At 33.1% G+C, this 144,179-nt stretch overlaps 4 protein-coding genes, 4 long non-coding RNA genes and 1 pseudogene across 9 annotated transcripts; 5 read left to right on the forward strand and 4 right to left on the reverse strand.

Moving 5' to 3' along the window:
* The first annotated feature begins 3,519 nt into the window (after positions 1–3,519).
* Positions 3,520–9,630, forward strand: LOC143074680 (uncharacterized). Its single transcript, XM_076250029.1, has 6 exons — positions 3,520–3,844; positions 5,511–5,582; positions 6,673–6,839; positions 7,632–7,792; positions 8,430–8,620; positions 9,546–9,630. The coding sequence occupies exons 1-6, from the start codon at positions 3,571–3,573 to the stop codon at positions 9,596–9,598; spliced, it is 918 nt and encodes a 305-aa protein (XP_076106144.1). The 5' UTR covers positions 3,520–3,570; the 3' UTR covers positions 9,599–9,630.
* A 5,029-nt stretch (positions 9,631–14,659) lies between these two features.
* LOC143076298 (uncharacterized) lies at positions 14,660–18,557 on the reverse strand. Its single transcript, XR_012978602.1, has 3 exons — positions 18,139–18,557; positions 15,977–16,064; positions 14,660–15,346 (listed from the first exon to the last, which is right to left on the reverse strand). It is a non-coding gene; the product is annotated as an uncharacterized LOC143076298 (long non-coding RNA).
* A 6,268-nt stretch (positions 18,558–24,825) lies between these two features.
* LOC143076299 (uncharacterized) lies at positions 24,826–31,110 on the forward strand. 2 transcript variants are annotated; one of them, XR_012978604.1, is made up of 3 exons: positions 24,826–25,045; positions 27,960–28,053; positions 29,442–31,110. It is a non-coding gene; the product is annotated as an uncharacterized LOC143076299 (long non-coding RNA). The 2 variants fall into 2 exon arrangements; XR_012978603.1 differs by having other exon boundaries at positions 24,831–25,010.
* Positions 31,111–34,468: 3,358 nt separating this feature from the next.
* On the forward strand, positions 34,469–36,951 carry LOC143074681 (uncharacterized). Its single transcript, XR_012978001.1, has 3 exons — positions 34,469–34,743; positions 36,124–36,297; positions 36,588–36,951. It is a non-coding gene; the product is annotated as an uncharacterized LOC143074681 (long non-coding RNA).
* Positions 36,952–39,193: 2,242 nt separating this feature from the next.
* Positions 39,194–54,289, forward strand: LOC143076300 (uncharacterized). The gene is made up of 3 exons (XM_076252027.1): positions 39,194–39,555; positions 49,876–50,070; positions 53,492–54,289. The coding sequence occupies exons 1-3, from the start codon at positions 39,225–39,227 to the stop codon at positions 54,247–54,249; spliced, it is 1,284 nt and encodes a 427-aa protein (XP_076108142.1). The 5' UTR covers positions 39,194–39,224; the 3' UTR covers positions 54,250–54,289.
* LOC143074682 (uncharacterized) lies at positions 45,063–46,614 on the reverse strand. The gene is made up of 2 exons (XR_012978002.1): positions 45,715–46,614; positions 45,063–45,263 (listed from the first exon to the last, which is right to left on the reverse strand). It is a non-coding gene; the product is annotated as an uncharacterized LOC143074682 (long non-coding RNA).
* A 3,018-nt stretch (positions 54,290–57,307) lies between the features above and the next one.
* On the forward strand, positions 57,308–78,080 carry LOC143076301 (uncharacterized). The gene is made up of 6 exons (XM_076252029.1): positions 57,308–57,656; positions 64,165–64,276; positions 65,013–65,176; positions 66,142–66,302; positions 73,139–73,335; positions 77,491–78,080. The coding sequence occupies exons 1-6, from the start codon at positions 57,363–57,365 to the stop codon at positions 77,538–77,540; spliced, it is 978 nt and encodes a 325-aa protein (XP_076108144.1). The 5' UTR covers positions 57,308–57,362; the 3' UTR covers positions 77,541–78,080.
* On the reverse strand, positions 61,925–63,392 carry LOC143076924 (uncharacterized; annotated as a pseudogene).
* Positions 78,081–98,543: 20,463 nt separating the features above from the next.
* Positions 98,544–121,234, reverse strand: LOC143076302 (uncharacterized). Its single transcript, XM_076252030.1, has 5 exons — positions 121,133–121,234; positions 102,756–103,005; positions 101,575–101,719; positions 100,342–100,516; positions 98,544–99,932 (listed from the first exon to the last, which is right to left on the reverse strand). Exons 2-5 carry the CDS (start codon positions 102,997–102,999, stop codon positions 99,441–99,443), a joined length of 1,056 nt encoding a protein of 351 aa, XP_076108145.1. The 5' UTR covers positions 103,000–103,005; positions 121,133–121,234; the 3' UTR covers positions 98,544–99,440.
* Between the last annotated feature and the right edge of the window lie 22,945 nt (positions 121,235–144,179).

Below are 144,179 nucleotides of genomic sequence, written 5' to 3' on the forward strand. Positions count from 1 at the left end.
AAATCCAGGGGTCTCTTATAGTATATTTCATTAAAGAAAAATATAAGCACCACCAAAAACGGACTTAGCACCACGGGAGGTAGCTTCCCTCCCTTAGGTCCAACAGACGGGTATAGGGGTCTAAAACACTCTTTGGGGTTCTAAGTCGGTTTCTAAGGCTCATTGGTCCACAGGTACCAATGGTCCAATTTTCAAATATAGGGGTCTCTTATAGTATATTTCATTAAAGAAAAATATAAGCACCACCAAAAACGGACTTAGCACCACGGGAGGTAGCTTCCCTCCCTTAAGTCCAACAGACGGGTATAGAGGTCTAAAACACTCTTTGGGGTTCTAAGTCGGTCTCTAAGGCTCATTGGTCCACAGGCACCAATGGTCCAATTTTCAAATATAAGTTCTCTTATAGTATATTTCATTAAAGAAAAATATAAGCATCACCAAAAATGAACTTAGCACCACGAGAGGTAGCTTCTGTCTCCTTGGTCCAACAGATGGATAAAGGGGTCTTAAACACTCTTTTTGGGTAAAAGGTTATTTCTAAGGTCTACTGGTCCACAAGCACCTGTGTTCCAAACTTCCAGTACAGATGCCTCTAGTGGCATATTTCATTTAAAACTATGAGTACCACCAAAAATGAACTTAGTACCACGAGTGGTAGCTTCTGTCCCCTTGGTCCAACAGTTGGGTAAAAGTGGTCTAAAACACTCTTTTAGGATCTAAGGTGATTCTAAGGCCCATTGACTTACACGAACCTGTGGACCAATCTTCCAGTATGGAGGCGTCTAGTGGTATATTTCATTTTAAAATGTAAGCACCACCAAAAACGGACTCAGTACCATGAGAGGTAGCTTTTTCCGCTTAGTCCAACAGATGGGAAAAGGGGTCTTAAACACTCTTATAGTGTCTTAGGTGATTATTAAGGCCCGTTGGTCCACAAGCACCTATGGTCCAATCTTTCAGTACAGAGGACTTTAGTGGTATATTTCATTAAATAATATAACACCAACAAAAATGAGTATAGCACCACAAGAGATAGCTTCTATCCCTTTGGTCAAACAGATTATTAAATGGGTCTAAAATACTCTTTTGTATAATTTGTTCAATGGGCAATATTAAGGGTCAATCCACTTTATGAAGATCTGATTAGACTACTATAGTCTTTTTTGCCAAACACAGTGGTTCAGTCTAAAAGACAATAGCACATCTAATGTTTTTAAAGAAAATAAGTACCACTGTAAAATAAACTTATCACCATGGGATGAAGATTTCATCTCAAAATTCAAACAGGCAATGCCTGGATTCTAAAGTTCTCTATATAAATTACCCTTGCTATATACTCATGATTATTGCTCATACTGCAGTGTTGTTGATTGCACATAACAAACCCTACCGTGTTTCAAGTATACTATGACGATGTAAAGTCTATGGTTTAACATGTTTTATTAAAACACAAACCCTTTTATATTTAGCTAGACTATATAATGATAATATTAATCCATTGTTAAAGGAAGCTTTTTCTCTAACACAGTCTCTAGATCTGAATGGAACTTATTCATGGTATACATATGCAAAAAATATTGTTGTAGAGACTAATATTGACCTTAATATATTTTCTACTTGCAAGGACATAAAAGATGTAAATAAAATAAAAAATGATATAAAGTTAAAAATGATAAATAGATATGAAGATTTAATTGAAACTATATTTGAAAACATTGATGATAAAAGTAAATTTTATCTATATAAAAAACTTAAAAACGATTGTAAACTTGAATCTTATCTAAATATATCTAATTTTCAGATAAGGAGATTGATCACTACATTTAGACTAAGTGATCACTCCCTCTTAATTGAAAAGGGAAGATGTTTCAAAATCCCAAGAGAGGAACGACTTTGTCATATTTAAGTAAAAGTTCTGGTTATCGCTACTCTGAAACCACTACACTGATTTTAAGAACAATTACATTGTGAGTGATTTTTACTGTGTTCATTAAATGGTCGTTTTGGAAAAAAAGTATTCCGTAAGGTGAACGACATTCCAATAAGGACTAGCCGTGCCTTAAAATTTCTTATAAGTTAATTTTTTTATTTATTTTTATTTCTATGATTGTATGTGATTGTATTTTGTGTGTATTTACCTCTTTTTTCACATATCAATGTGACGGAGGGTTTTTAAATAAAGCATAGTGTATTGTATTGAATTGAATGGTATTGTATTGTATTATTGCAGATTTACTCTTATATCGTGTAAGGAACCACAGTGTATCGCTTACTCTGCGTCTGGCGTAAATATAAACTTAATCCTGGTATCTATGATGAGTTTATACCGTACCTCCATATGACTCAACAACATATGCTCTTGAATAATTGATAGATATTTTAGAAAATAACTTGATATTTTGAATAAATGCTTTAAACAATCAAGATTCGTCATGAAATAATCGACTAACGCAAACTTTATAAATGTTACTGACTTCCCTATTCAGATATGGAGAGAGCAGAATTTCTCACGATAATAATTGTACCAAGATTCAAGGTTTTTATTAAACATTCAAGTACACTGATGGGCCATGTGTATTAAATTAAATAAAACAATATTGTACCAAAATTGATCGCAAACGGGATATTTCTTTTCAATAGTTGATTTTCCTTTCCATAAATAAAGGCAACAGTAGTATACCACTGTTCAAACTCATAAATCCATGGACAAAAAACAAAATCGGGGTAACAAACTAAAACTGAGGGAAACGCATTAAATATAAGAGGAGAGCAACGATGTTCCGCTTGCCTTTCCTATTTGAGTATTCATTTATTAATTTGTTCGACATGAATAGATTTCAGTGAGATTATGTTTTCGTTTACTGAAATCATGTAATACAGGTAAATACATTGTTTAGTATGAATTGAACAAAAAGGTTTTGGTATTTCATTCAAAGCTGTGGTTACAAAAATGTCACTCTTTATTTGTCCATTCATTGGAAAATATACTCTATTGTGTATGCACCAGACATTAACATTGAGTTTGGTTTCATTTTTTATAGGAAAATACCCATTTGACGTGCGACTTTCCTTTGAAAAATATGAAACCAAACTCAATGTTAATGACTGATTTATACACAATAGCAGTTAAGCAGTATTTACATGATATTATTACCGTTAAAGAACGGTAAAGTACTGAATATTATATATTATCAGTTAACTACGAGCAAACAGAAAAACAATATAAAGTATATATGTCATTGGGGCAAATACGGAAATTCATTACGATAAAAAACAGAAAGACATTTAGAGGTCAATATATATATGGATTTTGACCGATGTTTAAATCATATATCAATCTGTGAATCCACCAGAAGAGGTATTGGCATGGTCAATCTTATAAGATTCCAAACAGTTACTATCATCCTTTCAATATACGTCACTGTCGGATGTACCTATTTTCGTTTGAAGTATATAAACCTTATAAGACACTTAAACATTATCGGCCTTACTAGTACTAACTTAAAGTAGATGTGTAAGTATTATATACATGTAACATTTACTGGTACAAACTTGCACATACACAAGTTCATGTCAGTGGCTAATGACAAAATGTCAATTTACCATAGAGGTCTGGAGACCAACATCGATAGCAACTCGTCTGACTATTACAGGAGATTTCAAAATACGGAAAATATGGACTTTAATGAGCAAATGAGTCAACGTCAAACATTTTGGGAAAAAAATAGAAATTTACTTTTTCTCGTTGCTGGATTGGTGGTAGGATGTTTTGTGACTGTGATCATAAGTTATGCTTTCTTTTCTCTTGGGCAGAATAAGGGACATGGAAATTGCCAGCCGTATGGTAAGAAATGTCATTAATATTTTCACTTGTTTTCTTTTTTTTTTTATATGATTGTGACTATTAATATGATTATGATTATTAAGGTCTTTCCTTTTTCAAAAGGGAAAGACCTTACTGTATTTCTTCTGTTTATTATTATTCTTTTTCCACCAAAATTTGACAAATTTATCCGCGTTAACCGTAAGACGTGTCGCTTTTCATGTTCACAATTTGTATCGGTGTCATGAATACCTATCCGGAACTCACCCTGTGAGTCGAAATATTTTGTCGGTTCGGAGTAATCCCTCCGAAACCCAAAAACCTTGTTATCATTCCAACACCGTAACCGTAATAGGTAGAAAAAAAACGAAGGGTGAAATTTGTTAAGGACCAGACCCTGGTTCTTCATTACATTTGGATCGCAAAGATTCAACGACTCGTTGCCCCTATTAATATTAACCGGTGTCGGTTGGCCACCAAAACTCAGAAACCGTAAGTCGTAAACACCTAGGATCTTCACCATTCATCATCAATTCATGTGACTTTGAAAAATACCTTAAGGTCAAATATGTATGTTGACCTTGACCTTTGACCTAACACCTTGTTAGCGGATAATCTCAGCAACCTTAATACTTTCAGTAGTGTTGTATAGTGGAAAATGTTTGGGTCATTAATGCGCAACTTTGTTACATTTTGACCGAAGAGATTTGACCTTTCTGTAAGGGGCATAACTCTTGTTTTAGGTTTCCAAAAAGGCAAAATCAGCTTTTACTATATGACCAAAGGTCCTAGACCCATGAGGTCTTCAGCAATGACATTGGGGACAAAGGTCAAAAGGTCAAAGGTCAAGGTCATGTCCCATATAGCGAATTATGTGTTTTTTACCTTATTGAAAGGAGTTTCAGTTTGTTTTAAAGCTTTTTAAGGTTGACCTTGACCTTTGACCTTACAGGTTTTTAGTCGATATCTCAAAAACGATTGTACTTACAGAAATAGTCAATAGTAAAAAAATGTTGAGGTGGATGAGGCGCAACTTTTTTACATTTGACAATACATTCTACGTCTATGGGAACATGTATTTTACATTACAAAAGGAAAGACCTCTCAATTGTTCAAGAACAATTGACATTTTAATTATACATATTGTTATTCCTGTTATTTTTTTCATAATTATTGTTATTCCTGTTATTTTCTTCATAATTATTGTTATTCCTGTTTTTTCTTCATAATTATCAATTCCTGTTATCATATACATTTTAACAGCGTACATGAATTTAAACATTGTTTAAAATGACAAATGAAGTGTGTGGTCTTCTTTAAACAACATTCGTTGCCACTCGCTCTCTCAGAAAGTTTGAACTCGTTTCAACTGTTTGTAATAAATATTGATTGAAAGGAGTTTTATAGAACACGTGAAAGTAACAAACTTTATTTTTTAGTTGTAATTGACCTTGAACTAGCTTTTTAAAAGTAACTGCGAAAGCTTCTGGTATGGGTCGGTACTATTTGTCATCTGTCTCAAAATGTATGTTTTTCGTTCCATCCAATAAAACAAGGAATTCCCAACTGATTTTTAGTTTGTTATCATGTTGTCCTCTTACATCATTTTCCAAGATCAGCAGGCATTCAAGTGATAAACTTTCAATGAAATTTATTAACACATTCCAATCATTGCATTATGTTTCAGATGTGACATCTGGTGCCCAAACGGAAAACCAAACATCGGTGATAGCAGACAGTGGGACAAAGGAGAACAGTGGTATGGGTATAGTTGTCTTATAAAGAGATTCTTATACTAATCAAACTTTGTCTTATCGATGAGAAACTAAATCTATTTCAATTCCACTTTCGCAAATTTATAAAGTCAACACCTCAATGTTGATTCCTATTTCTGAGGGAATTAAAAAAGCAATTTGGTATTTTTTTTTAAATATTTTGATAGAATCTAAATGTTACAGTTTTTTATTGGGTTCGTGTTGTTTAGTTTTTCTATGTAGGGTTGATTTGCCATCTCTCGTTATTTTGTCATTGTGGTGACAGTTTCCATTCAATATGCTTTAGTTTTGATTGAATCATTGCTACCTTTTGCCTCTTTTTTGTAGTTTTTTCTTCAAAGAACATAATACTTTGCAATGTCAAATTAAATCCGGTCGTAAGATGTTGGGTAGATAAATAATGGGTCGACCGATTCCACCGAGTTTTTGCTATTAAAGAACACTTGGTATCTGTGATGAGTTTATTAACTTTATTTACAACCGCTAGGTCGATGCCACTGCTGGTGGAGTTTAAATTCCCAGAGGGTATCACTAGCCCAGTAGTCAGCACTTCTGCACTGACATGAATTATCATTGATATGGTTATATTTATAAATTAACTGTGTACAAAACTTTTGAATTTTTTAAATACTAAGGCTTTTCTACCTCAGGCATTGATTACCTGAGCTGTATTTGAAAAACCTTTAGGGATTTTGGTCATCAATGCTCTAAAACTTCTTACTTTATTTGGCCTATTTAACTTTTTAGGATTCGAGCATCACTGATGAGTTTTTGTAGACGGAACGCGCGTTTGACGTAAATACAAATTTAATCCTGGTATCTCTGATGCATTTATTTAAACACCAACAAATAAAATCTAGATATGATCAATATAAATAGCAAAAACATAAATTGATACGTACATTGCACGGCTAGACATTATCATTGGCGGTTGTTGCCTTACAAATCTTTAAACGGAAACAAAAGCGAAAAATAGATATATATCACATCAATTTATTAATCAAAATTTCATATAAAACGACCAATCAACCAAGAATGGATAAAAAACAATAAAACAATCTGTACATTCTTTAGGTTTAAAAAAAATATTCGTGGCATGTACTGGAAATAGACAATCAGTATTGGACGCTTGGAGAAATTCATCCATGGGAGGGGACATCAGCAACATTAAAGACTCGTGTACCAATCGACACCTCAGGAGTACATTGATTGACAACTGGAATGGATCACTCATTGATAAGGTATGAATAAATTCATTTCATCTTTTAAGCGAACATGATATCTGTCCGAACTGTCTCGTTGTAATAAAAAGACTAGACGATAAGCAAGCAACACATGATCAATCATAATTATATATAGTATACGTTTTCTGTTCTAATTTAATTCAAGAAAAAAATATTTAAATAAATATTCTCAGATAACAAAAAAATAGAAAAAAATCATAATTATAAAAAAAGAAACCAATAGAAATGATTATACTAGTGTCTGTCAAAAGGCTAAATCGGCTGAATATTTCTTTATATAATCAGTGGAGTGTAACAGGGAACATCAAGAGAAGCTTGCATGGACACGTACCATACAAGATTAGATAAATAGATAATATATTTCACGATATATTGTTTGGTTGTTAAGGTATGACATCAAAAAATGAATGAAGGATAAAAAAGAAACTTAATTCAAATAGTTTGGGAGCGAGGTTAAAATTGCTGCAAGTTTTGTTTTATTGAAATCGATTTTATATTTAATTATTGGTCAATCAATTTTTCCCAAAATAAGTTAAGAAGAGGTAATGGTTGGGGTCAGTGAAAAAACTATACGAATAAAGTTTTTTTTTATCCTACATTGAACTTTTGATGTCGTCCATAAACTTTAGATAAACGTGAGTAATCAATTATAAATTCATAAATAGGGACCGGAGTAAATGGTAAAAAGCGGTATTTTTTAAAATTATTATATGCAAATTTTGTATTTTCTATCAAATTGGAGAGGTGGTGCACTCGAATACCTATTGCAGTATATCAATTTCATTTCAGGTGAAAGTTGAGCTATTCAGAAATGAACAATTAGCTGTAGAGATGTTTTTTGATGGTCGAGGTTCAACAAGTTCCAATTGGTTCACCCGGAAACGACTACGTTCTAATTCTTTTAACGATCTGACGCAAATGTCTACCTTCAACTTTTTCTCAATGAATGGGTAATTAATCTGCAATAAATACTCGAAACTAGATCTAACCATGGAATTTATATATTGCAAAATATGTCATGACAATATGAATTTCAAGGGACGTGGGTTATATTTGAACGAGACAGCAACCAGACTGAAACAGTTTAAACAAAATAACAAGCATCTCGAGGTCAACGACGGCAAACAGTTATTGGCTTATGGTTCTAGTAGGTTGATATATTGGTTATCATGTACTTAAGGTAGTGTCAAAGGCATAGCCATTTGTAAATGGAACGTGCATGACATAGAGATAAACATAGCTGGTTATTTGCATATTTTCTCTTGAAAAACTTTATGAATAAAATGCCATGCCGTGATGCCATGCAACCATAAATGTGTCCTCAACCTGGTATAAAATTAAGAATGGAAATGGGGAATGTGTCAAAGAGACGATAACCCGACCATAGAACAGACAACAGCAGAAGGTCACCAATGGGTCTTCAATGCACCGAGAAATTCCCGTACCCGGAGTCCTTCAGCTGGCCCACAAACAAATATGCCTGTAAAGGACTTGAGATCCTTTTTTTTATTTTGATAAAAAAAAAAACATTGTGAAATAAGTACCATTGTCGACAATGGTGTCAACACTTAGTACTTTGCATTCTAGTGATCAAACAGTGGACCGCCATTTTTTCATCAATCGAAACTACGGAGGCTGTGCAAACGATAAAGGATGGATGGTAGTGATTGACAAGGCTGATGCAAATTACCGACCCTGCAAGTTTGATAAGTTACATGGAAAGGCCTATCCATATATACTGTATGGCCCTGATCAACAAATAGCTCATTATGACTATGGTAAGTCAGAAAAGGTATTAGTTTGCATACTGTTTAGTCAGAGTGCCTGGAGAGAACATCCGACCTGCGATCGACTGGAAAACTGACATTCCTAGTCAATTAAATTTGGAGTCGAACGAACCTGACACATGCAGGAACCAAACTCACAACTTCAGTATTGACAGGCCTGTCATACAGTCGTTTAACTACTTGAGGAATCTGGCTTGTCAGGTTTTGGATTTTTTGTCAGATTTTCGGAATCCTCTGGTTTGATCTATTTGAATGCATTAAAAAATTGCCCGGTGACCCCTATTTTTCTTTTTGTAAATCTTTTACATGTATAATGATAAGCCATCTGTAAAAGTCTTATAAAATTTTAATTATTTTTTAACAGTTTTTGAGAACTTCAACTTGTCAATGATAAATCTATGAAAAGTGAAGAGAGAATATTTTCCCGCCAGAATTTAAATGGTTAATACCTCGAAAACAAGCACGGTGACCTATATATTTTCTTTACTCTATGAATTCCTTTATTAATGCCCTATCAATATAAACTAGTGTTTTGAAAAGTTAATTATTCTGAAACTGAGAAGCGAACTCCCTTAAAACAATCGGCCATCATGCTATAAATCTAAACTTATTGCAACATGCATAGTTCGAATTCACAACCTCGGTGTTGACAGGCCCGTGATACAGTGGTTGAAATATTTAATAACCTCGGCCACCATGCTATAAATCTAAACTTTCTTGTCAATGAGTTAGATGGACATTTGTCTCACAAGAACGAGACTGGAAATTGGCATTTCAAAACATGAATATATTATTTGTCTTTGCTTTTATTTCATCTAGCAGATTTATGTCGCTTAAGCTTTTAAAATCTACACCACAATAAACTAGAATGTTTTACTCCTTATAATTTATTTTGATCAATGCATTTCCTTTTCAGGACTATATGCAGTGGCTGACATGATGGTGATATCAATTTCGACATTAGGCTGAGATGAAGCATCATGCTACAAGAAAAATGAACAAGAATAGAAAGCATATAATGCTTAATATAATCCCAATACATGCGATGCTAGGTTAACTCAATTTGCGACAGTAAAACATTCTTTTTACGAAGGTCAAACTTTAAATACAATACAGTTAACTCCTAAATGTCAATTTTGGTTATTTATTCTCGGTTATTTTAGTAAATTCTCGATGGTACACATGTTTTGTGAATTATGTTCAAAGAGAGATGTTCTTGGGCTTATTTAAGGTAGCACAATACAAAGATTTTATACCTCCAGTTCCCCAGTTTTAAAATGCTGTAACAATCTTTACAATGCTTGAAAATTTATGAAAGACTTAGTGGTATTTATGGATAGCTAACAGAATACTTTTACAAATTAGTGCAATGTTAGTATTATATAAGAATTATATATTCAATTATAATGTTAACTGTGTCTACAAAATTTTACTAGAAATTTCCACTTTTAATTGAAATTAGCTTCTTCATGGATATCCCGAAGAGGGTTGATTTTATTATATGTTGTTCTAGAGCCATTATCTCTCAGATTTTGGATAAAATGTATAGATCCAATTTTCCACCTAATCAAATATTATCTACTTTTATGTGGTAAGAATGTTTACACTAATTAGAGATTCATGAGAGAATGGAATATGATAATTTGAGACATCCTTTTGATGCTCCTGCTGTGTTGATTAAGATTTCGTGAAAATTTCCTGTGTAGTTATAGAGATGAAAAAGCTTAATTCATTCAAGTGAACTGACCAGATTTTTGCCATTAATTGCATAATAATTTATTACACAATGATTGCATAACAAAAATATTGCATTCATTTAAAAGATTAATCTGTTATCTATCTATATATACCTCTTTTATTAATTTATATTCTTAAGAAAGTAACAGCATTTAAAAGGTTGGAGATAGGAAGTAAAAAAAAAAATTATTGTGTTACTTTAAACGACGGGTGCCACATGTGGAGCAGGGTCTGCTTACCCTTCCGGAGTACCTGAGATCACTCACAGTTTTTGGTGGGGTTCGTGTTGCTTAGTCTTTAGTTTTCTATGTTGTGTCTTCTCTTGTTTGTCTGTTTGTCTTTTTATTTTTTGGCCGTGACGTTAATTGTCAGTTTATTTTCAATCTATGAGTTTGACTGTCCCTCTGGTATTTTTCGTCACACTTTTAAACATAAACACAATAGACCAAAACTTAAGATATGTTACTAGTTATGGAAAACTGAATTCTAGTTTTGAATCTCAGTCCCAAGTCATAACTCTGTGACGATTTAAAGATACAGAACTATAAATGAAAAACAAAAATGTATTCGCTTTAATTACTTTAATCCCCAAGATTATTCGGATATTGAAGATTGGAATATAAGAGAAAGAAAAATTCTAAAAGGATACTTAATCTAACAATTATTACACCAGGGTTTTCGATATCACAAACTAGTCAAAACATTTACTAAATTTTATCATCGGTATAAAGACATTATTCGTAAATATAGCTCAACATGCAGACTTTTAATACGTTCAGGTATTTCACATCCAATTTTTTATGGTAATATTCTTTATAAAGCACAAAGGTGTCAGTATTCACCTCAGAAACTTACAAAACCTTTGAATAGACTTATTAAGAAGGGATATAATTACGATACTGTTGTCAAGTCATTAAAGATTGCATATTTTGGCGTTAATATTGAGTCATTGATAAGGTCTTTGCATCGGAACTAAACACATTTATTCTAAAAACAGTTGTTGGCATGACACGGGTTATGTTCTTCTCATATATGTTATGATGGTATGATACTAAACCCCTAACGGGAAGGATTGTGCCTGATGTTCATATGATGAAATCATAATCTTTCAGTCAGTTTAGTTGAAGTCTGGAGCTGGCATGTCAGTTAACTGCTAGTAGTCTGTTGTTATTTATGTATTATTGTCATTTTGTTTATTTTCTTTGGTTACATCTTCTGACATCAGACTCGGATTTCTCTTGAACTGAATTTTAATGTGCGTATTGTTATGCGTTTACTTTACTACATTGGTTAGAGGTATAGGGGGAGGGTTGAGATCTCACAAACATGTTTAACCCCGCCGCATTTTTGCGCCTGTCCCAAGTCAGGAGCCTCTGGCCTTTGTTAGTCTTGTATTATTTTAATTTTAGTTTCTTGTGTACAATTTGGAAATTAGTATGGCGTTCATTATCACTGGACTAGTATATATTTGTTTAGGGGCCAGCTGAAGGACGCCTCCGGGTGCGGGATTTTCTCGCTACATTGAAGACCTGTTGGTGACCCTCTGCTGTTGTTTTTTATTTGGGCGGGTTGTTGTCTCTTTGACACATTCCCCATTTCCATTCTCAATTTTACTATATATTGATGAAAAATTAAAGACATCCTCAATATATCTGATTTTTTTTTTATTCATTATGTTTTTTTAAGGAATAAGACATATGCTTCGGAATCATATAATGAGTTAATTAAAAGGTAAAAGAATGATTTCAAATGGTTTTATATTCGGTTTAACTTTACACTATTTCTAAATTGAAATCTTTACACTCTGAAGTACTTATGCACTTAAAAATTATTATAAATGTCTAGCATTTGAAGTGTCAATTATGCATTGTATTTTGAGAAGTTGAATATAATATATATCTTTTCGTCTAATTGACATCTATAATACTTTACTCTTCATGCCACTCTTTGTATCTTCTATGTCTTATGTATATATACATGTAACATTAGTATATGTAAATAAAACTTTGAGTCTCAAATTTATATAGTGACCGACGTAATCCGAAGATCGACTTACTTGAAAATGAATTACCAATAAAAAGCATTTTATATATAGTTGTCTTTTTTCACAAATTGCTTCACAAATTGCTATCACATCAAATCTCGTAGTGAAGAGATGGGGTTCTTCCTTTCTGTATTCTACATTTTGTAGACCATTTTTCTCTAATCTTTATTTCTTTTGCCCATTATTTTCTATATTCTTTATATTTCAGAACCGTACTATCTTTATTCTTTTGCATATTTTGTCTCTTTTCTTATTTGTTTTGCCATTTATTCTGCCCTTTTTTCCTATTATTTGAATTCTTTCAACCCGGCCTATTTTTTTTTTATGGCACTGGTTGATTTTTCATTTCTCTTATATCATACTTAGTTTTTATATTCTATTCCTGTTAATTTTAGAAGCGAAACAGACCCCCTGTGGTCTAGAATGAACGCATTGTATATATGAATATTCGTGTTTGCTCAAAAGTAGCTTCTGTAAAGAACGTACTTTTTCGTAGGCTTTTAATTCTCGTCCAGTATCATATAGTCCATTTAAAATTAAGAGTATTGAATTAGAGTTTTATCTAATTGAAGTTAAAAAAAAATATGGAAAATTGAAACGAGGAATGCGCCAAAGGGACACCAACTCGACCAAAGAGAACAGCCCAAGGTCACCAACGTGCCAATACAGCGAGAATATCCCGCACCCGGCGGCGACTTTCAGCTGGACCTTAAACAATAATGTCTACCAGTTCAGCGACAATTGACGCCACACTAAACTTCGAAACATATAAATGAACCGAAATTAAAAAAAAAAAACAGTTAAAACTAACAAACACCAGATGTTCTTGACTTGGGACATGTGCATTCATGCGGTGGGATTAAACCGGTACCAGGCCGTTTCCCCGAGAAATACAAGAACCTTTATAATATCCCCAAAACAAACTGATATATCCAGATAACAAGATTTTTTTATGGTATTATGCTTATTTCTTATGGTGTTATACTACTTTTAACTATATTAAAGAATATTAATTAATTTAAACACTGTGCGGGACAAATTTGCCATTCCGGTATCGGCAAATCTGACTTTGTCGGTTTACAAGATATCAAAAAAAAAATTTGCCCAGTGATAGATTATTGAAAAATTAAAAAAATGCCATATGTCCCAACTTGTCACTGTTGTCACTCTTGTCACTGCAGCTGATTAAAAGTACATTTCCCATGGGAAATTTGATAATTCCCATGGGAATATTAGAATTTCCCATGGGAACATTGGAAGTTCCCATGGGAAAAATTACTTTTCCCATGGGAAGTTTAGAGTTCCCATAGGAACTTTAAAGTTCCCATGGGAAAAGATGAATACAAAAAGTTCCCATGTGAATAAATTCTTCCCATGGGAACAAATTTTCTTCCCATGGGAACAATTTTTCTTCCCATGGGAACAATATTTCTTCCCATGGGAACAAATCTTCTTCCCATGGGAACAATTTTTCTTCCCATGGGAACAATTTTTTTTCACATAGGAACAATTTTTCTTCCCATGGGAACATACTATATTACAATACAAACATTATTTTCCATTTGAATTTTTTTCTTCATAAAAATTACAATTTGTTGCAAATACTGGATATATGAGAATAAAAGAGAATATACTTCTGCCTTAGCTGGATGGAAAGCTGTAGGGCATAACACATTTTTGGAACCTTGTAAAACATCTCAGAAAAGCAGATTTGTCTCCGGGACAAGTTTGCAATTCCGCTGAGTGCAAAAGTTGTTCACCTTAATTTTTGGAGTTAAGTCAAAATGAAGTTGATAACTTGGTTGGTATTGGTTCCCTGATATTTGTCCTAAAATTGTTTGGCTCTAGCACCACTGTTAAAAAAGTTATGCCCCTTTTTTCAACAATTTCCTTAGAGGAATAGTTGTTTTCCTCAAGGGAAATCAAATTTCCCTAAAGGAAAAAGATTTTTCCTCAAAGGGAAATTGTTTTTTCCTCAAGGGAAATTGTTTTTTCAAGGGAAAAAGATTTTCTTCAAGACAACAAATTTCCTCTAATGAAATCATTGTTCTTCAAATTTCCTCTAAAGAAATTTCTGAACATCAAATTTCCCTTATTTGTTCTTGTTAAACATTTCTTCGCTATACCATGTATACAAACAGTATGAATATAATTATTACAAGACTGTATAGTTGATGCAAATGATATTCAAAACTTTCATAAATGTTTGACTCAACATTTTAATGACATTGAAAATTGTAAAGTCTGACTGTTTAGATCTAGGTATTGTTCATACTTTTTATAAAATTTAACTATGATTTATAAAAAAAATTTGTAGCAAATGATTCTGTTTTCTTTGTAATTGTTTCAATGCAATACATTAATAAGCAACCAATTTGAATGTCATACCATTTGTGGTGTTCTAAAGAATTTGTTTATATATTTGCAGATTAAATAATAAAATATACACTTTTCGTGTTATTTTAAATTAAAATTTTCTTCTGTTTCAGCTTGTGTACAGTTTTCAATCCACTACGTAAGAATTCAGTGAATACATTATTCCATTCACTTTATAACATTTTCCTTCAATTCTAAGAGAAAACATTTTTGCAAATTGTTCTTCAATGATCTTCTTCCGTATATTTGATATGAGGGAGCGATATAAATGAGTGGATAAAACTGGTGTTCCTTTGTTCTGCATTCTCCTTTCTTTCGAATAATATATATAATATGTTGTTGCTTTTATGCAATAGTGTTTTTGTGTATCTATGATAGAACTCCATTTTGTTTATTGGCATTATCATGTGATAATGGTGAAATTTCCTGTTTCTTTTTTGCAGGAAAGCACACATTCCAGTTCAAATTAATCCAATTATGCACTTTGTAAATAAATTTCAACTTTAAGTTTCCTCTTCAGTAATGACCTATTGATCATGAAAACCAAGATGTCTGATCACCTATAAATACACAAAATAAACAAATAAAATGTTATAAATGGAGAGAGAAACAGCAATAAATGTTTTTCATATGTATCTTTCTTTATTAAAATTCATTAAGTAAACTTGAAACTTGCGAAAAATAATTAGCTGTGATGTAAGACTAGAAAGTATAAAACGCAAAATAAAGTTGTAGCGAAAAATTAGTTGATTTACATTAGTCCAGTCTGTGTTTGCAGGAAATTTACATCATAGGTTGCCATATTCCTATTGTGCCTGTCCAAAGTTCAGAGCCTGTAGTTTTTGTAAGTTTAGTCTGACACTAAAATTTAGTGGTTGTTGTTGTTGTTGTTTCATACCGGTTATATTTATTTTTTGTAATTTATTTTGTAATAAACTAGGTAATTAGTTTTACAGTTTGGACATGTTGGATTGTTTCAATTTTTCATCTTTGGGTCTTTTATAGCTGCCTTCTTTGACTATAGGGTATGGATTTTCTCATTATTGAAGGTCGTCACAGGCCTACAATTGCTTTCTTAAAGCCATGATAGTTTTCATATTTAATATACCACATCTTTTAATTTTTATAGTAATCATGATTATCATCTTTCAAGTTCAACAACTTTAAAAAATAAATAAAAGTGGCCTTACCATTTAGGTTTAGTTTGCTTCTGCAAATTTTAAATTGCCTATCATTTCTGCTGTTTATAATTTCTCTGTATCTTCTATAGTTCTTGTCCTATACATAAAAGAGTAAAAGTTATTATTGAATGGCATCTTGCATCAATATTTTTTTTTGCTGTTTAATGTACATGCTGTATATTAATGTGTGTTTAATAAGAAGAGTGCACACGCTGAAATGTCTCGCCTTCTTTTACTAATCATTGATAATATGTTGATAGTCCTAAGTATAAAGCTTTATCACAACTGTCACATAAACTTAACATTAACCAAGATAAATAAATAAAGACTAATGAACCATGAGAATGAGGTCAATGTCAGATGAACCATGCCAGGCAGACATATACAGCTAACAAGGCTTCAATGCAACAATTATAGTTGACCTATTACTTATAGTTTAAGAAAAATAGACCAAATCACAAAAACACTGATCAATGAACCGTGAAAATGAGATCAAGGTCAAATAAAACCTGTGCCACTGACATATAGATCAAAAAATATTTCTATACACCAAATACAGTTGACCTATGGCTTATAGTATTTAATAGATAAAGACCAAAACTCAAAAACTTAATTTTGACCACTGAACCATGAAAATGAGGACAAGGTCAGATGACATCATCCCACTAGACATGTACACCTTACAATCATTTCATACAACAAATATAGTAGACCTATTGCATAAAGTATGAGAAAAACAGACCAAAACACAAAAACTTAACTATAACCACTGAACCATAAAAATTGTCATAAATAGCATAGACACCTCTTAGTTTTGAGAACAACATGCGTTAATTGTGCAAGTATAATCATTGATAAATCATGCACAAGATTGACTTTTTTTAAAAAGCCTATATATTGAAATTTTCTGAAAATATTGCATTCATTTATTAATATGACCAATTTCAAGAAATGCGCAAAGATGTGAGATGATTTATATAATTGTAATTTCAGGAATTTACAGTAAAGGCTTTCATCCCCACTCCATTTTGCACTTTTCCCACGTCAGGAGCCAGAAGTTATGGCCTTTGTGACCTTTGTATGATTTTTATTTTAGTTTCTTTTTTAATATCAAAGAGTTTAATATGACGTCCATTATCACTCAACTAGTATACATTTTTGTTTAATGGCAAGCTAAAGCATGCCTCACAGGCAGGGATCCAGGAGGGTCTGAGGGTTGGACATGTTGGAACCCCCTTTCTACATTGTTCTTTATTGGACGATCAATGCATTTGAATTTTAAAATTAACACCATTCGAACGTAAATATATATCAAAATTAAGATGCTGCAATGTACAATCCCAGTAGAGCTGGGAAGATGGTATAAGTCATTCCAAAAGAAGAAAGGACATGCAATCTGTGTTTAACTGCAATTGGCAATGAATTCCATTATTTATTTGAATGCAATTCTTTATTAGTTAAAAAATATCAGAAATCAGCATATTTCAGAGTACTATGTGAAATATCAGAATTAAGCAAAAATGAAAGGACTAACTGTCATTGACAAATATTAACTTATTATTTAAAAATGTGTCTATATATATTCATTTCAAAGTTAACTAAAATATTATAATGTTAAAATATTATAATATAAAGTAATTTTCCATATATTTTATTTCTAAGTTGTTTTATTTTTTTTTTAATTGTATGTGATTGTATTTTGTAATTTACCTCTTGTTTCACATGTCAATGTGACGGAGTGTTTTTCAAATAAAGCATATTGTATTGTATTGTATTGAATGGGGACATGTAGTTGGACCCCCCCCCCCATTTGTCTTTGGTTAGGGGCCCCTCCTCGGGTTGTGGGATTTTCTCGTTGCATTGAAGACCCATTGGTGCCCTTTGGCTGCTATCTGCTCTTTGGTCTTTTGATACATTCCCCATTTACATTTCGATTTTATATTCAGTTCTATTATAAATGTTAGACTTCTTGTTGATTTGGTTTCACATTTCGGCTTCGTCTGACAGAGGAAAGAGTTCCAGAAATAAAATAGCCTTGCAAGACGTCATAATTATTTAGACTAGATTTTCACCATCAACATTGTAAAGCTTGTCTCACTGTGGAAGAAATGAGTCTGGCGCGTTTACAAAAATATAATTGTCTGTGCTGACAGGGGAGTGTGTGTGCATACCATTATTTAAATTTTCTAAACCTTCTTTTTCAATATTTTGTGCATTTCTTGGTAATATACTGTCAGACCTCGAGTGCTGCTTTACAAAAACGATCAACTTACAAGTAATGTAGGGGAAGGAAACTAGCTAAAAAGACCAAAAATAAGCCACAACTAATGGGGTCTCATTGGGGGTTCTGTTCACGGATCTCGCTTTATAGTTACTATTTATTTTTTTTAGATTCCCGCATCCCGCTTACACTATGTAAGTAAACAATTCTAATATTTTTGTAATTTCCTATGTCCCGCTAAACTTCATTTCCAGTTTTCACGGCACAATAATTTGACTATTAGTGACACTAAGTACTGTGGTATTTTCAGTGGGTATTTTACCAATAAGGCCATATATTTCGGTGTGTAGAAATACCGCAAAGGAATTCTTAATGGCGCTGACTAAGAAGAAAGTTTTTGCATTAAGGACACCAGAGACATATATACACATGTGGACACTAAAACGATGTTTTAAAGGGAAACTTCGCAAAAAAATCAAAAATTGATATTATGTCCATTCTGTATAAAAATGCTCAAATTTATAGATATTAAAGTTTTATTCCGCTAAATAAGAGATCACCATCGATTTTAAATTTTGAGTATCAGTTCTCTACTCTCCGCCATCTTGTCACCTTCTCCGATGAAAAATCACGATATGTCAATAAACCACAAAGGAACAAAACTACAGTAAACGATGTAGTCGTAATTGCGTGTCGATATCTTGTCAATCGTACGGTTGTTTTATCTGACTGACTAACTTGATACGGAAAATGGTCTAATATTTTTAAATAACCATATAGTCTGTTATTTTTAAACTGATAATATTGTAATTAGTTAAAAAGTCAAAGTTCAAATCATAAAATGATAAATAAGTGTTCCGTGGAAATTGTTTTCGAAAATCTAATTCGTTCATAATTCTTTCAAGTAATAAACTTTATTTAAATAAATTCGGATCTTCCCTCATCTGATCACCAGCATGGCTAAAGGTATTACTCCCAAAGGTATTGGAAGGGGTGTAAGGTGACACGTCCAGGTATTCAATCGATTTCCTGTCCGGCGGGCTTGCAAGTTCATGCATCGTTTCACTTCTGTAGGTATTGATCAGTGTACACGACCGTTACTTATAACTTTCCATTTTGAACTATCAGGTGCATGTATAATATACATTTTTGTCTTGCGTGTCCGAAAGTGATATAATATACTAGTCATTACTGAACTCATACGCTTGTTTATAAATAACATTTCTGGTGTAAAGAATATTATTTATAAAAAAAAAATAATACAAAAAAAAATAATTGAAGAAATACAAATCTATTTACATATTTTTCCAAGGGTTAATTTGGGAAAATGTAATATATACTCGTTGTCAATAGTTTAGGACAGATTGGAACATACCAGAATTATTGATCTAAAAAAATGTGCGCACTTGTCGACGATTCGTGTATACATACGCCTGGTAGAAAGTTACGGAACTATAGTCAGTAGCGCTATTTAAAATATGTATACATGTATACATTGAACATAAGAAAGAAACATACATTTTGTCAAGGACGTATAACTAACATACGTCCTTGATTTTGATTTTGTGTAAATTGTGGTAAAAGTTTTGTAAATAGACTAGTCCACGTATGCCAACAGTATGTAATCAACGAATTCGATAGACTATTGTATACCAAAAGAAGAAGAAGAAAAAAAGAAACAATTTGATTTAAATACAGGTCAATTTATAACTTGCTTTGGTTCATCGAAGTTAAGAACATAGTAAACTCACAGATTTATTATATATCAATTAAATTGTTCTCGAATAAAGGACGAAATTCGTCATTATCACAATTGTTCCAACATTCATGTAAAATATATGCAACTGGACGTACACTAATAATCCCCAAGGAATGTGAATATTTTCTAGGAAAACTATTGAGTATCAATTTCGGGATTTATTTTCTTTCTTGATATTCAATGACAGCAATTTAAAGAATAAACTGCTTGTCGGATATTTGTCCGCTTTAGGGGTATTCTTGCAAGTTGAACAGACTTATAATAACATTCAAAAATAGGGAAAGATTTTCTTTTAATTTTAAACATCGTTGATCAAATAGTTATTTAAGTATATATATACGTTGGGAGACGACGATTATTATAGTTGTCTCAGATTTTAATAAGGACGTTCCCGATTATGAATAAATTTGGTTGACGTTTATCACACTTGAAAAGAATATCTATTCGTAATTTTTCGATTCCATTACAAAAATATTTTTTTCTTTATTCGTACATATTATATTCCGCTTCGGTAGAGTTATCTTCAGATAGTTTCATATATTAATTAATACATGGCTTTCAAAAGTCTAAATGTAAGTGTTCTCGTACATTTTTTCGCCTAATAAAGACAAATAAAAATGATTTAGTAAAGCTATTTCTAATTTCTAAGTCCCCCTTTTTTATGAGACATAAATCAAGGACAAGACTTGTATATCATTTCATTCTGACATATGAATTAAGTTTCCCGTCTTTAACCGAAAATTGTGTATTTCTTAGTAAATTAACTTATTTGAATTCAAATAAATAATAGCACCAAATATAATTAAATAATTCCACGGCGACCAATTTTTATTTGTCACCAACTTGAATATGTATTTTTAATGTGTGTATTAAATGCTACCACTGATCCGAATAGACAGTCACACCTGGCAAGGTGTGCCCTAGAGGCGTGGTTAAATACCGAAGTGCAAATAACAATTTACCTTTCAACAAGCCATCTACGAGTATTGCCACAGAACCGTGAATACACACATCGTATAAACCTAGCCATAGCAGAGATAGTAAAAGGTCAATAATAGTACACCAACATATTGTCTTTACAGATTATTGTACTTTAATTTGTTCACCTTATCAGTCCGAAAATGCATTTATTAAAAATAAATTTATAACTTTTTGTGTTGTCTACAAAAATAATTCGAATATATACGTTTAACATAGATAATTTATTTCACGAATGAGTACAATTGAACGTCTGTGCTTTTTATCTTCTTATTATCGGATGGTTATTAGATAAAGCATACGTCATGGGCGCGCTTACGATTACGTTAAAATATTATTAAAAACCAAGACTTTTAATGATTGTATTTTAAATCCCGGCATGCAAAAATCAGGAGAAAACGTCATGACCTACAGGAAGTAGTTGAAATTTTTTCATTAATTATTGAATTTCTCCTTTATTACTGCACATATAGCGATAAAACTTTGTGAATATATATATTATGTCATAATGAACATATTTAAACCATAAGTAAAAAATCGTGAATTTTCCCTTTAAGATCACAGAGAATATGGATATATGGATCATATATAGGAGGATATGATTAATAACCTCATATCTGTAAAGTTAGGTATCAATAGATATTGTAATTTTGAAGTTAAATGACTTTTTAATCAACGCGTGCCACTCGGCACGTGACCAACGGCTTATTACAAATTCACTAATCATCATGTTCAATCAACTTAATCCAATACACAATTGTCTTTTTATCGTTACTTATTGATTAATTAATGGTTGTTGTTGAATAAACCTAACGGTTTAGCGTGGTAAAATTTCAAGTTTATGAAAGAAAAATTAAAAAAAAATGAATTTTGTGTTTTAAAACTTTGCCTTTGTTATATTTTGTTTTTAAGGAAATTGCTATGCAAGCTTTTTTTTTAAATTAAAGAACCCTATTTTGAGATACAAATTGAGACAAAAATGCTTTTGAGATTTCGTTTCCTTGTTAACAACACAAGAGTTTACATCTATTATCAGAATACCTTGAATGAGTGACATATGCATGAGAGTATGTGGTGTCCGTGGGGTTCTTCAAAATCCGATTACAGAAGTAATATAGAAAAACTCCAAGAGGTAAAATTATATTACGTTTTAAAAAGAGACTATAAATCATAACTGTCTCCTATGAACAATAACTTTAAAACTGATGTCAATGCTTTTTTTTAACAATTCATCTTTATTTCAACAATTGAAGATGAATACCATTTTATTTTATAATGTTATAAGCATCGTGATGTAAGAAATATAATTCACAATGTGTAGGCGCGAATCTAGAGCTTGAAGCGGAAGTTTGGGGGAGGGGGTACGTGATAAATGTTTAGAATACTAGAGAAGTTTTCTTGTTATATAAAACCATATGTTTTTCGATAAATGGCAAACTTTTTGTTCATCCGGCATATGGTTACTCTAAATAAACTTTTGATTAGTTTAATTATTTGATTACAGATCGTATCTACCCGTTTTGCAATTGCTGTATCACCCTAAATGAGGCTAATAAAGATATGTATAATAAAATATAGAGGTAGCAGTCTTGGATTGTCTTAATTAAATCCTTTGATCCTCTAATTATCAAGTTACCCTCTGGCCAATGTAATTATGACTTGTGTATATTTAAAGAAGTTACTATATATATATCTTTATTCTCATAAAGCAAATGCATTACATCGGTACAGAGATAACAAATACAACAATAAATATTTACAATATGTACAAAACAAGCGAGATCTAGCAATCTCTGCTTTATGACAGTTTTAACCATTCTTTATTAACAAAATTTTGTGACTCCCATATGTTTGAGAAACCACAATCTTGAAATATTTTTTGTATAAACAAGATCCATTTTATCTGGTTATTATGTAGCGACAACGTGTCACCCTATTCAATATATAGTAAAGATAACATTAAAAAATATTTTAAGATTTTCAAGCGGTGTGGTTGGGTGTCACGTTGACAGGGGGGGGGGGGGGGGGGGGGGGGCTGGGTTCACCTTAATTATGACTAAAACATGTTTTTGTACTGCCTCAACAGAAACTAAAATCTCATTAAAAATGAAAAATCAGAATATATTTTAATATAAAATTTGTAGAACAGAAGTTAAGTATCCCATAAAACATAATGAATCATTATGTATACATGCAGAGACCAAAGCAGCAAAGATATATATATATATATATATATAGTCAATAGAATCTATTTGCATTTGCCTATGTTCTATCCTTATAAAACCTTGCTGTGAGGCATGGTCCCTGACATCAGAAAAATGAATGAAGTATTGGCAACTGGACGTTAAGCAACCAAATATAAATCCTCACTTTTCCGTGAAGTGTTCACAATTATTTGTCTTTTTAAAATTAAAAGGATTAAAAATTCCCAAACTGAAAAGAGTTGAGAATACTTTATTACTTTAGAAGTAAAAATTATAACAGACAGAATAAATACGGCAGAAACAAACGAAATGGGAAAAAAATAGAGAACAATTTAAAATACCATATATACATTTTCAAACAGTATACTAGCAGATTATGAACGGGTCAAGGTTGAGCGAACGTGAATTTCTACCTATTACACTAAAAAGGTGACAATCAATTTTTTTAGGCACGTGTCGAATACACATTCGATAACTTTCTAATTAAAAAAAGGTATAATTGTAAAATTTAAAATTATGAATTTTTAAAAAGTCTATTTTTATATGCCATGTCCTTTGTAACAGTTGTATCATTCCATCAGGTCCTTAGTGCACATTTTTGTTCTTAACTAAGGAGATCCTTTGCGGTATTACTACGGACCCCATATATTTGAAGCTGTTCAAAATACTGTACATTATAGGTACGTGTATCAGATTGAACAATAATTGTCATATATATAAAAAGAATAGGTAATCTGGTATGAAATATGTCCACTGGAACGACCGTGCAAGTGCTATATATATATTATAGCCAGTCAAGGTCGTTAAAAACTTCCATTTGTTGTTGTCCACTGAAAATAAGCTCTTGAATACACGAATCCCCGTTTTATTAATGCCAAATTTATTTGTTAGTATTTCTTATTCTTTTTCTTATGATTTTATCATATTTTTTTGTGAAATTTTCTGTGTGGTTGAACATGAAATTGCCTCCGATGCTACAAAGAAAATTTGTTTAATGTCAAATGTTGCAATATATGCTAAGTATTACACGTGGACAGGATGTTCCCCAAAAAATAAGTTATACACACCCCAAGGGTACACGCTAGTATCATATGGAAAATTACTGGGTCACCTGTAAGATGGTAATCAGCCATGCAACTAATCAGGTTACTTAACTGACCATGTCACTTCAATTTAAAGTTTATCGGTAGATCAAAATGATAAATTCGTTTTAATTAAACATTTCAGATCTAAAGGATTTATCATTATAATGAAGTGAAATAATTAAACCATATCGTATTATTTTCAAAAGATTATTTATTTTCATATTTTTTTTTATCTATGCCGGGAAAGAATTGAAAACTGTATTTATAATTTTTAAATTTATTTTATAAAAAATCCGTGTAGGTCTCATGAAATGGAACCCACGCATTCCTACTTAAGATTTATAAAGGAGTAGGTTCAATAAGACCCATTTTCGGCCCCAAAATATAGCAGTTTTACTAAATTGTATAGTACTAGAACCGAACACCTGTTTTGGGATATATATACATATAGTTAATTTACCGTAAATAACTGCGAGAAAATGAATAATACACAAGTTGATAATTGTCTCTTCTCTGCTCATTAATTTGCATGCAATATTTTCTCTGATTTACTTGTGAGATCACCGACACTAATAATAATTACCTAAAAAAAAATAGGTGTTCCGTACTGGGAAGATCATATCGGATCCTATCAATTTATTGGTTCCATTCCCCCAATTAAATGAGTCTACACGTCTCCTTAGAAAAAATGCCTTGCAATGCGTCTGAACTACTAAGTACTTCCATATAATTTCGAAAACAGATAATAATCTATTTCACTGGATGAGATTGGGCTGACGGATTTTTAAATGGAAATGTATTAATTTTTATTTATAGCACAAGTTTTACAAGGCAAGATTATTCACCCTGTTCGCCCTACAAATCAAATGGTTGCCTCCTTACACCCACACGAGCTAAAACATATACATATGAACATTTGATATCATTTATTTTGTGTGACAACTCTTCACCAATGACCTGAGTGAAAGGTTGACATGGGCAGATCCAGAAATTTCCATTTTTTTAATTTTTTGTTGTTTTTTTGGGGGGGGGGGGGGGGGCAGAGGGGGATGCTTGCTCCAGTCATGCTTCAGTGATTCCCTATATAATCAACAAAATATTTCACACCAAAAAGGGGGGGGGGGCTTTCTCCTTAATAAGAAATCTCTGTTTTCAGGCATAGGCTCATATAAATTTGCCTTTTGAAGAACTGAAATAAATATGAAACGGCTAATGAGTTTTCAGATGCTTTACATTAAAATACATCATGTACATACATGTGACATACACAATTATATATAAATGTAGAATCAAATCTTGATAAATGTATGTAGTTGAAATTGTTAGCTTTAAACATTAAAAAAATGAACTCCCAAAGTTTAAACACAATTAAGAATGACCATGTACATGATGTACATGTAGTCTGTAATGTATGCCATTGCCATGAAGCTAGATCATTGTAGGTAAACTGTCATCTATTCCCTTAAATCTTTGTCCCCAGTCACCCCAAGTTTGATTTAAATTAGGGAGCTTCCATTTGATTTTTATGGGGGGGGGGGGGGGGGGGGTGGGGGGGGGGGGGGGGCTAGGATGAAATTTGAAAAAAATAGGCAGAACAGGAGTTTTGAGAAGAAAAAAAAGGCAGGATGAGACACTAGCAAAAAAAAAAGTCAGGACGACAATTTTGGTAAAAAAAGTCAGGATAAACTAAAAAAAGAAAGGCAGGAACGAACAGAGTGAAAAATAAAAAGGCAGGACAGAGATTACAGCTAAAAAAAAAATGCAGGATAAAATTTTTCATCCTAGCCCCCCCCCCCCCCATAAAAATCAAATGGTAGCTCCCTTAGTCAAGTATATATCTACTCTATTAGGTCTCTAGTTTGGATAGTGTATAACTTGCAAATTAAAATCATACTCCTTCCAAATTTCTTTCTTTAAAATATTATGGATGAAATAGCAAGTAAAGAATGAAATTAAATTGGATGAAATGTGTCAATTTTTTTGGTAAAGTAGTATGTCTGAAGTTGTCAAACTTAATGATAGACCCTTCAGGGGCGGATCCAGTCATTTTAAAAAGGGGTTTCCTAACCCAGGACAAAAAGGGGGGGGGGTAATTACATGTCCCCATTCAAATGCATTGATAGTCCAAAAAAGGGGGGTCTTTGACACATTCCCCATTCCCATTCTCAATTTTATCATGTAGTCGTCGTAGTCCGAAGACACTTAGTTTTCGCATAATTACTTTTAGTATATGTTAACAGAAATCTATGAAACTCAAACACAGGGTTTGTGACCAGAGTTTTTGTCCAGAGTTTAGAAATTACATGAATTACGGGCCAAAAGGGGCCAATATTAAACTTTGTTTGATTTTATAGAAAATTGAATAATTGGGGTTCTTTGATATATATATATATTCCAAATCTAACTGTGTATTTAGATTCCTAGTTTTTTGGTCCTGTTTAAATTGGTCTATCTTAAGGTTCAAAGGGTCCAAAATTAAACTTATTTTGATTTTAATAATATTTAAATTCTTGGTGTTCTTTTATCATGTTAATATGCTGGATCTGAATATTTACTTAGATTTTTAGTATGGGCCCAAATTTCAAGTTGGTCCAAATTGGGGTCCAATATTTTACTTTGTTTGATTTAAAAAAAATTGAATATATATATATGGGGTTCTTTGATATGCTGAATCTAACCATTCATTTAGATTTTTGATATTTTGGCCCGTTAACAAATTGGTCCACATTGAGATCTAAAGGGTCCAAAATTGAACTTTATTTGATTTCATCAAATAATGAATTATTTGGGTTCTTTGATCATGTTGATATGCTGCATCTAACCATGTATTAAGATTTTGAATATTGGACCATTTTAGAGGTTAATTGTCAATTTAAAATTTTTAAGTACTTGGACCACATTCATTCAATGTCAGAAACCTATGCTGCATCAACTATTGAATCACAATCCAAATTTACAATTCAGAGTTGTATCCATAAAATTGAGAATGGAAATGGGGAATTTGTCAAAGAGACAACAACCCGACCAAATAAAAAAACAACAGCAGAAGGTCACCAACAGGTCTTCAATGTAGCGAGAAATTCCCGCACCCGGAAGCGTCCTTCAGCTGGCCCCTAAACAAATATATACTAGTTCAGTGATAATGAACGCCATACTAATTTCCAAAGTGTACACAAGAAACTAAAATTAAAATAAAACAAGACTTACAAAGGCCAGAGGCTCCTGACTTGGGACAGGCGCAAAATGCGGCGGGGTTAAACGTGTTTGTGAGATCTCAACCTCCCCCTATACCTCTAACCAATGTAGAAAAGTTTGAATTGAATGTTGTGTCCATACTTGCTCCAACTGTTCAGGGTTTAAAGTGTACGTTTGTATCAAGCTGAGCCATGCATAGCATTCTTATTGGTTATTTATATATTAATTTGAAATTTTGATGAGTTAGACACATACAGATTATACTGTAAACAATATTTCAGAGTTTAACGTAGTCAAGCAAAACAAATCATAGAAGAATAGTTGAATCATTTTTTTGTTGTCCAATGAAAAATTAGTACGAACACCAAGAAAAAGTATGGGAATGTTTGTTTTTTAAACTATTGACCAGGGTGAAAGTCTTTGAAAGTCATGACTGACCAAAAGTTTGTGAAATGAAATAGCACAAATATTCCATTCTTATTAAATATTATTGTATATAAAGAAAATACTGATGTTTAATAATAGTTTTTACCCTTTTTATGTTTTATAGGACAAGAAATATAGAAAAATAATGAAAAATATAAACAGTTTCAATAGAAATGAGCGACAAAACAAGATAAACAGAATACAACAAGGCCTAAATGGTAAGACCACTTCTATATACTGTAAATTCAGAAATTATTGCTTGCATTTATTATTTTTCAGGGAATGGACAACTTATTGTGATTACAAAAAAAATCTGCATCAATTATATATACATGATATATATATATGTTTCTGTTATCAAAATATGATTTCTTATTTTTGCGATACTCACCCAGTCACATTAATCGCATTACTAAAAACCTCTGGATAATTTCTGAATTACAGTAATAAACATGATAAAAGTAATTGCCTTTGAATGATGACTCTTATAAAAATAAGAAGATGTGGTATGGTAAATGAGTGACTTATCCACCAGAGTTCAAAGAAGTGGATGCAAGAAATTAAAGGCCAATGATGGGCTGGCCTTCAATAATGAGACAACACTTCCTTTATAGGTCAGCCAATAAAGATCCCAACATGAAAAGATTTAAACAATCCAATTTAGTTCAACATGTTCAAAAACAATAACAATTAATAAAAAAATATCATGTCTGTGAGCACTCAACCTCTTACCTGACCATAATATAGGACAGTGGTTCAAATAACACAGCATATGAACATTCTATAACAACTTTTGCAAGTGGCTAAACTTTAAATATCACTGCAAGGCACTAAACAACGAATATTTAATCTTGGACACAAAGCACTGAAATAAGAGAACTCATATAAAGCATGACAAGTAAGAATATCAAATGAAAGTTTCTCAAATGTTAAAGTCATATGAAACGAGTGAGTGATGAAAAATAAAGTTTGTCCAACTTTTGAACCAATGCATGTATACATCATAAACTTCGTCCTCTGTGCACGATTTTATCATTATTTTCACAAGTATATCATATAAATCGTCAATTTTTTTTTCTCTCTGTTTGTTATGATTTAACAAATAATGCTGCTCATTAAATGCCGTGTTTTGAAGCTGAGTTTTACCGATTGCCACCTTATAGTAAACAAATCACAAAAAGCATGGGTATTGAGCACGTGTTTAACATGTATAATCAGCTATTTGTTTATTTCAATGACAGATCCTTGCATATTGTGGTCACCGGATTTTTACGAGGAGGGTTACGCTCGGGTCACTATGTATATGGAAAATATGTATCGGCGAATTGCTTCCTGGAAGCAAGCAATTAAAAATAAGTAAACTTCTTCTAAATGTGGACAAATTAAAGAATTTTCCTCAGAAAAAAGTATATGTACTTAAGTTGCATAATGAAAACTATCCATTTAGTTATAAAAAACATAATTATTATACATATTTTTTTTTAATTTGAGGTTTCTTATGACTTTAATTAAAACATGATAAAATAAGCCTATTTATATTGCTGTTTTTTTCTCCATTTAATTTATCATGTTTATAACTTCTTTTTTTTATTTTGTGTATTTATAGGTCAGATATCTTGGTTTTTATGATCATCGTCAGGTCCTGCAAGTCTATACTGAAGAGGAAACTTATTTGTTAATACTTTTCTACATAATGTGCTAATTGGATTAATTAATGTGAAATGAACTCAATTGTGTGTTTTTCTGGAAAAAGAAATAGAAAAAATTCTACAAAATTGCTATAAACAAAATGGAGTACTATCAAAGATGCACAAGGACACAATGGTGTAAAATGTAACAACCTACATATTCAATGATGGATTATGGAGAAATTAAGAAAACAAATAGTATCTTTGTCATGTTTGTTGTCGAAATAAACACATGCGTTATCCATTCATGTACAAAATATTATGTACATGGCTCTCCATCATATCAAATATACAGAGAAGATGTTTGAAGAACAAGTTGCCAAAATTTATTCAACCAATCGAAGGAAGATGTCTTTTGAATGGAATTATTTATGCACTGAACTGTTATGTAGGGGGTAGAATAATTATACACAGCAGCTGAAACAGAAGACAAGTTAATTTGACATGAAAAGTGTTTATTTTATATAATTTTTTGTATCAACATGATCAATAATTCAGTCTAGGAGAAAATATATTTATACTGTTTGTCAATGTTTGTACTGTTATGAAATTTTTATAGAGGAAAAACATTTCCTTAAGGGAAATTTGATGTTCAGAAATTTCCTTAGAGAAAATTTGAAGAACAATGATTTCCTTAGAGGAAATTTCCTCAAAGGAAAATTTGAAGCGGCAAATTTCCTCAAAAGAAAAAGAATTTCCTCAAAGGAAATAATTATACAGCAAATTCCCTAAGGGAAATCTTTTTCCCTTGAGGAAAACTCTTTTTCCTCTGAGGAAATTGTTGAAAAAAGGGGCATTACTTTTTCAACAGTGGTGCTAGAGCCAAACATATTTAGGACAAATATCAGAGAACCAAAACCAATCAAGTTATCAACTTCATTTTGACTTAACTCCAAAAATTAAGGTGACAACTTTTGCACTCAGCGGAATTGCAAACTTGTCCCGGATACTGTTAATATTCTTATACAAGACCTGTTTATTTTTTCTTGCTTATGACCTTAGATATATTATTAATGCTGTATGTTTATGCTTATGACCTTAGATATATTATTGCTGTATGTTAATGCTTATGAAATTAGATATATTATTGCTGCATGTTTATACTTTTGACCTTAGATACATTATTGCTGTATGTTGATTGTCACTTGCTTATGACCTTAGATATATTATTGCTGCATGTTTTTTTTAAAATGCTTATGACCTTAGATACATTATTGCTGTATGTTGATTGTCACTTGCTTATGACCTTAGATATATTATTGCTGCATGTTTATGCTTATGACCTTAGATATACTATTGCTGTATGTTAATTGTCTTTTGCTTATGACCTTAGATATACAATGTATAATATTGCTGCATGTTTATGCTTATGACCTTAGATATATTATTGCTGTATGTTTATTGTCACTTGCTTATAACCTTAGATATATTATTCATGTTATTTGTGCAGGTTTATTGACACTTGCTTAAGTTATTTTATTGCTGTTTGTTTAATTTTCTGTTTTTGTTTCACACATTTTACTTGATGGTGTTATCTCAGTGAAAGATGAAATATTAAAACACAAGTGCCTTATTTGTTATACCAATTGTAATGTTTTGTCTTTTTGAAAATGATATTCTCAAATGTACATAACTTAAATTAAGAAGTGTTGAAATTAAGTAAGGATATGGTATGTGATTGCCAATGAGACAACTAAAAACCAGAGATAAAGGTATTTTCAGCCAGTGACTGAACAGCCGTCAACAATGAGCAAGACCTATCAACATTTAAATGTCTGCATGAAAAAAACACAAAAACATTCAAATGGATAAACATAAGACACTGTGTGCAATGGTGTGAAAGCTATATATGCAAAACTATATACTGAAAATTCAGAAATTATTGCTAGCAATTGTAAGTTCGATTTTTCTCAATTTCATCATTTTTTTGTGTGCAAAATTTAGAATAATCCTGTTTAGTTCATAAAAAATTTCAATATGCAAGTGTATATTATTGTGATTATAACCCTGTCACTATTTTCACAATAATAAAAACAGCAATAATTTCTGAATTTATAGTAGTTAATTTTTTGACACATAGTGATTTACTTTCAATTAAGCATGCCTAGACAAAAATCGTAGAACACACAATTATATATTTCTACAATTAAGATTCAAAGAAACTAGAACACACCCGCGAAATCGCGGGCATTCAGAGCGTAGTTTAAAGTATGTAAAGTGTTGTTTGAAGAATTTTGTGAAATATTGAATGACTGGAGAATTTCAGCAAAAGTATCATAAATCATAGGTTATTGGGGACAGGAAAATGTTTTTTTTTAATCCCTCCTCCTTTATTTCCAAAATTCCCAATTTGTGGTTTTCTATCAATTTCAATATGAATATACATTTAGTATGTTATGAACATTTAAGTAAGGAGCCTGTAATTCAGTGGTTGTCGTTTGTTTATGTGTTACATATTTGTTTTTCGTTCATTTTTTGTACATAAATAAGGCCGCTAGTTTTCTCGTTTGAATTGTTTTACATTGTCATTTCGGTGCCTTTTAAAGCTGAGTATGCGGTATGGTATTTGCTCGTTGTTGAAGGCCGCTAGTTTTCTCGTTTGAATTGTTTTACATTGTCATTTCGGTGCCTTTTAAAACTGAGTATGCGGTATGGTATTTGCTCGTTGTTGAAGGCCGTACGATGACCTATAGTTGTTAATTTCTGTGTCATTTTGTTCTCTTGTGGAGAGTTGTCAACATGGCAATCATACCAGATCTTCTTTTTTTTTGTAATCAATGAATTTTGTAAAAGATTTAATGACTGGAGAATTTCAGAAAAGGTATCAAAAGTGCACATGAATAATTTTAGCGCTTATCTGTATCTACATGTATATATAAATAAAGTGTATTTACTTTCAATTCTAAGTTTTCTAATCGATCCATGGTGGTCATTGATATAGTATACAGACCCTCTCTATTTAATGAACTCTGTGACCACCGTGGATAGTAAACTTGAAAATGATAGCAGATAGAATTCTGAAAATACACTTTATTCGTAGTATATGTATGTTCAAAGTATCATGACAGAAAAACGCAAACCGGAAGTTTAATCTGACTTAAAATTTTGTCCAATGACGGGACAATATCCGGATGCCCTTTTTCTCGTTTTTCTCCCAAAATAACTCAATCTGAATAATCATATGAATGGATGACAAATGCGACTATGCACTGTACCTATAGGACACAGAGGCGTGTTGATTAATTTATTGTGGAAAGAAGAGAAGCGACACCCAAAATGAGGTCTTCTCGTTTAATAGTATAGATACTTGTACCCATAATAACTTAGTCCGTTTTGTGAAATTGCTTCACTCATGCAATTAGAGGATTTTTTTATGTTTTCTTTTTAGTTATATCACTTCCCATGTGAACAATTATTGTTCCCATGGGAAAACATATTGTTCCCAAGGGAAAAATTATTGTTCCCATGGGAAAAATTATTGTTCCCATGGGAAAAATTATTGTTCCCATGGGAAAAATTATTGTTCCCATGGGAAAAATTATTGTTCCCATGGGAAAAAATATTGTTCCCATGGGAAAAGTATTTTCCCATGGGAAGAAAAGGAGTTCCCTTGGGAAGAAAAGTTCCCTTGGGAAATTTAAAGTTTCCCTTGGGAAATTTAGAACTTCCCATGGGAACAAACAATTTACTTATGTTCCCATGGGAACTTTAAAGTTCCTATGGGAACTCTAAACTTCCCATGGGAAAAGTAATTTTTCCCATGGGAACTTTCAATGTTCCCATGGGAAATTCTAATATTCCCATGGGAATTATCAAATTTCCCATGGGAAATGTACTTTTAATCAGCTGCAGTGACAAGAGTGACAACAGTGACAAGTTGGGACATATGGCATTTTTTTAATTTTTCAATAATCTATCACTGGGCAAATTTTTTTTTGGATATCTTGTAAACCGACAAAGTCAGATTTGCCGATACCGGAATGGCAAATTTGTCCCGCACAGTGTTTTAAATATATTACTCGTTTTTACTCAAGAACTCGATTTGTATGTCTTGTATGCAAAATATAACGTCCGCCATATTGTTTCAACAAGGATTTGCATACAAGATATACAAATCGATTTTCTGAAGATTGCGTGTACTTTTAGTAATTATAAACGCCTTCCCAGTCAACAGACTTACAGTGGTCCAACGTTGGCAAATTGTCGGCTCGTTGGTCGACCGTTGGTGTTGGTTGCACAACATTGGCCCAAAGTTGGCAAATTGTCGGTCCGTTGGTCGCAAGTTTATGTTGGCTGCACAACATTGGCCCAACGTTGGCAAATTGTCGGTACGTTGGTCGCACGTTGGTGTTGGCTGCACAACATTGGCCCTACGTTGGTCTGTTGTTGTAAATCCATATTATTATCTCATGCTGGTTATAAAAAAATCGGGCAAATGCTGGCGTTATGTTAGTAGCAACATAGGGCCGATATAAAATTTTGTAAATAAAATTGATTATGAAATATTTTACGCTTTATTTCTCTTGGGAGGCGGATAATTTCGATTGCTGCATGCTTTATGAAAAGTTAATGTTATACCGAAAGCGTTTATCGACTGATATTACATTTACATGTTTACATCTCTATGTTGGGCCAATACTGGCCCAACGTTGATCATATATTATACTCTATATATATAAGCCAGGTAAAATTTATACTGGAATATCATTACTGTAATAAAAAAAATGTATATTTTGAAGGACGCCTCCGGGTTAGGGAACTTCTCGCTACATTGAAGATCTGTTGGTGACCTTCTGCTGTTGTTTTTTATTTGGTCGGGTTGTTGTCTCTTTGACACATTCCCCATTTCCATTCTCAATTTTATATCGTAAACATAGATTGCCTGGTTAAAAGATTAAATTTATTGCAATCATTATTTATAATAATTTTATTCATTAAACTTTGTGAAACATAATAATTTAGCAATTATATATGCAGAGTGATATTTGATACAGCCAGTCTGTTAATCAAGCACATTCTGATAAGGTTGACCATGTGTTCGACAAATTTCAAAGATAGTTGCTATGGTAATTAAGTTTATAAGAAATCTGAATGTAATGGGATGGTCACTTTCGTGGTCATTTCCTGTTGTGTATTTGTAAGAAAGCAGTAAAACGAAGAAAACAATAGAGAAAATCATATCATCTGAGGTTCAAAGAGAAAGAAAGTATTTAGTAACATGTAAGTTGTAACTTTAAAAAATCTGATATATATAGATACGATTAAGAATGACAAATACAATTGGATTTTATAATCTGAGGGATGTTGTTAAAAATTAAAACATACATGTATATTAATTTCTATCATTTTATAATGTTGATTTTGTTTCGTTTATACGTTTCGGGCGAAATATTTTCCAGATTTTAAATCATTTCAATCCTATTAATCATACTGAAATATTTGCCAATGAACATTAGTATCTTCAAACAAATTGTAAATTACCAATATTTTAATAGTTTTTTTTTTTCTAAAATCTATAACGATAACATTTATCATGTTTATGACCATTACTGAAGTTAATGGAAACAATCTGTCTTAAGATGTACCTTATTCCGTAATGTTTCAGAAATGTGATATAATGATTTCTACTTCATTGAAATATAAATGAATTTGTTAGTTTTATTGTATTTCTAAATCGCATGGAAACAAATACGATAAAGGAGTAGGTCCGGTAAGGACCGATTTTGGCCTCAAATTTCAGGTTCACTTTTTAGATGGTTTTTGTCAAAAATGAAAGTGGCCGCATCCGTGTTCATCCTCAACCTTTATATATGTTATGTATTATCATAAAATACAACTTGCATTTCAATGTTCAGGATGAACACGATTGCGGCCACTTCCGTTTTACTCGAAAACCGTCTAAAATTTAACTAAAATGCTAGAATTGTGAAGATTTCAGTAATTTAGCATGACTTAATGGTGCTAGTACCCGATATATGTGCATTCTATTGTCAAAAACAGCCCATATTTATGTCGCAGAAGCATTCTACTATCCAATAAATAACTAAAAGTTTACATTTTAACAATTCACAACACTAGACATTAAAACCTATTTCAAACCAACTGAAACATTTCAACATCTACACAGATACTGCTCACACCCGAAAAGTGTTTTCAAAGGATTTATCAAGGGTGTACGTAGTATTGAGATACATCAGAAACACCAGTAGCAAAACTGAACTTAAAAAACAGTTATAAGCTTTTAAAACACGTCTCCTCAAATTTGTAAAACTGCTATATTTTGGGGCCAAAAAGGGGTCTTACTGGACCTATTCCTTTGTGAAAACTGATCATATACACACTTGCATGTGTAACAGTGTATTAGATATTAAATAGAGTATTTATTTCATAATCTTATTTAAAAATATTATCTAAATTCATTGCAAGAATATTTCATTTATATATAATTATACGGACTCGGCTGAATTTAATTTTTTGTCCTAGGAGGGGGTGTGCGGCAAAAAACTATACCACACAGACGGATATTTATAAAAGAAAAAGACTATAAATTAGTGTCTGAATTACTTGAAGTAGCTTTTCTTTTTAATATACAGTTTATAGGTCAGGTATTTGAGTACTACAGAAGACAAAATAAATCGGAGTGCAAAAGGAAAAAAAGAGAAATAGGAATAATAAGAATTATTGACAACATCCTGGCTAGAAAATGCATTGGAATGGAGATGGGGGAAAATGCATTCTACCATTTGATAGCCCAGAATGAATAACTTTAAGAAAGTAAGTTAACATAATAGCTATTCTTTATGCTACATCGAATTCGGATTTCACAGATATATATGCATAAGATGTTTAATACTACCGTTAATGCTAGTGTATTAAGATTTGACTTTGGCTTAATTGTATAGGCTAGGGAAAATTTTAAAAAAAGTATTTTTTCTAACTATTGTACAAAAAATGTAACATGTGTAATGTGCCAGGACACCAGAAACAATGTAGTTTTTATGAGGATTTAATATATTCAAAATATACATACTTTGAGTACTCATTTATTCATTACTTTATTACAGAGTCAGTGAAATAACTTTTATGAAGATATGCTAAACTGGATAAAGGATTTAACATGAGACGGAGCCAGAAATAGTGACACAACAAAGTGTAGCAGAAAACAAAAGGAAAACTCTTGTGAATAAAAACCATGTTGGAATACAAACTAGAAAAATAGCTGTATGAAATGAATTATCAATGCCTTCATACAGAGCTTAGATATTTCTACATAAACTGTAATGATATTATGCAAAAGGGATAAATGAATTATCATGAATAGACTTTATAATTTTCATTCTAGATCTGATTTAGAAACGTATAGATACAAAACAGATTTTTTAAAACTTTGCTGTTTGTCTAGCTAATAATAAATTATATTTAATCATACCTTTGTATTTAAATTATTTAAGAAAATTGGGTAACATGGATATGTTGATTGCATTTGTTAAAATTTGGGAAAATTCAGAAGTACAATTCCTGGAGAGACTGATTGGTTGTTGGTTACTGAAACGTCCATTGGCAAATATTTCATGCATGTTCAGGAAGATGGAGAGAAAGTGGCAAAATACAAAATTTTCGAGTAGTATGTAAGACACAACATGGTATAGTGGATATGAAAAAGCAATAATTGCTACATTTAAAAAAGTAATAGTTTCGCCATTTTGAACTGATATAAGAACCAGGAGTTCTTGCAGTTGTTGCCTGGAAGGGATTTTTAGTATCCTTCATTTGGATAAAAAGGTTTATAGATTGAACCAACGGAGTTCCAACGTTTGCTAACAGTTTGTATAACTACGTTGGCCTAACGTTTGTTCAAAATCAGCAAGTATTATTCCATCATTGGACCAACGTTGGGCCAATGTATTGAATTAAACCATACAACGTTGTGCCAACGTTTAGCCATCACGTTGGGCCAACATAGGGCCACTTTGCACTTATACATTGGGCAAACGTTTAAAAATAACGTTGGGCCAATGCATGTAGATACGTTGGGCCAACTTTGTGCCAACGTACCAATGTTGTCTGGGCCTAACCTTATAATTGTATGTTGTTACACTAATTTAAGCAGTATAACAGCATAAACAAATCTTGTTTTCGGGATATATCAGTTTGTTTTGGGGATATTACGTTGTTCTTGTATTTCTCGGGAAATCGTGGTACCCGGATAAAACATGTTTATTTTCTCTAGTTACATCTCCTGACATCAGACTCGGACTTCTCTTGAACTGAATTTTAATGTGCGTATTGTTATGCGTTTTACTTTTCTACATTGGCTAGAGGTATAGGGGAGGGTTGAGATCTTATACACATGTTAAACCCCGTCGCATTTTTGCGCCTGTCCCAAGTCAGGAGCCTCTGGCCTTTGTTAGTCTTGTATTATTTTTAATTTTAGTTTCTTGTGTACAATTTGGAGTTTAGTATTGCGTTCATTATCACTGAACTAGTATATATATATATTTGTTTATGGACCAGCTGTAGGACGCCTCAGGGTGCGGGAATTTCTCGCTGCATTGAAGACCTGTTGGTGACCTTCTGCTGTTGTCTGTTCTATGGTTGGGTTGTTGTCTCTTTGACACATTCCCCATTTCCATTCTCAATTTTATTTGTGAGACAACCCCCAACCTTGAACCTTTAGCCCGCAATGTCACAATGAAACAGTAATACGCGTACGCGCACAGTGAAAATTCAGTATAAAAGAAGTCCCAGTCAAATATAAAATCATGAATATAGGTAACAGATGAAACCATGGCAAAATGACAATAATCAATATGAATTAACATAGTCGTCTGAATTACTAGCAGTTACTGACATGCCAGCTGAAGACCTCAATTAAACCTATTTAAAGATTTCACTGATGATGACTTTTTTTTTAGTGTATATACTGATGTACAATGACTATTCTTCATATTATTATTAGTTATAGATTTTCATGGCATGTTTGAAATAAAGTATTCCCCAAATCTAGTAAACCGTTATCTTTTTGGACCCCCCCCCCCCCCCGACACACACAATCTTTAAGTGTTGAAAAGTCCTATCCATTACCAAAAAAAAACCCTTCGTGTTTTCAAGTGCACGATCTCATTGTTGAAAGAGTGGATATTTAAATTATTATTCACCATGAAACCAGAATGATATTACAAAAAAAAATATAATTTAGGAACAAATCGGGGCGAAATTAATGACTTTTCGGGGAGACTTTATACTAATACTTGTAACTGACATAAGGTTTTTATCTAATACATGTAATAGTAATGATCGCAGTTTAATACTGAAAGCTGAAACTAGTAAACACTGATTACATTCTACCAGACTTAAGTATGAATAAGTAGACATGCATACAACAGATTTAATGCAAAGACGTCATAGACAATAAGAGAAATTTGTATGCAGTAAGATCAGTAAAGACAGGTTGAAGTACCGGTACCAAGTACTCATTCAGACTAATAATTCACTTTTTTTTTTCTTTTATACTTTTCACAATTTGATATTTTACAAGATTAGTTAAGTAAATAGAAATATGTTTATGTACACCATAAATCGAAAGCGACGTTCACACAGATCTATACTACCACTACTGGAGGTGCTCCAAGGATTTACGGAGGACTACAGAATATCACACGAAATCAGATCATTACCGTCCCCTGTCTCTATTATCCCTGATGGCGGGAGTGTCTGATGATTTCCTCAAGAAGATTTTGAGGTTGTGCTTCAGTGTTAAAGAACCTGCAGAACCCAAATTGAAAGCGCTAAAGACTCCTTGTTTCAATGTTACTGATAGATTATTTTCTAACGTAAAAATAGAAGCGAGTGATGCTGCTTACTCGACTGAATTTTCTGATGCCTTCGTCAAGTTCGATATTCGTTCTGATAACTCTGTTCCTCTGTCATGGTTTTGGACAGACTCTATTGTAGACATTGTCAGGTCTTGTTGTGGAGAAAACAAATGTGTTGATGATGCAACAGCCAGTTTGGAAAATTTCTTGAGAGATGGTAACTTTCCCAAATAATTTATAATTAGCAAATTACCTCTTGAATATCTATTTTTATATTAATAATTTTGCTTGGTTTCTGCCTTATTACAGAATATAAATCAATTTAAGGTTGGCACTGGCTACAGTTACATGGAAATGTAAAAATAATAAAAAAATATTATTGTTACATTGGAGACTAATTGCCCAAATACAGGGTTGGGTATAGATCTGATTAATTAAGAATAATTTAATTTTGGATGTAACACGTCTTCTGATTGGCTGACATCGTTTTGTTTATCATATCATAGACACAATTTTGTCATGTGACCATGACATTATCAACGTTGTTCCAAAATTTACGCTGGTTTTAAATGGAATTTAGAATTAAATTATAAGAAATAACTGTAATATTTTGTCAGTCTATTCGAAATAACAGTAATATTTTGTCAGTCTATTCGAAATAACATAAAAAATGTGGTGCACACTGTTAAATAACCCGTTACACTCGTTATTCAGTGTGCACCACATTTTTTTATGTTATTTCTTCATAGACAGAAAAAAAATATTACAGTCATTCCATAAACAGTCAAGGGTCTAACTGAAGGTAACACGATACCGAATGCCATATCTCCCGATTTCCAAAATTTTTGGCATACGTGTACTTTGAATCGAGTTACATCGGAATATGTGATAAAAAATGGGGGTCACCATTTTTGTTTTTTTGTGATTTTTATAGGAAAACGTCAATTTTGGCGACAAATTTACTTAGGTATATAGGGGAGATACCTTTTTTTCGGCTTACCTTTTTAGATTTTCGAATGGATGGCTATTTTCTTATATACGGAGAAAAACAAAAAACTAACATAATATCCAGGATTGCATAGTGAATCCATACACATATAGAAACTCATATGTCACCATCCTTGTTTTTGAAATAAATGGCTTCAAAGTTGATCGATAGGCCTAGAATTTGACTAAAAACGTGTGACGTTATGGTGTACGGAATATAACGTTATTCCTTCTCAGAGAAATGGAGAAAAAAATATGTGTCGGGATCTGAATGAGTATATTTTATTTTCATTTCCCCTTTCGACTATCGTTAAGTTCCTAGTAATGCAATATAAAATTCTACTGAATCAGATATAATTTTCACTCATATGAATTAATATTAATATCGTCTGATTTTCACATCAAACGAGCATATACCTAAAACTTGCGTGAACAGGTTTCATGTGAATCTTATGATAATAGTTCATGCATTAATCACCGGAACTTTGTACACGTTAAATTCACGTAAATATTTGAAATAAAATTATTTAAATAATATCTTTGTTCTAAAATTTGATTAAAACCATAAAAAATACCTTCAGATTTTTGTGAAGTTTACGTGAAAATTAAATGAAACATTTCATGTGAGATTCATCCGAATTACTGATTTTTAACTCCATCATATTAGACAATGGTCAATGGTGGTATCATCACTGCATCCCGTGATGCAGAAATATAGTATTTTAAAAGATTTGATTCATTTTTTTTTTAAAACAGTTTTTAAATTGCTCGGTTTGATGGGTGTTTAACGTTCAGTGGCAAATAGTTTATGCATGTTCGGGACGATACAATACAATTTTGAAAATAGTTGATTATAAAAGACACATTTGATGCACCAGTCAAAAAAGGTTAAACATTCTGTTATTTGTGAAAATTATGAGGAAATTAATGATCCTGATTAAATACACATTCCAAAAAAATAAAATAACAAAACTCCAAGAAAAATTCAAAACGAAAAAAACCCTTATAAAATGAAGAAATCAAAAGCTGAAAACATCAAAAGAATGATAAACAGCTGTCATATTCTTGACTTGGTACACACAATACATGTAGTATAGTGTACTCTGCGTGGTGTAAATGTGTTACTTGTTTGCTCAGCAAGTCGGACAAACCTTGCAAACTATAAACCCGAATAATTCAGTCGTTATATTCCGCTTTCTACATTAAGTAAGTAGGAGAGATCGATTATGGGGAGGGACTGAATTATTCGGGTTAGCAAACTGTATGCAAAATTTCACAAATTTCAACATTCTGTCATTTGTGAAAAATTATTTACATAACAAATCTTGAGATCATAAACGTATTCTTTATATAAGTAAAACAACTGCAAAATTTAAAAGTTCCAGCTTGAAATTCAACCTGTATTAGATGTAAGCCGGAGTCTGTACTCTGTGTGCCTTTGTATTTTATCAAAATGCCTAATCCAGCAACCTGTCATGAAACAAAAAAGAAAATCCAGACGATATGCGCACCTATAATATGAGTAGTAACACCAGGTACATAGTTTTAAAGCTGAAGCAAAACAACTGTAGTCCTAAATAATTAGCCAAATTAACCCTATATATACTAAGTGCGGGATTAACGGTCGAACGGACAAATGTTAAACAATATGATGATATGTGCTCTATAAGTAATTTGGTGACAATGCATATTTTTGAATATGCAGTTCATATAATGGAATGGTAATTTGGAGATCTGAAATGTAGTAGCAATGTAAGAAGGCTAGCATTTCCGTCATTCCGTCTTTGGTGGAAAGTTGATTAATTGGAAATTTTACCGCATCTCCTTATATTTCATTATGGTTTGAATTTTCTAGAGAAGAGCAAAAGTTTTAAGACTTAAACTAATATTTACCAAGAGACTGAAATGATACTGTGAAAATTATACTACACATACTCAAAATTTTCCAATATTTACTAAAACTACAAATAAGAAGTGTAAAGATACTATTCCAATTAGCATTAGTCACGATTTTCTTGATGTCTTTGGTGTTGATGTCGTTTACATACTAGTACTACATGTATTGTATGTAGCCCAGCTGTTGCTATCTTATAAATTGCATATCACATGTATCTCCACTTATCATTCTATCAGCCAACTTTTGTACAAATAACATGTACATGTACACAAATTTTTTTTTTTTTATTTGTACTTGTACTTTTACCAATAAAGTCTCATGTTACCCCACTTCCATAATGAGCAAGCGGTAACGTAGATATTTAGTTTTGCGTAACTGTTCAATTTTGGTCTTACTCGCGGTCTGCGTTTAAACTTTGTCGATTTTTTTGAAAAAATTAGAGGCAATGATTTAAATTTTAACAACTAAAGTTCCAAGTGGCGGGTGTAAATTGTAGGATTGATTGCTTTGATTATTGGTTGGTTAACGTCCAGTGGAAAATATTTCATGCATGTTCAGGACGAGGACAAGTTAACAATAAATACAATAGGTACATGTAGGTTTTGCAATAGAGGCAAGGGCATCCGCGATGATGGTCGGGAAAATTTTAACTGACGCTATACATGTATATATATACTTGTTCTAAAAACTAATTTTAAGAAAGAAACTTTCCGGGCCTTTTCCGACGCCTAGTATGCGAGCAATATGGCCCTCAGAGCCCTAAAAGGTAACTTTGTAAATTTTCTTTCAGTCGTTTTGTCTCCCAACTTTTACATGTACATTACTTCCAACTCAAAACTAAAAAAAAAACCGAATACCCATGCAAGCGTAAATTAACACGAATATTTGAATAATAAAAAGTCAGTCGTTTGCATGTAAATTTCGAGAACAAAATTATAACGGAATCAGGGAACACGGAACCGGCCTGACTACAGCCAGCCCCAACTATCAACATGCGTTTGTAGACGCAAGTGGATACTCGGGGCTGGCTTTATTCAGACTGTAATGGAACCTGAATTTTGTTATTTTATTTCTGCCGAATCAAGTGCCCATGTATTTCTCAGCCTTCATTAACTTTCTAATGCTTCATTCCGATGTTGCTGTCCGTCCTGAGTAGACCTGGTTTATACAATTACAAAGGTGGCACTGTATTTTAAAATATTTCCAAAACTATATCGAATTTACTCTGTACAGACCAATGAATTTCAGAGACTGTTTACACATGGAACACAGGAAAAGTTATTCGGCTTAATAACCACTTTTTTACATTTCATACAAACAAACTATTTTCTGTATGATTTTCAACGTCTGCTTGTATTGTGCTTTTACCCCCAATTATATCCGTATTCTCATCCAAATAAATTTCAATTTTGTCCGAGCGGTGTTTTTGATGACCATTTTAAAACGAATTAATTTTTGTAATCCCCGTTTTTTTACACATCATCCTAAGCTTCTATAAATTAGATTTCTACTTTCAAAACCAAATTTCATGGGGATACGGCGTGAATCATGAATAAGTACTTATTGCAATAATAAACCAAGGTTTACTTTTATAAATTGTTATTTGGATTGAGAGTTGTCTCATTGGCACTCACACCACATCTTCCTATATCTATACCAAGAATAAAAATAAAGTGATAAAACTGTGTCTGTTATGCATAAGAACATATATAGATAAACAATGATAAAGTGTGTAGATGCTCAAATATCAAAGAAACAGAATATTTAAAAAGTAAAGTAATACTTTTAAAGATTAATAATGAGCAGAATGATTGCCGGAAAACGATAAAGCAATCTATGTCAAATAACCGCTACGTATTGCATCAAAACTCTTGGCACTCCGCATCTAGGGAAAGTTACCGTTAAAAATATCACACAAAACCCGCTGCATTGGCTTATATGTGTGAACGTTATTCGATAACGTCAGGAACAATAACTCATGGCGTAAAGTCATTCGGTATTGTGTTACCTTAAATAAGTTATTAGAGAAAAATAGTATATATACATGTTGTTATTGTGAGCTCAAATATAAAAAAAACTGTGATAACATATGTATGTTACATGTTTCAAAGGGAAAATATACAACCTTTATTTTGTTAAATTTTTCTCCAGTTCTATTGATATTATAATTTTCTTTATCATGTTTATGTATACTAATCTTTGCAAAGATATAACAGCTCATAGTTTAGCAATCATGCATAGTACACCTATGTTATTACAGAAAATATATTCCTGCAATAACCAAAGGGTGTTATTACAGCTTTTCTATATCTCTTTAAAGGCTTTGCTCTAACTTGCATAACAATGTATTTCAATTCATTGTAAGAAATGATGATCAGAGCTTGTAATGAAGCACTGCGCAAGATTCCAAGTATCTCATTTACCATCCCTAGATTTTCCATCATCTATCATGGAAAACTTCATGGAATTCCATGGAATATTTTTCCATGGAATTCCATGGAGTATTGGAACCTGTTTTCCATGGAAATCCATGGAAAATAAAAAGAGAAAAAAAGGAATTAATAATATTTCCATCTGAAACATTTTCCATGATGTTTTTCCATGGAATTCCATGGAAATATATTACATAGAATTTCTTTTTCCATGGAATTCCATGGAAATATTTCCATCGTTTTCATTTAAAATGAATTGCCCAAATTAACCTTTTGACAATATACATGTACCCTGTTTAACCGTATCTGTAATAATGAAGGTAAAACAAACTAGGTTCCATGCTTTTTTCGGTTTGGTAAGGTCTTTTGAGTCTTGCAATGGTCAGTAATAAGCAATAGACTCAACCATCATTTTAACCTTTAATTCAAACTCATTTGATGTATTATGATAAATACAATAAACAAGCAAAAACTTTCAATATTGGTATATGTTTGCACTGCCTTTATATCAAGAAATTAAGGTTATAAATGTCACTTATGTCAACACCAGGCTTCAGTAGATCCATCTCGTAGAACAGCATTAACCATTTTATTTCTTCCTCGTGATACCTAAAAATAATTTTTCTGTTAGAAATAAAGAGATATTCTTTAAATAATGACATTATTAATAATGGTAAACCACTTTAGTCTTTGTCCTAAATAATATTTTTTCATAATTATTGTATATAAATGTCTTCATTGGTATTTTCCATATATATTTAGAACTTAGTGTTGATCTGCAGTTTGCTGTAAAGATACACTTTTTTTTCTTTAATGGATCTATTTCTCATTTGCAAACAATTTCAACGGATCTTAAATTTTATAACCAAATTACTTCATTAGTGGATTATTAGTTATTATAATACACCATATACAGTTTGTCTTGTCTTAATACCCAATCATTATAATTATAAGTGAAAAATCTACTATACATGCTATAGGTGTTTTCATGATGTTGTTATGTTGAACTAAAGGAGCTTGCACACACTCAAAATGGTAGAATCTAATTCAGTGTACTTACCAAAAAATATGTTCCTAAGTCCAACAGTCAATGCAAGTCATCAGAGAATAAATCTGCACTATTCGATGTCAAGAACTATTTGGAACTATTTAATCTAAATCCAATATAAATTTTGCATTTTGTTCAGGAGAGAAGACATCTTTGTTTGTTGCCTGCATATCCGTTGCAAGTTCAAATTTTCAATGTGTTGGGGGATGTATGAGGAGTTATCTGATTTCTTTTAAAAGAGCCCCAATTGAATACTGTTATTTACCTATATCTTGGATATTTTATATATATTTTAATAAAAGATTATCCATTTATTGTTTATTTACCATTTTTATGTTTAAAGTAATAATAATTGCACAAAAATGTATAAATTCATGTTCTACCCTACATTTGGCCTCACACTGTATGGTCATATCACTTCTTGTCTTCTACACAAAGACCAATGAAAACCAGATGGCACTTTACATTTCTTTCACAGTCTAATTGATGATAAAGAATTAATGTATGTAATTTGTGTACATTTTTTCCATGACTTTCCATCTCAAAAATATTCTAAGTTAAGATTCTATAATTTTTCCATGTTAAAAATATTCTAAGTCAAGATTCCATCCTCTTTTCCATCTAAAAAATATTCTAAGTCCACTTTCCATCCTCTTTTCCATCTACAAAGTTTTATTAGTCTACTTTCCATCCCTTTTTCCATCCAAAAAGTATTTTTCCATGGAATTCCATGGAAAGTTTTCCATCTTATCATGGAAAATGATGAAATAAGTAACACATATAAGTTTTCCATCTGAGATGGATTATTTTTCCATGAAATTCCATGGAAATTCATGGAAAAAAACGCAATTTCCATCATTTTCCATCATTTTATCATGGAAAAAGTTGAACTGCATGGAAAATCTAGGGATGGGTAATACTCTCATATAGTAAGTTACATGCTTGTAATAACTAAGCTTAGTTATTACAGCTTAGTTTTCCCTTACAGGCCTTGTCTCATTGATTTACCATGGTTGATCAAAATTGTATTAATGGAATTAAAAAATTAGTTATCAAGGAAATGTATTAAGCTACTGCGCAAAGTTTTAAGTATTCCCAAGTGCCCATTAAAGATAAAATATTTATGATATATTTAACTGATAACAAACATACATGACATATGTTATTTAAGAATTGAATGCTCTTTTTATACGCCCGTCAAAATTTTGACCGGACGTATTATGGTATACAAATGTCCGGTGTCCGTCCGTCTGTCTGTCTGTCCGTCCGTCCGTCTGTCCGTCTGTCCGTCTGTCCGGCGTAAACATGTCGCACCGTAACTTGAGAACGACTTATCCAAATTTTATGAAACTTAATATAGTTGTTTCTTATGATGGTCAAATGATCTGTATACTTTTTGGTGAAAATAAGATTTAAACTTTTTGAGTTACGGCACTTTATAACTAAAACAGGGGTGTGTTTTTTTCACATGTCGCACTGTATCTCAAAAACGATTCTTGATTATGACTTAAAATTTTAAACACTTTTTAGTTATATTAATCTCAATATCTGTATACTTTTTGGTGATGATTCAAAATTTCATTTTTGAGTTATTGAGTTTTTTGTAAAAAAGGGGGAGGATTTTTTTTTTACATGTCGCGCCATATCTCAAAAACTATTTATGATTATTGCTTAAAACTTTTCACATGTCTTTGTTATATTAATCTCAATATCTGTATACTTTTTGGTGATGATTCAAAATTTCATTTTTGAGTTATTAGTATTTTGTAAAAAAGGGGGAGGTTTTTTTTTACATGTTGTGCCGTATCTCAAAAACGATTTATGATTATTGCTTAAAACTTTACACACTTCTTTGTTCTATTAATCTAAAGATCTGTATACTTTTTGGTGAATATTCAAAATTTTATTTTTGAGTTATTGAGTATTTTGTAAAACAGGGGAGGGTTTTTTACATGTCGCGCCGTATCTCAAAAATAAGTTATGATTATTGCTTAAAACTTTACACACGTCTTTGATATATTAATCTTAAGATCTGTATACTTTTTGGTTTTGATTCAAAATTTTATTTTGGTAATATTTAGTTATTGTAAAAAAAAACAGGGTGGGGGGTTTCACATGTCCCGCCGTGTCTCTAAAACAATATATGATTATTGCATAAGACTTCCACATAAGTCGTCGGGCGTATCATGCGCTCATGGCGCAGCTGTTTATTTGTAAATTTATTGGGTTGTAAAAGCGTTGACCGAAGTACATGTTGTATGAAGCGTGGAAGCGCTTCATACTAAAAATGTGTGCATGGTCAACGCATTTACAACCCTATAAAGTTACCAAAAAAAAGCACTCAATACTTATAATTACATTTTTACCTATAGGATCATGAAAACACGCCTTTTATCAAGTTTTTATTTCATTTAATTGTGCACTTTATTGTGGGACCTCGTGTCATCATGAATGAAAAGTTGCATTATGTAATGCAATTGATTAAGGAATATCACGAGATTGCTAGTTAGCCAATCAGAATAACGTATTATAATGAAACATGCATCAAATGTAATTATTAAATTTAACTATTACACAGTAAAAACAGGCTATGTTGTGATGTTATACTACTGTTTCAGAAAAGAGAGAAGGTTTGGTACCATTAAAACGTTTAATCCCACTGCAATTGTTTGCACCTGTCCTAAGTCAGGAATCTGATCTTCAGTGGTTGTTATTTGTTTATGTGGTTCATAAGTATTTCTTGTTTCTCGTTTTTATGCCCCATTTATGGGCATTACATTATGTTTTCTGGTCTGTGCGTTTTTCTGTTAGTTCATCTGTCTGTTTGTCTGTCTGTCCTGCTTCATTTTAATTTTTTTGGTTTTTGATGAAGTTGAAGTCCAGTCAACTTGAAACTTAGTACACATGTTCCCTATGATATGACCTGTCTAATTTTAATGCCAAATTAGAGTTTTTGCCATTTTTTTAAGGTCAACTGAATATAGAAAATGATAGTGTGGATGGGGCATCCATGTACTTGGGACACATTCTTGTTTATATACATGATATATAGATTAGACTGTTGGTCCTCCGGTTTGAATGGTTTTACACTAGTAATTTTTGGGGCCCTTTACTTAGCTTGCTGTGTTAGCCAAGGCTCTGTGTTGAAGACCGTACCTTAACCTATAATGGTTTACTTTTATAAGTACAAAAATACCTATATCGTTTCAATAAAAAATACAAATAAAACACAGAATTAGACATGTTAGACAAATGGAATCAGATGGAAAAAAAATAAAAACAAAATATTTAAAGCAAGTCTTGATTGTGTTGATATACAAATCATTGAAAAGCCTTTTAAAATATTTTGAACAGTTATGAGCAAATTTAGCTTTGATACATCCAAAAGGTTATTAGGTATTGTCTACATCTTTTGTGGAGATGAAACACAATCCAAAATGCATATGCTCTCAGAGTTCTCGAAAAGTGATGGTTCAAAGGATTTAACCACAATTTGTCACACAATTTTGGTTGTAGTATTTAGGGCCAGCAGTTTTTCTAAGAAATTCTTTATGGACCACCAGATTTCAAGAACTCTGTGCTCTTGGTCATGCAACAATGAGCAAAGGCAATACTGCATAGTCAGCTATAAAAGACCCCTGTAAGTGATCCATAATTAAGGTTTATTTAATTAAGGGGAGTTGATTTGAATGAGGCAGTTGCACTATAAAGATTCTATTAGCGAGTCTAGAAGTGATATTTTTGTTTATTACAAACACTGCAGAATAATATTAATTCAATAATAAGCATATGTATACAATGAATGTCATGAATGTAATTGTATTTATTACTAATAAGTATGAAACCATGGTACATTTCGATTAAATTCCTATCCATAACAATACCTTTATATCTATGTAAAGGGTTCTCTAAAAGTGTAGCCAATCGCTATAAGAGTGTCCTCAACTTCAAGAAACACTAGATCATGTATATTATCATCTCATAACTTTGTTTGTGTACATGATATAACAAGACATCAAATTAAGATTTGACATACATTACATACATAGCTGGGTTTAATTTTATTTGATTTTTAAGAGCCATGTGAACCCCAAGCAAAATGGTTAAACTGTATTCCCAAGTTCATTTCTCAATTACTATGCATTCATATGATTTTCTCTTTTTTTTGTACAGATGATAATACCAGATATTTACTGAAAGTTCAGGAGGCAAAGACTGAAGCAGAAATACAAGCAATCCTTTCTCATCATTTGTTCTCAAAGCTTGCATCATCAGGATCATATATTTTGAATGCAGACTGTAATCCTTTGGGAGTCAACAAATGTCCAGTGTGTGGTGTAGAACTTGTCCTTGGGAACACATCTTTAGGTATATACATATATGTAAAAAATATAGTGAAAACATTACCAAATGCTTAATATATACCATATAAAGGGTTATTTTCATGGATTTAAAATTTCGCGATTTTCATCAAATAAGGTATACAAATATTTTGGCGGTTATTATTCGGCAGTGAATTTTTTTGGTGGATTCAAAATTTTATCAATTCCTTTGCATGTAAACTTTTAAATTGGCGGAATTTAATTTAGGGATTTTGTTCCATCTTTGAAAAATAAGCGAAAATTTACACCCAGAGAAAATAACCCACTTTATCGCTATTTTGTGGATTTATCCTTTGATCTTTTTTTGTGATAATTTTTCATATAGTGCTCCTCGCTGGAAATGGAAAATTATCGCTAGAAACTAAGAAGCTGGTACCGGCTCAAGCAAGAAAATCAATCTCGTTCAGATGATCAATGATAATCTATGATATTTATACGGTATGACACTTGAATAGGTATTGCAAGAATCAGATAGTATTTATATATTTTGATTGATTGCTTGTTTGATTTATGTTCAATGCCACTTTCAGGACTACTGGTTATTTCATTGACATTGAAGTGAAAAAACTCTAGGTCATCGTACAACCTTCAACAATGAGTAAAACCAATACCTCATGATAAAAGGCCATAAAATTGCAAATTCAAAACGATTCAAATGTGAAAACTAACATCCTGATTTATGTACAAAACAATAACCCCAAAACAAATATGATATACAGCAACAAACAACAACCACTCAATAACAAGCTCCTGACTGGTAATCCTTTCCCTAACTGACAATGGTGTAACTGTACAACACAAGAGCAAAATATATAAATCAGTTGACAAGGGCTTAAGTTATCAGATCATAAAAACACTAATAAAAACATAAAGAAGGAAACAAATGTATCGATCTGGGAGAACATTTTTAGCTCGCATGGCCCGAAGGGCCAAGTGAGCTTATGCCATCACTTGGCGTCCTCCGTCGTCTGTCGTCGTAAACTATTTCAAGAATCTTCTCTGAAACTACTAGGCCAAATACTTCCAAACTTTAACTGAATGTTCCTTAGGGTATCTAGTTTATAAATTGTATCTGAAGTTTTGATCTATCAACAAACATGGTCGCCATTGCTAAAAATAGAACCTAGGGGTCAAATGCAGTTTTTGGCTTATAACTCAAAAACCGAAGCATTTAGAGCAAATCTGACGGGTAAAATTGATTATCAGGTCAAGTTCTATCTGCCCTGAAATTTTCAGATGAATCGGACAACCCGTTGTTGGGTTGCTGCCCCTGAATTGGAAATTTTAAGGAAATTTTACTGTTTTTGGTTATTATCATGAATATTATTATAGGTAGAGATAAACTGTAAGCAGCAAAAATGTTCAGTAAAGTAAGACCTAAAAGTAAGTCAACATGACTGAAATGGTCATTTGACCCCTTTAGGAGTTATTGCCCTTTATAGTAAATTTTTAACCATTTTTCATAAATCTTAGTTATCTTTTACAAAAATCTTCTCCTCTGAAACTACTGGGCCAAATTGAACTAAACTTGGCCACAACCATCATTGGGGTATCTTGTTTGAAAATTGTGTCCGGTGACCTGGCCAACCAACCAAAATGGCCACCATGGCTAAAAATAGAACATAGGGGTAAAATGAAGTTTTTGGCTTATAACTCAAAAACCAAAGCATTTAGAGCAAATCTGACAGGGGTTAAATTGTTTATCAGGTCAAGATCTATCTGCCCTGAAATTTTCAGATGAATTGGACAACCCATTGTTGGGTTGCTGCCCCTGAATTGGTAATTTTAAGGAAATTTTGCTGTTTTGGTTATTATCTTGAATATTATTATAGATAGAGATAAACTGTAAACAGCAATAATGTTCAGCAAAGTTAGATTTACAAATAAGTCCACATGACCGAAATGGTCAGTTGACCCCTTTAGGAGTTATTGCCCTTTATAGTCAATTTTTAACCATTTTTCGTAAATCTAAGTAATCTTTTACAAAAATCTTCTGCTCTGAAACTACTGGGCCAAATTAATCCAAACTTGGCCACAATCATCATTTGGGTATCTAGTTTAAAAAATGTGTCCTGTGAACCGGCCATCCAAACAAGATGGCTGCCACGGCTAAAAGTAGAACATAGGGGTAAAATGTCAAAAACCAAAGCATTAAGATCAAATCTGACTGTGGTTGAATTGTTTATCAGGTCAAAATCTATCTGCCCTGAAATATTCAGATGGATCGGATGATACGTTGCTAGGTTGCTGCCCTGAATTGGTAATTTTAAGGAAATTTTGCAGTTTTTAGCTCACCTTTCCTAAAAGGAAATGTGAGCTTTTCTCATCACTTGGCGTCCGTCGTCGTCGTCTGTCGTCGTTAACAATTTTTCAAACATCTTCAACTCTGAAACTACTGAATGGATTTGGATGAAACTTAGCATGATTGTTCCTTAGATTATCCTGCACAAAGTTTGTTTAATTCGATTTTTGATCCGTCAAAAAACATGGCCGCCGTTACTTAAAATAGAACATAGGGGTCAAATGCAGTTTTTGGCTTATTTCTCAAAAACTAAAGTATTTAAAGCAAATCTGACATGGGGGTAAAAATGTTCATTAGGTCAAGATCAATCAGCCCTGAAATTTTCAGATGAATCAAACAACCAATTGTTGGGTTGCTGCCACTTAATTGGTAATTTTAAGGAAATTTTGCAGTTTTTGGTCATTATCTTGAATATTATTATAGATAGAGATAAACTGTAAACAGCAAAAATGATCAGCAAAGTAAGATCTACAAATAAGTTTATATTACCAAAATTGTCAATTGACCCCTTAAGGGGTTATTGTCCTTTAATGACAATTTTTCACAATTTGTTCATCATATTTGCTAACTTTAAAAAATCTTCTCCTCTAAAACTACTCAACCAAATTCAACCAAAGTTCATTTGAATGATCAGTAGGGTGTATAAAATAAAGTTTGTGTTTTATTTTCTATTTCGTCAAAAAACATGGCCGAAGGCATTGTTTACCAGGTGAGCGATTCAGGCTCTTGAGAGCCTCTTGTTGTACTTTCAGTTACTTTCAGTCATTAAATTGAAAGATAGTTTGAAGCTAATAACAATTAATATTTAACACATGTGTCTAAAACTTAAATATATCAATCATTACCATCTTCTAACCTCTTTAGTGTAAATACATCTTTGACAGTCAGGAAAAACATGACCTTGTGCAATGTCACAAAAAAGGTATTGAAGGCAGTATGGTGACCTATAGTTGTTAATTTCTGTGTCATTTTGGTCTTTTGTGGAGAGGAGTCTCATTGGCAATCATACCACATCTTCTTTTTTATACTAACAAAATATATGTATTATGCATATGATTACATTAATATACTTATTTTCATTGATAAATAGTTTCTACTTTTAAAGGGAACTATTTAGTTTGGTATGGAAATCCTCACATTATGGTTGACAGATCTACAGTTAAAGTTCAAATTGAAGAAAGTGAAAGTGATGATGAGAACAAAGATAATGAGCAACAAGAACCTCGAACAAAAAGATTAAAGATGGTGGCCGATGCAAATCAACAGAGTAAAATCAATTCTGGTGCAGATTGTGAAGACTCATATAGACATAGAGACATGCTTGAAGATCATACTTTTAGAAATGAAAAATCTCTGAGGCATGCTTTTGCTCAAACTATTACAAATGCATTTTACCAAGCCAAACAGAAACCAGAGCTAGATGATACTTTTATTCCATCATTTTTAGTCTCTGATGTTAAGTTAAAAATTTTGATGTATAATTGTAAAAGAGACAGACTTTATATATCAGAGGATATGTTACTGTTTGAAACCTTGAGTGAAAATGGCGTAAATGTTGGTACAATGGTTTCAATATGGTTGGCATTAAATTTAGTAAATTTAAAACAAGATATAATTGACGAAGAAGTATATGAAACAATTGGACATGGAAAGTCAACCTTTCAGGAAAATTTGCATGCAGAAGTTTTGTTGTTATTCAAACATCAATTGCAAAAACTGTTGCCATGGAAAAAATGTCCGTGTGATTCTACTTCATCTACAACATTAGGAAGAAGGGTCGTACGAACTCAAAAGTGGATTGAAACTTATGATAAGCTTGAAAGTTTAGCTACAAACTATTTCACAGATAGTACTAACGAATAACCCTACATAATAAAATATAAATGTACAAGAATCAAATCAACTGATTGATTTTTCTTTTTTATGCCCTATCTACGATGGTAGAGACGCATAATTACATCTGGTCTGTGCGTATGTTCATCCGTCCATTTATTTGTTTGTCAGTCTGTCCCACTTCAGGTTAAAGTTTTTAGTCAAGGTAGTTTTTGATGTAGTTTAAGCCCAGTCAACTTAAAAACTTAGTATACATGTTGCCTGTGATATGATCTTTCTAATGTAAATGCCAAATAAGATTTTTGACCCCAATTTTTATTGTCCATTGAACATAACAAATGATAGTGCAAGTTTCAGGTTAAAGTTTTTGGTCAAGGTAGTTTTTGATGAAGTTGAAGTCCAATCAAGTTGAAACTTAGTACACATGTTCCCCGTGATATTGTCTTTCTAATTTTAATGACAAACTAGATTTTTAACCCCACTTCACAGTCCACTGAACATAGAAAATGATAGTGCGAGTGGAGCATCCATGTACGATGGACACATTCTTGTTCTCAAATTTTCCATTCCTATATTGCTGTTTAATATCAGCCTCTAATATTATCTGTGGATCGATGCACTGAGCATTCAAAGGTTACCACTGCTAGGTGTAATACCACCAAATTATAGGACACATTCAGTTTAGTATGAAAAAAGGTCGAACAAAAAAAATCCCGTTGAATTTGAAAGCTTCAAGAAATTAATCCTACATTTCATTGCAGTAAAACGTTTCTGAGTCACAACCATATAACTTGATTTTTTTGGTGTGCCTGTGACCTTTGTTGCAGAAATCTCTACATAGGGATACTGATGCGGTGGCGACGGCGGCAGCGTTAGCTAACTTCTTTATAAAAGCTTTATATTTTAGAAGGTGGAAGACCTGGATGCTTCATGCTCTGTATATGGATGCCTCATGTTACGAAGTTTCCGTCAGTCACATGTCCAATGACCTTAACCTCATGTTTATGGTTCAGTGACTACTTTGAAAAAAAAGTTAAGATTTTTTGTAATGTTAAATTCTCTCTTATCATAAGTAATAGGATCACTATATTTGGTATGTGGGTACCTAGCAAGGTCCTCATGCCCGTCAGATAGTTTTTACTTGATCATGTTGATCTCGACCTCATTTCATGGATCAATGAAGAAGATTAAGTTTTGGTGGTCGTCCATATCTAAGATACTATAAGCAATAGGTCTAGTATATTCGGTGTATGGATCTAGCTGGCAGGTATCATCTGACCTTGACCTCATTTTCATGGTTTAGTGGTCAAAGTTAAGTTTTTGAGTTTTGGTCTTTAATCAATAGGTCAACTATATTTGGTGTATGGAAATATTTTATGATCTATATGTCAGTCCCGCAGGTTTTATTTGACCTTGACATAATTTTCACGGTGCATTGCTCAGTGTTGATTTTTTGTGTGTTTTGGTTTGTTTTTCTTAAACTATAGGCAATAGATCAACTATATTTGTTGTAAAGAAGAATTGTGTGCTGTACATGCCTGTCTGGCATGGTTCATCTGACCTTAACCTCATTTTCATGGTTCATTGGTCAATGTTTAGTTTTCTTGGTTAATGCTAAGTTTATGTGACAGTTGTAATAAAGCTTTATATTTAGGAGTATCAACATAATATCAATGATTAGTAAAGAAGGCGAGACATTTCAGCGTATGCACTCTTCTTTTTCAAAGCACCATTATAATTTTATTATTGTTTTTAAAGAATATTTATAGTAAAAAAGGAAGGTTGGATCTAGTTTGGGGGTTATGGTGCCATAATTTTAGGAAATAAGGGCTTGTATAATTAGAAGAAGCATGTTTGTAGTTTCTGCCAATAATTGTGTGTACGTGTATGGATCTCTTTGACATTATACCACAAGGTTCCATGTCACAAAGGGAAGACTGGTGTTAATTAGCCCCAAACATGCAGGAATTACGGCCCAAAAATCAAGTGTTTAAGTGTATGGATCTTTCTGATATTGTACTACAATGTTCCATACTACAAATGAAAGGCTGGGACTCAGTTTAGGGTAATTAGTTCAAGGGGGATTCAAAAAGTTGGGGGAGGGGGGGGGGTGTTTTCCAATGGTTTTAAGGAGTTCATATTTTTTTTCAAAATTTCAAAATTTCAAATTTTTAAAATGTTTCAAGAAGAAATCTTCAATTGCACAGTATTGTGCAACAGATCTGTAAGACATTGGACTACATTTATATTTGTCAGAAACCTATATTATGTCAAAACGTTGATCTACAATCCAAATGCAGACAGCATCAAGCTTGAAAATTGTGTCAAAACCTGTCCCAACTGTTCAGGGTTCGACCTCCGTGGTCGTACCAGGCTGCGCTCAGCGAAGCATTTTATTTTTGTTGCACTTCAGTGTTTCTGTTGTTTCGTTGTTTTCCTCTTATAGTTGATGTGTTTCTCTCGGTTTTAGTTTGTAACCTGGATTTGTTTTCCATGTTTTCTCTCAATCGATTTATGACTTTAGAACAGCGGTTTACTACTGTTGTCTTTATTTATGTTATTAATATTCTCTAGAGACATATGCTCTTTGTAGAACAGCAAAAGTAGAAACTTTTTTTTATTAAAATCGTTATAATTGATTATTATCATTCCCATTAAAACTTTTTTTTTAATTATATCATCTTTAATAATACATGTGTATGTGAGTATAGTAATGGCTCTGCAAAGGAATGTAAAAATGCAAAGTTTTGTTTTCAAAATTTTTCATCAATTTTATAGTAGTTTGGTCGTTGCGTAGGTCTTTGTCATGTTGCTGAAACTGAAATTACATCTTTTTCAAAGGCAACTGAAAACATTATTGTAATCCTGGTATATATCATTAATGAGGTTCTTTGTTGGGGATTTGTAACGAACACAGAAAAGCATATCGATAATTACTTGATCAAAATGAAGATAAACATGAATAACTACATATCAATGATCTCATTGAAAACATTTATCGGCGCAAATACGCATGTCTGGTGAACAAACGTGTAATCCCGGTATCTATATTGAGTGTATCTGTTGTTAAAAACACAGCCTGCGCGGTTACAAGAATAAGCAAGAATCAAATCTATATTTCAATATAGTTCATTTGCAACAAAATGTATCTTCTAACCTTCTCATTTATTGTCCTTTTTGCATGGATTTTATGTGAAATAGTTGTTATAAAAAAACAAACGGACAAAATATATCAAAATCATGTACTGTTTGAGATATCAATGCCGATGTGGTCAATATGCGCCCAGTATTGTTCTAGAGTACAAGCGTGCAAATCTATTAATTTTATTGCATTGAACAAAACTTGCCAGATAAACTATGGTGAACCAGGGGAATGTAATGATGAACTTATTGAGAGTGTTGGAAATAGCTTTGCCGCTGCCTCAACGTTTCCAAAGGTGAATACAATATTTTTTTTTTATTAAATCTATGTAAAATTATTCTCTCATATATATCAATAACAAGAACAATTTTAAACGTTATAAAAACATTAACTTGTTGTTTTGGCAGTGATACACAGTACTATAGATATATATATATATATTCCAGACCATATGAGTATTTGGACCGTACGCGTACGGTCCGGACCGTATACGTATACTCGCGTACGGTCCGACCATACGCGTACGTTCGGACTGTATGAGTATACATTTTTTGTACGCGTACGGCCCAATACGAGCTGACCATACATGCTTTGGATCATTTGGATTAAATTTAAACAAATATTTATCACAATCTTAATTTTTAGTTTTAAAAATTGTTATTATTACAATTAGATAGATAAAATGAACAAACGAACAATTGAAATTAAATAGTTTTTTAATTGTATATCTGAATCCTATTTTTGGTACTCCCGCCCAAGGTGACACTTGCTACCACGAATAACGTAACATTTTTTACATTTACATGTTTGCAGTTCATTCATGTTCCTTTGCATTTGCATTTTTATGCAGTTAAGCTGCATTATGCGAGCACCATATATTTGTGTTCCATCCAATAAATGCTTAAATACTTGCCATTAGTATTATCTAGCTGACTTCTATGTTATATATAACTAAATTGAACACTTTTTAAATACTTTTTATTCTGGATTACAAAAAATATGACCAGAAAAACTTAAATGATCGTCGAATCATCCAAAAGTTTTGAAGTTACACATAGGAAGTATGTAGAGCTCATTAGGAATACTTGTGTAGTTTATTATGAAATGTGCTTTTGGATAAGATGTCAAAGAACAATTTCATGAAATATTTAACCGCCGAAAATCTCTTAAGACAAATAGTTTAGATTTCCCAAATGGCAAAAGTCGTAGGGATATTGTTTGTTATCAAAACGTAGTACTACGTCAGTACTCTTATAATTTAACAAATTCAACTGTTCATGCTGTTGGCGGCAATTTCAAACTAGTAGACGAAATTTTCGTATCTTTTCAATTTGGAGGAAGGGTGCAAATTAGCGGTGGTCCGAGGTCTGCGACCTTCCACTTTTGCAAGCGGAATTTCGACTTGGTTACTAAAGCTAGCTACGCCCGACGTAGTCACATTTCAACTTGAAAGAAAATAAGAACTTTGCAAACCTTTTCACCAAAGTCTCCAAATAAACGATCTATAAAACACTTATTTTCATCAATATTATTCGTGACTGCGATGTTTATTTTGTTCAACCGCTAGCTTTATACAGAAAGTCGCCGACAAATAATGGGTAAATTCGAGTAAAATCGTATCTGATTGACAAAATCAACATTGTAAACACAATAACTATGGCTGCCGTGAAGCGGATAAGTGTAATTCTGGAAGCGGATAAGTGTAGTTCCGGAAGCGGATAATTGTAATTCCGGGTTTTGGCGATCAACTACAAAAAAATACAGACAGGTGACAGAATACATCTATCAAGAGGCGGGGGCAGTTGCCCGGGTCCACCCTTTTTGGGAAAACATTTGGTTTCTTATATAGCTAATCATTGAAGCGTGACTGGAGCGGGCCCCTCTTAGGCAGTCAGTGGGCCCCCACTTATGAAAATTTCTAGATCCGCCAGTGTGTATGCATGGTAAATGAATTTAAACACTAGAATTGAAAACCAAAAGATATATATGTAAAAGAAAGAAATAGCAGAATCAGAAAATAGTTTATACAGAAACTCAAAATTACTTTTTGACAAATTTTAATGTCAAAATCCAATAGAATATGTGACAGCTGGGAACAGTATATCTAACAATATATATGTCCATGGTCACAGTATAAATTTTCTTTATCAGTGATACATGATGATAATGCATGTGAGATGCTATTAAAGTGTAAACATATTACTGCAATTTTGAAGGGGTATTTTTTTCTCAATTTTGTCTATACGCGTACGGTTCAAATACTCATACGGTCTAGAACATATATTTATATATTTAAGTTCAGTCTAAGTCACTGAGTGGTCGAATGCGATAGACACGGTGCAGGGTGTGTAATCTCGATATCCCAATGGCATGAGTTAGGATTCTGACGAGGGAAGAACTAAAAGTTGCTGTCGCAAATTTGCAGATTTAACATTGTTGTACTGATATTTAGAGGAGTAATGAAATAAATGTGTTTTCAGCAGTGTATCACCTTCAGTGGTGATCCAATGGATGAATGTAGAGTTGTCACTTGTTTAGCCGTACTCGCCGGCATTTTAACACATGCTATTGTGATATCGTAACAACACCGCCTGTACTGTGTTGAGCGCTATATACCACTTGTCCACCTAGACTGAAAACAATCAGCTTTCGGTGGCCTAGTGTTACCTTTCCCCGTCAGTAGAATCTAGAGTAGTACACAGTACATGATATATTAGGAATGAAGATGCAAATGAATGCAGATTAGCTAAATTATCTGTTGTAAAGGAACGTATAAAATAAATATACATATTGTGTTATTACACTACCTTATTCTGCAGGACATGGAAGCTATTGCGATCACTAAGTATCCTACTCTGAAAGTACCGGTCCAATTCTAACTGAAATGTAAGGTTTACTCGTAGTATTTTGAGTTTTTGTTCCTGCTTTTACCATTGGTAAACCACAAATTAAGATAAGCAGATTATTAAATATAAATAATTTCTAACCTATTATTTAAAAAAATACCTGACTGCTTAAATAGTTTTCCAGGCCTACTTCAAAATACACGTAACCTTTTATGAATGGAACTCATTCTACTAAATTACAGATGGTAAATCTGTAATTATGACCTACGTGTCAAGGAAAAACAACATATCTAAAACATGAACTACATGTCAAGGACAAAACAAAATATCTGAAAACATGACCTATATGTCAAGGACAAAACAAAATATCTGAAAACATGACCTAAATGTCATGGACAACACGAAGTATATGAAAACATGAACTACATGTCAAGGACAACACGAAATATCTGAAAACATGAACTGAATAACATGTCAAGGACAAAACTAAATATCTGAAAACATGAACTACAAATGTACATGTAAAGGACAAAACTGAATTTCTGAAAACATGACTTACATGTCAAGGAGCAAACGAAATATCTGAAAACATGAACTACATGTCATGGACAAGATGAAGTATCTGAAAACATGAACTACATGTCAAGGACAAAACAAAATATCTTAAAACATGACCTATATGTCAAGGACAAAACGAAATATAGGAAAATATTATCTACATGGCAAGGACAAGACGAAGTATCTGAAAACATGAACTACACGTCAAGGACAAAAAGTAATATGTGAATACATGAACTAAATAACATGTCAAGAACAACACTAAATATCTGAAAACATGACCTACATGTCTTGGACATAACGAAATATCTGAAATCATGACCTACAAATGAACATGTCAAGGACAAAACGAAATTTCTGTAAACATGACCTACATGTCAAGGACAAAACGAAATATCTGTAAACATGAACTACATTTCAAGGACAAAACGAAATATTTGAAAAAAGAACTACATTTCAAGGACATAGGAAATATATGAAAACATGATCTAAATGGTAAGGACAAAATGAAATGTCTGAAAATATTAACTACATGTTAGCGGGAGGGTTGGGATCCCTCTGACATGTTTAACCCTGCCACATTATGTATGTATGTGCCTGTCCCAAGTCAGGAGCCTGTAATTCAGTGGTTGTGGTTTGTTTATGTGTTACATATTTGTTTTTCGTTCATCTTTTGTACATAAATAAAGCCGTTAGTTTTCTTGTTTGAATTGTTTTACATTGTCATTTCGGGACCTTTTATAGCTGACTATGCGGTATGGGCTTTGTTTATTGTTGAAGGCCGTACGTTGACCTATAATTGTTAATTTCTGTGTCATTTTGGTCTCTTCTGGAAAGTTGTCTCATTGAAAATCATATCATATCTTCTTTTTTTATATAAATTATACATGTTAAGTACAACACGAAATATTTGAAAACATGAACTGCATGTCAAGGATAAAACGAAGTATATAAAAACATGACCACCGAAATGTCTTGGACAAAACAAAATATCTGAAAACATTACCTGCAAATGTACATGCCAAGGAAAAAACGTTTTTTTTTTAAAACATGACCTGTCATGTCATGACAAAACGAAAAATCTTAAAACATAAACTACATTTCAAGTACAAAACGAAATTTTTGAAAACATGAACTACATGTCGAGACCTAAAAGACATTAACTGTAGACACGAATTACAAGGTCTATAACGATGTAATCTGTAAACATGAACAACATGTCAAGGTCTATAACGATATGATCTGTAAACATGAACAACATGTCAAGGTCTATAACGATATGATCTGTAAACATGAACAACATGTCAAGGTCTATAACGATATGATCTGTAAACATGAACAACATGTCAAGGTCTATAACGATATGATCTGTAAACATGAACAACATGTCAAGGTCTATAACGATATGATCTGTAAACATGAACAACATGTCAAGGTCTATAACGATATGATCTGTAAACGTGAACAACATGTCAAGATCTATAACGATATGATCTGTAAACGTGAACAACATGTCAAGGTCTATAACGATATGATCTGTAAACATGAACAACATGTCAATCTATAACGATATGATCTGTAAACATGAACAACATGTCAAGGTCTATAACGATATGATCTGTAAACATGAACAACATGTCAAGGTCTATAACGATATGATCTGTAAACATGAACAACATGTCAAGGTCTATAACGATATGATCTGTAAACATGAACAACATGTCAAGGTCTATAACGATATGATCTGTAAACATGAACAACATGTCAAGGTCTATAACGATATGATCTGTAAACATGAACAACATGTCAAGGTCTATAACGATATGATCTGTAAACATGAACAACATATCAAGGTCTATAACGATATGATCTGTAAACATGAACAACATGTCAAGGTCTATAACGATATAATCTGTAACCATGAACAACATGTCAAGGTCTATAACGATATGATCTGTAAACATGAACAACATGTCAAGGTCTATAACGATATGATCTGTAAACATGAACAACATGTCAAGGTCTATAACGATATAATCTGTAAACATGAACAACATGTCAAGGTCTATAACGATATGATCTGTAAACATGAACAACATGTCAAGGTCTATAACGATATGATCTGTAAACATGAACAACATGTCAAGGTCTATAACGATATAATCTGTAAACAAACAACATGTCAAGGTCTATAACGATCTAATCTGTAAACATGAACAACATGTCAAGGTCTATAACGATATAATCTGTAAACATGAATAACATGTCAAGGTCTATAACGATATAATCTGTAAACATGAACAACATGTCAAGGCATAAACGATATTATCTTTTAATAGACAATAATAGTGTTTTGACATATCAACGATATATATATATAAGGACGAGGTTAGAAACGGGTAAAATGCCTGGCTCTACCGAGCTTCCCCCCCCCCCCCCCGTTTCGGGACGAATCCTTATATCGTTGATATGTCAAGTCAATACACTATTATTGTCTGTATACTGCATTTTAAAAAACATTTTAATTGTTGGTTGTGTTATTGTTATTTATTCGATTCAAATATTGGGTGAAATCCCCCTTGAAAAAGGCCTCATATCTTGCTGAGAAATATACAACACAATGGCATGTATATTACCAGTTGAAACCAATCGATAGTGAACGGATTCCTTTGAGTATGTACTAAAATATTTACAATAAGCATAAAACATAATGATTTATAGGTTTTAAACAAAAAATATTAACAAGGATTATGTTTCCAACAATTGTACATGTAAAAGAAATAAGTTTGAGCCATTCCACGCTTCTTTGTATACCTTAAAACCAATGACAGGTTGAAGAGGTCATCATGAATAATCAGATATAGTGTCGGCTCTACTATTTGAATATTCATGAGGACAAAAGTAATCGGGCCAGTGGCTGTATATGACATAGAAATATACAGTCAACGCATTTTGACTGCTCAAATAGTACTAGTGTAGTATAAACATGAACTACATGCCAAGGCTTACACGATATTATCGTTTAACTTGATTTACATGCCAAGGCCTAAAAGATAAAATATCAGAAAACATGAACTTCATGTAAAGGCTTAAACGACATTATTTGTAAACACAAACTTCATCTCAATGCGTAAATGATGTTATCTGTAAACGTAAACTTCATCGCAATGCGTAAATGATGTTATCTGTAAACATAAACTTAATCATAATGCCTAAATGATGTTATCTGTAAACTTAATCATAATGCCTAAATGATGTTATCTGTAAACATAAACTTCATCGCAATGCCTAAATGATGTTATCTGTAAACATAAACTTCATCTCAAGGCCTAAATGATGTTATCTGTAAATGAGGTCCAATTGCATTCATTTGTAATTTATTTTCGTTTCAATTTTCAGAATCTAGCTGGTCCATGTAAAGGACATGACTGTAAACCTAATGAAGTATGCATGCCAAAGGGGACGGCTTACAAGTGCTTCCCCTGGTTTACACCACAGTTTCATGAAAATAGTAAGTTAGTCTTTTGTAGACGAAACGCGCGTCTGGCGTATATACTAAATTTAGTCCTGGTATCTATGATGAGTTTATTTACATTGAGACAATCTGTTCGGGCCATTTTTCACAACTTGGTCAGCAATATAGCTTTGTTAAAAATAAAAGAATAGAAATAATGAACTCCAAGGAAAATTGAAAACGTTTTATAGCTAGCCAAATCACTAAATTATCTTACCTCAATGCTGTGCGTTGTAATTTTATAATATTCAGTGAAATTATATTAATAGATTATATATGATATAGAATGTATTGATTTTGTAAATTTATAAAAACAAATACCGAACACTACTATTTTGTTGCTATATAGTCATACTGGTTGCACGTTTAAGAAGCGTCGGATTCGATGACGGCGTCAACAGTTGTTAAGTTTTCTGGTTGAGTTATTTTGATAGGAACAATTTGTGATTAATCATTGATATTTTGTATAAAAAAGCATTACTATTAGTGCTTATCGGTTTGCCCATTATTTTGCGACTGTGCCTCCTAGCCACGGTCTAGTGGCTTTGAATTAATTAGCCATTATAAAAGTTTGGTTCATGCATCAGTTCTTTATTTTTGAACAAGATTCGTTAAAATAGAATTACCTAATATTTCTGTCAAAGGACAATTATTTCAAAGATATTCTTTGTAAATGTATCAATAATTATAAAACAACAAATCAAAAAATAACCTTTTCTCTCCCTTTCTACAGATTTCCAAAGGATATTTGTTGCATGCTCTGGAAATCACCAGTCAATACTGGACACATGGAAATATGCAAGTTTGGGATTGAACATAGACTTTGGAAAGTCGTGTTCCAATCGACACCTTAGAAGTACTATGATTGACAAATGGGATGGATCACTTATTGACCAGGTAAATAGCATACACCTTATAGATCCTTATAGATAATTGAATACTTAAGGTTCATCATAACAAACGGACAAATATGGATGTATTTACATGCCAAAAACTACTCTGACTACAGACTTACCTGTAAAATTGGAAAAGTTTTAATGCCTAGCATCCACTAGATATATAAATTTTAAATGCATTTTGTGCTTCAAAAGGATAAAATCTCTTTTGGATTTTGATGGGCATTTTTTTCCTTCATGCATAAGGTGTGAAAATTAACAAAGTTGTGGTACAACGTTGAGATGCTCCCTCAGGTAAAAAAAACCGGGTTGTATTGTTTTGATTGTCCTTTATTGACATGGACAACAGGTATCTTCACAACTACCGGTGAGTTAAAGAGTTTATATGAGACAGTGTGTGGACAGTATCAAAGTAATTCAGGTGTTTGTTCATTTTTACACCTTCTGCTGAAAGGAAAAAAAATGCCCATCAAAAACCACAAAATGCATATAACTTTTATATATCTAGTGGATGCTAGGCCTTAAAACTTTCCAAACAGCACAGGTAAGTCTGTACACAGAGTAGTGTTTGAGGTGAAAATACGGCCATATTTGTCCATTTGTTATGATGAACCTTTAAAGAGGTACACATCCATTTTGGTCCCTCACCTTTCACATGGATATGATACTTGATAAAATTGAGAATGGAAACGGGGAATGTGTCAAAGAGACAACAACACGACTGAAACCCAAGCCAAGGTCACAATAAGTTTTCAAAACAGCGAGAAATACCCGCGTCCAGAGGCATGCTTCAGGTACATGAAATATAACGTATGCTACCAATGTCAAGTTAAAAGATTCAATTTAGTATATACTAACGCTTTGTTATCATTGAATTTTTAAAAGATAGATATGTGTTTATATGGCAACGAATAACCAGCAACTCAAAGCAGCTATAATACTTCTTATGAAATATGTTCATTTCAGGTGAAAGTCGAGCTGTTCAGAAATGGAGAACCAACTGTAGAGATTAATTTTGATGGTCGCGGTTCAACAAGTTCTGATTGGTTCACTAAGAATCGACTACGTTCTAATTCATTCATCGATATGAATCAACAGTCGGTCTTTAATATCTTCTCGATGGATGGGTAAATAATCTAAAAAAATAAAAAAAAAAACTCGTATTACTTGATCGATCGATTGATCGATCTAGAGAAAAGAGAACTTAAGCAAAACAAAAACTATTTTAAAACATAGAAAGAAAAAATGACAAAAAGTTTAATGCTGACTTGGTAATAATTAAAAATATGATTCAAAGATATTAAAAAAAAAAAAAAAAACAACATTTTTCTTATTCTCAATCTATCAATTGATTTTATTACCTTTGAAACTTTTACTTCAGATAAAAAGGTAATCTTCTTGACCCACAGATGCATAACCCATCAAAGATTAGTAGAAACACGATTTTGTGACTATACATATATTGTCCGAAAACGAAATTTCACCCCAAGTGTAATGATTAATTTATAGGCAGATATGGCAAGCCGTTCTCGTCAAAACTATGTTTAAACCCTTTTTTCGAAAAAAAATACACCCTGAGATTTAAAAACCTAAAATAACACACTGAGAAATCGAAATTACACACTGAGATTTAAAAAAATAAAAAACTCACACTGAGAATTCAAAATTACACACTGAGATTTTAAAAAGACACACTGAGATGAAATAAATTGAAAAACACACACTGAGAATTGTTAATTACACACAGAGATTTCAAAAATACACACTGAGATTAATATGCAAATTACTAATGAATATTCATGAGAGATGAATAATTCAACAGATTAATACCTTGATCTCAAGAACTCTTGTCATTATAATGAAATGCGATTCCTTCAACCAACATTCGTAATAAATTTCAAGACTTAACATCGCTTATATTCATAAGTTAGTTTGTTGCCTATAATTCAGATCATTACTACCAGTAATTAAACATGGGTCCCTTTTCAAAAGTCTTCCAACTGTTTCCCTGATTTTGCTAGTTAATCTTTTATAATTTTGTTACGTTTATATGCTATAATAGACACTTTTCTTGGACGAGAGGAGAGAGTAAAAATTTCACTGCATTCTTTTGCAGATTGTTCCAATGTTTTCTTATAATTTTGATAAAGTTTTTCACCGTTTGGTTATATTTTGTAATAAGAGTAAGTGGGAATTTCTAAAGTTTTTTTAATTAATAATTTGGAACCAAATCGAAGGACTAACGAGTTCTGTCCCCTTGTTGTTTTAAGCTTGTAATAGATTCAGATTAAGTATGCTAATTAGATATGCGCGCATAAAAAGTGCGCACAAATCTCAGTGTGTAATTTTAAATTCTCAGTGTGTAATTTTAAATTCTCAGTGTGTAATTTCAAATTCTCAGTGTGTAATTTCAAATTCTCAGTGTTTGTTTTCAGTTTATTTATTCTCAGTGTGTCTTTTTGAAATCTCAGTGTGTAATTTTCAATTCTCAGTGTGTAATTTTCAATTCTCAGTGTGCGTTTTTCATTTTTGTAATCTCAGTGCGTCTTTATGAAGTCTCAGTGTGTAAATTTTTAATTCTCAGTGTGTAATTTTCAATTCTCAGTGTGTAATTTTCAAATCTCAGTGTGCGGTTTGAAGTTTTTAAATCTCAGTGTGCTTTGTTGTAATTCTCAGTGTGTAATTTTTTCGAAAAATGGTTTAAACATAGTTTTGACGAGAACGGCTTGCCATAGGCAAACCTTTGACCAACTGATATAAAAATCAATAGGGCTCGTTATTTCGAAAGATATTGATAAATGTTTGAATATAATACTGTATAAATAGATTTTTACAGGTCCAGACCTAAATTAAACAGATTGAAAATTATGACTATCAAGTACAATCCCTCCCGTTAGGGGTTTAGTATCAAACCATCATAAAAGATATGAGAAGAACATAACTATATACACATAACTATAAACACATTTGTTGTGAGCTCACTTGGTATCTGATATTTCTCAACTCGACTTTAAATAGATGTCAGCTTTTTTTCTGCTTTTATTACTTCTAGATTTTAACGTGCTTCTCATGAACCTTTCCGTTGAACACGTCACATGCGAAGTATAAAAGTTAGGGTACTAGAAGTTGAAAGTTCAATGGATACACCAAATTTCCTTTACAATTTCCGATCTTTAATTATTATCACTCATCTTGCAGGAGTAAACAAAATAGGACGGTTTACTGTCCCACTAGCAAGTTCTTACTGTTATGGGCATTCTTGCAGCCTATAGCATATCGGGAAACGTAGCAATAAGAGATTAGTCAGAGATCGGCGGGATAAAACGATATTAATCGGATTAACGTATTCATTAACTTTGGAATAGCATGTTGCATGGTGTAGAGGCTGTCAGCTTTTTTTTTTCATTTAGAAGCAATGGTCAAGAAAAGGAAACGGATTTAGACGATTGACACTTCAGTCGTAGATAATTTTCTTTTTTCATAAGCATCTGGTGGATTTATTGTATTTCCTTGTATTGTATTGCATTCAATTGTCAATTGATGCCATGAGAATCAAAATGATTGTTACAAACGACTACATTAGACTACTAGGTAAAAAAAGGCAACAGTAGTATACCGCTGTTCAAAACTCATAAATCTATGGACAAAAAACAAAATCGGGGCAACAAACTAAAACTGAGGGAAACGCATTAAATATCAGAGGAGAACAACGACACAACATTAAAATGTAACACACACAGCAACGGACTAAACATTAGACAAAATCCGATAAAAATAACCAATATAACATCAAAACCAAATACATGAATTTGGGATAGAATAGTGCCGTGACACGTCTTACAGTAATGTTAATTCACACTCAAATATAAGAGAAAACAAACGACACAACGGAAACACAACGTAAAAATGTTACACACACAGAAACGAACTATGATATAACAATGGCCATTTTCTTGACTTGGTACAGGACATTTTTAAAGAAAAAAAAATGGTGGGTTGAACCTGGTTTTGTGGCATGCCAAACCTCGCACTTTGATGGCATTGTTAAATATAACATTAAAATGACAACATAATAATACAGGACTACAGTGCAAATAAATAGGAGAACGTATTAGGCATAGAAACATATGAATAATAGATAACAAAAGGCATCAGGTTTAAAATTCATTACGTCAAAAACGCGCCTCGTCCAAACAAGACTTACCAGTGACGCCCAGATATAAAAGTTCGAAAGTCAAAAAAGGTGTACAAAGTTGTACAGCTCTGAGGATCAAAAGTTGAAAAAGGTTGTGCCAAATACGGCTAGGGTTTTTTGCTTGTGATAAGAACATATATATAGAACAATTTATGCTATTGTAAACAGTAAATTTTATCAAATGAATATAAAAGATTTACCTGATAAAACTGACGTCTTAACTAATTACTGAAAACAAAACCTGAATACATAATACATAGAAGACCAACACAGAAAATAGACACACCCGACTCAGTCCAGGCCTGAACGCAAAAAGTCAATGACGTCACATACGAAGTGGTGAAAAGGCACAATATTACGTCATTCAGACATTTGAATTTCTGAAACAGCACAAATATGACGTCATATTTGAAAAATTATGTCTAAAAATGTGTCTTTTGTCCTTCATTTGTATTCCTTGTGAAGAGTCAAGCCCTGTTCATTTGTTGTTTGCTTTTATGTTGTGTGTAGATTGTTACATCATTGTCCTAGGTTAGAGGAGTTAAACACGGTGTTAAGCCTGTGATACAGTAGTTGACAAATATCACCGTCAGTTCCAGTTCCGATCCACATACTACTCTACATTAATGGAGTAAATGTAAATAGTTCCGGAACGGAAATGATCAATGTACGGATTTTGGTAGTTGACGTGAGTTATTGTCGGCATATTTGTAAATAGACCATTTTCGAGTTTGTCCGTAACCGGAAGAAAACTCGTCAATTATGCGCGCCTATATATACGTGACGTCATTTACCAAAAAGAGGAAATCGTCTGTAGCGATGCACTATTAACGTTCATCAAGCGTCTTAGTGATCGTCATTGTGCAGGATACACTAGACATATTGTTTGTTCCGTAATTACTTAATCACAATTCCTTAATGACAGTACTTATTCAATTATGAGAACTCAACTTGCTGAATAATTCGTGCAATATAGCATCATAGATTTCCTCCCACTCCCTCAAAATTGGAACGGAAGTGGCGATGCCCCTAAACGCACGAAAGAGGTTCACTAATACCCCAGTCCCACTAGGCCACGATCGCACTACGATCTGTGAAAAAAATGCAAATTTTGATGATCGAGGTACGATCGTGTAGGTCGCAGTAAGGTCGTACCACGGTCGTGGTGAGGTCTTCAAGATCGTGAAGAGCGTGGCCAACTTTGAACATGTTCAAAACAATCGTGGTGTGGTCGTGGCGAAATTAGGTCGTAGTAAAAGCGTAGTGAGAGCGCACTAAGATCGTAGTAAGATCGCAAAGGTCGCTGTACAATCGTAGCGAGAGCGTAGCGAAAGCGTGATTCTATTCGGAGAGATTGCGCTACGATCTCACAGCGACGTTATCACGACCTTACTACGACCATCACGTTCTCACCGCGACCCAACTACGCTTCCACTACGACTTTACCACGCTGTTCACGACCATAGTACGATCCTATCACGCCCTTGCTGTCCTCGTCACGCTCTTCTCACGACCTTACTACGTTCACACTACGACCATCATTATTATTGTCATTTTCACATAAAATATATAAAAAGCTCCCTAGATTTTGTTTGTCTGAATGTATTTATCCATTTGCTCTAACGGCTCAACCATGCTTCTCGTTTTTATATAGATTAGACCGTTGGTTTTTCCCGTTTAAATAAAATTGAGAATGGAAATGGGGAATGTGTCAAAAAGACAACAACCCGACCAAATAAAAAACAACAGCAGAGGGTCACCAACAGGTCTTCAATGTAGGGAGAAATTCCCGCACCCGGAGGTGTCCTTCAGCTGGCCCCTAAACAAATATATACTAGTCCAGTGATAATGAACGCCATACTAATTTCCAAATTGTACACAAGAAACTAAAATTAAAATAATACAAGACTAACAAAGGCCAGAGGCTCCTGACTTGGGACAGGCGCAAAAATGCGGCGGGGTTAAACATGTTTGTGAGATCTCAACCCTCCCCCTATACCTCTAACCAATGTAGAAAAGTAAACGTGTAACAATACGCACATTAAAATTCAGTTCAAGAGAAGTCCGAGTCTGATGTCAGAAGATGTAACCAAAGAAAATAAACAAAATGACAATAATACATAAATAACAACAGACTACTAGCAGTTAACTGACATGCCAGCTCCAGACTTTAATTAAACTGACTGAAAGATTATGATTTCATCATATGAACATCAGGCACAATCCTTCCCGTATTTTTTGGGCCCTTTATAGCGTGCTTTTCGGTGTGAGCCAAGGCTCCGTATTGAAGGCCGTACCTTGGCCTATAATGGTTTACTTTTATAGATTTTTACGTTGATTGAGAGTTGCCTCATTGGCACTCATACCACATCTTCCTATATATATTGACACCTCTGTGTCATCTCTGCTATCGTTCACTAAAATATCGTCATTTGAGCTTTTTGGACCAACAATAGGTTGTAATTTAGGTTTGATTGGTCGTTCCGACATCTCTTGATGACAAGTATTATACTACTTATGTGTATAGTATCAGTTTAATTGAAGTCTGGAGCTGGCATATCAGTTAACTGCTAGTAGTCTGTTGTTATTTATGTATTATTGTTATTTTGTTTATTTTCTTTAGTCACATCTTCTGACATCAGACTCGGACGTTTCTTTAACTGAATTTTAATGTGCGTATTGTTATGCGTTTACTTTTCTTCATTGGCTAGAGGTATAGGGGGAGGGTTGTGATCTCACAAACATGTTTAACCCCACTATTTTTGCGCCTGTCCCAAGTTAGGAGCCTCTGACCTTTGTTAGTCTTGTACTATTTTTAATTTTAGTTTCTTGTGTACTATTTGAAGTTTAGTATGGGGTTCATACTTTGCTCCCTCTGCCTCTACATCAACCTCTACCACCACGCCCCCGTGTTCTAGTAGATTTTGGTGGCATGACTGTATTGTTTCCGAGAAATCTCCGTTTTAATCAGAAATAGAAGGAATGGAACTATATTGATATGAAACACGATATTGACGGTATTGCTGAGAACGTAGTAAGATCGCGGTATGAACGTAGTATAATCGTGGTAAGAACGTGCTATAATCGCAGTAAGATAGTGTTGCAATCGGATAACGCGTGGTATGGTCGTGGTGAGAACGTGAAGAGCGTAGAAAGATCTTTATAAGCGTAGTGAGGTTGCAGAATAAGCGCGGTGAGAACGTGGTTTAATCGTAGCGGGATCGTTGTTGAAGCGTAATTAGGACGTAGTAGCATCGTGAAAGCAATGAAAATTAACATTTTCATACCGCTCATACCGCGACCTCACCACGATCTAAATTTATTTTAGATCGCGGTGAGCGTGGTGCGATCGTGGTCTAGTGGGACTGGGGCTTAAAGCCAAAGTTTTTGACGGAAATGCAGCGAAATCGAAAATTATAACTAAGGTTGTAGGTATTTTGCTATTGCCATTTTTAAACGTTTTTACACCAGGTCCTTTTATGTCTTAATAACCAAAACTGTACGGGTTTACTCATTTTTGACGGTCGCCCTATAAGATGTAATTGTTCACATCATTATTTGTGGTCGTTATTAGTTGTTTGAAATCAAACCGCGGGTATTTTGTTTTATAATGATATTTCACTTAATAGAATGTTGCAAAAAGAAAAAAATCAGAAAAAAATATACAATTTGTTTCAAACTTCTAAATGACTCACTTTTTTCATAATAAACATGACTGAAAAAAAAAAAAAACGTTTAATATAAGTTTTCTTTATTTTGTTGACATAGTGACGATACCTGGGGTGCCCGCCATTTCTTCATTAGTAACACGTATTATAATGGTGGTTGTCCTAACGACATTGCTTGGATGGCAGTGATTGACACATCTGATTCAAATGTCCGTGCTTGTAATTATGATAGGCTACCTGGGAAAGCCTACCCATACATTTTATATGGCCCCGATCAGCAACTGACTAAATTTGAAGGTAAGTCAGACGATATTATACAAATATAGCCTTTGTATGAGATTGATACAAGGATATATTGACCTGAAAGAAGTATATTGACTGAGGACGAAGTCCGAGGTCGATATACTTCTTGGGGTCGATATATCCTGTATTGACCTCATGCAAAGGCTATATTTGTTATATTATTAATTTCCGGCCATGTTTGTATCAAAATCGTCATTTAGATTTGTTGGAACTTTATAGATATTACATTGTCTCCTTGACAATAACAACATATTAGCTGTTATTTCATTTACTTTTTTTTTAAACTTATGTATTTAAAGTTTTTTTTTCGTTAAATAATCGATCACAGATATCATTTCTTTTAAAACGTTAAACAATATCCTGTAATTCATTACATGACGTCACAAACTATATCGGTTTTTAGATATTCTAAAAATAACCGTGCAATATGCTTTTTTCCGGTCAAATTGAATATGGTTTTTGCTATCCGCCGTTTTCTCTCTACCTTCGAAAATATAATTTAGCATGTGACCATTACTAAACGAATCAAATTTGTTAAAATAGAAGAATTAATAATATTATTTTTTTTATCATATACTTATATGAAATATTGGTATAATTGTACCCCTTCTTAAAAATAATTTGTCCATACATTTACTCAAAACAATCAATTTGTAGAAATTGTCTTAGCCGTGTGATATGACGTCCGTTTATTATCGCAAACCTTTCTGTAACGTTATTGCAGTGCATTACGACGTCGTTTGGCAAATGCCGAAAAAATACACCGCAATGGTTCGTTTGTAGTGAAAAACACAACTAAGTAAGATACAAAAATATTAAGATTCAGGAAAATATATTATTAAAATGCAAAACAAATAATGGAATAAATGCATTTTTCCAAGTTTTAATAAAAAGGTTTGTCTGTCTGTCTTCTGCTGAAGTATATGAAAACAAGAACATTTTAACATGTCATTTTTCTTATCGCCCTTCCCTTCACCTATATCACCCTGCTCTGTCTCTCCGTAATTCTCATATTAAGACTTCCAAACGAGACCAGGCATTATCAGCGACGTCACAATGTTAGAGGAGAAGTTGTCAGCGACGTCACAATGTTAGAGGAGAAGTTATCAGCGACGTCACAATGCGAAAGGAGAAGTTATCAAGCTTTCGTCAAGCGTAAAACTGATTAGGGAGAAAGAAAAGACCAGTAATAGAACGATAAAAAGATAATCGGGTTTTCTACGTAAAGATATCGTAAAATATCAGCCGTTCAACACAATGTAAAACTTTTTAACTCAATTGCTGCGCTCACTCGCCAAAAAGGTTCACAATGTGGTTCATGGCTGATATTTTACGATATTAGTGTGTAGAAAACCCGTTAATCTATACATATCAGACTTATTATCAGTCAATTGTCAAAATCATCGCTCTCGAGCCTTTCGGCTCTCGGGCTGACAAGGGGCTGATATGAAACATGCCATGTTATCTGTATATATGTTAAATATTAGATAACTTAAATCATATTTTAATATAATATGGTAGTTTGCTTTTCACTTGTTCCGTTTTTTTGACAGCGTTTGATTTTGACAGTTGTTATGGACTTCCTTTTTTTGAATATGCTTTGGTGTTCGGTATTTTTGTTATACTTCTTTAGATTCATCGATGTATTGATGAAGATTTAACAATGTGCATTCTTTGTTTGGGCAATAGTGTTCACCAGTTCTGATGTTATTTCATTATTTTTGTAATGGAGGAAATTTGCATGGTTAAGGAATATTCAACAATAAGCAACACCACAATCACATTTGAGGCCCCTCATGGGGGGGTCCTAGTAATCACATAATCACCATTTTTTTGCCAATATAATCACATAATCATTAAATATTTGCTTATCTTTAGTAATCAAATAATCATAAACTAAAAATACAGTCCTAGGTAATCAAATAATCATGAAATATTTGGCTTAATAATCAAATAATCATTAAAAAAACGGCCAAGTAATCACATAATCAAAAACCCCATGAGGGCCCTCACATTTTGATAAGGATCGATATAATTATAGGCACCACGTGATTATCGATTAATTGATTGACTGATTGTTGTTGTTTAACGCCATTGTCAAACTTATATCAAGTCATATTTGCATGGGATGCTTACCATACGAAAATGCTGGTCAACTCCGTTTGGAGTTATACATACAAAGAGATTGTCGACACAATTGTTCATATCCCGTTCGGAAATTACCCCTTACCTGTAGACGCCATTCGGCAATCCTCGGTAGAATCCGCATCTTCGCTAGCCAAGGGTTACGATCCACTCCCGCTCTCTTCACCCTTGGCAGATTGAGCCAACATGTGTGATAACAATGTTGCGCCATCTATCGGAAAATTAAAGTCACGCCCATTATTCTTGACCAATGGTAGCACTTGCACTTTTCAATTTGGAGGTAAAAACACGGTAGCGTCTAGATTCTACACACTTGGTGAAGCCGGAAATGGAAATATACGTCAATATTCATGCATATGTGCATGAAACATACACAGGAACTTCTGTAAGTTGATTAAAAACATTCAAGTTGTCACTAAATATAGTCGTATGTTTAGGGATGTAAAGACTTGTTGCACAATAAACACGTGGCAATTGTTTACAAACACTTTCTACATTTACACGTGATCATGTTATAGGCGCTTTTTGATTGGATGCAGCGAGTTTCGACTGCAACCAATAAAATTCCTTACCTTGTGTCTCCGAAATTGTTTCTCAATCCGCCAAGGGTGAAGAGAGCGGGAGTGGATCGTAACCCTTGGCTAGCGAAGATGTAGAATCTGCTACTCTCCTTCTATCCTCTAGATGAGGATACGGAATCGGCCGAGTTGAGACGAATGCTGTAGACGCACTTAGTTTTAATTATTTATTCAAGCGATCCCCAAAGTGTTCAATGATCATTCTTGGCCTTGGTAGAATTTGATGTGGCTTACGTATAATTATACCAGATTCTCATGTATTATATGGTCCGAGGTATAATGTTAGTCTCATTGGAAATCTTGTATCAATGTCATTGGAATTTCTCACTAAATTAAGGCAACAGTAGTATACCGCTGCTCGAAGTTTGAAAGTTTGATATCGCTACAAATATGCTATCAACTATTTAAGATATGGGAACATTGTGTGGCACTTTGTTATATGCCACTAAGTGTGACAATATAAAAAAAAGAAGATGTAGTATGATTGCCAATGAGGAAACTCTCAATAAGAGACAAAAAGCCGGTCTTAAAGGATTTTACTACATGCAAAAGATGTCATTTCGAACATTTAATCCTGCCACATCATGTATATGCCTATCACAATCCAGGAGCATGTAATTCAGTGGTTGTCGTTTGTTGCTGTAAACAAAATTTGTTTTTCGATTATTGTTTTGTACATAAATCAGGCCGTTAGTTTTCTTGTTTGAATTGTTTTACATTTGTCATTTTGTGGCCTTTTATAGCTAATTCCAAAGTGTGGGTTTTGCTCATTGTTGAAGGCCTTACGGTTACCGATAGTTGTTAACTTCTACGCCATTTGTTCTCTCAGACTGATGGATAGTTCTCTTATTGACAATCATACCAAATCTTTGTATTTCTTTATTGAAATATAACTGTGTTACAAAAACATTGCCTCCTTTAAATTTTCTCATCTAATTAGCAGTACTTGTGATGTGAAAAATTTATTTCGTTCATTTTCAGTTGATAAATTGACAAAAAATAAGGTATCAGATACTGGATGCAAATGTAATGTTATACCTTTTTATGTTCGTTTTGGGGATACAGCTCTATACCATTGTATACGTTTTCATAAGTCTTGTTACAGTATTGAAATTACTCCGCTCTAAAAGTTTCAGTTAAGGTTGACATTGGAAAACACTCTGAACGCAACAAACTTTTTATTTTTTTTAAGTGTTTGATAATTTATTACTATGTACGTGAATGAAAAAAGTTTAACGCATTTAAATAAAAATTCGCTGAATATTTGAACGTCAATGTAACATTTAATACACTAATTTTCGTCATTCATGTGTGAATTGTTGGATAATACACAATGTCATGTACTTTGGTGATGGGACAAACGTTTGATTACTTCAAATCTCACTCATATTTTTTTTCGTTTTAATAATGTTTGTTTCTATTTTAGGAAGCTATGCTGTAGCTGACATGATGATTATATCTATTTCGATGGTTTAAAATGGAAATTCATGCTATAAGAATCTTGACTGATAAAAATAAACAAGTACTGAAACCTTGTACTTGTATTTACCTTTGAAAATATTGACACATATTTCTTTCGTGGTAAAATATTTCACCCGGGGCTGCTGATCTATATTGTGTTTTCTCAAAGTGAAATTGATGCAGAAACTGAGTCCGTGGATTTCAAATATTATCTTTCCTTTACAAAAAAAAACGTTTCTAGAAAACCCTTTACATCTCAATTCAACAGTTCATTTATAAATATGACCATATTAAAGATATTGCATGTCAACAAAGTCGCTGAATACTAAGTAATATATTTGAAGGATTCTGCAACACTTTGCTATGTATTCATAAAAGGAAAATTAAACTTACTACATTTAATTCGTTCCGTGCGCAAAAATTGTGCATTTCCCAAATCTGTTTTAGAATGCAGATTTAGTCAGCTTTGTGGATTTATAGTTAACTCAGGTTAAATGATATATCTGTAAATTTTGTATTTCTTTTACTGGGTGAATGTAACATGTAAATAATAAACATATTATTACATTTATTGTTCCATACATTTTAATTTTGAAATGTTCTAAATTTACCTCAGATTAAATGTTATATCTGTAAATTTTGTATTTCTATTACTGGGTGAATGCCCCTTTTTGTTGACTAAAAGTCCTAGGTGGTATCACTAGACCGACGAAAACCAGTAATTTATACTGTTGGTTATTGGTGTGGTTAGGTTGTTTTCTCACTGACGTATACCCTACACCTCTTTTCGTGAAATTGATATACACTCGGTGTTCCTTAGCAGTAACTGGTCTATATATAAAAAAAATGGTATGATTGCCAATTAGACAACCTTCCACAAGCAACCAAATGACACAGAAATTTACAATAATAGGTCACCGTACGGCCTTCAACGATTAGCAAAGCCTATATCACATACGTTCTTTTTTTAATTATATTTGTATCTAATAAAATAGCGGGATCATAGTGATCAATCTGTCAGTTTATCAGTCCGTCTGTACGCATGTCCGTTTGTTCTTCCTTGCTCAATTCTTCCAAAACCAGATACTATTATGAATAAAACTTTCACCTTATCTTAAGAGTTTTATTTTATTTTGCATCGTCTTTTAATTTTATTTTCGTCTTGGCATCTTATGTCCATAGCTTGGGCTATACAAAATATGAGATTTCAATGAAACTTTTATGGTATTAAAAAATAAAATAACAAAAATACCGAACTCCGAAGAAAATTCAAAAAAAGAAAGTCCCTAATCAAGTGGCAAAATCAAAAGCTCAAACGCAGCAAACGAATGAATAACAGCTGTCATATTCCTGACTTGGTACAGGCATTTTCTGATGTAGAAAATGGTAGATTAAACATGGTTCTATAGTTAGCTATCCTCTCACTTGTATGATAGTCGCATAAAATTCAATTATATTGACAACAATGTGTGGAAAAAACAAACAGTCATACAAGTCATGTAATAGATAAAAATATCAAAAATAGGGGTAGAGCCGTCAACATTATGTTATAATCTTAATCACTATAAAAACAAACAATAAATATATCAACAAAGAAAACCAAAACGGTATACAGACAAAGCACATAAGCAAACAGGAGAGACAAGAATACAAAACTGTACCATAGCACAATAACACAATGACGGGATGTATAAGTACCGAGCCACGTCAAATAGATAATACCTATAATAGAATAAACCGTAAAAGCAAAAATTCATAAAGACAGATAAAAAAAACCACTATAACACGTAATTAAGAAGATAAACCACGTCAGTATCAAATGGGATTGTATAGCTCCTATTTTATTCCATGGATTGAATGACGTTACAAATGTGTCTTCCTAAGGAAAACATTGACTTTGCTGTATCTACGGAAGTGGTAGACATTTTACATCCGCATTTCCCTCTAAAATAAAAGAGTAATTTCAAGTATGTACTAATTGGCATTAAAAATCTCTTATTTCATCTTGTTTACAACATGTTAATTTGCATTATGGGTTTCCCGTATCAAAACATTGAATTTGCCATATACAGAATTGGTTACCTTAGGTATCTTGTATACACAGCCTCACCTTAGCTAGAGATGTGATTTCAATGAAACTGTTCATAGAAAATTTAGTATTAAATGGATTTGTGTAACTTTAATTTTACTTTTCGAACCAAATGATTAAAACGGATTTCCATAGCCAATCATGGACTTTTCGGTATCTATGCAGGAGCAGGAAAATAGGTCAGCCCTCCTTACAGTTCTAATAGATTTGATTAATTGCTCTTCAGCATTCAATATTTTAAGATTGTCAGTATTTTCCTGAAATATCTTCCTGAAATATCCTACTAACTCAAAGAAGCTTAACAATTGCGAAGTATATAACGTAGCTAACGAGAAAAACCTAACATGCACAGGTAAATACACAACAGGAAACTAAAAACTAAAAAAAAAATTTGTATGAAGATTGGCCTGAGTAACAAATTATAACATACACACAATCAAGACGAGAATATAGTAAACGTTTAAAATGTAAGATATATTTTTTGAACCTTTATTATATCCGACAATGATGGTATTGGGTGCAACAGGTCACACACATATCCCCATTGAGGGCTCTTGTAAGGGTCAATTAAATGAATGTGCAACAGAATTGTTATTACACAAGCATCATCAGAGGTGGTTTCATCGTTGTCGTAAAGACAATATTTAAAATTTTACTCCCATGGGAAATAGCCAACTTTTGATAATAAGATGATTTACTCAATCAACTAGAGTTTGGCATATAATTTGTTTAATTACAATACAGGAACGGGTCTAAAACTATATGGAGGCTATGGATGCAATTGGTGCACATCGGAATACCTACAACCTGTTGCAATCTTTCTTGCCAAACGTGCATATTTGTTGTCAGATAGGCAACTTTTAACTTCTATCATCTAATCACTGTTTTAGTAAGTATATCTAACATAATTTATATTTTTTATTAAAGAAGAAGGCTTAATTTCTTTGCATCAAATAATTACGTAGTGATCATTTGAAGTGATAAAAAAACTTACGTTTGATTAGATTTTGTGGAAGAGTACTCTAGAGAGTCAAATGGTCTGAACAGTTTTGAATTTACCGCAGGAGAAGATGGAGATAGATCGGCCATGTTTTACGTAAGAGTCTTGAAGAACTAACAATGTTCTAGGCCCCAGAGGGAAAGAGACGCAGAGGACGATCTAAGATAACATGGCGGCGAACAATTGAGTTTGAGAAGGCAAATTTCCAACATACTTGTGGGAGCTTGAAGAAGATGGCACAAAACAGACAGATGTGGAGAAACTTCGTTGCTGCCCAACACGCCCATGGGCGTAATGGGCAGTAAGTGTAAAAGTGTGCAGTGAATAAGTCTTAAAATTGACTGTAATACTGAACATTACTTATAGGCCTAAATCTATTATTCAGACTTTTCAAATAATGTTAAGACCGAAATGAACATTTAAGTCAAATGTTTGTATATGTTATATTCCTTTAGGAGTTACACTTGTTACACATGTGGATTAAGATAATTAAGTATTGTTTATTCAATTAGCCATTTGATCATCATCAAGCCTTTTACAGCTTATTTTACGGTATGGGTTTCTTCATTGTTAAAGGTGGTACGGTGACCTATAATTGTTTTTGTTATCATCCTTGTCTAAAATTTTGTTTTCTGATAAAATAAAATGAATTCAAACCCATTGAAATAATTTATCCTGGATAAATGATTCATTGGCAATCTTACCACAACTCCATAATTCGTATTACTCAAAAAGGATTTAAAAGTAAAATCACAAAAATACTGAACTCAGAGGAAAATCAATTCGGAAAGTCCATAATCACAAGGCAAAATCAAATACCAAAACGCATCAAAAACGAATGGACAAGAACTGTCATATTCCTGACTTGGTGCAGGCATTTTCAAATGTAGAAAATGGTGGATTGAACCTGATTTTATAGCTAGCTAAACCTCTCACTTGTATGACAACTTAATAAACTTATTTGTATCAAGCAGCTTGACATTGGAAATTTCTCGGAAGAGTTGTGATAGTAATGCGGTGTTTACCTACGATGTATAGACAATGTAGATATACTTTATACTAGGCCGATGCACCAAGTCATATCACAAGGTAAGAAAACAGTCCATATGTAAGCATATCATCTTTGAGTTTTGTGAAGCACAAATCTCACTTCGAGCCGAAAAGACTAGACATCGTGTCCTCATTACTAAAGGTTGCTAGCTTATATATATAATAAGCGGAAATGCAAAATAGAATAAATTTTAAAAAAAATCTTTAATCCTTCTTACTATACAAATCCTACAAATGTCCCTGCTGAGGAGGATCGAACTCCTGACACCCCTCACTCTAGTCCTAACATGTACTTTGCCATTACAGTTAATGCTGCTCTATTAGAAAGCATGCACATAAAATCGGTGGTTCAAAAGTGGCCAGTTGCAAGGAGAATATCCCTATTACAAGAAGTTCGTGTAAAAGAGTCGTTTGAAATGACTTATCATCGAATGTGACATATTACCGGTTTGATTTTTGTCATGGGCAACACGACGAATACCACGTGTAAAATGTGAACTGTCTAGCCTTCAGGAGTTACTGAATTCATACACAGATTCTTTGTGTGTTTCATGTTGCTTTACCATAAAATTACTGTATTGCGTTTGTTATGTTGCAATTATCAAGTCTGTATGGTATATATCAGACATGCTCTTATCCATTTTTTAGCAATAAAAAAAATCATATTTTCCTATTTAGCTTTTGCATTTGGTAACATGTCATGGTTGCGGTAATTACATGTACTAATAAGATGAATTTGATAGTATCTAAGGTTAGACAAATCCAGATATACATACACGCTAAGGCACAATTTAACAGTATTCTCGGATTTCGACATGACGGAGACTATGGGCATCACTGATGGAACAAAATATATTTATCCTCCCGGATCAAATGCAACAAATTTAGTGTGTTGTGTTGTATTGATAGATACTGTTTACCTTTTAATTAACTCTGGACTGTTGATTGTCCACTAGTTTATTGTATGTTGGTTACAGTTTTGACATAAATGTGACCTACCGAATTAGACTATTTACCAGATTTGTATAACATGAGCAGCATGACGGGTGCCACATGTGGAGCAGGATCTGCTTACACTTCCGGAGCACCTGAGATCACCCCTAGTTTTTGGTGGGGTTCGTGTTGCTTATTCTTTATTTTTCTATGTTGTGTCATGTGTACTTTTGTTTGTCTGTTTGTCTTTTTCATTTTTAGCCATGGCGTTGTCAGTTTATTTTCGATTTATGAGTTTGACTCTCCCTCTGGTATCTTTTGTCCCTCTTTTATCAAATTCTATCATAAAGAAAATAAACGTATTGATTCTTTTTTATTTGCTCTTAAATCTGATTGGTTATAAAATGTATATAAACATGAAACATAGTGTGTAATTAGTTCAATTAAGTTTTTTTTATACAGAAAACCGCAATGTAAGTTTTTAATGATTTGATATTTTAATGATTTGATAAGCTATTTTCTAGATACTTTTTTTTAGCAATACTACTTTATGATTCGTCTTTTATTCCTTTTCTATTTTTTACTGATTATTTTCTGAGTATTTTCATTATATTAATATCATATTGTCATACTAACTTTATTTAAAATCTTCATTTTCATCATAATTATATGAAGCATGGACTATTTTTCACTGGACATTAAGCTAACAACAATCAATAATTTTTACAGAAAAACTGTATTTTTATCGCAATAAATATTAACAGCAAATATATGTTTGAATCCCCTTATACGGTTTTCCTTAGGGTATGATCGTAACATTCTTCGCATTTTGGGATAGTTTCAATTAAGTTTTGAACTTTAATTCTCACGAATTTACATGCTGATCAACTGATGTATGTCAAACGCACGATTCTACGTTAGAATAAATGTTAACCTAACCATGTTCCTGTCAGGGTAAGGATTCTTTCAGTACTTTAAATGGTTCAATCCTTATTGGGTGGACATTACATAGATAAAAAAAATCGTATAATAAAAAAGCAATGAATGAGGTAGTTAAATTTGGTATATGCCTTTTTGTGCTTCTTTGTTACATATCTGTTTTTTTTTATAGTGATTAATTAAATAATGACAAATTGTTAATTGCTGTACCTCTATTTTTGACATCGTTACCTATTACGTCTGTTTGTTTTGTTCACGCATCGTTGTCAAAATAATGGAATTTGATGCGACTGTCATAAAAGTGAGAGGTTTAACTAGCTATAACACCAGGTTCAATCCACCGTTTTATACATAAGAAAATGTCTGTACCCAGTTAGAAAATGACATTTGTTATCCATTCGTTCGATGTGTTTGAACTTCTGATTTTGCCGTTTGAATAGGAACTTTCCGCTTTGAATTGTCCTTAGAATTCAGTATTTTTGTGATTTTACTTTTTTTAAAAGATGAAACGTGTATAACTACCCAAATGTTTAAAATGACATTTGTATCTTATGCTTATAGTATTTCTATCTCTTAATAATTGAAAAGTGTATTTCAGAAATATTTTCATAAAAAAGCGTTTGTTAAATCTGAAATTAAAGAATTGTATATTCAAGTATGAAATGACATACATCTTCTTGTTGATTTTCAGAAGTAACGATTTTGTCTTTAAACTGAATAAACCAGTATGTGATAGTTGTCTTCTCTGAAATGAGAAAGCAATAGTTTTGAAAATTATCATTAAAAACAATTTAGAGACCCTCATTTTGCGCTGATTTGTAGCAGAATTAATCATTGCTGCTAACATGACAAACTGGTTTTCATCTCAATCTTAATTTAATAATTTAATGAATAAAAACCACCATCTTTTTCAAATAGTAAGTAAATTGAAACCTATATTGACTGATATCAATTATGGTATGTCCTTAAAAATTCTTTTTTCGTTCCTATCGGACTAAAAACCATCTTGTAGGTGGCTATCCTACATAATTATTATTTATTTGTTTCTTTCAAACTATTACGTAACATGTCTGACGCACGTAAGAAACTCCAGTCGTCAGAGTAATCATTATAATATTGCAAGTTTAATTTCATAAAAAACTTAGAAGTGCTTCGCTGTATCATTATTTTAAGTAAGATGTTTTTTATGAGGTTGTTTTATCTCCTATGTGTGTAGTATGTAGTACTATAAGCCCGGCTGAGATTGGATTTATTAATGTGTAACCGTGAAAAACTCCTTCAAAGTCAATTTGTTTTAACCAGTTCACACAAATTTAAAAAAAAACCCAGTTCTGTTGGATTGATAGAAGAAAGTTTACGTTATAGTTATTGACCAAGCAAGTCGGTATATAAAACTTAATCTGCACAGCTCAGGTGACCCTTATTAACCCGAACGACGTAGGAGTTCGGGTTAAAGGGTCATCCTGAGCGCGTGCAGATTAAATTCTATATACCGATTTGATCGGCCAATAACTGTTTTAACACATGACGTCATTAATTTACGTGAACGTTTTAGATGTGGACGATGTTCCGCAATCCACGGATCCTAGGAAAGTTTATTGTAGGGTAAAGAAAGGGGGAAATACGACTTTCATTGGTAAGTTTCAAATTGATAACTTTTTTGGGGGTTTAGACTTATAGTAAAATTGCGATTTAATGGTAGATTTTTTTTAAATGTTTCTGTTAAATCTATTCCCATTTTTATTTAATAAGTGACCTTTAAGACTTTGACAAATTGAGTACTTTCAAATCGTTGTATGAAAAAAAAAATCATAACGGGAAGGGTTATTGAGTTTAGATTAATTGCTTTTGAATTTCTTTCCATCAATGATATGCTTTAATAGAGAAAGATAAACCGAGGAAGATGTTAGTTATATTACCTAAATTTTTAATGTTGAATAAACGGAAAATACGTTTCTCTTTCCAATGTTTTACTCCCCCCCCCTTCCCCAAATTTCTTTGTATCTACTGTATTAATTTTTAAGACACGTCCATCTAAATGAAGTCTGATTGATCTCCAGCTAACCTCCCTGTTTTCAAACAAACTTAAATATGATCCCCTTTAAATTCGATCCAAAAATATAGGGAATAGATATTTAAAAAGTCGTTATAAATTCCATTGAGTCTAAAACTAATCCAAATCAGATTTCTTTTATTCGGATATTCTTAGATACATTTTTTTTGGCGGAAATTACCAAAAAATGTTTTAACTATCTTTCTGACTTTAAAACACTGATTTAAGATTTATGTTGTACGCAAAATATAATAAAACATTTTATGTTCAAGCTAAGATGTAAAAAAAAGAATGAGAAACCTTTCTTTTTTCCTATTTTGAAACTACGATGTTTGTACAAAGTTCAATTGTGTCGTAATTTCAAGGCAGATGGCGGATTCGGGGTGGGGACGAACATGTCGTTCACCCTAGGATTGGACAAAGTATCGTGTTTTGCCTTAAAATCGTCAATATTGTTTTTAGTCTCGCTACACTCGGTGATATATTTCTTTAATTTGATAGAATAACGCCCCTTTCAAAATCTAGGAACCGCCCCTAAAGGTAAAAATAGATTTGAACTGTGCAGTATATCTGAGGTAGTTAATGCACACCTTTGCTGTGCATTATCCAGATTATAGCACAGTAAAAACAAAGAGATTTTACCCATGTCATGTGTTAATTTTTTTTAAAGTCATTCTACAAGATGTGGTATGATGCTAATGAGACAATATTCATTAAAGTCACTATGTATAAAAGGTAAACAAGGTCCAAGTACGGCTTTCAATACGGAGAAATAGTGAACACCGACCAGCAAGTTATAAAGGCCCTAGTGTTTTTCTGATCCTATAGGTCAACGTTAAAGTTTCTTGATTTCGCCCATTTGTCAATTGCTACAACAAAAGCCTATTAAGGGTTTTCAGAGCGATTATAAAGTGTTATGTCCGCCTGAAAAGATTCATAATACCTTGACCTAAGTTTTTTGAATTATCTATAATGGTAAATGTATGAGATACCTGCAATCAGATTGTAATTTTAACCTGTTATAAAGCAAATATATACCAAAATACGTTAAAGTAATAATTACTTTGAATATATGAATACAAAAATAATGTTATTCAGGATACAAAAAAAAAAACATACAAAAAAAAAACAATGTTGCCCTCGGAAACGGAAATGTCAATTCCGTTGTTACTTGATGAAAAAAACAACATCATTTTGATACGCAATATACAAATACCTAGTAACTATCTTGACTTGTATATAACGGTAAAGATTTAGATACAGACGATGCGAGATTAGATTCGCTATTTTTGCAAGATTTATTTGTTGTATTCTTGGATTAAAAATGGAAAATATGATGATGTGGCTGGACTGCCTACGAGTCATAAAACGACGAGGGTGTAACTTTATAAACAAAAAGTTAGATAGTACGCCCTTAAAAGTGATAAAATCTTTCACCGTCGCTGAGACTATCCCATTTTTAATACCCATCAACCTCATCACACACACACACACACACACACACACACACATTTCAACAAAGTAAAACACATATTGAAAAATACTCAAGTCTACAGATTTAGAGAAATTTAACGTGTTACTAGAATTTGCATTTAATTAACGCAAGCCATTTGTTTTTCAGCAGTTATCGTTAACTTCAGTTGTTGGAAAATGAACCACAAAATAATATTAGGAATTGTCCTTTCCTGCATTATCCAGACGTGCTTAGGTTGCAGCGATCCAAGTAACCCATGCTTGTGCAAATGCGAAGACAAAAAAGTCACATGCTACCAGGCGTGCATGCATATCAAGGACCGTACTTATATGATTAAATGCTTTAAACTATGTAACAACGATATGTATAAACATTGTAAAAGCAAATGCTAATATACATGTATCTTATACAATGTAAAATGGAAGTTTAATTTACTCAAATAAAAATACTTTGTGAACTCAGTTAAATACAACTCATTTCATATCATGGCTATTTTTTTCCTTTCCAAATAAAACTTGACTTCTGTAGAGTGGTACAATATACCCTGGTTTTTTTAAAAACTTTTTCATAAGCAATTTTAATATGGGAAGATAGGGGAACTGAATATGCCTAAACAATGATCAATTAGTCGTATTTGAAAAATAAGTGCTATATGACCCAAACCCATTTTCTCTCTATTTGTTATACGTACGAATTTAGAGAATTAAGGTTTGTGTATCCTTTGTAGAATCACCGCCAACATTATCTGTGCCATGCATGAATCCGAAAATTTATATTTTAAGGCACATATTTAAATAAAAAAATATGTTAATAAGCAAGGCGTTGTTATATATGGTTTGTAATATTAACTGGCGATGACCCTTGTCCATGGTTAAACACTGACCAATGAAAACCTAATGTGCTTCAAAAATTAAATAAGTTTATAATGGCAATTGTTGTGATGGGAATTTCTCCGTCAATTGTTGTGACGGAGATTTTATGTTGTTTTAGTTGTTGTAATGTTAACTTCCCAGGGAGGTCACTTGTTAAGATGGTATTATGGTTGTCTTCGGTGGTTTCTAAATTAAAAGACATGGTGTTGATTTGCTTCCTTTCGTTTGCTCAGTTCTTCTACGGTTCTTGTAGGTAGAATGATGTCTGGACATCTGGGGACTACATGTCGTTGTTGTGGACTTGCTTGGCAGCGAGGGTGGGACTCGCGCCTTCTTACCCTTTTTAATGAAATAAATAAGACAACTCAATTTGCTGGTTGGAACAAGGATTGTAATGTAATGTAATGTTTCTTTTCTTTTTGATCGTAAAATATTACAGTGCATAAATCATACAGATTAACAACAAGGTTATCATTTGACAATAACAAATATATATTTCAATTTCAAATATTGCTCGAATTAAACTTATTATATTTATTGAATTATTTCCTATTAATTTGCAATTAATTTATTTTATTAAATTACTTTAATTAACATTATATAACTTACCTTTTTAATGAAATAAATAAGACAACTCAATTTGCTGGTTGGAACAAGGATTGTAATGTAATGTAATGTACGGGCAGTAGACTTACGTTTGCTTTTATAGTCACTACTCATTACCCGACATTCTTGTTCCCCAGACAAGATTGAGCTTCCTTTTGCAAACGATGAAATGTGCTGCCAAAACTTAGATTGCTTCATAATATGCAAATTGTATTTATTTGTTTTTGAAAAGCATTTGGACTTTTATTTCTTAAACTAAATAACATAATATTTTTGGAAGAATTTCAATTTCTGATCTTTATAATAATTGATAATTAAAGATTGTTAAATTTTAATTAATATCTTGTGTACGTCAATTTTCGTTTCTTAACTTTTTGATTGGTTATTTATACAATCTTGTGTGCCTACATGTATTACTGAATATTCATGATGCTGTAGTATCTACACATTCTGTGAATATGGTTATAACCTTGGATGTAATATCAATTCGACATACATCTGTCCGTCGACCTAGCAACTTCTAAAGCGTGTTACTTAACCTTTAATCAAGATTCTTGACTTCTATTTTAAGCATGATCTTGTATCTTATCTAATGTCTGTTACTCTTATGAATCATAAATTCTTTTGATTGTAGTTTCTTTTTGTTATATTTTCTTGTGCCAATGAATTATTTGACTTTATATTCTATTTTACTTTTAACTGACTTAATAAATTTGAAACATACAATTTTATTTTAATTAGCTCTATTTTATTTCAAATTTTAATTATTTCTAAAAGTGTCCTAAATCCTTTCATAACATTACCCCCTTGTTAAGTTTGAAATCTCCTGATTTCATTTTTTTCAAATTGTTTTGAATATAATTTTAATCTTTGAATCTTATTCATTTTGATTAAGAGAATTTTTCCAATGAATTGTTTTAGCAATAAATGAAACACATCTATATATATGCACAAAAATATATAATACATGCACAATAAAAAAAAATAATTTTATGTCCACCTGCGAAAATATTGGAGATCTGTCTTTGGATGTACTCCAACACGCGAAAATAAGTCATATGAAGATCTGTGTCTTATGTACTCCATATGCAAGTGAATAAAATAACATATTCTCTCTCTATTTCTTTGTCAATTAAATTATAGTGATTCAAATTTAACCTGATTGTTATAGAGTTTTTATTGATCATGTTTTTACTTATTTTTGTATTTATACACGAAGATTTGATTGTATGAATTCCACCAGATTTTTATAATTTTTACAATTTTTTTCTTTTTTTTTTTCTTCTTTTACTTCATTGATTTTGTTTTTATATTTATTATTTTTAATTCTTTAATTGGTTTACCCTCCTTTATGTGTGTTAGAATTGTAATATAATCTTTATCAAATAAATGTAGGTTATTATTATTCTGATTGGTTATGAAAGTTAAACTAATGTCTATATGACAGATTGTTCAGAAATCTCAACCTGTTTCTGAAGGCAAACTGCCAGTTTAGAAAAATCTTATCTTGATTGCTCTCGCGTGCCAAAAATATATATAGTGATGATTAACTATCAAAACATATGTTATTATCTCTGACAATCTTACTTTACCTGCCAACGTATGTTTAATTGTCTGAAAAAATATTTACTATATAATCTCTCTTATAAATTTATACAGTTTTATTTCACTCTCTATTTTTATTATAAATGTATCTTATCTTTAATATATATATATATATATATATCCTTGTCGATTTAGTTTAAGTATGTTCTTGCTTTATTATGTAGTCTTGAATTATACTATTTTATCAATGACACATCATAATGCGTCCAGATTGATGTTTTTTCTAAAACAGACCTAATATTGCAAATTTTAAACTATTTCATCAAGCATTGAGATCGTCAGAACTGAGAAGTACACTAAAAACGTAGTAACATCATTCCTATTACCCTTGCCAGACCTACAATATACATTATCGAAGTTAGGATCCGTAACTTCAAAATTATAAGCAACATAACGTTTTCGGCATAAAGTAATTTGTCACTACGTTGAAAGTCGTCCTCTTAAACAGTTCTATTGATGAATGGGATACTATTCAATGTTTACTATTGTCTTTTTTTTTCTTAAACATTCCGTCTATTGTATCAAGTAATGTTTTTTTTTTTTTTTTTTTTTTTTTTTTTTTTAAGATATACATTCTATTTTAAAAAAATAAGTTACTTCAAACCAATTGTTCTTTGATGATTTATCGTTATTACTATTCTTAGTACCGTCAGGTGTATTGTCTGATTTCTTATCAACATTACTATTATCTCTTTGTTTATATACTAGTATCACTTATCTGTGATTGCTGTACTGATAGATTTGACGCAATTTTTGAACAGACTTGTGTGTCCGATTCATCTTTTTATGTGTTAATCTTTTTATCAATACGCGGATCCGATTGATTATCAGCCTGTGGTCTGTAATCTCGTGGATTTTAGTACGGTTTCGACCTATTAGCAAGTTAACTAATGGTTTCATCATGTTATGTGACTGCAGTTTCACAAATTTTGTACGTATCATTTGATACGCCCCGTACTTTATATTAAGGGCCCATTCGTTAGGGTTCCGATGTCTTTTTCTTACCGGACCGAATCTTCATTATTTTATTTATTTTTATTATGAAATCTTAATCTATAACTTTTTATTATTATTTTCTTTTTTTTTATTATCTTTTTATATTTTACTTTTATAACTGCGCCTCTTTTATATTCTCTTTAGCCGTTTCATGGATAATTTTGACCTGTTTAATTAGTTCATTAATGAATCTTTAGGTGCTTTTTCCACTTTTTTGTGTGGGAATCAATTGAGTATCAATAGTTTATTTAAGTCATTTCTTTCCCAAATTGGACATAATAAGCGAATATCCGAAAGATTGGGTGACTGTCGTCATTCGAAATGCCGTCATAACTTTTTTCAACACTTGATCTCACGTGTCCTATTCTGATTGAGCATGACGCTTTTAAGGACTGAGCTAATGTGAATATGTTCCCTCATTGTTCATAACGGGGAACCATTTCTTAATATAACACGTCTGCTATATATTTCGCCTCCTGTTTTTTTTTTTCAGGGGGAAGCACTCCGGCCAGTGACTTAGACTGTCTGTGACCAACAAGGATAAATGAATTTCCAGAATGGAATATGCATAATCCTTCAAGGATATCGACATGAATACGTTCAAAAACGTTTACCACCGGCATAGGATGTAATGGCGCTCGCATTTTTTTTAACTTGATTTTACTTCCTGGCATGTTTTACACAATGTCACGTGATTGTAAACTTGTCATGTCAGGCCAATAATATCTAGCTTTTATAGCTTCATGTTTTTTTTTATAACACCTTGGTGGAAAGAATTATCGTGAAATGCAATTAAAATATGTTTATGCTATTCCGTAATTCTTCTGGTACTGCAAATTGTAATAACACTTCTCCCCATTTTTTTTTTATTTCTTGTTTAGCGCGGGGTTGAAAAATGTGTTATAAAACTTCATTTATCATTTCGTAATGCATGCATTCATAGGAAATATTTTTTTTTTATCTTTGTTATCTGGTGATAAACCTTTCAATAAGTACGCATAGATGTATTTGAAATACGAATATTATCTCTGATGTATTCCTTTTTTTTTCACAACGGTATCTACATTTGTAAGATTATTGATAGTTGGCAATGTATTCGCCTGAACGAATGATATTTATCTCAAAAATGTTATCTGGCGGAATAGGTGCATCATTATAAAGGTGAATACTTTATCTTTTTTATAGATTAAATGAGTATGTCCGAAGTACGATCTTCCTGATTGTTCGATTTAAGCTATATCTTAGATAATAAATAAGCGTGGGGAGTTTTGCTTCCACTTTTGATGTATACTTTAAACTTGTACTTTTGTACTTTTAAATTCCATCTCATTGATATAGGAGAATTATGGATGTATATTTGTTAAAGTTTCGATTGTTTCGTCCCTTTTTGTAAAACAATTTAATATAACTTGTATATCAGATATGAATCATGAGAGCAATCAAGTGGCCAGTAATGCAAATTTATAAACAAATATGGTCAAAACTGAATATCAGCTTAAAATTTATAGGAAAGACATTTAGAATAAATATAGTGTTCGATTGAAAGATTAAATCGGTAATTGGTGATGATTTCATGAAAAGATAAATACAGGTTCAGTTAAACGTTCACCTTGCAATATTGCAATTTGCAATTAAAAAGGAAACATGTCAAAGGATACATGTACATACCAGTTAGATTATATGATACTTTTTTGAATTGCATGATGTGACAGTTTTAAAAATGGTAAGAAGTATTCAAATTTACTTTCTTTAAATTTTAATACGAATAATTTATTTATCTTTTTAATTTTTATTTTTTTGTTAATTTTTTTTTTATTTATTATTATTATCATTATTTTTTTTTTTTTTAAATCATTGTTTTAGTAGAGAGAAAATATAGTAAAAGCAACAATCTTACCGTACAATGTGAATACGATATAAAACGCGTTGAAAATAAAATTACTGTCCATAAAAATATTGGAAATATTGTTAGAAAACATTAATATTGTTCGGTTGTGGTTTGAAAGCCTGTTCTGGTTTGATCCTTCGGGTTGTCACAATTGTCCATAAGTAACTAATTGCATCTGTTTCCGTAAGAATTGTATGAATCGTCATGGATCGTTTTGCGATTCGGGCTCCTGAATTGAGGTTCTGTAGTCGCTATTCTCAAGTGGCGATTGACCTGTTTGGTATCGTTCCTAACATCACATAGGTAGATTTCTATGAATTGGTTTAGGGTACTGTTTGTCTCCTCATGGTTGATAAATTTCTGTCTCGACCTGGTAAGGTCGTTTTCTTTGTTTTCATAAAGAAGGTTCGGGCCTCTACCATATTGTTGTGACGGAGGTTTTATGATGTTTTTGGTTGTACGTGAAATTCACAGGCAGGTCACTTGTTAAGATGGTATTATGGTTGTCTTCGGTGGTTTCTAAATTAAAAGACATGGTGTTGATTTGCTTCCTTTCGTTTGCTCAGTTCTTCTACGGTTCTTGTAGGTAGAATGATGTCTGGACATCTGGGGACTACATGTCGTTGTTGTGGACTTGCTTGGCAGCGAGGGTGGGACTCGCGCCTTCTTACCCTTTTTAATGAAATAAATAAGACAACTCAATTTGCTGGTTGGAACAAGGATTGTAATGTAATGTAATGTTTCTTTTCTTTTTGATCGTAAAATATTACAGTGCATAAATCATACAGATTAACAACAAGGTTATCATTTGACAATAACAAATATATATTTCAATTTCAAATATTGCTCGAATTAAACTTATTATATTTATTGAATTATTTCCTATTAATTTGCAATTAATTTATTTTATTAAATTACTTTAATTAACATTATATAACTTACCTTTTTAATGAAATAAATAAGACAACTCAATTTGCTGGTTGGAACAAGGATTGTAATGTAATGTAATGTACGGGCAGTAGACTTACGTTTGCTTTTATAGTCACTACTCATTACCCGACATTCTTGTTCCCCAGACAAGATTGAGCTTCCTTTTGCAAACGATGAAATGTGCTGCCAAAACTTAGATTGCTTCATAATATGCAAATTGTATTTATTTGTTTTTGAAAAGCATTTGGACTTTTATTTCTTAAACTAAATAACATAATATTTTTGGAAGAATTTCAATTTCTGATCTTTATAATAATTGATAATTAAAGATTGTTAAATTTTAATTAATATCTTGTGTACGTCAATTTTCGTTTCTTAACTTTTTGATTGGTTATTTATACAATCTTGTGTGCCTACATGTATTACTGAATATTCATGATGCTGTAGTATCTACACATTCTGTGAATATGGTTATAACCTTGGATGTAATATCAATTCGACATACATCTGTCCGTCGACCTAGCAACTTCTAAAGCGTGTTACTTAACCTTTAATCAAGATTCTTGACTTCTATTTTAAGCATGATCTTGTATCTTATCTAATGTCTGTTACTCTTATGAATCATAAATTCTTTTGATTGTAGTTTCTTTTTGTTATATTTTCTTGTGCCAATGAATTATTTGACTTTATATTCTATTTTACTTTTAACTGACTTAATAAATTTGAAACATACAATTTTATTTTAATTAGCTCTATTTTATTTCAAATTTTAATTATTTCTAAAAGTGTCCTAAATCCTTTCATAACACACGCATGCATTGCATAATTTCTATACATGTAATGCAGAAGCTGCTTTTGGAAGGGATCTGCATTTAAGATTCACGTGATGAATTTGTTGTCGTGAGGTTTGTTACTGAAGTCTACAGACTCGACCGTGGAAAAAAAGCACTGATGATATCCGGGTTTGGTAGTGTTCGTATGGCTCGATGTTTAGTTTTATATGTTGGGTTTTACAGACTGTTGTTTGTATTTGTTTGTTTTTCGTTTTTTTGTCATGGCATAGTCCGTTTGTTTTCGACTCATAATCCCTTTTTTGCCTCTCTTTTTAAGCCGTCCTTTTCTGGTTGAGTACCTATTCTTTTATCAGTGTCAGAATAAAAAAAATATTCCTTACATATATGTTACTCTATGTTCAGTTATGTTATACACTTTTCAAATGCTATGTCTCCATGAAATGAGCATGCTTTAAATATTTGTCACTGGACATTTACGCAATCAACAAGCACCAAATAATAATAAATCGATTTCGTGTTGTTTTGAAAGGAAGAGTGGATTTAAAACAATGTTTCCATTTTATGACAATCCTATTGAAATTACACGTCCTTTTAGTTTTAAATCATGGAATACATCGAACAAGATTTTGCATGCATCTGCACACTCTAGAATCTGTGTAACTTTATAAACATGTCTCACAGTTACAAATTCAATGCAATGCATTTAAAATGCAGATCACTACTGAAAACAATTTCTGTCCGCGCTATTACCAAATAAACGCATTGCAATGTGGATCTGTAGGTATTCATTGGTCATCGCCAATTCATATTTGCTATGCTTATCATACCATATTTGATGAAATCAAAGCTTAATATGCTTATTCGTAAAATGCACGCTAAACAAATGTTTACTACCAAAAGTCATACTATTATGTCGGTGGTCCGGCCCAGTGGTCTATCTCGCTTGACACGATGTAGGGGATGTTGCCACTGACCATTTCACATAAGCAAGGGTTCGAATCCCGATGAGGGACAAAACAAATTTAACACTGTTATTTTGAGAGGAATTACATAATATATAATATGGTGTTAGCCCTGAATTTCCACATATGTGTTATTCGATTGAAATTTTGTTTTCGTTTTGATTTGTTTTGGCAGATTTCATTTCCATCCATGTTCCGTTTCTTACTTGTAACAGCTACATGTATTTGCTTTTAAGTTCTTTCCTCCTTTACTTGATTTAAAAAAAAAATAATAAAAAAAAAATCAAACTTTCAAAAAGCGAAATGATAAAATCTGTATATTTAGTTTAGTATTCTTAAAGGTTGCTTAAATTTTTTTAGGAACTTTGATATTTGAAAACTTTGATCAAAGATGGATGTTTTTTTTTTTTTAAATAAATTGAAAACTATTCTGAAATAACACTTGTGAATTTCATAATATAAATCAGACTTGGGGTCCTTTATAACTTGATGTTTGATGTAAGCTACTGCATGAAATCCTGGCTTTGACCAACATATATAAAATTAAAAACCAATTCTTCAGAGAACAATTGAAGGTCTTTCCACCTCGATAATAAGAATGAAATTTTAAAAAGGAAGTTAGAAAATGTCACTCCTTGTTGATGTAATTTGGTTTTTCAAATTGATATAAAAAAATAAGATTAATAGGTATATGCAGAAGATTTAATTGTTTTATCAATTTTAGCAAAGGTCAAAATCTAGAACGTCAAATTGACCTTTGACCTTGACCTCAATTTCAAGGTTATAGGTCAGTGATTTCAAATCAAAAGACCCCAGGTCAATCATTTGTATGGTTGGGAGAAATACTGATTTCAAATACATAAGGGGAGAAAACTCCTATAAGGGTTAATCAAAACACTTCGACTGAAATAGGTTGAAGTTGCGCCTTTTTGTAAACAGTAATTTGGCAAACAAATCATCTCATTATCTGTAACAGTTTCTTTTGAATAACGATAACAAGCAAAATTCAAAACTTATAACATGACCTTGACCTTCGACCTTGATTTCAATTTCAAGGTCATAGGTCAGTGAACTCAAAACAGAAGACCAGAGGTCAATCACTTGTATGGTTGTGGAGAAATACTGATTTGAAATACATAAGGGGAGAAAACTATAAAGGTTAACCAAAACACTTTGACTGAAATAGGTTGAAGTTGTGCCTTATTGTAAACAGTTATTTGGCAAAAACATCATATCATTTACTGTCACAGTTTCTGTGGAATAACGATAACAAGCAAAATTCAAAATTTAGAACTTGACCTTGATCTTTGACCTTGACCTCAATTTCCTTCAAATAGTTTAATAGTTTATTTCAAACCAAAAGCAATACAGCTTATAGGTATATCATAAATATGTACATGTATATCATAACAGAACATTTTAAATACAATAGGAGGCAAGACTTCATAGTATAAATCATTCAGAAGATTGTCATGAAAATTTTATACCTGTGGCGTATTTCAGATATTTTCCTAAATTAGATAATTCCGAAACATTCTTTGTTGACAATAATTGAACTAATTTAAAAACAGATGCATTTGTATAATAATACCTTTTTATATACATTTTTCTAATATTGTCATATTTTGGACATTTTAAAATAAAATGAAACTCATCCTCGATGTCACCCTGGTTACATAAGATACATAATCTTTCATTTTTTGCTTTTTTAATGAATCTACCATATTCAATATTCAATTTGTGTGAACACAGTCTATACTTAGTTAAAAATCTAATACATTGTGGACTTAAATTTTTTGTCAAATAAAACTGCAATTGAACATTATCCACAAGGTGTTTATAGATAGTACATTTTGATGATGAATCGAAAAACATATTTCTTTCTTGAAGAAAATGGTCAATAAGCCTTTGTTTGAATAAAATAATAAATGCTTCTTCGCATACAACATTTTGTGCGTACCACACATGTCCAAAACCTAGGCTAAGTAACATACATTTAACATTATTAACCCATGATGACTTATTTCCTGATTCACACTCATCATACATATCATTATATATAGCATTAAGAATACAATTTCTCGTCCGTAATAGACGAATCCAATATTTTAATATTTTTACTTTCCGAGATATCAATAAAGGAAATCTTCCCAACTCAGAATAAACCATTGCGGTAGCAGTGGATTTTTTAACAGTCAAAATATTTTTACAAAATTCTACATGAAGTTTTTCTATATCAGATGCATTATGAAAATCCCATATTTCACTTGGACCAAGGACTTCATATCAAAAGACTTTAGGCCTCTACGACTTATAACGTATGAATTTATCCAACAAATCGCCTATCTTAAATTTTCAAAGGGAAATAACTCCCATAAGATGTCTTCCGATCACTCTAGTCAAAATAAACCAAATCATTCTCAAGAGTAGACGAACAATTTGGTGAAAACAGTTTGCTAAAATCTTCTACTGTTTTAGAGATATAGCGATAACAAGAAAAAGGGGACGCGGGGAGATAACTCCTATAAGAATAAGTGTTCGGTCACACAGGGTGAGTTTTGAAACCCCCATTACTGTACAACATCATTGGCAAAACAATTCATTCGATATGTTGTAAGACAAAAAAGCATCTCAGACGGCAGAAGAAAAAAAAAAAAAAAAAAAAATAATCAGAAGAAAAACAAAAGGTCTTTCCACGAAAAGTGGAAAGACCTAATTATTGTTTACTTTTCACACATTGTGATTTGGATGGAGAGTTGTCTCATTGGCACGCATACTACATCTTCTTATTTTTTTCGTAGATTTTTACTATAAAAAAAATGGCAAATACATTTTATCTCATTTTATTCAACAAATGTGACCTGCACTAAAACATAAAAGAATAATCAAAATATATTTAGATCATATTAGTAAATAAATCTACTGTCATGGCGCCCAGCACCGAGTCAGAGTATACTTTGTAAGTAAATAATCATACAAAAATAATATATAGGAAACTACTTGACACGTATACAATTGTACTGAAAAAATGCAGATTTTTATAGATAATAAGGTTTTAGATATACCATATTTTTTCAATTGTTATCTTTGAAATATCTGTCGAATAACCTGGTTTATCATAACAAAATGCATTTTTTTAAATTTTGGTTTAAAGCACCTTATTGTCATAGAAATCGCATATATTCCTTGAAATATCGGTATGCATAACAAGGCTGAATGAAATCTTTTTAGACGCAGAGAAGACGATATTAAAGAGTGAAAAGCATCTGACTGACTCAAATTCAAGAAGTGCTTTTTAACAAATTAATAACATAAATTCAACTCATGTGTAACTTAAAAGAAGCAACATCCTTATGTCACGTACATGTATATATAGAATGTTTTACTGTGTTCATAAAAAAAAATATTGCTATATATATGTCTCCTTTCTAATCTCTTAAATTTGATCATATTACCTATACATCGAATGAGTTTACGTTAAATTTATCGTTTTCTTTTAAGCCTACACACGGAACAGGTTTTAATTTGTTTCTTCTAGTTCTCGCTTATAAATATGATTCTTATTTCTTTAAACATAAAATCAACATGTTACTCTTTAAAAACACAATCTTAAAAGACGCCTTACAAAGCAAGTTGAAAACTCATAATTCAATAGAAATTGTGGGGAAATGTATCAAGAAATTAAATAGTATTGTCTATATTTGATTTGTTAACTAAATGAGTCTCAAGCTGACGTGAAGTTCAACTTTCCACTGTTTGTACTGCTTCCAAAAAGTTCGTCATCGAATGAATAAATCAAGAAACACGTGACTCCCATAAGAGCTCCAATTAGGATTGCCCAAAATGGCGCTCTGTTCGAAATGAACAGCACTCCAAATATAGTTGCATCGATCAACCAAACTCCGGAGAAGAAATAGATGAGATATTCTGGAATCTTCCATAATTTCTCTGCTCCCCAGACATTTAGTTCGACTGATCTTAAATGTAGGAAGAAAACCAAAAATACTCCCAATGCCACCAAAACTATCATATTCATGATGAGGACTATGTGGGCTGGTGTTATAGCGCGCAATGTTTTGCGCAGGTCGTCTGCAACTTTGAGTAGTCCGTCAGCTAATCTGCCCTGATTGTTGTACTCTCTAAATGTTGATTCGATTTTCGATACGACACTATCAGTAACTAAGGAAGATGCCTTGTAACCAACAGACACGTGGATCTGTAGAAATAAGAAATTATCGTTATAACTCGTAATTTACAATGCGATCGAGTCGAATACCATTTTAGACCAGCAGAAATAATGAGCGATTAACTTTGTTATCTAATATGAAACAGTAGTATACATTCTTAAACGAGATTTTAACACGAAAAGTAATACATGTACAGTGGAATATGCTTACACTTTCGGAGAACCTGAAATCACCCCTGATTTACGGGTTAACTTTTTGTTTATTTTCTATATAATATATTAGTATTTTGTAGACCTGTTTTCTCATTTCGTTCTTATTTGTACCACAAATTGTATGTTTTCTTAATTAAACTTTTGAATATATCTTTGGTTTCCTCCGTCCTTTTAATTTATCTTCTTTCCACCCAGAATTTTAATTTGGGCACTTTATAGTACTCACCTTATCTATGTCCTGTGCATACAAGATAATAACGTCATTTCCGCAACTACCAAGTCCCCAACCACTGCGCAACTGATCGGCAAAGTTTTCCATAATAGCGTCCAGCTCCCCAGAAGTTGCACTCCTAGCAGTTGTGTTTAAAGTTGGCTGAATTTCTCCACAATCGTTTATGCATCTGAAATATTGAATCATGACTGTTTTATTATCAGGCACATATTGTTAGAAACATACTTGAAGAATGGCAAGCAAACACACAAGTTTTCTTTTATGTCAGAGACTCATTATAATTTGAAAAACAAAAAAATTATCGGCTGGAAATCTGGCTTTAAAGATACCATATGTATGTCTCTCTCTGTGATGGATTTTCATGACCTTTGTTCCATAATGACACGTTTGTTGACTGTTTCAATATGAACACATGAGCAAAATATTAAAAGTATGCTTCATTTTGCCCTTAATTGACTTTGCACTGTGAATTAACCATTAATTGATTGTTTGGTGCTTTAACGGCAGTTTAAACACTGTCAAGGACGTATAACTAACAAGTTTCATATCCTTCTAATATACGTCCTTGACACTGTTGAATATTTCGTAGCGTTCTTATTTGCTTAGTGAAGGAAGACGCTGACCGAAAAGAGCTGTCCATTTTCTGCAAGAAAACTGATCACCCTAGTCACTTAATTAACATGTAATGCTTAAGATTGGAGCCAATCACACCTACCATGAGCAAGATTCAAACTCACAACTTCAATGTTGACAGGTTAGTGATACAGTAGTGGAACTACTTTCAACTCTCGACACATAGACTTAAGGAAGTTCGCTGCTCAGTTTCAAAAATAAATAGATTTCCATAACACTAGTATATATTGATCGGATATTAATTGAGGAATCAAAAAAGCCAAAAAAAAATAGGGGTCAATATGCTTGTTTTCGAGATATAAGCCATTGGAATTTTGGCGGGAAAATGTTCTCTCTTGATTTTTCATAGCTTTATCATTGACCAGTTAAAGTTCCCAAAAGCTATTAAAAAATGAATATTATTTTATAAGACTTTTACAATTGACTCATAATTATACATGTTGAAGATTTATTAAAAGAAAAATGGGGGTCGATGAGCAAATTTTTTTAAGGCATTCAAATGGATAAAACCATAGGGTTCCGAAAATCTGACAAAAATTCCAAAACATGACAAACAAACAGTAACATCCTTAAATGTCTAACAACAATACTTACGTTGTACTGTCCTGTAAGTCTGGTATCCGTATCCTATTTATTAGGGCCACCGCCACAATATAGCTCTGATCTTCCCCATCGGGTCCACTACATTGTGTAGATGTGTTGGTCTGAATCATAGCCAAGGCCAGATCTACAGCATCAACTGTAATTACAGCAAAGATATTATAAGAATAAATAAATTTTAAAGGAGGTGCAGATTTATGATAAATGATACAGCAACACAACACAAATAATCAAACTAGGACAATATAGATTTCGGCATATAAACAGTATGTGAAGATTTGAATCTTAAGGTGGTACCAATGAACTGGCCTAAAATAAATTTTGCTCGTTTAGTTTTCATAAAAAATTGACAGTATATTAACATTTGACCATTTGACAAAAATATGAAATTTCAAAAAGCTTGCACTTCGCACTTTATATCAGAAAAATGAAAATGTGAAATATAAGTATTTTGTACAATTTTAACTAGGAGATAACAAGTGGCTAAAGCTACTTTTAAAAAGTCATCATCTGAGAAAAGTTGACAAACTATATAGAGAACAAATGAAAACAACAGAACACGTTATATAAATTTCCTGCATTCTAAACGCTTTTTTGGGATAATGTTTCCTTAATCAAGAACGCTCAAAACTAAATATTTGAAAGCCAATGATTTATGAAAACCGAAATAATTTGACCATTTTTTGTACTTTACAGATTGTACTCTGATCTGGTACTCCATAAGTATCTACTATACAGATTGTACTCTGGTGGATGATAATCATTCAGTATAGCTACTATGCTGATTATATCTCGATGGCTGATAGTCAATCGGTAGCTGATAGATTGATTGTACTTTGGTTGCTGATTGTCACCAGTAGCTGATAGATTGATAACACTTGAAGAAAATATGGTAAAATCTATGCATAATCAGAAACCACTGGCTAAAATCTTAGACACTACGCAATTAAGTTTATAGTATAAAATAAGTATATATAATTTTTTTTGAGCAGTATTGTTGTTTTAAAAGTTAAATATCTCATATATGATATCGAACAGTTTATACGTTTTTAAAAGTCTCCCTATTTATGTATTTTCAAAAGTATTTAAGTCTTGTTTAGTCTTTTAGCACCAATGATCAACTGGTAATCAGCAGACACAATACCCCGTGGCTTCCCTCGTGAATGGCTACTTACCTTGTGATGAGATAAGATAATCAGGGTCACACACCCAATGGTGGCCAGCGGTAGATGTTAGCCCACATCGTGCATGGTCAAACTTAGGGTTAGGGAACTTGCAATGCGACCAAATCTTCTCTGAAGTAACTGCGTCGACATTATACGTGTATCCTTGGTAATCAAGTGATGCGTCCGTACAGGTGCTATACTGTGCTATAGTCAAATACGGTAAAAGTGTCCCAATCAATATTCGAAATAACATTTTGTGCTGCAAGAAAAAAAATATTTATAAGTAGAGGAGAAAGCGTCCATAAGTGTCACTGTGAGTTCTATTTTAATGTGAAAGATGATACGGAGACAAATAGGACATAAAATTGTTTGTATTTATGTGATTTTATAAGAACTTTAATTTTGTTTAGTCTATATACATACTGATATCGTATGTTAAAAACTTTTCGTCATATTTTCTACTACAGAAAAACGGACTTTCGACTTTATTTATGAAAGAATTATTGCGCATTAGACTCTTCGGACGTACATGTACTTATGCCCGCGTCACACTGTCCCGATTTTTACGCCGATGGCAACACGATTATGGAAATTTTCAAAATCGGGACTGATCATATCCAGATCGGGCTATTCGTAGTGCCATCTTTAACCATCGTAGAACCATCGGCCAATTTTTCTAGCCTTCGGGGACAACTTCGGGAAGGGTTCTAAATTTTTTAACATGTTAAAAAATCCCCGAAGGTGCGTCCGATGTTGAGGGTTCGTATTGAGTTCGTATCACCATCCTCACCATCGTAATGTCACCGGGAATGCATCTTTGAACATCGTATTGCATTCGTGTTTCCATCGTTTCCATCGGGCAGTTTTGACATTACGATGTCTACACGAATGAATCGCGAAGCTACTCGAAGGTCTTACTATGGCAACACGACTTCGTGAAGACCTCGTAATCTCGTCGTGTTGCCATCGAATAAAAGTACGAAGGCGACAAGATGGAACTACGACGGCTCAGGATTTACTTTTACAAGTAAAATATTATTTTTTGTCAATTTTTTTATATCAAGTAACATAATGAAAATCATAAACGCGCCTCGTGTATCAACACTGCAGGTACACGTATATAGGGAAACCAACTTTTTCTTCATTATTCTGATTTTTTATGTATCGTCTGAGTTGTTGTCACACGAATGTTTACTCCATAACCATTTTGTTTTCTATATGTCATATTTTGCCGCATTTGTTGCTTTCCCACATCCTTTCTTTTGTCTATATTATTATGATATTCTCCTGGAAAGAGCTCTTTTTTGAATAAAAGGGATCAACGAACCCATTACCTTACCTTTAAGATAGATCAGTAATCATGGGCATAATTATGGGTGATTATTCAGACTAGTGCACACATTTTAAAGTTCAAACAAGGCAAAATGAATGCCGAGCGTGGCATCCCCTCGTACAGTGGAGATCAGTTCTAACCTCTCATAAATTCTGTCAGAATCTGTCAGGAGAACTGTTCTAGAACAGTATGTAGAACTGTCAGCCTGACACCTTTTAGTCAGTTCTAGGTTAGAACTGTTCTAGCTAGAACTGATCCTGACAGTTCTACCCTAGAACTGATCCTGACAGTTCTAGCTAGAACTGACCAGATATTTGGTCAGTTCTACTTCTAGAACAGTTCTACGGTTAGAATTGATTTCAAATTCTACGGCTAGAATTGATTTATAAATTCTACGGCCAGAATTAATTTATAAATTCTACGGCTAAAATTGATTTATAAATTCTACGGCTAGAATTGATTTATTAGTTTGAAGAAATATTTGTCATAATATAAAGGCTTCGGCAAAATAGCGATTAATATTATATAGAGTTTTGCTATTTTGCCGGTTTTATTTCAGATTTATAATCGGCAAGAGAACATGTTTAACCTCGCCATATTCTGCATGTATGTGCCTGTTCCAAGTCAGGAGCCTGTTATTCAGTGATTTTCTTTGTTGATGTGTTACATAATTATTAGTTTTTCTTTCATTTTTTGAACATAAATTAAGCCGTTAATATTGGGGGGGGGGGGGGGGGCATTATTATTTCATTTATTTTACATTTGTCATTCGGGGAGTCAGGATGACTCGTTTTACATAACAAAATTATCTGACCTTAATGTAATACGTTATTCCGGCCCAAACCACCAGGGACGGATCCAGCAGTTTAAAAAAAAAGGGGGGGGGGTCCAACTAAAATTTATTGTCCTCAATCAAATGCATTGATCTTCCATAAAAAGTGTGCTGTACAGTAATTTAGTTATAATTTTAGGTCAAGAGGGACTGTAATATATACAAGTTATAGCAATATTGGAAAACAATGACCTCAAAATTTTGTACGCATGAATTTATAGTGCCAGCATGTCCTCTTTTTATTCAAAGTATTGAATCCTAAACAAATATCAGTAGTTTTCATACTTCAGACTGAGTAGTGTAATAAAATCTTTTGACCGCATCAATCTAAACTGACCTTATTTGCTCTTTCGTTCTGCAAATCTATATAGCTGTACTGTAATTCAGTTATAATTTTAGGTCAAGAGGGACTGTAATATATACAAGTTATAGCAATATTGGAAAACAATGACCTCAAAATTTTGTACGCATGAATTTATAGTGCCAGCATGTCCTCTTTTTATTCAAAGTATTGAATCCTAAACAAATATCAGTAGTTTTCATACTTCAGACTGAGTAGTGTAATAAAATCTTTTGACCGCATCAATCTAAACTGACCTTATTTGCTCTTTCGTTCTGCAAATCTATATAGCTGTACAGTAATTCAGTTATAATTTTAGGTCAAGAGGGACTGTAATATATACAAGTTATAGCAATATTGGAAAACAATGACCTCAAAATTTTGTTCGCATGAATTTATAGCGCCAGCATATCCTCTTTTTATTCAAAGTATTGAATCGTAAACAAATATCAGTAGTTTTCATACTTCAGACTGAGTCGTGTAATAAAATCTTTTGACCGCATCAATCTAAACTGACCTTATTTGCTCTTTCTTTCTGCAAATCTATATAGCTGTACAGCAATTCAGTTATAATTTTAGGTCAAGAGGGACTGTAATATATACAAGTTATAGCAATATTGGAAAACAATGACCTCAAAATTTTGTACGCATGAATTCATAATGCCAGCTTGTCCTCTTTTTATTCAAAGTATTGAATCGAAAACAAATATCATTAGTTTTTAAACTTCAGACTGAGTCGTGTCATAAAATCTTTTGACCGCATCAATCTAAACTGACCTTATTTGCTCTTTCTTTCTGCAAATCTATATAGCTGTACAGCAATTCAGTTATAATTTTAGGTCAAGAGGGACTGTAATATACAAGTTACAGCAATTTTGGAAAACAATGACCTCAAAATTTTGTTCGCATGAATTTATAGTGCCAGCATGTCCTCTTTTTATTCAAAGTATTGAATCGTAAACAAATATCAGTAGTTTTCATACTTCAGACTGAGTCGTGTAATAAAATCTTTTGACCGCATCAATCTAAACTGAACTTATTTGCTCTTTCTTTCTGCAAATCTATATAGCTGTACAGTAATTCAGTTATAATTTTAGGTCAAGAGGGACTGTAATATATACAAGTTATAGCAATATTGGATAACAAAGACCTCAAAATTTTGTTCGCATGAATTTATAGTGCCAGCATGTCCTCTTTTTATTCAAAGTATTGAATCGTAAACAAATATCAGTAGTTTTCATACTTCAGACTGAGTCGTGTAATAAAATCTTTTGACCGCATCAATCTAAACTGACCTTATTTTCTCTTTCTTTCTGCAAATCTATAAAGCTGCACAGTAATTCAGTTCTAATTTTAGGTCAAGAGGGACTGTAATATACAAGTTACAGCAATATTGGAAAACAATGACCTCAAAATTTTGTACGCATGAATTTATAGTGCCAGCATGTCCTCTTTTTATTCAAAGTATTGAATCGTAAACAAATATCAGTAGTTTTCATACTTCAGACTGAGTTGTATAATAAAATCTTTTGACCGTATCAACCAAAACTGACCATATTTGCTTTTTTATGTGAGTCTATATAGTTGAACAGTACTTCGGTTATATTTTTTTTACTGTAGTATATTGTTGTGTAATTGCCCAGTAGTTCTAGGGGGTTTCCTCTGTCTGGTGTGATCTACTGGTAAAGAGCAGAGAGACCCGAATGGTGACGTGCATGGCCTGGTAGAAGACTGGAGAGCCCCGAATGGAGACATGACACAAGGGTCACGCTTGACCGGACACAGCCTCTTCTTGACCTGGATGATCACGATATACAAAGCCTATCGAGAACTCGACATATAAATCCCTGTAGGAAACCAAACCTGAAGGTAAATATCTACACATATTTACACCTGTTACACACATAATTCTAGGGGTATACGGAGAGCCCAGCTAGACAGGCCAAGTAACACTTTACTGGTAGTGCGGGTGGCTTAAATTTTGGTCCTGCAGAGGATTTGGTCGCCATCTTGGCATCTCCAAAATTTGGAGTGCTGACAGTCAACCCTGAGAATTGTAGTTTTATCTTGGGGGGGTATTGTTAGGTCCTATATTTAACTTTTTGGGATAAAGGCTAGATAGTTACATCGTTTTTGAGTACTTTTTGGGCCGGGAAAAACTTTTTGAAAAGAAGTTTCTAAGTTCATAGCGAGGTCACGCGAGGTGTTTTTGCCGCGAGATTTGGACGCCATCTTGTACCAAACGGATGTAAACAAACGGATGTAAACAACAGAAGAGCGAGTGATTTTACATTGTTCCGTTGTGTATTTCATTGCTGACTTGACTTTTTATTGAATAAAAATTATTATTGTTTTGTATATATATATTTGTTTCTGATTTATATTGAAATAAAATCAAATAAATTTATTAAACTGAGTATATAACCATAAGTCATTATGCAGAGTAGTAAGGGGTATATGATCAATATTAACACCTGTCCTAGAGTTATCCTTACCTGCATACCTGGAATAGGGGAGGCTATAGCAACAAGAATCATGGCCATCAGGGAAAAAGGGACACATATTGACCAAGATGTTTTGTCCCAAATTCCGTACATGAAGGTAACAGAAGGTACCCTAGGCCTTATAGATTTCTCACCGCGACCTCAGGCAGAAGTTAGTGAGTTAAATGGTGGTAGACCAGGATCTGTGAGTATGTCCACTCAGAAGTCTGACCATGTTATTATTGATATCGACCCAGAGGAGTGTCACGGTACAGATCTAATGGGCACAAATATTTCATGCATCCTACAGGATGAGGCACCACCTTATTGCCCTGCCCCTAGAGATACACGGACAGAAGACCAGAAACAGATAGCACATCTGCAAGATTTCAACGCAAACATTCGACAATGGTTGGAAGAATGCGATACACAAGATGATGAAACATCACATTGCTCCGATGAAGTAACTTGCCTTAGCACTGAACAATGTCTTTTACAACAACAATTACACCTTTCGACATATTCAACCTTGTCCGAGCAGTCGCTTTGTGAACCACCACAAGAAAGCTTAAACTCTGATAGAAATGCTTGTCGAAGCGAGTATCATACTCCATCACCTAGAACCAACATGGTTGTTCGCCCTCAACCAGATAGTCAACATGACCGTGATGCTCAAAAACAACCAGATGACAGAGTGTTCTCACCGCTTACCCTTGACTGGAATATTCCACACCCTGTTGTTGAGGATTGCCACCGTCAACAAGAGGTGCAACAGACGCCACCGAGATATAGTCCTGATCCACTTATTAATTACCACCAACAACCAAGGTTTTTACATACGCCTACACCTGAACAAGTTCACTTTTCATCAAGTGTTCAACAGGAGCGCCACCTTCAACAAGATCAACGGGTAGCCAGCCATCTTCAACAGGCTTTACCGGAATATCATAGGTCGTCAACTGGTGAGAATATGATACAATATAGAAATACATACAGACCTGACACACCAACAGTTGAACGTGTCCAACCGTTTCAACCACCGGTTCAACATGATAACATTAACCGTCAACAAGATTTCAACAGTCCTCTTGACCAATCATTCCCTGTTGACCGTCAACCAACAACATCAACACAAATTGCACAACTTCATCAACCCATATTTGACCACAGTCAACAAGACGTCAACCAATATCAACATGGCTACAACAGTCCACACCGACTAGAAGCCAACCAAAGTCAACTACCAAGCATGAAAAATCCTGATGATGTCTACAATCATCATGCATTACCATCTTTTCAACAGCACGGGAGTTATCCTACCAACCAACAACAAGGTGTCAACAGAGTACAACAACCTTTGTCGCATATTCAACGAAATGTGCAAATTCAACATCAAGTGCATGGCCTACAACAAAGGCTAGATCAGCTTCAACTAGGGGTAAATAATTCGGTCCAACCTGAAAAACAACAACATCGAGCTGCACCGCCAGTTTCTTTGCCTCAAAAGCAGTCTCAACAACATCAGGTTAGTGCAATTGTCCACCGACAACAAAATTATCCAGAACCAAGGTTTCAACCACCAAGTTCTGTAACTAGAATTCAACAACATAAGATGATTGGTCACCCAACTTCTATGTTTCAACCTCCTAGAGGTGGACCGCCCCCACAGGCATCATCAAATTTTACGACTTACAACCAACAATACATACCTGGTGTTACCTATTCTGGTTTAGGTCAGTCTAACCCTACAGGCTTTCAGCGACAACCATTACAGGCACCTTACCAACAATTACCTATTCCTGGCGTTCAACAACAGCCTCTACGATCAGGAGAGCCTCAGCCATATTACAACCAACCTTCGGCGAGACCTAAAGAGTATAACAGCGATTACTATGGGAGACCACGAAGAAGTGATCCTGGATATAAGTATACAGGTGATTCTGACACGTCAGATGTGTCCGCCTTCCGCCATACAAGAAATAAGCGGAGGTCAGAGCCTGAGTACAACAGAGAAGATTTTTCACCAATTAGGAGTATAAGAAGTTCTCCTTTACACCGTACTCGTACTAGTCCTAGACGGTTTACTGAGTCACCATCAGACTCAGACACAGATGGACGACGTTCTAGATACAGCCGTGGTAGTAGGAAGAAGAAAGAAAAAATAGAGAAAAGACAATTTTTATCTTCAATCCCTAGAACATTACGGTACAACGGGAAAGGTAACTGGAAAGCCTTTTATACAAAGTTTTCTGGCTATGCTAAAGTTGCAGAGTGGACAGATGATCAAAAACGTGAACAGCTCTGCTGGTGCTTAGAAGATGCGGCTAGTGAGTACTACACCTTACTTCTAGAAAATAACAAAACAGCCAGTTTTTCCGACATCATTTCGAACATGAACAAAAGATTTGGTCACCAAGAGCTGCCAGAAACCTCACAAGTCCAATTTCAGACCAGTGCTCAAGGTGAAAAAGAGACCTTGGAGGAGTGGGCAGAAAGAGTCCTGTCTCTCGCAACAAGAGCCTACAGCAGGTATAGTGAACAATTAATGACAGAACAGGCAATTATGAGATTCTGCCAGGGGTGTAATGATACTGTTGCAGGAACAGAAGCCTGCATTTCAAAACCCAAATCTATGGATGCAGCCTTGGACATGATACGGTGGTGTCAACATACAAGAAAGGCAGTCAGCGCAATTCAGAAGCCTGGTAAGCCTGAGTTTACTTCAGAAAAATCAAGTAATTCACCAGTAGTCCTTGGTGTAGGAAGCACCAAGTCCAGTATGGATAATCGTCTCTCTCGTATGGAAGAATATATGGAGAAAATGATGTCGACAGTAACCAGCTTGGTACAGGAAAAATCTGCCAGGCAAGAACTTAGTCCAACATCTAGGTCACCAAACCAAGACAACAGATCTTCCAATTATTCACCTAGACGTAATTATGGCCGAGGACGTGGGCGTAGAAATAACTCCACGGACAGACAACAAAATAGAAGGGGCTATGATACTAGCGAATGCTTTTACTGCCATAAGCAAGGCCATTACAAAAGGAATTGTCCAGATCTTAGGCGGATTAACAATCGTCAACAGACAAAGCAATTGACACCTAATAAGAACATTCAGGATGAAAGGAGAGTCGAGTTTGATGACGACAACCTAGTGCATGATGAGCAGGAAAAGACTTCGACTGGAGGTACATCTGTAGGTACTTTAGGCTCTGCACACTTATTCCGATGTGTAGTTAGAATTCAAAACAAGGAAGTTAATGCCTTGATTGACACTGGATCAGAAGTAACCATCTTAAAGGACAGTGTTTTCGACGCCTTGACCCAGAAACCTTATATTATAAGAGAAACAACCATGCATGGTGCAGGAAGAGACATGAGGATGACATGTAGAATAACTAACCCTACTGAATTTTCACAAGACAATTGCTTATAAAATATAAGGATGTTTTCGCCAAAGAAGATTTTGATCTTGGGAGCTTCAGCGCCATTGAACATACCATTGATACAGGGGAGGCTAAGCCTATTCAACATCGAATGAGGAGAACCCCTGCTTGCTTCGTGGATGAGGAAGAAGCTCATTTACAAAAAATGTTAGATGCTGGAGTCATACAACCTTCCATGTCCGAATGGGCCTCAGCTCCAGTGTTAATAAGGAAGAAGGACGGGGGAGTGCGCTGGTGCATAGACTATAGAAAACTGAACTCAGTTACGTCTCGTGATTTATTTCCTTTGCCTCTTATTGATGAGTGCCTGGACACCTTGTCTGGAAACATTTGGTACTCTAAACTGGACGCAAACAGCGCGTATTTGCAAATCAACATCAAGCCGGAAGACAGGAAGAAAACAGCCTTTGTTACGAAGTATGGGTTGTTTGAATGTGTTAAAATGGCGTTTGGCTTATGTAATGCACCAGGGACCTATGCCCGAGTGATGAACCTAGTCCTTAGGGGACTAACATGGAAAACAGTCCTTGCCTTTTTGGATGACATTTTAGTCTTAGGAGCTTCCTTTGCAGAACATCTTCAAAACCTAGAAGACGTATTTAAAAGATTCAGGGACTATGGCCTGAAACTTAAACCAAAGAAATGTGCCTTGTTTAAAACCTCCGTTGAATTTTTGGGACGGAGTGTCAGCACCAAAGGACTTAAAATAGGACAGCAACATTTACAACCAGTTAGCGGCTGGGCTGTACCTACCTGTACTAAAGATGTGGAACGGTTCCTTGGATTTGTGAATTATCACCGTTCATTTATCAAGGACTATGCTAAGATTTCAGCACCCTTGTATGAAGTTACAGGCAAAAAACCATTTTTTTGGACTCATCAGAGACAATTAGCTTTTGACACCTTAAAGCATAAATTAACTGTAGCCCCAGTGTTGGCTTTACCCAACAACACAGACAGATTCATTTTGGATACAGATGCCTCCCAAAATGCTATAGGAGCTGAGTTTATACAAGTCCAAAATGGAAGGGAGAGAACCATAGCCTATGGTAGTTTTATCATGACTCCTGAGCAGAAAAATTACTGCACTACACGAAAGGAATTACTGGCTGTAATAAGATTCACCCGTCAGTTTCGACACTATTTGTTAGGCAAAGAATTTACCGTGAGGACTGACCACAGCAGTCTCACATGGCTTATAAATTTCAAAGAGCCACAAGGACAATTGGCCAGATGGCTAGAAGAACTGAGTCAATATGATATGATTATAAAACATAGACCAGGGCGTTTCCATGGAAACGCGGATGCTCTGTCTCGACCATCAGACACCTTAAAGGAGTGTTTACATTACAAACCAAATGTCAGCCTTAAGCAATTACCTTGTGGAGGGTGTGAGTATTGTCAACGTGCTCATAGGAACTGGGCTAGATTCTTGACCGATGTAGACGAAGTAATACCATTGGTAAAACCCAGAAATAGACAGAAACAGTTCAAAAATGTGTCTAGTGCCATGTTACAATTGTTTGGAACAACAAGTGAGACCTTGGCTACACCACAAGCTATTGAAACAACTGAATCTCCAACAGTCCTTGATTCTCCTAATGTGGACTGCAACCTCGACTATACGGTCTCAGCACCTATTCCTGATCAACGGAAAGAAGACGATACATGGTTCTCGACTCATATTGATTTAATATGTCTACCAACAGCTGCACATATAGTTATCCATGATGATACAGCTTGTCATGTGGCATCCATATCACAATCTGAGGGGATAAGTTTTAAAGGTTTCACAAACGAAGAAATTAAGACTAAACAGTCAGAAGATCCTGATTTGCTAGTGTTACTAAATTGGCTAAAAGATCAAGTAGAGCCAAGTCAGAACACCTTGTTTTCAGCCTCGCCAGCAGTCAAAAGCTATTGGATAAATAAAGAGAAATTCTTTTTGGACGATAATGGCATCCTAAAGAGTTATCCAAAAGATGAAGGAGCAAGCGTCCGGTTAGTAATTCCGTCCAGCCTCAAGGACACCGTGATGGAGCTCTGTCATGAGCTTCCTAGCGCAGGGCATCAGGGTATGGTTAGAACAATGGCTAAGGTTAAAACAAGATACCAATGGTATAGAATGACATCTGATATTAAAGCCTTTGTCGCAACATGTTCAGTTTGTAACAAGAACAAGAAACCCAACAGGTATGGGAGATGTCCTATGATCAATTATCATGCTGGTTCACCCATGGAGAGAGTACATTTAGATTTTATGGGTCCACTACCTAAGACCAAAAATGGACATGAGAATATACTAATGTTAGTTGACCAATTTACAAAATGGACAGAGTGCATTCCTTTGCCTTCCCAAACAGCTGAAGTTACAGCACAGGCGGCTATCAACGAATTTTTCTCGAGATTTGGATACCCATTCGAAATTTTTTCAGATCAAGGTCGAAATTTTGAGAGTTCCCTGTTTAAGGCAGTCTGTGATCTCCTACAGATACATAAAGCCAGGACTACACCTTACAGACCCTCAGCTAATGGCCAGGTAGAACGCCAGAACAGAAGTTTAATGGATGCTGTAAGATGTTTTGTGGACCAACAGCAAGATACCTGGGATGAACACTTAGCTCAGTTAGCAGGGGCTTTAAGGGCTAGTGTAAACAGGAGTACTGGATACACTCCTAACAAATTAATGCTAGGGAGGGAGACTAATCAGCCTGCTGAATTAATGTTTGGTACTACTGAAGATCGCAAGTACACTGGGACTGACGAGTACATAGTAGGCCTTGAGAAGGCTATGAAGACATCACATGAAATAGCTAGGAAAACATTAAAGACTACTCAGGCTAGGATGAAGAAAGATTATGACCTTCGCGTGTTAGAACGGCAATACGCGCCCGGTGACCTCGTGTATGTTTTAGATACTGCCCAAATTAAGGGGAAAAGTAAAAAATTAAGCTCACCTTGGAAGGGGCCCGGCCTAATTATTGCTAAAATTACTCCCTTTGTATACAAGGTAAAACTACAGAGGGTGGTCTTCAACACAAATCATGACCGGTTGAAGCTCTGCAAAGACAGAAATATTCCTGCTTGGCTAAAAACCTGTCAAGAACAGTTTAATCTAGGCATAGATGTTCTTGCCCCAAAAACAAAGACAAACATTAAGCAGTATTGTATATGTAGGGGCCCTGACACGGGTGAAACCATGATCCAATGTGACCAATGTAAGGAATGGTTCCATCTTACCTGCGTAGGCATTTCCGTCAGTGAAGTGGAAGAGATAAACATTTACACTTGCCCGAACTGTTCTTTAATTAATAGACAGTTACCCCCTGTAACAACAGGGACGTAACTTATTATATGTGAATGCTAATGTTTTTTATCTTTGTCTTTCCAGAATGTCGTACAAGGGAAGTAAAGTAAAGGAAGATCCCAAGTTGGGAGGTACGTCTGATATAAATAACAATTTAGCCATAACCACTAAACCCAGAGGCAGAGGTACAACCATGGAAGGTATTGGTGGTACCTATGAACTAGTGTCTGGTGTTGGCCTAGTGCTAGTGGAGGAGGCCTCCGCTACTAGTAGTCTTAGAGTTCAGGGAGAACAGGCAACCTTGCCTCCACTGGAACAGGCAGTTTTGCCTCCACCACAACAGGCAACCTTGCCTCCAGCCTTGTCTACGCCAAAAGAGGATTTTTACGATTACAAGTGCCCTAGAAGCGGCAAGATGGAAAGATCATACCTGATCAGTCAACGAGACCAGAGATGCCCGGTGCGTGGGTGCTCTGTGATGACCAGAAGCGTAAAGAGCCATGTCTTGGGGGAGCACCTCTCCTTTATGTTTGCCCCCACTCAGGAGTATCACTATATGAAGGATCCTTCCTTTCACCGTTACAGGGGTCACATGGTCATGGTCTTGGCCCAGTGGCTAACTGGTATCACCTCTGCCACTTATGATGACATGGTGATGTTCATAAGAAGGAATGCTCGAGTACCCACTGATTATCCCCAGGCGGGAGAAGAAATGCCTGTGTTCCGCACAGTTTGCCGGGAAATGGGGTGGCCTACCCAGGCCTGGTTTAAGATAGCACCTGTGTGCAAGATAAGCAGCCCTGTGTGCATCCTGCACTGGCGAGTCATGTCTAGTGTGTTGCATTTCCTCACTCCAACACATCAAGACATGATGTTCACCGAGAAGTATATCCAGAGGGAGAACAACCTCAGCCTTGAGGTGTTGCAGGAAATGAACAAGCTGTTCACGGCCTCACCTGTTGTGAGCGATTTGGTTCCTGCTGGAGCTGAGTCCAGTAGTCCTGCACCTGTGGACAAGACAAGTACCATCCCAGATGTCCCTGAGGTTGGAAAGCTCTGTGCAGCTGTGGCAGTAGCCACTATTCAAGAAGAAGCCAAGGAGGCAGATAAAACACCTCAGGATAAAGCCATAGAGGCCGCCATATCCTCTAAGGTAGAGACGTCAGATGTCCCGGTATCGCCTAAGGAAGTAGAGCAGAATCCTGAGGACAGGTGTATTGTGTTCTTGGTATGGGAACAGATCAAAAGAATGGTGCCAGTCCACTCACTTGACAATTTGCGGACTCTAGCGGAGGAGCGTTTTCCAGGGAATGGGGCTGCAACCCTGTTCTTCCAGGATACGTTAATTGATCCCTTGATCACCCTGAAAGACATCATGGAGATGGAGTCGCCTAGACCGTCCATAGAGGTCCGCTTCCTAGACTCTACAAAGTTATGAAGTCCAATCTAGGATAGCTCAACAGCTCAACAGCTGGCCCTTGATGGGCGTTACTATGTGTAACAGCTACGGGATGTGAGGTAGAATTAACCTAATGAATTATAGGACTATAACAAAAATGAGGAACATTTCTGTGCTAATATCGGACATTTATTTTATATGTGACATTTTTTTTATATATCTTCATGTGAAGGAACAGTTAATTATATATATGGAACTATGGATTTATCTTCTAATTATATATATGGAACTATGGATTTATAGAAGATAACACCTTGATTGAACAGTGCGTAATATATGGACACTTATATTCAGTGAAAAGACTGTTGGAAGTATATAATTATAATAATTGGAAATTTTAAATGTTCGCCTCACATCCCATGTACAGTGTAAAATTCGTTGGAAGTAGATCAACCGACAGGACTTGGTATTACCAACATGACCAATGTAAATATTAGTATTAAGTAGTGTAGGAGTTAATTTGGTGATGGTAGGATTTGGACCATAGGTCAACTTTTAATGGTCATGTGTTGTTATCCCAATTTGGGAGTTATTGCCTTCTTTGTACATTTTGTCTTTCCTTGTCGGGTTGATGTCTTTAAAAGGGAAATAATCTATGTAGTAGTAGTTAATTGGAAATTCAGGGCGGTATTAATGAATTTGTCTTGAGGAGAGTAGTTGATTAAACAATTTTGTGTTTTTTAAACTGGTAGTATTTAGTATTTATTTTGGCTAAGTAAGTCAGAGTAGGATAATTATTTTTTTTTTTCATATAAGCTGTTAAGTTGTAGGCTTACCCATTGTTCCCATATTGTGGAAAGGTTACTAATCTATTAAGTTTTGCTGTCTAGTTCCTTCATTTTTTAGGGAAGTTTAATGATTTTTGAATCCATATCCTAGATTCAGGGGGTGGTTATTTTTTAAAGATATCTTGTGTCATGCTTGAGTTAGTAAAAGACGTTGCCAGTCTTGTCCAGGGGAGTTAAAAGTTCTCTAGTGTCCCTTGTCGGAACTAAAGTTCCTCCTTTTTAAGATGGAGGGGGGTGTTGTGTAATTGCCCAGTAGTTCTAGGGGGTTTCCTCTGTCTGGTGTGATCTACTGGTAAAGAGCAGAGAGACCCGAATGGTGACGTGCATGGCCTGGTAGAAGACTGGAGAGCCCCGAATGGAGACATGACACAAGGGTCACGCTTGACCGGACACAGCCTCTTCTTGACCTGGATGATCACGATATACAAAGCCTATCGAGAACTCGACATATAAATCCCTGTAGGAAACCAAACCTGAAGGTAAATATCTACACATATTTACACCTGTTACACACATAATTCTAGGGGTATACGGAGAGCCCAGCTAGACAGGCCAAGTAACACTTTAATATATAAATAACTGCAATATTGGAAATTGAACAAACATGACTAACTTATGTCTATGGGCGCTGATAACACAATAACGACAGAAGACCCATTACATCCAAACTTAAATTATTAAATAATGAACCGTCACAAAAAGTGAATTTTTATTTAGTCAGTAGTTCATGATGGTTTTTTTTTAAACAGAACTATTTAAGGGCATCATCCAACACTCACATCACTGATTCATATACTTTATTTTAAAATGAAGAGTACATGTATGAGAAGTTCTCTTCTTGGAAAGGTATACTGACTATACTGTTAATATAATTTGAAGAAGGAAAATGATTGGTTTTGTTTGTAGCCTTACGTCTAGTGGCAAATATTTCATTCATGTTCAGATCGAGTATATTTTTCTGACGTTCCAGACTCCCAGATATTATTCATTATCGTTATGGATAAGTTTGGCAACGAGATAATGCAAATCTGAGACCTCAGTGCAAATCTCGAGGTGCAAATGTACATAGTTTTCTTGCGTTTAACAACACTGTGTTCATTACTATGATATTCCATAATTCATCCACTGTACAATTTTCGTTTGAGCATTTGTCCAAACAGAATCTTAAATCATGAATGTAAATCCAAGGCAAACAAGGTAAATTAAGATTAAATTTACTTGAATTAAATGCAGAGTTATATTTACGAAGAGACTGTTAAAAACGGGGAACGAAGAAACGTAAACAATGATGTTTCATTTGCAATCTCATAAAAATATTTCTCCGATGAGTTGGATAACCTCCTATCCACCGATATTTGTATATGTAAATTTTGATCAGTAAAAAATATAGAAAAATCTGCTATTATATATAGTAAAGTAATTGGAACTGATTTTTTCTTCTAAATTCTAAATTGCCCTTTCTGCAGTGACGTCATTTAGAACTGTTCTACAGTCCTGACTGATTTAGTCAGTTCTGCTGACAGTTCTACGGTTAGAACTGATTTGGTCAGTTCTACCTAGAACTGATCCTGACAGTTCTACCCTAGAACTGATCCTGACAGTTCTACCTAGAACTGATTTAGTCAGTTCTACCTAGAACTGATCCTGACAGTTCTACCTAGAACAGTTCTAGGGTAGAACTGTTCTAGCTAGAACTGTTCTAGTACAGGTTAGAACAGTTCTATGACAGAATATTCTGACAGTTCTAATGAGAGGTCAGAAGTGATCTCCACTGTATGTAACATATTGGGGACAAATATGGACACTATATGTGTATACATGACACATAACGAGTAACACCATACCAAGTTTTGAGCATTTTGGTTCTAGAGTGGCCATAACAATTTTATCTACACGCATTTTACATGTAGTAGGCGAGTGGATAATAAACTAAGTTTTATAAGAATAAGACAAAAAGATCGATTTCCCGCCATGCATTGCAGACTTGTACAGAAACGATATGTTGTCGAAATTCTAGACTCATACCCCTCCCTCTTCCTCTTCCTCTCCCTCTCCCTGATGTGGTGGCATTATATGCAGAGACTCAGAGTCAAGTTTTACCCTTCAAGCCCACGGTCTTCCGTCTTATGATTAAACCAGAAATTAAATGTACAATATAATATATATTCAATATTGATCAAACAATTTAAAACGCGTGATGCCTTCGGCATATAATTTAAATGCATCGTAAGCTGAACATGACGTCTTTTAGACATCGTATGGCCATCGCGCCATCGTCGTTATCCATCGTGTAGCCTTCGTAATCCATCGTGTAGCCTTCGTAATCCATCGTGTAGCCTGTAGGCTTCGGCTGAGATATGAAGCTTAAATACCCGTCTTCGGTTAACCTTCGTATGTCCATCTTTTGCTATCGTATATAATTTCGGCACCATCGTGTATACTCCGTTGTTTATCGTACTTGCTTCGGTCACTTTTTGGTATTTTAACGAGATCGAGACCAACTTCGTACGAACTTACAATTTTCGTATTCGGGTGTCCATCGTATATAAAAATCGGGACAGTGTGACACGGGCATTATAAAATGAGACAGTTTATAATAGGCGATGACGCATATGATAGAAATGAAAGGATATAGGTTACTCATCCTTTACACACAAGCAGTATCATCCTTTACACACAAGCAGTATATATATATGTGTGTACAACAAAAAACATAAAAATCAAAAGAACAGCGTTTAAATGATGTTCTTCTAAGTGAGGACTTCAACACTGAGTAAACAAATTCTCAGCTCACTGCAAGTTTTAGACGGCTTCTATAACCGATTTGGGCGAGATTCTTCGCAAGTTGATAATCACATCACAACTGTAAATGAAATCCAAATTTAAGTCATAGGCTAATATCACATGAATTATACGAGTTATATATCTGGTAGACACGAGAGTATCCTATCTGAATCACGTTCCATCGTCTTACACGTCCAATTTGTGTTTTGTTAGACATTTTTCCCGCTTTGTATCTATCTGATGACTTATAATAAGCTCTTTTTGAACTATTTCTTAAAGTTTGTTCTTATGTTTTACTGTTACACCAATGTCTCAGGTTATGGGAGGGATGGTGCCTTCAAACTAGTTTAACCCTGCCACATTCTGTATTTGCCTGTTCCAAGTCAGGGGCCTGTAATTCTTTGGTTGTCGTTTATTGCTGTATGTCATACATGTACTTGTTTTTTGTTCATTATTTTGTACATAAATCAGGCTGGTAGTTTTCTCGTTTGAATTGTTTGCATTTTGCATTTAGGGGCCTTTTATAGCTGACTGTGGTATGGGTTTTACTCATTATTAAAGGCAAACTAACGAGTACCATTTACATGCAATTATGATTCAAGACATTGTAAGAGATTGCAGCCATTTCTTCCAAATACATACTAGTCAATTAAAAATGATCTAAAATAAAATCTCCAAGAAAACAGTGCAAACTTACTTCCTTATTGAAGATACTTTGTTCACGGTACTGACTCGTAGAAGTTATTTCAAACAAAAGCCATGTGAAAAAGCTACTCAAGGTGGGTTGTAAAATTGCTGCATGTTTTGTTTGTCCAAAATTTATTTTACCTATGTCAATATTGGTCAATCAATTTTCCAAATAATGATTTAAAGGGGGGGGGGGGTTCAATGAAAAAATTATATTAATTAATGAATTAAGTTTTTTTTCATCCTACAACTACATTGAACTTTTGGTGTCGTCCCTAAATCAATGAATGTTTACAGTTACGGACAACAATTTCAACAATCCAAAGACAGACAACGGATCAATATCTGAATGAAGAATTGTGATTCAAGGTTGATCAAAGCAATACATGCAAGTTAAAGAAAGTCATGGTCAACTGAGTGAAAAAACGAAAAAAAAAAACACACAAAAATAGCCCAAAAACACTACAAAAACACTGAATAACATAATAAAAACCCGGGAGTGATCTCACACTATTTGTAAGGGTCAGATGTTGCACACGTAGGTGTAACGACCCATTGGTAAGTGATGAACTGATTTAGGTACACGCAGAGAAAGAGTTTAAACAAGTTCATAAATGTTTGGATATATGGATCCATAAAAATGTAACTTTTTGATTTATTAAGTACATCCATTTTCATTTTACAATTATTATATTGATTCATTAAATAATATTCATTTCTACACAATACATATTTATTGGAAAATTCAACGATGAAGTTTGAATAGAAATTCGTCATACCTTTTCAAAGCAGATTAATCAATTATTTATTAAGAATGGAGTTGTTTGTGAAAGCAACATGGAGATCGAGTTGAAACACATGAATTATAAATTCAAATCACATTTTTGTGTATCAGTTATCTAGATTTTTTTTATTTCATCCTACCTTGTATCGAAATTATTTCTCTAGTCCATGATTTTATTTGTAAATGAACTGAAAACTCATTAAATTTAAATTATCTATTGACATACCTATGAAGTGAAAAAGAAAATCCGGGTGTTAGAATATGATAATTGATGGGGACCAGCTTAAGGGTATTTCTATCGATTATTTAAAGATACTTATTGTTTTTTCATCTCAAGTATATGTTATGGAATGTATGCACATATTGTCAAATAGGATGCACTTGAAAAATTTGTTTTGAGTGGACATCAATTTCCACATTGTATGTTGGTGTGGTATTTGTTCCTGTCTAATTAAAGTATCCCCTATAGCTTTTCCTAATTCTTATATATGTTTTATTTATTTTTTTACGAGCCCTCACTTTATAATTATATATATAAATTGATAACTATGCTGTGTTTAATAGAGGGTAGAACACCGCTGTCATAATTAAACGTTCCAAAATTTATAGTTCCGGCAAAATGCGTAGCTGTGTTGAAAACCTACAATGCTTTTTTTTATTATTTCATTACGATGAATATGAAATTTTCCATTTTTTTCTAGCCAGAGTTAAACAATTGATATAAAAAACACCAACTGGATTGGTTTGGCCTCGATTTGGCTCTAGTTGTAGACTTTAGGAAATATACAGTTATACTCACATCTACATAGCTTAAAAGAGAGGCGATAGATGATACGAGAAGAGGGACAGTCAAAGTTATTGAACAAAAATAAACTGACAACGTCATGGCTAAAAAAAGAAACAGACAAACATGCAAATATATTTTGTGGATAGTTATCCCTTTTTGCAGTTATACCACACCTCCTTATCTTTCATAAAATAAAATGGAACCAAAATTAAAAAGATACAAAGAAAACCAAGAAAACAAATATCGCTCTATTCATTTTCCATCACGGAGCCCATGCAGAAAAGAATCCCTACCGTGCCTCTATATGATAGTTCAATACTATAACCATAAATACAGTAAAGTCAATGTCATTGTAAATAACTTTCGTGTACTCCTATATACAGGTATTCTTCAATTTGATCATTTGAATCAACACAGTTTTGTTAGAACTTTAAACATTTAATATTCTGCCTTTGAATTTATTCAATATAAGTAAAACAAATTACAAATATATTGAAAAGCTGTGCATTTAAATATTTACAGTGTTGAGAAATGCGTAGGTAAAAATTTAAAAAAGAGAATTAATTAAATCTAATATATTGTTTGCAATCACGCAATATTTAAAATTAAAAGTGGGTTTCATAGCTGTCCAGCGTACATGTATAACCTTCTTCATACACATGTAGAATTGTAAAAAAATAATATTATTATTTTCGTTATCATGTTATTCAGTTTAAAACGTTTACGTCGAACAAATATTTAAACAGGTTATGTTATTTCCTTTACATTTAATCTTGCTTAACGTTAAGTGGCAAATATGTCATGCATATTCAAGACGAGAAAACAAAATTTACTTTAATATTTATATTATTTACTATTGCAAAACAATATTAATTAGAAATATACTTATCAAATGAACTTAAGTGGTATTTGTGTTTTTTCCGCGAAGTAGATTGACTGGGATACTCTCAAACAGAGGATGGGACTCGCCCTTTTACGAGGCATTGAATGGAACGTCTCTATTTCGATTGGAGGTGGCTGTGTATTTATCCATTACATTTAGACAAACAGAACCCCTACTATAACATAGATATTATACTGCCGCATGCAAGTAGTCAAGGAATTACTATTTATATTTCTTTACCCCAGTCAACTTTCTGGTCAACGGTTAAAAAATCGCTGCATTTGACAGCTGGCCAAGAGTGTACCATATTTTCAAACATTTTTGTAAACTAATGAAAAACCAAAAAAAATCTTGCTTTTCCACTTGTATTTTTGTCCATCTGATGAGTTAAGCCTTTTTCAAGTGATTTTTATAGTTCGTTCTTATGTTGTACTGTTATACCACTGTCCCAGGTTAGGGGGGGGGGGTTGGGATCCCGCTAACATGTTTAACCCCGCCACATTATTTATGTATGTGCCTGTCCCAAGTCAGGAGCCCGTAATTCAGGGGTTGTCGTTTGTTTATGTGTTACATATTTGTTTTTCGTTCATTTTTTTTTTAAATGAGGCCGTTAGTTTTCTCGTTTGAATTGTTTTACATTGTCTATCAGGGCCTCTTATAGCTGACTATGCGGTATGGACTTTGCTCATTGTTGAAGGCCGTACGGTGACCTATACTTGTTAATGTATGTGTCATTTTGGTCACATGTGGACAGTTGTCTCATTGGCAATCATACCACATCTTCTTTTTCATATTTCCGTTAAAGTCCTTGACATTTATCATATGCAACTTCGTGCATTTCATGAAAATTGTTTAGAAAAACGACAACGCAGTTCGGAAAACTTGTCGTTCAGAATGTTACTATTAGGTGATATAACAAAAAGTGCCATCGATCTGAGATATTTGCATCACACATCTTGTCCGTATAGGGCAAATCTTATAAAGAAACCAAGGTTTTCACTCCCTCAGACAAAGTTGGCTATTAGTTTAGATCCTTTTTTTTCTTATTATAAAGCCGATTCAGCTGCTTTGGTTGAAGTATTATTTTCTACATCCTAGGCTTTAAAATTTTGACTTCGAGTGTTCCTGATGAAGGTAAACCAAGAATTGTTTTTCGAAAGCATTAAATGTAAAATATTTTATTTTAGTTTTTTACACTTTTTCTTCAGCGAAATCTTTGGGCAAATGCTCATCAAAACTTGCCTTATTGGCCAAAGAAGGCACCTGAAAAACATTTTCGACTTTTTCCCCATCTAATAAAAACACAATGAATGAAAAACATATTCATGTAGTCCAGCAGCTAAGTCCAATATTTTTGGACAATTAATATGGCAAAAGCATGAAACTTTGCACAGTGTTAGTTATGATTCTTATCAACATTTTTGGATATGGAGCCATAAAAAAAAATCCGAAATGGCCGCCAATTTCAAAATGGCCGCCAACAGTAATGAGGCAAAGTCCAAAAATATGGTATAATTTATCATTTGAAAATAAAAGCACAAAACTTTGCATATTGCTAGTTATGATGGTAATTAATCTTTTCTGAATATGGAACAATCTAAAATAATTCGATAATGGCCGCCAATTTCAAAATGGCCGCCAACAGTCATGAGGCAGAGTCCAAAAATATGGTATAATTTATTATTTGAATATAAAAGCACAAAACTTTGCATTTTGCTAGCTATGATGCTAATTAATCTTTTCTGAATATGGGACAATCTAAAATAATTCCATAATGGCCGCCAATTTTAAAATGGCCGCCAGCAGTCGTGAGGCAGAGTAAGAAAAAATTGTATAATTGATCATTTTAAAATAAAAACACAAAACTTTGCATATAGCTAGTCATGATGCTAATTAATCTTTTCTGAATATGGGACAATCTAAAATAATTCCATAATGGCCGCCAATTTTAAAATGGCCGCCAGCAGTCGTGAGGCAGAGTAAGAAAACATGGTATAATTGATCATTTTAAAATAAAAACACAAAACTTTGCATATAGCTAGTCATGATACTAATTAATCTTTTCTGAATATGGAACAATCAAACATAATTCATAATGGCAGACAATGCAAAATGGCCGCCAAAAGTCTTATCATCAGAAACTGTTTCGTGTATGTCCAGAAAGCTAATAACAATTAACAAATATTTGTGCTTTGCAAAACTTTCAGGATTTCAGGTCATCAAATCTTTAATTACAAACTTTTTCTTTGTCTTTTTATCTTTTTCTTTTCAATTTGAGTGTCACTGATATGTCATTTGTAGACGAAACACGCGTCTGGCATACAGAAGTTATGCAAAAGGAATATATAAACCAATTTACGATCATAGTTCTTACAACATGGCTATTGAAAAGACGTTCAGGGTATCAAGTGTAGAATATGACAACCCGACTAATTCAAATAATATTGATTGGTCAAATTGCATCCTATGCCAAGAAACTACAGACGAAAAACTAATATGTCCTTTTGATTCTAAACGTCTCAATGTTGGAGCTGGTTATCAATCTTTAGCTGACAATATTAAGAAGTTTCATGAATTACGATTGATGCATGAAGGCATTAATGTGTGCATTGAAAACTTAGATGAGGGATCTGGAATAGAACAGTCTTTCATTGACCACAAGGCATGTTGACACAAATCTTGCAACTTAAAACTGAACAGGACAAAGTTGAATAGAGCAGAAAAACGAACCTCACATGAGAGAATAGATATGATAAAGCACCCACATCTAAAAACAAAACTAGACATGGCTTTTCCGTTCAGTCCACCAGTAACCCGTCTGTGTACTTTTTCTGTAACGAAAATGGCCAAAAAGCCCTCATGAGTCCTCAACGTTTGGATAAGATACACGTGTGAGAGAATGTGCAGTAAAATTAAATGACACGTTGTTACTTGAAAAGTTAAGCGCTGGTGATATAATTGCACAGGAAGCAAAGTACCACTCTAAATGTTTAGTTTCCTTATATAATCGTGTATCTCGAATTGACATGAAAAATGATAATGTCGAATCTAAGAAGGAAATTCGTGATATTGCATTTTCAGAACTAGTCTCTTATATAAATGAAACAAGGTCATACGATGAGACCATAAGTGTTTACAAGCTGTCAGATCTATGTAAACTTTATTCGGTAAGAATATCATGTCTAGGTGCAGATGTTTCATCTGCAGTTAAAAGTTCTTGACTAAAAGACAAAATTGTATTTAATTTCCCTGACTTAGATGTTTACAAACAAGGCCGTGAAAATAAGACAAGAAAACGTGATCTAGTAGATACTTTCCTCAAACTTGGACTATCTGTCTCCTACGACCGAGTGTTAGAAATTTCTACTTCAATGACCAATGATGCTTGTCGTCGTTATGTCCAAGAAGGTATTGTTTGCCCTACCATTCATTGTTGTATTTTTTTTATTGGTGCTAATCTGTATCATTGTCAATGTACATAGACAAGGTCATTTTTAGAAGCAAAGATAAGTCAGAGTGATTTTTATACATTTACCGTTACTGTAATAGATTGCGGATCATAACACTGAATCACGCTTCACATGTTTCATGCATTTTATATTTTTCCGACGTAGTCGGTATAGTTTCGGTTTGTGCCCTTTGAACTTAAGGACGCTTAACTATGGCAACAGAATACGTATGCTCGAAAATCCTTTCTGTGATTGGACAAAATACTGTCATGGTGGGTGATTTGGTTGTTTTTGAAAAAAAAACGTCTCGTTAATTATATCGTGATGGAAAGCAAGTGAAAAACTATAAATAGTTGAACTAGATCTTACAAAGATTTATATTTCTATTAAAATAATTGTTTCTCCAATAGCTCTTTGCATCCGTGACAGCTGTTTATTCAGGACAATTATATAATTTTAAATGTAAACTTTGTTGTACGAACGTACATGACTTTTAGAACGCACCTACGCATGTGCGATTTCCGCGGGGTTTTGGTGAATGTAAACAGAAAGATACGAGGACCGAGAATACTGAACACAAACAGAGAAAACGTTATTTAAATGGTATCTTTGTGCTTCTGAAGGTTATCAAAATGAAAGTTTTAAACATATACTCAAATTTAAATACGTCGGATATCTTTTTTAAAGATAGTTCTTGTTTTCTATTTTGATATACTACAGCACGTTTAAAAGTACGACTGAATTTAATGATTGATTGAGGTACACTATCAAAGTCGCTTGGTGAATGAAACAGCACTCCTTTTTTTCTTTTGTGGTTTCTTTTTATAAAGAAAATATTTTTTATAATATTCTAACATGTTAATGTGTCCGTATTCATACGGTATAATCATAATTGTGGTAGGCCGTAATTTCACCTGTAATTGTTTACTTTTTACACATTGTGACATGGATGGAGAGTTGATTCATTGGCACTCATACCACATCTTCTTATTTATTTATAATAAGATTATGTAGAAACCATTGTTTAAATTAGTTAAATTACGGATATGCAAATGATATAGATTAGCATGAGTAATATGGTTATTCGTTTGTATGAAGAATTGAATAAGATTTTTACCACTTCTGTAAGTGATCATCTGATTTTTCACGTGAAGGTCAATATAATGTTTTTCAATTTTTGCCACTGGAAGATCTGTAAAACAATGTTATCTTTATACAAAATATCATATATGAATCGATTAAAAAAATAGTATTTCAATTTCAGATTCAATGTTTCGGACACCCTGATTTTGCAATTGTCAATAATTATTTGGTTTACAACAGTAGGTATAGTGTCCGGTTAGGATCGTGGTTTTTCGAGTGATTTGGTCCATTTTTTTCGAGTGATAAAACATGCGATAAGTTCAATTAAGGGATATTTCGTGATTATAACAGGTGTTAACATTACTACTCATCTTATATCAAATACTATATATGTTTTGATCAACAAAGAAGCACAATTTCCTTGTATTTAATCAAAATAATCAGTGTTTGTTGTTGTCCGGGTATTTTCGAGAGCAACTGTGAAATCGTCCGGGTTTTTAGTCAAATGGTCCGGGTTTTTTACAGAAAATTTGAATAAGAAAAAAGGTAATTTAGACTCTAAAAAATATATTTTTTTAGTTTATAACTGTAATTTAGCGAAGGGCAATATAATATATTCCCAATAAGTCATCAAAAACATATCAAATAGAATCTTTTTTACAATTTAATGCAAATTTTCGGTTTGGAGAGCGTTATACAACTGCTTTCCAGTGTTCATTAAATTTTACAGATTACTTGATCCTTAACAAAACGGTGTCTAGAACACAATGCAGGGAACTCATATTCATTTTAACTTCATTTCATGCTACTTTTGATTTTACAGTTAGTAATAATTAATTAACTCCGGAGATTATTAAAAGAAACCTATTAATAAAAAAAAAACATAAAAACACACACACACTTCTAATTGCCATTGAACACAAAATTTGAATAACATTCAGATGAAATCAACAATAAAATAAATAGTTCATTAGCCTAAATATGATCCGTTAGCAATTATAGACAAATGCAAAAAGTGTATATTATATGCGTGTATATTATATGCTATCACCAGCTAGATTGTCCAGTGCTTTGAACGACCACAGGAACAACATTGTAATGTTTTCATATTTTCCACTTTTTAGACACTTTTCTTTTATTGAAAGGAAGTTCTCATGGTGTTTAGTTGCTGTATGACCAATTATTACATTTGCATAATCACACTTCTCTTCAGAGTTGTAGCATTTAGTCATTTTCAGTTTCCATTTCTTAAACAATAAAATAAATTATACAAGATACAAGACAAATAGTTTATGAAATACCTAAGATGTATACTCTTTAAGGTAGTACAATACAAATTTAAGATTTTATAACTCCAACTCCTAAGTTTTAAAATTCTGTAACTTTCTTAATAATGCTTGAAATTTTATAAAAGTAGTAGTTTTGGATATCTAACAGATTACTTTTTCAAATAAATGCAATGTTAGTATTATGCAACAATTATGTAACCAATTATAATGTTAACTGTGTCTAAAATATTTTTCACCAAATTTCCTTTTTCAAATGAAATTAGCTTCTGCATAGGTATCCCTAGAGGGTTGATTTTGTTATATGTTGCTCCTATGGCCATTATCTACAAAAGGGTGTCTCAGATTTCAGATAGAAAAAAGTAAAAACACAAAAATACTGAACTCCGAGGAAAATTCAAAAAGGAAAATCAAAAATCAAAAGGCAAAATCAAAAGTCCAAGCACATCAAACGAATGGATAACAACTGTCATATTCTTGACTTGGTACAGGCATTTTCTCATGTAGAAAATGGTGGATTGAACCTGGTTTTATAGCTAGCTTAACCTCTCACTTGTATGACAGTCGCATCAAATTCCATTACATTATCAACGATGCATGAACAAAACAAACATACTCAAAGAGTAAAAATGTCAAAAATAGGGGTACAACAGTCAATATTGTGTTATCATCTTAATATCACTACATAAACAACAAATGTAACAAAGTAGCACAAAAAGGCATACATCAAATTCAACATTCTCATTTTGCTTTTCCTATTCGGCTGAATTTATCTATGTAAAGTCTACCCATAAATGAAAGAAGGTTTTCATTACTGGTGTAAAATTGCGCGTTTGAAATTCGCACAGGTAGACATAAAAATAATTTTGTCGTATGACGGCATACATAAATGCAGACTCACGTAAAGTAGATATAACAAAAAACAGACTTACAGTAAAAATAATAAATAAAATAATGGTGTGGTTCAAAGTATGACGGGATACATAAGTACAGTTTCACGTCAAATACGGCTGAATTTATCTATGTAAAGTCTACCCATAAATGATAGAAGGTTTTCATTACTGGTGTAAAATTGCGCGTTTGAAATTCGCACAGGTAGACATAAAAATAATTTTGTCGTATGACGGCATACATAAATGCAGACTCACGTAAAGTAGATATAACAAAAACCAGATTTAACAGTAAAAGTAATAATAATAAATAAAACAATGGTGTGGTTCAAAGTATGACGGGATACATAAGTACAGTTTCACGTCAAATGTATATCATAAAAAACAGACTAAACAGAAAAAGTAGTCTTATTGAATAAAATAGTTTTGTCATTCATAGTATGTCAAGATCCTTAAGTAAAAGTAATATCAATAAATGAAATAATTTTGCCGTTCAAAGTATGTGGTTTTACATAACCACAGAGTCACTTCAAATAAAGATCTAAAAAAGACATATAAAAGAATGTAAAGAACAAATTTTACACCTAATTAAACATTATCTTCTTTTATGTGGTTAGGATGTGTACACTAATTAGAGATTTATGAGAGAATGGAATACAATAGAGACAATCTGAGACACCCCTTTGAAGCCCATGATGTGTTGATTAAGATTTCGTTAAAATTTTCTGTATAGTTAAAGAGATGATAGAGCTAAATCCATTCAAGTGAACTTACCCAGATTTTGCACTAATTACATAATAATTGATTACATAATGATTGCATAATAAAGATATTGCATTCATTTAAAAGATTAATCTTTTATGTATCTATATAAACCTCTTTTATTATTTTCTATGCATTCATAAGAAAGTTAAAGCATTTCAAAGGTTATTGATTGGAAGTAAAAAAATCTTTGTATTGTGCTACCTTAAAAACAAATATATATCTCATCTTATACAATATATGTATGTACGTCTCAATTCGAATTGTCTATGCTTATGTTCCGGACCATATGAGTATTAAGGACCATACGCGTATGATCACGACCATATGCGTATACTCATATGCTCAAACTGTTCGCGTATGGTCGGACCATATGATAGATATAGGAAAATGTGGTATGAGCGCCAATGAGACAACTCTCCATCCAAATAACAATTTATAAAAGTAAACCATTATAGGTCAAGGTACGGCCTTCAACATGGGGCCTTGGCTAACACCGAACAACAAGCTATAAAGGGCCCCATAATAACTAGTTCAAAACCATTAAACGAGAAAACTAAGGTCTTATCTATATATGAAAAACGAAAAACGAGAAACAAGTACAAATTACATAAACAAACGACAACTACTGTACATCAGATGAGTATATTCTACGAACCAACGAACCGGACCATATGAGTATTGGGACCATATATGTATACATTGGATACTATTCAATAATACAATAAACTTATCTGTTACAATAACGGTTACATGAAATGTATTAATTTTATAGTTCAAAGGCTACCCAAAAACAGCACAAGTTAAAAGTTGAAACCCATTGTCTTTCAATTAATTGTCTTAATCTGGATGTATCTGTTTTCTGTCCGTCTCTATTGTCAATTATTAGACTCTATCATATCGACTATTTTGTCAGTTATTAAAACAGTTGAACTCTTGTTTAACAGTTCATTAAGACATTTTTGGAAGTTATCTTCCAAGTCGATATTTTGCTGTTCTTAATAGTTATCCAATGAGGTCCAACTACTTATATGTTTCGGAACACACACATTAGTTTGTTGAAATAACGGATATATACTGTACATGCAATTTATAAGATATGAGAAAAAGAATATATACAAATGAGTTTTTTTTTAGTTTAAACATATTTTATTTGCAAAAGGGATTGGACACAAGTTATAACAACATTAGAGACGTTCTCACAAAGTACATTAGATAATGATGACGAAAAAACATAGTAGAAATGCATGTAATACATACTACAAACGAAAATTAGAAATAAAAAGAAAAAAAAATACAATATAATAAGGAAAAACAATGAAAAAACTGGACTGAATTGAAGGGTTGTAAAGTAGAAATATAGAATGGTAATTGATTGTTTTAAATCTTTGTGTTATTCTGATATAAGATTGTACGGACTCAAAAATGTCTTTGTTTTACTGAAAAGAAAGGTCACCGTCACAAGCCAATAGAAGCTCAATGGATATATAGCATATCCTTCTAATTTTGAAAACAGTATTTCTCTTGCTTCGTTGGGAAAGCGCACTCTAAAAAATAGTGTATACTATCCTCAACAGGGTGACCACAGCTGCATGCGGGACTGGGTTTAATATTTAACACGATGTAAATCTGAATTTAAAGAACTGAACATATTTCTAAAACGTGTATGAATAATATTAAGTTTTCTATTCCCACAACTAGAAAAGGGAGGTGGCTGTATCAATTTGGATTTCATCTTTCGTTTAAAAATATTTATATTTTTGAACGTACGTATATATGTCGGGGTTAAGGCTGTTCCATTAAAAAGTAGTGGATGGGAAAAAGGATTTTCTAGTTATGTCTATTCTATAACCGGGTACTACATAATTATTACTGTTTCGCAAATCGTAGTTAGATACTTGACCAACAAATGGGGGCATGAAATAACAGAGATAATCAGGGGCAGTCCCATTATGTAAAGAATAGAACATATTGAGCTTTCTGGTCTTTCATCTGTCCACAAGCAATTACCAGCCAGTTTCAAAATATATAGCTTCCCGACTAGCAAACACAGGCAACCCAGTTACTAATCTCCCTGCTTCTAACTGAACATGTTCTAAATTGTCGGCGTCTTGTTGAGTACAACAATCCCATAACTTACATGCATATTCCATAACGGGTCTTATAAAAGTTAAATATATACGAGCAAGATAATTTCTATTCAATACATATTTTAATTTTTTAAGAAAATTTAGTCTTGTGCTTGCACACTTTAAAAATGTTTTCTATATGTGTATGGAATTTACCATTTAAATCAAAAGTAATCTCTAAGTCTTTATGACAGGAGACAAATTCTACTGATTGGTTTTGAAATTCTATTTCAATTTCATCTTCGGAAGTATGGCAGGAAAATATCATAGCCTTTGTCTTATTATGATTAAAACTAATAAGCCAATCTTTAGACCATACTGAAATTTGTTCCAAATCTCTATTTAAGACATCATCTATAGTGCAAGGGTTATTTATCTTTATATCTCAAATACTAACATATCATGTATAACCTTGTATATCAAACTCAAGCTTCTATATCACGTCTTGTTAGAAAAGAAGTCTGTTTGTTTACATTTTTGATCATATTCACTCGAAAAAAAGTGGTTACACTCGAAAAAACCCGACCAAATAACTCGAAAAACCCCGATCCTAGCCGGACACTATACCTACTGTGCTACTGTTGTAAAACGACATTTGCTATAACTAACATCCTAATCTTTACACACAATTTTCTTAAACTACAAATGACTATCAATATCGCCTTTCATACCATACTGTTAATTTGTTAATTGTCTGCCCAAAATGTTAGTTCTGCGTTTTTATTAGATTTATTAAAAGTCAAGTCCCTTGGGTAAATGTCTGTGTTATAAATATAAGTTTCGTGATTATTTGAAGTAAAACATATAACTTGTTCATTGGCAATCGGAATTATATATCGGTAATAGAATGTCGTCGCTATGAAGGTTCATTTCATGACATCACGATGAGACAACATAACATATCTTTTCATATCACCTGATTCAGTTTCAGTATCTCGACCTAATATTTTGTAAAAAATACCCTTTTTAAAAAAACAAATTGGAACAGTCAATGTAATATTATGTTAAACATAATAAATAAAACATCTTGGGCATGTTGGAGATTCTTTTGATATGGTTGAATGTATTCAATGTTCTTTTATTTATAAGTGCCATTAATTAAACATGTAGCGTGAAAAGTTAATATTTCATGATTTTCATTAGTTTTAATATGTTTCATCTACATGATCTATAATCATTGTTAACCATTTTGTCAATGATATAGTTACCTACATTGAAGTATTCAATTGGAACAAGAAAAGTATCAGGCGATAGTACAACATTTTGTTAAATATGCTATCAAAAGGTAGGTTTGTTTTCGAATTTATTTTCGTTTTGATATACTGCATTTTTCATTCAAACCCTCTTTTTACTATGAATTGTTAGTCGACTTTAAAATATTAATTTCAAATTACTATCATAGGCATTATATGTAGGAATGTACAAAGACGTGTTAAAATAATATAACAATTGTATTCTAGATTACAGTACAGATGGAAATGACTTCTAAAAAAATAATTCTATAAAAAACAAATTAGAAAAAAAAAACAAGACACAGAAATTGATAAAAAATAAAAGTTGAAGATATTATCATGAAAATGCAGTGAACACACACAATTTGCTAAGCCCATGTGAATCCCCTAAATTGTGATTTAAATACGTATTCATATCCAGAACAAATAACTCTCGATGCTATTTCAATAAAAGACATTTGAATGCTGGACTGTCTTATTGACAACATATTTGTTGAATTTGGACGTAGACTTTTTCTACAAATTGTCGGCATACCTAGTATTGAACGGAACTTTGCGCCTCTCTTTGCCGATCTCTTCTTATTTTCCTTCAGACACTTGTCAAAAACAAGAAGATCAAAGAAATGAAAGAAGCCAGGTCATTTAATTTCATATTCAAATATATTGATGATGTTCTTTCCATTAAGAATTTAAACTTTTCTGATTGGGTTCCATTAATATATCCTCCAGGACTAGACATTAAAGAAACAACAGACATGGCTTCTTCCGTCTCATTTTTAGACTTATATTTCGAATCTGACATAAGCGGTAATCTCAGTACCTAAATCTATGACAAGCGAAACGATTTTAATTTTGAAATTATAAATTTCTCACACCTTGGCAGCAATATACCAACTTCACCTGCATATGGGATATACATTTTCCAACTCATTTGGTATTCAAGAGTTTGCAGGTACTACTTAGACTTTGTAAAACGTCACCAGTGTCTAGGCAGAAAGTTGATGAACGTTCATTCCTTTTTCTAAAAAAGTTCATCGGAAGATATCAATACCTTGTTGATAAATATTCCGTTTCAACTTCACAAATAATACATTATGGTCTTAATTGAAGTATAGATTCTAGGTACTGACGTTGTTTATCATCTTAATTACGTGTTATTGTGTTATTTTTTTACTTTCTGTATTTTTAACCCTTACAGTTCAGTCCATTTTAGGTATCCTTTGGCGTTGCTCTGTATTTATAGATCCCGCCATTGTATTATTGTGTTATGGTCATTTTTTTACTCTTGTTTTTCATTTTTGCTTATATGCTATGTCTATAGAGTGTCTACATGCCATTTTGTTTTTCTTTGTTGACATAGTTTCTTTTTATAGTGACTAAAATTCTAACACAATGTTGACATTTTTACCTACTAGTATTATGTCTGTTTGTTTTGCTCACAAATTGTTGTCAATATAATGGATTGTTCTGCGACTGTCATACAAGTGGGAGGATTAGCTAGATATTAAACAAGGGTTTATCCACCATGCAGTTTCTACATATGGAAAACCCTGTATCAAGTCAGGAATATTACAGTTGTTTTCCATTCGTTTGATGTGTTTGGGCTTTTGATTTTGCCATTTGTTAAGGGACTTTCCGTTTTGAATTTCCTTTGAGTTCGGTATGTTTGTTAGTTTTACTTTTAACCAGTTGAAAAAACACGTTTGATATAATTATTAAAGTTCCTAACCAAATGATACATGTATGTTCCACTTATGTTTGAATGCCCCTGTTACAGATCCGTATATCAATCAGGACAAAGCTGCGTATAGTTCTTGGATACAACAGTTTACTTAGAGTAGAGTTTTGATTGCTTTCCAAGTTAATATAAGAAATTTTAAGCAGACAACCAAGTTAACACCATCAGTTGCAGACCATATCTAGTTCTGTTATTTAGAACTGATGTAGACCTTTGTGAAATTCTGCTCTAAATCAGATCTGTGGAAAATGCTGCTTTTGACCAGTTGTGAGGACCAGTCTGCTCCAGATCAGACATGTGTCTGCTCTTGAGTGTTCCATAAAACTGGTCAGCTCCTGATCCTCAATTAAGGTCTGCTTTTGACAGATTGTCATGTTTAACACTTTTCATATCAGATTTGACCTTTGACCTTTGATTATATAAAAGATAATTTTACTGTTCTATTATCTAGTACAACACAATACTATTTTCTTTACATTGCGATTCTACTAAAATTAATTCTTGTATGGATACAATAATTGTCGTAAGGTTTTGCATTTGTTGATCAAAATATATATACATGCAGACAACATTAAAGGAAGATATTTTTTTTTAATCAGAAGACCAAAACATTCTTTAAGTTGCTCCATACCTCATTATGTACAGTCTCATCTTAAATATATTAGAATTATAGTAATTTCGAACCCTAACCATTCCGTACTCTTGTAACCACCATTTCATAACCTGACAATTGCGTACCTTTACAATTTCTTGCCTCATGAAATACTTATATGTATATCATTTCATATCACATGGAAGATTTATATATATATGCCATTTTATAAAGGACTTTCCGTTTTGAATTTCCTTTAGAGTTCGGTATATTTGTTATTTTACTTTTTTCGCACCTTATGGAAGATTTATATGTATATCATTTCGTTCCTCATGGAGTACTTATATTGTGATTTGAGCGTCACTGATGAGTCTTATGTAGACGAAACGCGCGTCTGGCGTACTAAATTATAATCCTGGTACTTTTGATAACTATATGGATGCCATTTCGTACCTTATGAAATATTTATATGTATACCATTTTGTACTTCATGGAATATTCACATGTATGTCATTTCGTACTTTATGGAAGCTTTATATGTATACCATTTTCTTATCTCTATGAAGATTTAGATGTGTGCCATTTCGTACCTCATGGAAGATTAATATGATTGCAGTTTCATACCATATGAAAAATTCATATGAGTGTCATTTCTTGGTAAAAACTGTCTCATTGATGTATACTTCACATGACCTTATTACTGAATCATGTATAAATATAAAGCAAATAGAGTTTACATTTAATTTATTTTACTTTCAAATTATTATGCAAATATTTTTATTCATGGCCTCCTTCTTGAGTGAACATCAGCTTATCGCCCTTTTCATTGCATTTCATAGCAAAATAGCTGTTAATAACAATAAAAGCGGTTGCAGATAATTATTCCTTTGTTGGTTAAATAACCTCTTTTTTAAGAGTTAAACAAATAATTTGGGATAAACCCTGCAAACAAACAAACTAGGTGTAATTAAAACTATTAAAACTGCCATGTAATGATTGGTTAAATAAATCATAACTGTTGGAAGCATTTTATTTATGTTATATATATATTTTTCAATAAATCATCTCTATATGTTTTATAACATATTTTACCTCTTTATCTACAAAAATAGTTAACATTTGTTGATTTGACCAGTATTCACTAAAATAAAAACGATATAAACATGATAAAAGATCCTTCCTTTATTGAATTATATCCAAAACCGATGTTGGTACAAAATATCAACGATTTACCAATATATGATACGATATAGTAAACATGTGAAACACCTTTTTAGTCTATGGGGTACAAAATGGTATATGGTACCATAGGGTACGAAATAGTTTTGATCAAATATAAGGTATTGTACAAATTTCATGAAGCACTTTTGAACCTTATCCTCAATTTTGGAAGAGACATATGTATTGCATGTCTCCGGTTTAAGTTATATCAGTTCTACAACATTTGCATTGAGGAAAAATGAAAAGAAATTAGAAAGGCAGTAGTTTATGACATAGCAAGATTACATATCAAAAAGTAAAATCACAAAAATACCACGGGGGGGGGGGGGGGGGGGGGGGAGGGTAACTTCGATATTTTTTTGGTAGGGATGTGCCATTTTTGCCTAAAAAAACGTACCCATTTTAATATAACATTCACTGAAATTCAGTACCTATAGTTATATAAATATTTAAGAAAGAATGACCTATACTTATATAGGGGTCATTTTCAAAAAATGTCGAATTTTGAAATTGAAAAAATTATTAAAAGTTACTTATTCAAACAACCCTCTACATAAGCAAATCAAAACAAACCGTACTTTAAGAACAACATATTAAAAGATGCAATCTTAATGATGTCATACAAGAATATGTTGAAACATTTTTTGATCGGTGGTACATTATTTTGTCTATCCTGTTACCATTTTCAAAAGAAATTTTGGGTTATTAAGAAAAGGTTTAGATAAAATGTTAAGCTTGTTTTACGTAGACAATTAGATGGTTTTCAAGAGAATAAACTTCTATATATATTCATTCTGTAATATAATAGATTATTTGCCAATTTTCCAGGTTGTACTGAAAAATGCCTCTAAAAATTGGTTTTCAAAGGTTGTAAAAATTACCACCAGTAATGCAAGTCTAAGATAGCAATTTATATTGTTCGGCATTTTTTCACCCTTTCAAATAAACCCAACATCAAGTAAATCCATCACAAGTTAGTTAACTTTTCTCTATATTTCATTGGTAACAGGAACGTACGTTTCTGATATATTACTATATAAAAGTCTATCCTGTTACCTTTTTGTCTATCCTGTTACCGATATCAGTATTGCACCTGCGAATGCTTAATTGGGAAGATTAAGACTTTATAACCTTAAGATGACTTCAAACACCGAAATGTTTCATTCGTTTTGCACCTATATGTTAAGATAAAAAAATTAACGACGTTTTTGTCTACAATTGTCTATGCTGTTACTGTAACCATAGCAACCATAGTAACAGGATAGACATAACAGGATAGACAAATTTCTTCGTTTTTGATTGCTGTTGTGAAATAACTACTCCCTTTGGTGAAGTGATTATGTTTTTCTATTGTGAATTTGGTTTCCAACACGTTATTGCACTTTTTACAAATATACTGTTGGTGTATTTAATCAAAATTGGTGGTAACAGCATAGACATAAAAAAAAGTACGCTGTGTTTTTTTCACCAAATGTCTTGAAATTTCTTTTCTCTACACTGTCGTTCAAGAAACGAGGCGTTTTAAATGTAAAGATTACTTTGCACTTTTGAGATCAACACTGACTGATTCAATATTCATAGGGAGAATAATTTGACGGCTGATTTAAGTAGCGGTAACAGGAAAGACATGAACCTCCTGTACGCAGATTCAATTTAGTTTGTAGATAATATGTTACATACAATGATATAGAAGCTACGATTTTTCGTTAGAGTAATATTTAACGTTCTTAAAAAGTCCCTTTTGTAGATATCAAGGCGATCAGAAAATCGCAAAAAAATCATTTGAAATGTGTTTTTCTGACACTGTACGCAGACAAATACCCCCAAAATGGGTCTTAAATGCAGTTTAATCTTATCAAAATATATGCAAGGTGTGTTTATTATTAATGTTCTGAATCACAAATCCGACAAGCTTTCATTTAAACCATTACAACTGAAATTTCCATTAGAAATAAAAAAGTTAGCATGGGTGTACTGAAAATTCGACATTTTTTGAAAACGACCCATACAATATTTAAAATATGACCCATGCTTATATAAGCACCAACTCATCATCACTCATAATTCATAAATATACCAGCTACCCTTAAGTTTTTATATATGAAATGACATCGTTTGGTGCACATATCAATAGCATATTTAAATATGATATATAGATCATATACCCCAAATCAATATACAGTTATCAAATGTAAATGCATTTTAATATAGGATGTCATTAAAAAGGAGGGTCATTTTTATATAAAATCTCGCAAAACTATGACCCATATTTTTGGCACATACCCGTATACCTAATAATAGGAAGTTGCCCCCCCCCCCTCCGTGAAAAATACTGAACTCCGAGGAAAATTCAAAACAGAAAGTCCCTTAGGGACCAATTTAGTATTTTGAATAAAAAGAAGAAATGTTGAAACAATTTTTTAAACCCGAAAAAATTGGTAGTTATGAATACAAATACTGCTTTTATTTCTAATTATTCATGCACAATATAACCTGAGTTACCAAAATAACTGATACTTTACTTTCTGACAATTTCCATTATAAAATACAAATAAGACCATCATGTCTTTTGGGTGTCGATTTGTCTTTTTATATTTATGATTTTCAACTGTTTATACTACACAACAACACAATCTTATCAAATAGAATTTTAGCAATAACACTCACAAATGTAAAACTTGACATGCATTGAAATGATTAATCCATTGTAGTAGTTTTTGATATTATATATAGAATTAAACATGGGAAAATCCGTTTCGCGTGTACCACGAGGAACCAATATCAGTTACGAAGGTCGAATGTCCCGAGGGGTGATATTTGTCGAGGTGTGATACAGCATGTGATACGGATTTTGCCATGTATTGATCTGTTAATAATATATTGTAAAATAATCCGATTCATGATATATAACGGATCCGTGTTGTTTTTTCTTTTTTTTTTCCAAATCGTCGGCAAATATGAGAGAGACAAGAAAATGACGTTTTTTTAAATAGTTTTTCAGCTGATTTGGATTTTTTTCATAAACTTCCTTATTTGCCTATCATGTTTCATGATAGTCATAACAAAATTAGGGATCGTTCATACTGAACGAAACATCTACAATACACCGAACTAGACGTATTACCGGGTTTGTAATAACATGAGCAACACGACGGGTGGGGAGCAGGATCTGCTGACCATTCCGGAACACCCGAGATCACCCCCAGTTTTTGGTGGGGTTCGTGTTGATAAGTCTTTAGTTTTCTATGTTGTGTTTTGTGTACTATTGTTTGTCTATTGGTATTTTTCTTTTTTAGCCAATGTGTTTTTTTTTTTATTTTCGACATATGAATTTTCAAGAATGTCCCTCTGGTATCTTTCGCCCCTCTTCTACAACGTAATGTATCTGATAACCTTATTACATGCTCAATATAGAGCTACGAAACATTCAACTAATTTATTTTTTAAGACCATGTATTTAAATGCATTTACTGACGATCTTGTCACCTGTTCACTCTTATAGAGAACTTTACAACAGAGATTAAGAGTCAGATATCACGGATTAGTCAAAACTTAATTGTATCACAGATAAAGAGCTTTGAACGACTTTGCCCCCAGCAAAGCTATTGAAAAACAGTACATTAACGGGTGTTACACGGACATTTTTTTAGATGATGCACGGACACTTTTTAGTTGTACACGGACACTTTCTATGAATATTAACCTATCGTGCATGATCAGTGAGTTGATGGGCACTTAAAATTTCAATTAGATTTGAACTTTTTGTTTCACCTACATATTTCCTGTCTCTTTTATTAAAACTAGAAGATGCTGGCAAAATCGAGGTATATATGGGCAAGTGTTGAAACAGAGAGTTTTTAAATTTCGCGGGTATTTTAAATTTTACGTCGCCTGCGCGAAAGCGTATAAGACACAGATCGATAGCAGTCTCCGAATTTCGATGTTTTCTCAAAAATTGGCGTTTTCTGTAGAAAAAAAGATTGTGTTAAGACAAATTTAGGAAGTACAAAACACTATATTTATACGTCATATCACAAATATTTCCGACTTTGTATGGATTCAGAGGAGTTGCGGCTCAATAAAATTGGTCTCTTCCTTTAGTAGTATAGATATTTACGTTGGCATTCAATAACTATATTTTTTCAAACAATTCCAGTATATTACAATTGATATCATTACACTACGGGATTGACCATTTAACATGTATATCTTCAAAAGGGGGTAATGGTTTTTTCCTAAATAGATATTCTGATCCCCAATTTGATGAGAAAATATATATTGTGGTCAAGCAGATGACAAAATAATGTTCTGATTCCTGATTTTCCGAATACCGTATATAATAGTGCTAATTTCGAAAAAAAAAAATATTTGGGTGATAGCGTTGAAAAACTACATAATTTTCTTACTCAGAAAAAAACTAACCCCCCTTTTGAAGCTAAATTGTCTGTCCGTAAATGTATTTTATTTCAATGGACATAAATAGTATTCTGGACAATGCTGAAAGTAAAGAAATGCTAGTACCGACGTTTATGTTTCAATACAAAATACAGGAAATAAATATAAAAAATCAAATCTTATTAAAAGATAAAAACACTATCAACTCACCAATGCACAATTGATCCTAAAAAAAAAAAGTGTCCGTGTAATACATGTTCAAATGAGCATCTAATCTTGAAGAAAATCATTCAACTTATGTCACCAATTTTGGATGGTAAGCTGCGATTGGATCATATTGTGACACGTGTAAACAAGAAAATTCGACGTCATATTCGGATTCTAAACAATAAAGAACTGAGATCAAACGAACCACACGTTGATTACATTTTTTATACAATGGTTGCAGAAAGGGATAAATTGACGAAGAATTAGAGAAATATATATATCTAATAACAAGACAAAATCCGTTTTTTTCATAACATTTCATTCACTAATGAAATAGGAAATTCCTTCTTTTGATACATTTGTATTGTTATTGAGTTCATAAATATTGAATTCATATATTTAGGAACAAACAAATTATTGTTTTAAGGGGGAATTGGGGAATGGAATGACAGATCCTAAAATTTTGTCAACAATAAAAAAAATAAACAGCTGCGCCATGAGCGCATGATACGCCCGACGTCTTATGTGAAAGTCTTATGCAATAATCATAAATAGTTTCTGAGAAAGTTTTAAGCAATAACCATATATTGTTTTAGAGACACGGCGGGACATGTGAACCCCCCCCCCCCAACCCTGTTTTTTTTTTACAAAAAACTAAATATTACCAAAATAAAATTTTGAATCAAAACCAAAAAGTATACAGATCTTTAGATTAATATAACAAAGAAGTGTGTAAAGTTTTAAGCAATAATCATAAATTATTTTTGAGATACGGCGCGACATGTAAAAAACCCTCTCCTGTTTTACAAAATACTCAATAACTCAAAAATAAAATTTTGAATAATCACCAAAAAGTATACAGATCTTTAGATTAATAGAACAAAGAAGTGTGTAAAGTTTTAAGCCATAATCATAAATTGTTTTTGAGATACGGCACAACATGTAAAAAAAACTCCCCCTTTTTTACAAAATACTCAATAACTCAAAAATGAAATTTTGAATCATCACTAAAAAGTATACAGATCTTTAGGTTAATATAACAAAGACATGTGTAAAGTTTTAAGCAATAATCTTAAATAGTTTTTGAGATATGGCGCGACATGTAAAAAAACCCTCCCCCTTTTTTACAAAATACTCAAGAACTCAAAAATGAAATTTTGAATCAACTCCAAAAAGTATACAGATATTGAGATTAATATAACTAAGAAGTGTTTAAAGTTTTAAGTCATAATCAAGAATCGTTTTTGAGATACAGTGCGACATGTGAAAAAAACACACCCTTGTTTTAGTTATAAAGTGCCGTAACTCAAAAAGTTTAAATCTTATTTTCACCAAAAAGTATACAGATCATTTGACCATCATAAGAAACAACTATATTAAGTTTCATGAAATTTGGATAAGTCGTTCTCAAGTTACGGTGTGACATGTTTACGCCGGACAGACGGACAGACAGACGGACGGACGGACGGGCGGACACCGGACATTTGTATACCATAATACGTCCCGTCAAAATTTTGACGGGCGTATAAAAAGGATCAAGCCTGTTTATTTTAAATTTACCCCCCCCCCCTTTCCGTTTTTCCCCAAATCAAATGATAGCTTGCTTACCTCTGGAAACTTTTTCATGCATTACTTACTTGCGAATTTGCATTTTAAAAGTCTAAAATTTATACGACATTCATTTTTTACTTGACAAGGTTTTTTATTATAAAATAATTAGATTCTTGAATTTTTGGAGAAAAAAAAAAAAACTCTCGGCCGAAGGGAAGTGAAAAAAAATTTGTTTAAAACTGTAACTTGAATTAACTGATCATGATATGGCCATTAAAGTTTCTAATCTGTTTAATTTTGCTACCTTTTCTAAATGCAAATTGTACTACTTCTTTCTTGAAACGTCGTACAAGTCAGATATAAAACTAAAGGTAACAAAAAATAAAACAGGCCGAAATCAACTGCCGTATAGTTCTTCTGAAACCAAAAATGTTACTAGAGACACGAGATACAGCGATCCATTTGTGAAGTATAGCCACCGTAAAATGGTGACAAAGGAACATTTCCATACAAAAAAAGAAAATTAACAATAGGGAAAGAAAAAATACTCCCTTTTGTTGTAAAATTAAGTGTAGAGTTTTCCGTGAAAAATCAAAATCATAAACTAGGTTTAAACCGCTTCAACCATCTCAACATACCTCGAGTAAGTATATCAAGCATGTTTACCTTTCTCATTAGAGATGAAAGCTTTAAATGAGATGCAGCAAATGTATTTGCAATTAGATTTTTTCAAACGACTGTTTAATTCAATAGGACAACTTTTGTTTGATATGATAGCCTATAATAACATATAAACAAATGATGTATCCAAGACTAAAATATTAATATATTTGCAACCTTAAGTAATTTAGATTACTTCGTCATTTCATTGCTCTGTCATTGACATATATACCCAAGATATAATTTTATTCATATCATATACAATTTTCTCTTCAAATATTATGAATAATATATACTAGGTAGCAATAAATTTGTCAATTTT

This window comes from Mytilus galloprovincialis, chromosome 5 (assembly GCF_965363235.1).
Source record: "Mytilus galloprovincialis chromosome 5, xbMytGall1.hap1.1, whole genome shotgun sequence".
In the NCBI taxonomy this organism is placed as follows: domain Eukaryota; kingdom Metazoa; phylum Mollusca; class Bivalvia; order Mytilida; family Mytilidae; genus Mytilus; species Mytilus galloprovincialis.

What these genes read in the sequence shown, in the direction of transcription:
- LOC143074680 (XM_076250029.1), top strand. Translation starts at nt 3,571, where the DNA reads ATGTCAGTGGCTAATGACAAAATGTCAATTTACCATAGAGGTCTGGAG. An exon ending in TGGGACAAAGGAGAACAGTG is followed by an intron (nt 5,583 to 6,672) that starts GTATGGGTATAG and finishes TACATTCTTTAG; the next exon opens with GTTTAAAAAAAATATTCGTG. An exon ending in AACTTTTTCTCAATGAATGG is followed by an intron (nt 7,793 to 8,429) that starts GTAATTAATCTG and finishes TTTGCATTCTAG; the next exon opens with TGATCAAACAGTGGACCGCC.
- LOC143076300 (XM_076252027.1), top strand. Translation starts at nt 39,225, where the DNA reads ATGGCGGGAGTGTCTGATGATTTCCTCAAGAAGATTTTGAGGTTGTGC. An exon ending in GGAAAATTTCTTGAGAGATG is followed by an intron (nt 39,556 to 49,875) that starts GTAACTTTCCCA and finishes TTTTTTGTACAG; the next exon opens with ATGATAATACCAGATATTTA. An exon ending in CCTTGGGAACACATCTTTAG is followed by an intron (nt 50,071 to 53,491) that starts GTATATACATAT and finishes CTACTTTTAAAG; the next exon opens with GGAACTATTTAGTTTGGTAT.
- LOC143076301 (XM_076252029.1), top strand. Translation starts at nt 57,363, where the DNA reads ATGTATCTTCTAACCTTCTCATTTATTGTCCTTTTTGCATGGATTTTA. An exon ending in CTGCCTCAACGTTTCCAAAG is followed by an intron (nt 57,657 to 64,164) that starts GTGAATACAATA and finishes TTCAATTTTCAG; the next exon opens with AATCTAGCTGGTCCATGTAA. An exon ending in GCAACTGACTAAATTTGAAG is followed by an intron (nt 73,336 to 77,490) that starts GTAAGTCAGACG and finishes TTTCTATTTTAG; the next exon opens with GAAGCTATGCTGTAGCTGAC.
- LOC143076302 (XM_076252030.1), bottom strand. Translation starts at nt 102,999, where the DNA reads ATGTTATTTCGAATATTGATTGGGACACTTTTACCGTATTTGACTATA. An exon ending in GACTTACAGGACAGTACAAC is followed by an intron (nt 100,517 to 101,574) that starts GTAAGTATTGTT and finishes TCAATATTTCAG; the next exon opens with ATGCATAAACGATTGTGGAG. An exon ending in ATGCACAGGACATAGATAAG is followed by an intron (nt 99,933 to 100,341) that starts GTGAGTACTATA and finishes TTATTTCTACAG; the next exon opens with ATCCACGTGTCTGTTGGTTA.